At 41.4% G+C, this 144,179-nt stretch overlaps 2 protein-coding genes and 1 non-coding gene across 4 annotated transcripts; 1 reads left to right on the top strand and 2 right to left on the bottom strand.

Moving 5' to 3' along the window:
* Positions 1-64,519: 64,519 nt before the first annotated feature.
* Positions 64,520-70,080, top strand: FABP1 (fatty acid binding protein 1). The gene is made up of 4 exons (XM_066267658.1): positions 64,520-64,676; positions 66,137-66,309; positions 67,767-67,859; positions 69,958-70,080. The coding sequence occupies exons 1-4, from the start codon at positions 64,610-64,612 to the stop codon at positions 70,006-70,008; spliced, it is 384 nt and encodes a 127-aa protein (XP_066123755.1). The 5' UTR covers positions 64,520-64,609; the 3' UTR covers positions 70,009-70,080.
* A 6,721-nt stretch (positions 70,081-76,801) lies between these two features.
* Positions 76,802-132,166, bottom strand: SMYD1 (SET and MYND domain containing 1). 2 transcript variants are annotated; one of them, XM_066267656.1, is made up of 10 exons: positions 131,992-132,166; positions 113,596-113,772; positions 109,845-110,058; positions 106,812-106,942; positions 103,436-103,474; positions 99,920-100,109; positions 91,615-91,707; positions 81,424-81,587; positions 80,274-80,442; positions 76,802-79,889 (listed from the first exon to the last, which is right to left on the bottom strand). In XM_066267656.1, the coding sequence occupies exons 1-10, from the start codon at positions 132,126-132,128 to the stop codon at positions 79,731-79,733; spliced, it is 1,473 nt and encodes a 490-aa protein (XP_066123753.1). In that variant the 5' UTR covers positions 132,129-132,166; the 3' UTR covers positions 76,802-79,730. The 2 variants fall into 2 exon arrangements, with proteins under 2 accessions (XP_066123753.1, XP_066123754.1); XM_066267657.1 differs by lacking the exon at positions 103,436-103,474.
* Positions 94,529-94,652, bottom strand: LOC136332862 (small nucleolar RNA SNORA28). Its single transcript, XR_010730988.1, has one exon. It is a non-coding gene; the product is annotated as a small nucleolar RNA SNORA28 (small nucleolar RNA).
* Positions 132,167-144,179: the final 12,013 nt, after the last annotated feature.

Here is a 144,179-nt window from a genome sequence, read left to right as displayed (position 1 = left end):
TCATGCCTGAAATAACCAAAAACTAACAAAATATATGAAACAACAGTTTTCAAGACACTGAGCAGCGTGCAGTGAAGGAAACTGATCTCCAAGAGACTGGAAATAACTGATATGAGCCTTACAACTGTCCCAACTTATGACCTTGAGAAAGTTTCTACACTGTGACACAGTTAGGGACACTCAGGCAGGTAGATCATGGTGAATTCCTTGAGCTGAGTTGGAGAAACAGAGCTGAAACTTTAGGAAGACTAAGTAAGCTGGAGTTTGCAAAACAGGGTACTGGAAAAGAGAAAGTGGCACAGGGAGAGAACCCGAGAGACCCACAGAGTGTACTTTTCAAGTATTCACCAAAGAACTGATCAGCAAGGAAACTACCCAAAGCCAAGGAGAGAACCAAGCAAACCGATGAAAAGTAACAGTGTCTGGTGCTCACATGGGCCTGGGAATAGTGCCTGTTTCAACCACATGATTTATGGGGTGCCGTATATATTACACTAAAAGATCTTGTCTCAGTACTGCAGAATATTTATCATGAGTCAGAACACTGCTCCAGTTCCGCCTGTCAAATCTTAAAAGTGAGACCCAAAAGAATCAAATTATTTTGAAGTAGTAAAACTGTATCCCAGAACAAAGGTAAAAAATATTAATGGGAATACAAAATTATTGACAACTCAACAAGGTAATATTTACAATAGATGGCATCCAATAAAAAATTACCAAGCTTGCAAAGAGACAGGAGGAAACAGCCCACAGTGAGAAGAAGACTCAATCGATTATAACTTCTCAGACTGACATAGATGCTAGAGCTAGAAGGTAAGAACATTAAAATAGTTATTGTACTTGTATTTCATATATTTACTATGTTAAGTACGAATATGAAAGATTTTGAAAAATCCACATGGAACTTCTAGAAATGAAAACTACAATGTCTGAGATGAAAAATACACTGAATAAGATTAGCAACAGATTAGATATTCCAAAGAAAAAGAGTAGGGAACTTGAGGACACAGCAGTTAAAACTGTAAAAAATGTAAACACAAGGGAAAAAACAGAATTAAAAAGTAAAAAGGGCATCAGTGAGCTGTGAGACAACTTCAAGCAGCTTAATGAAAGTGTGATAGGAGAGAAAGAGGAGAAGAGAGGAGACACAGAAAACAAATTGGAGAAATAATAACCAAACATTTCCAAACTTGATTAAAGTTGTAAACATGCAGGCCCAAGAAGCTCAACAAAGTCCAAACAAAAGAAAGATGAAGAAAACTATCTCACAGTTTATCTCATGTAAAATATGCAAAAGTGAAACATCTGGTAACAGTAGCAAAAGGTCAGGAGGGGAAAAATAAAAGTTTACTATATTAAGGTTCTTATATTTTATGAATTGATACAATATTATTTAAACGTTAATGTGTGATAAGTTTAATATGTATACTTTGAACCCCAAAGCAATCATGAAAATAATAAAGATTTTATAGCTAACAATTAGATAAAATGGAAGGAGATAACAAAAGGAATAAAATGAAAGCATAAAATATGCAATCAATCCAAAGGAAGAAAGAAAAAGAAGAAAAAAGGAGTAGAGAACAAATGAGATAAATAGTAAACAAATGGTAAGATGTTAAATCTAACCATAACAAAGAGCACTTGAAATGTTATGGTCTACGGGTTAGGCAATAGTTTCTAGATACAGTAACAAAAGCAAAAGCAATAAAGGAAATATTGATGACCTAGATTTAATAAAAAGTAAAAGTTTTCACACTTTAAATGAAACTATCAAGAAAGTGAAAAGACAGCTCACTAAATAAGGGAAAATATTTATAAATCATATATATGATAAAGAACTTGCAGTCAGAATATATAAATACCTCTTACAACGCAACAATAAGAAGACAAATAACCCAATTTAAAAAATAGAAATATATTAGAATAGATTTCTCTATTTTTTTATAAATAAATTTTTATTAATGTTAATGGGGTGACATCAATAAATCAGGTTACATATATTCAAAGAAAATATGTCCAGGTTATCTTGTCATTCAATTATGTTGCACTCCCATCACACAAAGTCAGATTGTCCTCCGTCACCCTCTATCTAGTTTTCTTTGTGCCTTTCCCCCTTCCCCTTCCCCTCTCCCTCCTTCCCTCCTTCGACCCCCCTCCCACCACCCCCGGTAACCACCACACTCTTGTCCATGTCTCTTAGTCTCGTTTTTATGTTCCACCAATGTATGGAATCATGTAGTTCTTGGTTAATGTTATCAACATCCCACCATTTTGTTGTAAATGATCCGATGTCATCATTTCTTATGGCTGAGTAGTATTCCATAGTGTATATGTGCCACATCTTCTTTATCCAGTCTTCTATTGAAGGGCTTTTTGGTTGTTTCCATGTCTTGGCCACTGTGAACAATGCTGCAATGAACATGGGGCTGCATGAGTCTTTACGTATCAATGTTTCTGAGTTTTGGGGGTATATACCCAGTAGAGGGATTGCTGGGTCATAAGGTAGTTCTATTTTCAGTTTTTTGAGGAACCACCATACTTTCTTCCATAATGGTTGTACTACTTTACATTCCCACCAACAGTGAATGAGGGTTCCTTTTTCTCCACAGCCTCTCCAACATTTGCTATTACCTGTCTTGTTGATAATAGCTAATCTAACAGGTGTGAGGTGGTATCACATTGTAGTTTTGATTTGCATTTCTCTAATAACTAATGAAGCTGAGCATCTTTTCATATATCTGTTGGCCATTTGTTTTTCTTCCTGGGAGAAGTGTCTGTTCATGTCCTCTTCCCATTTTTTTATTGGATTGTTTGTTTGTTTGTTGTTGAGTTTTATGAGTTCTTTCTTTTTTGGATATTAGGCCCTTATCTGAGCTGTTGTTTGAAAATATCATTTCGCATTTAGTTGGCTGTCTGTTTATTTTGTTGTCAGTTTCTCGTGCTGAGCAAAACCTTTTTAGTCTGATGTAGTCCCATTCATTTATCTTTGCCTTCACTTCTCTTGCCTTTGGAGTCAAATTCATAAAATGCTCTTTAAAACCCAGGTCCAGGCCCTGGCCGGTTGGCTCAGTGGTAGAGCATCGGCCTGGCGTGCAGAAGTCCTGGGTTCGATTCCCGGCCAGGGCACATAGGAGAAGCGCCCATCTGCTTCTCCACCCCTCCCCCTCTCCTTCCTCTCTGTCTCTCTATTCCCCTCCCGCAGCCGAGGCTCCATTGGAGCAAAAATGGCCCGGGCGCTGGGGATGGCTCCTTGGCCTCTGACCCAGGCGCTAGAGTGGCTCTGGTTGCGGCACAGCGACTCCCAGGAGGGGCAGAGCATTGCCCCCTGGTGGGCAGAGCGTTGCCCCCTGGTGGGCATGCCAGGTGGATCCCTGTCGGGCACATGCGGGAGTCTGTCTGACTGTCTCTCCCCATTTCTAGCTTCAGAAAAATACAAAAAAAAAAAAAAACCAGGTCCATGAGTTTAGTACCTATGTCTTCTTCTATGTACTTTATTGTTTCAGGTCTTATATTTAGGTCTTTGATCCATTTTGAATTAATTTTAGTACAAGCGGACAAGCTGTAGTCGAGTTTCATTCTTTTGCATGTGGCTTTCCAGTTTTCCCAGCACCATTTCTTGAAGAGGCTTTCTTATCTCCATTGTGTGTTGTTGGCCCCTTTATCAAAAATTATTTGACCATATATATGTGGTTTTATTTCTGGACTTTCTTTTCTATTCCATTGGTCTGAATGTCTATTTTTCTGCCAATACCATGCTGTTTTGATTGTCGTGGCTCTATAATATAGTTTGAAGTCAGGTATTGTAATGCCCCCAGCTTCATTCTTTTTCCTTAGGATTGCTTTGGTTATTCAGGGTTTTTTATAGTTTCATATAAATCTGATGATTTTTTGTTCCATTTCTTTAAAAAATGTCATAGGAATTTTGATGGGAATTGCATTAAATTTATAAATTGCTTTGGGTAATATGGTCATTTTGATTATATTTATTCTCCCTATCCAAGAACAAGGAATATTTTTCCATCTCATTGTATCTTTTTCAATTTCCTTTAACAATGCTTTGTAGTTTTTGTTATATAGGTCCTTTACATTCTTTGTTATGTTTATTCCTAGGTATTTTTGTTGTTGTTGTTGCAATCGTGAAGGGGATTACATTTTTGAATTTGTTTTCTAATAATTCATTGTTGGAATATAGAAAGGCTATGGACTTTTGTATCCTGCGACCTTACTGTACTGGTTTATTGTTTCTAGTAATCTTTTTGTGGAGTCTTTGGGGTTTTTGATGTATAGGATCATATCATCTGCAAAAAGTGATACCTTTACTTCTTCTTTTCCGATATGGATGCCTTTTATTTCTTTCTCTTGTCTGATTGCTCTGGCCAGAACTTCTAGCACCACGTTAAATAAGAATGGAGAGAGTGGACAACCTTGTCTTGTTCTGATTTAAAGTGGAAAGTCCTCAGTTTTATGCCATTTAATATGATGTTGGCTGATGGTTTATCATATATGGCCTTTATCATGTTGAGATATTCTCCTTCTATACCCAGTTTGTTGAGTGTCTTAAACATAAAGTTGTGTTGTATTTTATTGAATGCCTTTTCTGCATCTATTGATAAGATCATGTGGGTTTTGTTCTTTGTTTTGTTGATATGGTGTATTATGTTAACCGTTTTACGTATGTTGAACCATCCTTGAGATTCTGGGATGAATCCCACTTGATCATGATGTATTATTTTTTTAATATGTTGTTGTATTCGATTTGCCAGTATTTTGTTTAGTATTTTAGCATCTGTATTCATTAGAGATATTGGTCTGTAGTTTACTTTTTTTTTTGCCATCCTTGCCAGGTCTTGGTATGAGGGTTATGTTGGCCTCATAAAATGTGTTTGGGAGTATTGCTTCTTCAATTTTTTGGAAGACTTTGAGTAGAATAGGAACCAAGTCATCTTTGAATGTTTGATAGAATTCACTAGTATAACCATCTGGGCCTGGACTTTTATTTTTGGGGAGGTTTTTAATAGTTTTTTCTATTTCCTCCCTGCTAATTGGTCTCTTTAGGCTTTCTGCTTCTTCATGACTCAGTCTAGGAAGGTTGTATTGTTCTCGGAATTTATCCATTTCTTCTAGATTGTTGAATTTGGTGGCATATAGTTTTTCGTAGTATTCTACAATAATTCTTTGTATATCTATGATGTCTGTGGTGATTTCTCCTCTTTCATTTTGGATTTTGTTTATATGAATCCTTTCTCTTTCTTCCTTGGTGAGTCTTGCCAAGAGTTTTTCAATTTTGTTGAACTTTTCAAAGAACCGGCTCCTTGTTTTATTAATTTTTTCTATAGTTTTTCTGTTCTCTATTTCATTTATTTCTGCTCTGATTTTTATTATTTCCTTTCTTCAGCTGGTTTTTGTTGTCTTTGTTCTTTTTCGAGTTGCTTAAGGTGTGAAGTTAAGTGGTTCTCTTGGGCTCTCTCTTTGTTCATATAGGCCTGAAGTGATATGAACTTCCCTCTTATTACTGCTTTTGCTGCATCCCAGAGATTCTGCTATATCGTATTTTCATTTTCATTTGTCTGTATATTTCTCTTGATCTCTGTGCTTATTTCTTCTTTGACCCATTCATTTTTTAAAAGTATGTTGTTTAGTTTCCACATTTTTGTGGGTTTTTTCCTCTTTTTTGCAGCTGAATTCTAGTTTCAAGGCTTTATGATCAGAAAATATGCTTGGTACAATTTCAATTTTTCTGAATTTGCTGATGTTATTTTTGTGGCCTATAATATGGTCAATTCTTGAGAATGTTCCATGTACACTAGAGAAAAATGTATACTCTGTCGCTTTGGGATGAAGTGTCCTGTAGATGTCTATCATATCCAGGTGCTCTAGTGTTTTGTTTAAGGCCAATATATCTTTATTGATTCTCTGTTTGGATGACGAATCTAGAGCCGTCAGCAGTGTATTGAGGTCTCCAAGTATGATTGTATTTTTGTCAGTTTTTATTTTTAGGTCAATAAGTAGCTGTCTTATATATTTTGGTGCTCCTTGGTTTGGTGCATATATATTAAGGATTGTTATGTCTTCTTGATTCAGTGTCCCCTTAATCATTATGAAATGACCATTTTTGTCTCTGAGTACTTTTTCTGTCTTGTAGTCAGCATTATTAGATATGAGTATTGCTACACCTGCTTTTTGTTTGATGTTATTTTCTTGGAGTATTGTTTTCCAGCCTTTCACTTTGAATTTGTTTTTATCCTTGTTGCCTAGATGTGTTTCTTGTAGGCAGCATACAGTTGGATTTTTTTTTTAATCCATTCTGCTACTCTGTGTCTTTTTATTGGTGAGTTTAATCCATTTACATTTAGTGTAATTATTGACACTTTTGGGTTCCCTATTGCCATTTTATAAATTGCTTTCTGTTAGTTTTGTATCTTGTTTGATTCTTCTCTTTTGTTTTTCTATCATTTGTTTTTGTTTGTTTGTATTCCATACTTCTTTCCTCTATTGCTACCTTTTTTTTTTTTTTTTTTTTTTTTTGTATTTCTCTGAAGCTGGAAACAGGGAGAGACAGTCAGACAGACTCCCACATGCGCCCGACCGGGATCCACCTGGCACATCCACCAGGGGCGACGCTCTGCCCACCAGGGGGCGATGCTCTGCCCCTCCGGGGCGTCGCTCTGCCATGAACAGAGCCACTCTAGCGCCTGGGGCAGAGGCCAAGGAGCCATCCCCAGCGCCCGGGCCATCTTTGCTCCAATGGAGCCTTGGCTGCAGGAGGGGAAGAGAGAGACAGAGAGGAAGGAGGGGGGTGGGGGTGGAGAAGCAAATGGGCGCTTCTCCTATGTGCCCTGGCCGGGAATTGAACCCAGGTCTCCCACACGCCAGGCCGATGCTCTACCGCTGAGCCAACCGGCCAGGGCCTATTGCTACCTTTTTTAAGTCATGTGCTTCTGTGGTGGTTTTTTCAAGGGTGGTTATCATTAAGTAATGAAAAGTGTACGTACCATATTCATTGTAGTACCCTATCTTATGAATGTTTCTGCACTTCACTGTCCTTTGCTACTGTTAATCTCCATCCTCTCCCGTTTTTTGTTTTTTGTTTTGCTTTTGTTGTCACAGTTTAAATTTGGTTTTATTGTGTTTTTGGTGGAGCTTTTACTTGTGATTTTGTTTTGTTTTGTTCTTTGAATCTGGTTGGAAAACCCCCTTTAGTATTTCCTGGAGTGGGGGTTTTCTGATGATAAATTTCCTCATCTTTTCTGTATTTGTGAATATTTTTATTTTTCCTTCATATTTGAAGGATAGCTTTGATGGGTATAGTATTCTTGGCTGAAAGTTCCTCTCTTTCAGGGCTTTAAATATTGGGGTCCACTCTTTTCTAGCTTGTAGAGTTTCTGCTGAGAAATCTGATGATAATCTAATAGGCCTTACTTTATTTGTTTTGTGGGTTATTTTGTATTTTTCTGAAGCTAGAAACGGGAAGAGACAGTCAGACAGACTTCCGCATGTGCCCTACCGGGATCTGCCCGGCACGCCCACCAGGGGGCGATGCTCTGCCCACCAGGGGGTGAAGCTCTGCCCCTCTGGGGGGTCACTCTGCCACGACCAGAGCCACTCTAGTGCCTGGGGCAGAGGCCAAGGAGCCATCCCCAGTGCCCGGGCCATCTTTGCTCCAATGGATCCTTGGCTGCAGGAGGGGAAGAGAGAAACAGAGAGGAAGGAGAGGGGGAGGGGTGGAGAAGCAGATGGGCGCTTCTTCTGTGTGCCCTGGCTGGGAATCCAACCCGGGACTTCTGCACGCCAGACCAACGCTCTACCACTGAGCCAACCGGCCATGGCCTAATATGCCTTACTTTATATGTTGTATTCTTCTTTTCCCTGGCTGCCTTGAGAATTTTTTCTTAGTCATTGGTTTGTGCCATTTTCATTATGATGTGCCTTGGAGTAGGTTTGTTGTGGTTAGGAAAACTCGGGGTAGGTGGATGTAACAACTCCCACCTCCCAGAACCAAAGTGGATTACAAATTAATTTTAAGAACTATCATCTGGAAAAACCAACTTTGGACTAAACTAAGAGTACTCTTCAACCAAGGAACACTGAGGAAGCCACACTGAGACTGGTAGGAAAAGTGGAAATGCGAAGAGGGCTGCCCAGCTCTCTGGAGCAAAACGCAGCCGGGAGAGACTCGCGTGGTGGGAAGTGAGTTTAGCAGAGAGGGGAGGGTCCTGAATCCCAGGAACAAAGCCCCAGAGCCTAGAAGAGGTGTATGGACAGTATTTAGCTGGAAACAAGACAGAATACTGTTTGTGAGAAAGAGACTGATTTCTCAGGCCCAGGATTATTTTTAAAGGGACTGCGCAGAACACCTCTCTCACAACCACTCAACCGGGACTCCGGGGGTCAGGGAGAGAGGAGAGTACCAGAGTAGCAGGAAGAGAGTGTAACCAAGGAGGCACAGGGAGAACTATTTTGGGAGACAGCCACCCTAACCCCTGGGACAAGTCACCCCCCAAATCTAAAGTGAATATTTCCCCTGGAAACAGCAATATCAGCAAAGGGAAGTAGGACACCAGCCAAACAAGCTTTCCTGCAGCATTCAGAGCAGAGTCGCTTAGAAGGAGGGAGCTTTTGGGGCCACAGTAGTGAGTTAGGGTCTGAGCTACAGTGCCCCCACCCACAGGGCTGAGGGTTTGCCCAAGTGCGAGCGGCAGTGGGATGCAGAAGCGCGGTTCTGTCAGCAAGGGAGGGCGCCGGCTGGCCACCACTGGGCTCAGGTGTGAGCTCAGTCTTGCCCGACTGGGGAGGACGGGGTGTGTAAAAGCGGTCAAGCCCAGTTACAGACCACCTGTAATCCAGCCTGCAGGGGAAGGGCAGGAACCCCGGAAGGGGTGGAGACCAGACCATGAGCAAGGGCGCAGGAGCACAGCCCTGCCCCGCCCATGAAACTGAGGCTTGTGGTCTGACCTGGGAGCCAGCTCCTCCAGTGGGAGTGGAGCCAAAAACCCAGAACAGGCAGAGTCCCGCTACTGAGCATGGGCATGCAGTCCCACCTGGCCTGTGGATACAAGGCTTACAGCCGTCCCACAAGTGGGCTCCTCCTGCAAAGGCGAGGTGGAAGTCCGGAAACAGGAGGAGACCTGCAGCTGAGCAAAGGTGCTTGCCACTGCCCTCAGGGCTGAGCATAACGCCACCCACAGGGGCGGGGCGAAGGCCAAGGCCACCAAGGCTTGTACATCCGAGCATGTGATCACAGCCACTCCCATGAAGAAGAAGCAGAAACCACAGCAACAGCCCCAGTGGGCAGGCACCGACAACACCCATACCCAAACGCCCAAGGCAGCAACAGCAGAGGGGGTGGCAGGCCTGCAGACAGACCATACCTAGGGAACAGAGGCCACACCCAGTGGACTCCAGTGACCAAGACCTTGTTTTACACAGAGAAGATGTGAAGGCAGAGAAATGCAACACAAATGAATCAAGAGAAATCCGCAGAAAAGGACCTGAATGAATCAGATATAACCAAATTACCAGATGCAGAGTTTAAAATAACGATTGGTAATATGCTCAAAGATCTTAGAACAACAATAGATGGTCATTACGAACACCTAAATAAAGAGATAGCAAATATAAAAAAGGACATTGAAGTAATAAAAAAGAATCAGTCAGAAATGACAAATACAATAACAGAAATAAAGAACACAATTGAAGGAATTAAAAGCAGGATGGATGAAGCTGAGAATCGAATCAGTGAGTTAGAGGACACAATAAACAAGGCATGGAAACAGAGCAGAAAAAAGAAAAGAGAATCAAAAAGTCTGAGGAAACTCTAAGAGAGCTCTGTGACAACGTAAAGAGAAATAACATCCACATCATAGGGGTTCCTGAAGAAGAAGAGAAAAAACAAGGGATAGAGACTTTGTTCAAGCATATCATAGCTAAAAACTTCCCTCAATTAAGGCAGGAAAAGATCTCACATGTTTAGGAAGCACAGAGAACTTCATTAAAGAGAAACCCAAAGAAATCTACACCAAGACACATGATAATTAAAATACTAAAGCTAAGTGATAAAGAGAAAATATTAAAAGCTACTACAGAAAAAGAAACTATCACCTACAAAGGAACCCCAATAAGGATGACTTCCGACTTCTCAACAGAAACACCTGAGGTCAGAAGGGAATGGCAAGAAATATTCAAAGTAATGCAAAACAAGAGCCTACAACCAAGACTACTTTATCCAGCAAGGCTATCATTTAAAATTGAAGGAGAAATATAAAGCTTTCAAGACAAAATAAAAAACTCAAGGAATTCACTATAACCAAACCAACACTGCAAGAAATGCTAAGGGGCCTGCTGTAAACACTTCGAAGGAGAAAAAGAATAGAGCAAAAGAGGAATACAATTTTAAAGAATAAAATGGCAATAAGCAATTACGTATCAGTAATAACCTTAAATGTTAATGGATTAAATGATCCGATCAAGAGACATAGGGTAGCTGCATGGATAAGAAAACAGGTCTCATACATATGCTGTCTACAAGAGACACGCCTAAAAACAAGAGATGCACATAGACTGAAGGTAAAAGGATGGAAAAAAATATTTCACACAAATGGAAATGAAAAAAAAGCTGGAGTAGCATACTCATATCAGACAAAATGGACTTTAAAACAAAGACTATAGTAAGAGATAAAGAAGATCACTACATAATGATAAAGGGAGTAATCCAACAGGAAGATATAACCATTATAAATATCTACGCACCTAATATAGGAGCACCTAAATATATAAAGCAGACTTTGATAGATTTAAAGGGCAAGATCAACAGCAATATTATAATAGTAGGGGATTTCAATACCCCACTAACATCACTAGATAGATCCTCAAGAAAGAAAATTAACAAAGAAACAGCAGACTTAAAGGACATACTAGATCAACTCGATTTAATAGATATCTTCAGAACATTTCACCCTAAAGCAGCAGAATATACATTCTTTTCAAGTGCTCATGGTACATTCTCTAGAATAGACCACATATTAGGGCACAAAAGTAGTCTAAACAAATTTAAGAAAATTGAAATCATATCCAGCACTTTCTCTGATCACAATGGCATGACACTAGAAATCAACCACAACAGAAAAACTAAAACATATTCAAACACTTGGAAAATAAATAGCACATTATTAAATAATGAATGGGTAAACAATGAGATCAAAGAAGAAATTTAAAAATTCTTAGAAACGAATGATAATGAGCATATATCAACTCAAAATTTATGGGACACAGCAAAAGCAGTCTTGAGAGGGAAGTTCACAGCATTACAGGCATACCTCAAGAAGCTAGAAAAAGCTCAAATAAACAACTTGACCCTACATCTAAAAGAACTAGAAAAAGAACAGCAAGTAAAGCCCAGAGCTAGTAGAAGGAAAGAAATAATAAAGATGAGAGCAGAAATAAATGACATAGAGGCTAAAGAAACAATACAGAGGATCAATGAAACCAGGAGCTAGTTCTTTGAAAAGGTAAACAAGATCAATGAACCTTTAACCAGACTCGCCAAGAAAAAAAGAGAAAGGACTCAAATAAATAAAATTAGAAGCAAGAGTGGAGAAATAACAACTGACAAACAGAAATACAAAATATTGTAAGAAAATACTATGAAGAACTGTACGCCAAAAAACTAGACAACCTAGATGAAATGGACAAATTTCTTGAAACATATAATCTTCCAAAAATTAATCTGGAAGAATCAGAAAACCTAAACAGACCAATTACAACAAATGAGACTGAAACAGTTATCAAAAAACTCCCAAAAAAGAAAAGTCCTGGGCCTGATGGTTTCACAAGTGAATTCTATCAAATATTCAAAGAAGAACTAACTTCTATTCTTCTCAAGCTATTTCAAAAATTTCAAGAGGAAGGAAGACTTCTAAGCTCCTTTTATGAGGCGAGCATAATTCTGATTCCAAACCAGGCAAAGACAACACAAAGAAAGAAAATTATAGGCCAATATCCCTGATGAATTTAGATGCTAAAATACTCAACAAAATATTAGCAAACTGGATCCAGCAATATATGAAAAAAATCATACACCATGATCAACTGGGATTTATTCTTGGGAGGCAAGGCTGGTATAATATTAGCAAATCAATCAATGTGATTCATCACATAAACAAAAGGAAGGAGAAAAATCACATGATAATTTCAATAGATGCAGAAAAAGCATTTGATAAAATCCAGCACCCAATTATGATCAAAACTCTCAGCAAAGTGGGAATACAAAGAACATACCTCAACATGATAAAGGCCATCTACGACAAACTCACAGCCAACATCATACTCAATGGGCAAAAATTAAAAGCAATCCCCTTAAGATAAGGAACAAGGCAGGGGTGCTCCCTTTCACCACACTTTTTCAACATAGTTCTGGAAGTCCTAGCCACAGAAATCAGATAAGAAAAAGAAATAAAAGGCATCCAAATTGGAAAAGAAGAAATAAAACTATCATTATTTGCAGATGATATGATATTGTATATGGAAAAACCTAAAGTTGCAGTAAAAAAACTACTAGACCTGATAAATGAATTCAGCAAGGTGGCAGGATATAAAATCAATACTCAGAAATCAGAGGCATTTTTATACACTAACAATGAACTGTCAGAAAGAGAAATTAAGAAATCAATCCCCTTCACCATTGCAATAAAAAAAATAAAGTACCTAGGAATAAATTTAACCAGGGAGATTAAAGACTTGTACTCGGAAAATTATAAAACATTGATAAAAGAAATCAAGGAGGACACAAACAAGTGGAAGCATATACCATGCTCATGGTTAGGAAGAATAAACATCATTAAAATGTCTATATTTCCCAAAGCAATTTATAAATTCAATGCAATAACAATTAAAATAACAATGACTTACTTCAAAGATATAGAACAAATATTCCAAAAATTTATATAGAACCAAAAGAGAACACGAATAGCCTCAGCAATCTTGAAAAGGAAGAATAAAGTGGGAGTTATCACACTTCCAGATATCAAGTTATACTATAAGGCCCTTGTACTCAAAACAGCCTGGTGAAGAAATACAAATGGCCAACAGATATATGAAAAGATGCTCATCTTCTTTAGCTATTAGAGAAATGCAAATCAAAACTGCAATGAGATACCACCTCACACCTGTTAGATTAGCTATTATTAACAAGACAGGTAATAGCAAATGTTGGAGAGGCTGTGGAGAAAAAGGAACCCTCATACACTGTTGGTGGGAATGTAAAGTAGTACAACCATTATGGAAGAAAGTATGGTGGTTCCTCAAAAAACTGAAAATAGAACTACTTTATGACCCAGCAATCCCTCTACTGGGTATATACCCCCAAAACTCAGAAACACTGATACATAAAGACACATGCAGCCCCATGTTCATTGCAGCATTGTTCACAGTGGCCAGGACATGGAAACAACCAAAAAGCCCATCAATAGATGACTGGATAAAGAAGATGTGGCACATATACACTATGGAATACTACTCAGCCATAAGAAATGATGACATTGGATCATCGACAGCAAAATGGTGGGATCTTGATAACATTATACGGAGTGAAATAAGTAAATCAGAAAAAACCAGGAACTGCATTATTCCATACGTAGGTGGGACATAAAAGTGAGACTAAGAGACATTGATAAGAGTGTGGTGGTTACGGGGGGAGGGTGGAGAGGGAGAGGGAAAGGGAGAAAGAGAGGGAGAGGGGCACAAAGAAAACTAGATAGAAGGTGACAGAGGACAATCTGACTTTGGGTGATGGGTATGCAACATAATTGAACGACAAGATAACCTGGACATGTTATCTTTGAATATATGTATCCTGATTTATCGATGTCACCCCATTAAAAAAATAAAATTATTAAAAAAAAAACCAACCAAACAAACAAACAAACAAAAAGCCTTGTACTGGCATAAGAACAGGCATATAGATCAATGGAACAGAATTGAGAACCCAGAAATAAACCCACACCTTTATAGACAACTGATATTTGACAAAGGAGGTAAGAGCATACAGTGGAGTAAAGACAGCCTCTTTTACAAATGGTGTTTGAAAAATTGAACAGCTACCTGCAAAAAAATGAAACTAGACCACCAACTTACACCATTCACAAAAATAAAAACTCAAAATGGATAAAAGACTTAAATGTAAGCCGTGAAACCATAAGCATCTTAGAAGAAAACATAGGCAGTAAGCTCTCTGACATTCCTCGCAGCAATATATTTGCCAATTTGTCTCCACAGGCAAGTGAAATAAAAGACAGGATAAACAAATGGGACTACATCAAACTAAAAAGCTTATGCACAGCTAAAGACAATAAGAACAGAATAAAAAGACAAACTACACAATGGGAGAACATATTTGACAATACGTCTAATAAGGGGTTAATAACCAAAATTTATAAAGAACTGGTAAAACTTAATACCAGGAAGACAAAAAATCCAATCCAAAAATGGGCAAAAGAAATGAATAGACACTTCTCCAACAAGGACATACAGATGGCCAATAAGCATGTAAAAAAATGCTCAACATCACTAATCATTAGAGAAATGCTAATTAAAACCACAATGAGATATCACCTCACACCAGTCAGAATGGCGCTCATCAACAAAACAACACAGAATAAGTGTTGGCAAGGATGAGGAGAAAAGGGAACCCTCCTGCACTGCTGGTGGGAATGCAGACTGGTACACTCACTGTGGAAAACAATATGGAGATTCCTCAAAATATTAATAATCGAACTACCTTTTGACCCAGCTATCCCACTGTTAGGAATATACCCCAAGAACACCATAGCACTGTTTGAAAAGAAGAAATGCACCCACATGTTTATGGCAGCATTGTTCACAATAGCGAAGATCTGGAAACAGCCCAAGTGTCCGTCAGTGGACGAGTGGATTAAAAAGCTTTGGTACAAGGCTCCATTGGAGCAAAAGATGGCTTGGGCACTGGGGATGGCTCCTTGGCCTCTGCCCCAGGTGCTAGAGTGGCTCTGGTCGCGGCAGAGTGACGCCCCTGAGGGGCAGAGCATCGCCCCCTGGTGGGTAGAGCGTTGCCCCCTGGTGGGCGTGCTGGATGGATCCCGGTCGGGCGCGTGCGGGAGTCTGTCTGTCTCTCCCTGTTTCCAGCATCAGAAAAATACAAACAACCAAAAAAAAGCTTTGGTACATATATACTGTGGAATACTACTCAGCCATAAGAAATGATGACATCGGATCATTTACAACAACATGGATGGACCTTGATAACATTATACTGAGTGAAATAAGTAAATCAGAAAAAACTAAAAACTATATGATTCCATACATAGGTGACACATAAAAATGAGACTCAGAGACATGGAGAAGAGTGTTGTGGTCACAGCAGGGCGGGGCTCAGGGAGGAGAGGGAGAGGGAGAGGGAGGGGGTTGGGGGAGGGAAGGGTCACAAAGAAAACCAGTTAGAAGATGACGGAAGACAATTGGACTTTGGGTGATGGGAATGCAGCTTAAATGTCAAAATAACCTAGAGCTGTTTTCTCTGAACATATGTACCCTGATTAATCAATGTCACCCCATTAAAATTAATCTTAAAAAAAATTTGTCTCAGGGCTAATTCAGGCAGTTAGAGGAATAGTATAAGGATGCTAATTCTGCTTCTCAGGCCATATCATGCAAAAGGGACCCCAAGAAAATTGACAATTTGGCTCCTCTGATTTTGCCAATTGGATTTAAAAAATTGGTTAGGAACGCCCTGAAATGGAACTAACAATACAAGGGCATAAATTTAAAGGACTTTTAGGTACTGGAGCTGATGTATCTGTTATTGCTAAGCTACATTGGCCTCCTTCCTGGCCCACTCATGCAGCAGCCACAGAATTACAAGCTATAGGGCAGAGTAAATCCCCTCAACAAAGTTCTAGTTTTTTACATCGAGAAGATTAAGAAGGTCATTCTGGATTTTTTTTAAGCCTTATGTGCTCCCTGGATGGCCAGTTAATTTGTGGGGTAGAGATGTTTTGAAAAATACGGGAGCATTGCTTGTCAGTCCTAATGGTTTAGTCAGTACTCAGATGCTTGATCAGAGATTTTTGCCCACTAAGGGACTAGGGAAAGAACAGCGAGGAATTCTCAACCTCATAGAAGTGGCTCCCAATATCAGAAGGTGTGGATTAGGATATCAAAATTTAGTATAGGGGCCTTGGTAGCTCCTGCTACCCCAATAATGCATTGTGCAGACCCAATTTCTTGGAAATCAGATAATCCTGTATGGGTAGACCAATGGCCCCTTTCTCAGGAGAAACTTAGGGCAGCTGCTCGATTGGTACAAGAGCAGCTACAGCTTGGGCATATTGAACCATCTAATAGCCCATGGAATACACTTTCATATTTTGATCTTGTCGCCTCCTTGATTATCAAGGGGCATAGATGACTCTTACAGTTTATAGGTTTTGAGCCTCAAAATTATTGTTGTTACTTTTTTCAAAGGATCAACAACAATGGCTCTGGGAAATTTCCACTAAATGGCAAATTGCTTTTGCAAATCAATGGACAACTTTATACTGAAACAGTCAACTTAAAATCAGCTCAAAGACTAAAATTATATGCCATTATCATGGCTTTTCAGCATTTGCCATATTCCTCCTTTAATCTATATACAGACAGCAAATATTTACTTATGGTGTTTCCACTATAAAGACTGCTGTCTTAGGGACAAATGCTGATGAACTATTCAGCACTTCCTCCTTCTTCAAAGACTTGTATGTCAACATAATGCTCCATGTTTTTTTTTTTATTTATTAAATTTAATGCAGTGACATTGATAAATCAGTGTACATATGTTGAGAGAAAACATCTCTAGATTATTTTGACATTTGATTGTGCTGTATACCCCTCCCCCAAAGTTAAATTGTCTTCTGTCACCTTCTATCTGGTTTTCTTTGTGCCCTTCCCCTCCCCCAACCCCTCTCTCCTTCTTCACCCCATCCCCTCTCCCCCCACCCCTGTTGCCATCACATTCTTGTTCATGTCTCTGAGTCTCATTTTTATGTCCCTTCTATGTATGGATTCATGTAGTTCTTAGTTTTTATTCTGATTTACTTATTTCACTCCGTATAATGTTATCAAGGTCCATCCATGTTATTGTAAAGGATCCGATGCCATCATTTCTTATGGCTGAGTAGTACTCCATAGTATATATGTACCAAAGCTTTTTAATCCACTCTTCCTCTGACGGACACTTGGGCTGTTTCCAGATCTTCGCTATTGTGAACAATGCTGCCACAAACATGGGGGTGCATTTCTCCTTTTCGAGCTGTTCTATGGTGTCGTTGAGGTATATTCCTAAAAGTGGGATAGCTGGGTCAAAAGGCAGTTCGATTTTCAGTTTTTTCAGGAATCTCCATACTGTTTTCCACAGAGGCTGCACCAGTCTGCATTCCCACCAGCAATGCAGGAGGGTTCCCTTTTCTCCACATCCTCGCCAGCACTTATTCTGTGTTGTTTTGTTGATGAGCACCATTCTGACTGGTGTGAGGTGATATCTCATTGTGGTTTTAATTAGCATTTCTCTAATGATTAGTGATGTGAGCATTTTTTCATATGCCTGTTGGCCATCTGTATGTCCTCTTTGGAGAAGTGTCTATTCATCTATTTTGTCCATTTTTGGATTGGATTGTTTGTCTTCCTGGTGTTGAGATTTACGAGTTCTTTATAAATTTTGGTTATTAACCCCTTATCAGATGTATTGTCAAATATGTTCTCCCATTGTGTAGTTTGTCTTTTTATTCTGTTCTTGTTGTCTTTATCTGTGCAAAAGCTTTTTAGTTTGATGTAGTCCCATTTGTTTATCCTGTCTTATTTCACTTCCCCGTGGAGATAAATCATCAAATATATTGCTCCGAGAGATGTCAGAGAGCTTACTGCCTATGTTTTCTTCTAAGATGCTTATGGTTTCACGGCCTACATTTAAGTCTTTTATCCATTTTGAGTTTATTTTTGTGAGTGGTGTAAACTGGTGATCTAGTTTCATTTTTTTGCAGGTAGCTGTCCAATTTTCCCAACACCATTTGTTAAAGAGGCTGCCTTTACTCCATTGTATTTCCTTGCCTCCTTTGTCAAATATCAGTTGTCCATAGAACTGTGGGTTTATTTCTCGGTTCTCTATTCTGTTCCATTGATCTATATGCCTGTTCTTATGCCAGTACCATAAGTACTGTTTTGAGTACAATGGCCTTGTAGTATAACTTGATATCAGGAAGTGTGATACCTCCCACTTTATTCTTCTTTTTTAAGATTGCTGAGGCTATTCGTGTTCTCTTTTGGTTCCATATAAATTTTTGGAATATGTGGTCTATATCTTTGAAGTATGTCATTGGTATTTTAATTGGTATTGCATTGAATTTATAGATTCCTTTGGGTAATATAGACATTTTAATGATGTTTATTCTTCCTAACCATGAGCACGGTATATGCTTCCACTTGTTTGTATCTTCCTTGATTTCTTTTGTCAATGCTTTGTAATTTTCCGAGTACAAGTCTTTAGTCTCCTTGGTTAAGTTTATTCCTAGGTACTTAATTTTTTTGGTTGTAATTGTGAAGGGGATTATTTCCTTAATTTCTCTTTCTGACTGTTCATTGTTGGTGTATAAAAATGCCTCTGATTTCTGAGTATTGATTTTATATCCTGCCACTTTGCTGAATTCATTTATCAGGTCCAGTAGCTTTTTGACTGAGACTTTAGGGTTTTCTATATACAATATCATATCATCTGCAAATAATGATAGTGTTACTTCTTCTTTTCCAACTTGAATGCCTTTTATTTCTTTTTCTTGTCTGATAGCTGTGGCTAGGACTTCCAGGACCATGTTAAATAAGAGTGGTGAAAGGGGGCACCCCTGCCTTTTTCCTGATCTTAAAGGTATTGCTTTTAATTTTTGCCCATTGAGTATGATGTTGGCTGTAGGTTTCTCATAGATGGCTTTTATCATGTTGAGGTATGTTCCCTGTATTCCCACTTTGCTGAGAGTTTTGATCATGAATGGGTGCTGGATTTTATCAAATGCTTTTTTGCATCTATTGAAATTATCATATGGTTTTTCTCCTTCTTTTTGTTTATGTAATGAATCACATTGATTGATTTACGAATATTGTACCAGCCTTGTCCCCAGAATAAATCCCACTTGATCATGGTGTATGATTTTTTCCATATATTGTTGGATCCGGTTTGCTAATATTTTGTTGAAGATTTTAGCATCTATATTCATCAGAGATATTGGCCTATAATTTTCTTTCTTTGTGTTGTCTTTGCCTGGTTTTGGAATCAGAATTATGCTCGCCTCATAAAAGGAGCTTGGAAGTCTTCCTTCCTCTTGAATTTTTTGAAATAGTTTGAGAAGGATAGGAGTTAGTTCTTCTTTGAATATTTGGTAGAATTCTGTTGTGAAGCCATCGGGCCCCAGACTTTTCTTTTTTGGGAGTTTTTTTGATAACTGTTTCGATCTCCTTTGTTGTAATCAGTCTGTTTAGGTTTTCTGATTCTTCCAGATTGATTTTTGGAGGATTGTATGTTTCAAAAAATTTGTCCATTTCATCTAGGTTGTCTAGTTTTTTGGCATACAGTTCTTCATAGTATTTTCTTACAATATTTTGTATTTCTGTTGTGTCAGTTGTTATTTCTCCACTCTCGTTTCTAATTTTATTTATTTGAGTCCTCTCTCTCTTTTTCTTGGTGAGTCTAGTTAAAGGTTCATCAATCTTGTTTACCTTTTCAAAGAACCAGCTCCTAGTTTCATTGATCCTCTGTATTGTTTCTTTAGCCTCTATGTCATTTATTTCTGCTCTGATCTTTATTATTTCCTTTCTTCTACTACATTTGGGCTTTACTTGCTGTTCTTTTTCTAATTCTTTTAGATGCAGGGTTAAGTTGTTTATTTGAGCTTTTTCTAGCTTCTGAAAGTGTGCCTGTAGTGCTATGAACTTCCCTCTCAGCACTGCTTTCGCTGTGTCCCATAAATTTTGAGTTGTTTTATGGTCATTGTCATTCGTTTCTAGGAATTTTTTTATTTCTTCTTTGATCTCATTCTTAATCCATTCATTATTTAACAATCTGCTATTTAGTTTCCATGTGTTTGAGAATTTTTGAGCTTTTCTGTTGTGATTCATTTCTAGTTTCATGCCGTTGTGATCGGAGAAAGTGCTTGATACGATTTCAGTCTTCTTAAATTTGTTGAGAGCACTTTTGTGCCCTAACATGTGGTCTATCCTAGAGAATGTACCATGAGCACTTGAAAAGAATGTATATTCTGCTGCTTTAGGGTGAAAGGTTCTGAAGATATCTATTAAATCGAGTTGATCTAGTGTTTCCAATAAGTCTGCTGTTTCTTTGTTAATTTTCTTTCTTGAGGATCTATCTAGTGATGTTAGTGGGGTATTGAAATCCCCTACTATTATAGTATTGCTGTTGATCTCGTTCTTTAAATCCATCAAAGTCTGCTTTATATATTTAGGTGCTCCTATATTAGGTGCATAGATATTTATAATAGTTATATCTTCCTGTTGGATTACTCCCTTTATCATTATGTAGTGGCCTTCTTTATCTCTTACTATATCCTTTGTTTTAAAGTCCAATTTGTCTGATATAAGTATTGCTACCCCAGCTTTTTTTTCATTTCCATTTGCATGAAACGTTTTTTTTCCATCCTTTTACCTTCAATCTATGTGTGTCTTTTGTTCTAAGTTGTGTCTCTTGTAGACAACATATGTATGGGTCCTGTTTTCTTATCCACGCAGCTACCCTATGTCTTTTGATTGGATCATTTAATCCATTTACGTTTAAGGTTATTATTGATATGTAGTTGTTTATTGCCATTTTCTTCTTTAAAGGTGTATTCCTTTTTTCTTTTTTTTTTTTTCTGTATTCTTTTCCCTCTTTGATCTGTTTACACCAGGCCCCTTAATATTTCCTGCAGCATTGGTTTGGTTGTAATGAATTCCTTGAGTTGTTTTTTGTCTGGGAAGCTTTTTATTTCTCCTTCAATTTTAAACGATAGCCTTGCTGGATAAAGTAGTCTTGGTTGTAGGTTCTTGTTCTGCATTACTTTGAATATTTCTTGCCATTCCCTTCTGGCCTCAAGTGTTTCTGTTGAGAAGTCAGATGTCATCCTTATGGGGGCTCCTTTGTAGGTGATAACTTTTTTTTCTCTTGCAGCTTTTAATATTTTCTCTTTATTGCTTAGCTTTGGTATTTTAATTATAATGTGTCTTGGTGTAGGTTTCTTTGGGTTTCTCTTAAATGGAGTCCTCTGTGCTTCTTGGATTTGTGAGAGTTTCTCTTGCATTAATTTAGGGAAGTTTTCAGCCATGATATGATTAAACAAAGTCTCTATTCCTTGTTCTTTTTCTTCTTCAGGAACCCCTATGATGCAGATGTTATTTCTCTTCATGTTGTCACAGAGCTCTCTAAGAGTATCCTCTGACTTTTTGAGTCTTTTTTCTCTTTTCTTCTCTGCTTTCATGTCTTCATTCCAGTTGTCCTCTAACTCGCTGATTCGATCCTCTGCTCTATCTATCCTGTTTTTAATTCCTTCCATTGTGGCCTTTATTTCTGATATTGTATTTGTCGTCTCCAACTGATTCTTTTTTATACTTGCTATTTCTTTATTTAGGTTTTCAAACTGCCCCTCCATTGTTGTTCTAAGATCCCTAAGCATCCTTACAATCATTATTTTGAACTCCGCATCTGGAAGTTTGATTATTTCCATATCACTCAGTTCATCTCTCGAAGGTGTCTCTTGTGGTTTCATTTGGATTGCACTCCTTTGTCTTCTCATCCTCTTTTTTCTGTTTGTTTTATTTGTAGAGTTGGTTGAGTCTAGGCTTGGTGTTGTCTGCCTCCAGTTTTCAGTTGTGTTATTTCTAGGTCTTCTTGGGTTGGTATCAGCTGTTATCTGTAATCCACTTTCGGATTTGGGCAGCTTTGAAGTCTTGATTTGTTTGTTTTCTTAACAGGTAATAGTCTCGTTTACTGATCTCAGCAGGGGGCTTCCTTGAAACTGTATCCAGGAATGCGGTGGGTGTAACCTGAGACTCTGAAGGCCTCTTTAGCCAGCTAGACTCACTGGGGGCAGGGTGTTTTCTCAGCTTCAGTAGGGGGAGGTGTATCTCAGATCTCCATGGAGACCTGAGTTACTGCCCCTTCTCCCCACTTCTTGTTTTCAGCTGTGTCTTGTTGCGCTGATTGGAGCTGGAGAGATATCCGGAGGTCTCTGATCCGGAAGCACTTCAGCTCTGTTTTGTGAAAGGTTCAGTCCCTCCCCCAGCTATGGCCGCCTCCAGCACGGATGAGTCAGCCCTTTTAGCTCCTCTCCTGCATTCCTTATCCCCTCACAGTCTGTCCCTTTCCCTGTCCTCTCCACCTGGGAGATAAGCTGGTCCTTTCAACGCACCTCGCTCCCTGGTCGCCAGGCAAGTGGCTGTGAGCTGTAGTTTCTGCTCCCCTCCCTCCGAGATCCTCTCTGGGCTCTCAGCCCCATCCCAACCCCTCTGTTCCGGCAAGCAGAGGAGGTTCAGGGGCTCCCTACCAGGACTTCTGTGATTTCCTCTTTGCTCCTTGGTTTTTGAGAGCCATTCTTGCAGTTCAGAGTTGGTTTTTCATGCTGATTTTTCCTAAATTGATTTGTATTCCAGTTTGGTGGTGAGAGCAGGGCGTCTGTGCATCCATCTATTCCACTGCCATCTTTTTTCTCAAGGTGACCGATCTTAATTGAATGAATGAACAAACAAATGATTCGAAAACTGTAGAATCCCTTGTTAGATCTGTGGCCCTGGGGCTGCTATTTAGAGGGAAGAAGGGTCTTCCTAGCTCCCACAAATCCTGTATGGACTGCTCTGCCTTGGCCCTGACACCTCCGTCAATGCTCCATGTTTTATAGGACATACTCGAGCTCACTTCATGCTCCCTGGAGCTTCAGCACAAGGGAATGCCCTTGTTGATCAAGCTACCCAAAAGAAAATTATTTGGAGCAACCATGACAGATCGAACAATTCAGTCCCATACTATTCATCACCAGAACACTGCAGCCCTGTGTGAACAGCTTCAACCTTCTCAGGAAGCAGCATGGCAGATTGGAAAATCCTGTCCAAGAGGTCCTATACTACAATCTGTCCCCTCATTTGGAGTTAACCCTCAAGGACTCCTACCAGGACAACTTTGGCAAATGGAGGTTACTCATATACCTTCATTTGGCAAACAGCCCTATGTCCATGTTACAGTGGATACTTATTCTGGATTTATATACATAGTAACCTCTGCCAGAACAGGAGAGGCTGCTAAGCAGGTTATAGTTCATTGTCTGTATGCATTTTTCTATTATTGGATTTCCTAAACTGATTAAAACTGACAGTGCTCCTGCATATGTACCAAAAGCATTTACTGTATTTTGTCAAACCTTTCAAATTATGGATATTTCCTACAATCTTTAAAGTCAAGGTATTATTAAAGCATACCCAGCAAATATTTTAAGGTCAATTTAAAAAAAATTTAAAAGGGGGGAGTCATATCTTGGAACTCCTATGAGTCTACCATATCATGCTTTTTACTTAAAATTTTTTTTAAATTTCTTTTGAATGCTGATGAACAGAAGACGCCAAATCTTCTTCTCCTGCAAACTTCTACCTTCTTTTATTTGATCCAGCTAATAACACTGTTTTGTCTTTTTCCAAATAGCTCCAGATATATGGAAAAGACTTATATAGGTGGATGGGGATTCTCAAACCCCTCAGCGAGATCTTCTGAGCATGGCTTTTAAGGTACCAAGAGGCAGAAAAAGCCCAATAGAGATCAGGGGAACTACCAGCTTTTAGGATATGTCCTTAAAGGCTTCAATGCCCCAAAGGGGTCTCATAGGAATCCATCTGGGTCCTGCTTCAATAGTAAACAGAAAGGTCATTGAGCTAAAGCCTGCCAGGCTTACATGCCTTTGCTATGAGGAAAAAGGGACACTGGAAGGTCGGCTTCCCCTCGCTCCTCTAAGGGAGGATTCAGTCTCTTCCAGCCCTGCTCCAGCCACCTATGACCTAACCTTGCCCATAATGCTGGGGTTTGCCACTGAAGGCTGAAGGTGCCCAGGGCCGTTGGCCCCACCTACGACACTGTGGATGAGCCTAGGGTATTTATTCCAAGAAACAAGTAAACTGATTTCACTTGCACAAGGGCCACTTAACTATGTCTTGCCTGAATGGTCAGGATTTTTATTCTTCCCTCAAAGATCTCTGTTGTGGGTGTTGATAGTCCTATTTTCTGATGCTTTGTTTAATATATAGTGTTTCCTTTATTCCTCCTACCTCAATGCACCACTCATATTTCAGGCTGGGACCTACTCCTAATTTAGAGCTCTCTCTCCCCCTTTTGCCAACTTCTATTGTGAATTTACCTTTGCCTCCCAGCTTAGTGTATCCCAAGGTTCTCTATACCATGCCACAGTTGCAGAGCTCCAGGAAAAAGCACCCTGGTATCATCTCTCCAGGCAGAGGAGAACAGAGGCTCCATCTCCACACATGCTGCAGATGGCTTTTCCAGTCTACCTGAATCATTACCAGCTAGAAGCAGCGGTCATTGGGACTTGGAAGTGAGCTTCAAAGTATAGAATTGTGACAACAATTCCAGTGCCATGCGAAATTTTCCTGGATGTGGACTTTTTCTGGACTCCTGCTCCTTGTTATAGCTGAACTGGAGCTATAGCTCCTTGTTAACGGACTGAACTGGGGTTGGGTTGCATTCGCAGGGATTTGGAATGATGTTGGTGCCAACTTGGACTTGGTGAACATGTTAAGGACACTACTCTTTTATGGATTCTTATTGTATTGGCCAAGAGTTTGCTTAAAGGCTTTAATCACTGTAAAAAAAAAAAAAAATATATATATATATGGCTGGATAAAGAAGATGTGGCACATATACACTATGGTATACTACTCAGCCATAAGAAATTATGATATCGTATCATTTACAACAAAATGGTGGGATCTCGATAACATTATACGGAGTGAAATAAGAAAATCAGAAAAATCCAAGAACTGCATGATTCCATACATTGGTGGGACATAAAAACGAGACTAAGAGACATGGACAAGAGTGTGGTGGTTATGGAAGGGGGGAGAGAAGGAGGGAGAGGGGAAGGGGAAAGGGGAGGGGCACAAAGAAAACTAGATAGAAGGTGACGGAGGACAATCTGACTTTGGGTGATGGGTATGCAACATAATTGAATGACAAGATAACCTGGACATGTTTTCTTTGAATACATGTACCCTGATTTATTGATGTCACCCCATTAAAATTAATAAAAATTGAAAAGAAAAAAAAACTCCGTGTTCTGTTTGCTTCTTGAATTTGAGGCTTTAGTTCTTTCCACAGGCTTGGGAAGTTCTCATCTATTATTTGTTTGAATATATTCTCCATTCCATTTTCTCTCTCTTCTCCCTTTGATATACCTATTATTCTTACGTTATTCTTTTTTATGAAGTCAGACAATTCCTGTAGGGCTTTCTCATTTTTTTTTTTAATTTTTGAGTCTCTCTCTTCTTCTCTCTGCTGTGCCTGAAGTTGCTTGTCTTCTATATCACTAATCCCACCTTCTATCAGGCCTGTTCTATTAGCTAAGCTTGTTACCTCATTTTTCAGTTCATGAATTGAGTTTTCATCTCTGTTTGATTTGTTTTTATACTTTCAATTTCCTTGGTAATATATTCTTTGTGTTCGTTGAGTTGTTTTCTGAGCTCCCTAAATTGCCTTTCTGTGTTTTCTTGTATATCTCTCAGTATTTTTAGTATTTCTATTTTAAATTCTCTGTCAGTTAGCTCCAAGGTTTTCAATATATTAAATTTTTTCTCCATAGATTTTTCCACATCTATCTGTGCTACTTCTCTATCTTTTGTATGCATGATATTCAATTTCCTTTTCCTTAATGGCATCTGAGGGTGGTCTTGTTGATAGCACTAATGAGAATTAATAAATAATAAAAAGTTTTAAAAAAGTTTTTAAAAAGTTAAAAATTTTGGAAAAAAACACGCAAAAACACCAATAATAATTTATTATTTCTTCCCCTTTCTTTCTTCTCTTCCCTTCCTCTCCCCTCCTCCTTAGGAAAATATCATGATGAACTGTGAATTATATTATGCTAAATGGAACAAAAACTGCCTATAATGGAGGGCCTGAGTTGGGGGGAAGTGTTCAAGGGGCAAAAAAGGAAGTAGGGACCCAAAAAATGCAAAAAAGATAAAAATTTAGGTCAAGTGTAAATATAAAATGATTTGCTTATAAGTGATGGTTGACTAAGAGATATAATGAGAGGGATAAGAGGGAAACAGGAAAAAGGAAAAAAAATAACTACTGTATTAAGTGGAGCAAAAACTAAATAGAATGGAGATCCTGGGTTGGGAGGAATGCTAATGAGTTAAAAAGAAAAGTAAAAAGCACTCAAAATGCCACAAAAACAAACAAAAAAAACCCACTTGAGTCCCAAATTAAATAATTTGTTCATAATTGAGGATTGAATGAAAGAAAAAGTAAAAGGAGAAAAGAAGAAACTAATAGAGAGGGAGAAATAAGAAAAAGGGGGAAAGGAAAAGAAGAAAAAAGAAAAAAAACAAAAAGAGAAAGAAAGAGAGAGTTAAGGGTTTTGGAGTGTAACCCTCATGGAGAATAAGGAAGAAGAAAAGAAATAAAATGTAACACTTATGGGAAGTGTAGTTTAAGAAAAGAAAAGAATAAGACAGGCACAGAATAAAAGGACCAAGGTGGAAGATATAGAAATAATAATAATAAAGGCAAGAAGATGAAAGAAACAAAAAAAAAATAGTGGAACAAGTTATACAGTCTGTGGATTTTTCTTGATTTTGAGAGGTTAACTTCTTCCTTTTCCTTTCTTCTCCCTCTTCCTGGTCGGTGACTCTGTACCCCAGGCTCTGCCCCTGTGGCATGCTTAAGTAGGGATTTGCAGTTGATGAGACTCTACGGTGATGTCATATATTAGGCTTCAGTCTCGTTGGTAGTCAAGGCTTGTTAGCATTTGCAGGCTCTGACAATGAGAGAGCCCGTTTTCCCGGAGCCTCTCTCCTAGTCTCTCCTTCTTGAATTAGCAGCCTGATGATCCAGCTATGAGGCTGCCGCTGCCTCTGCCTGGGGAGTAAAAGGCTCAAAGAGCTGGAAAATCCCCACTCTATCCCCACTCAATGCAGGACTCTGGGTAAGGCTCTGGCAGTCAGAGCCGCCAGCGTAATCAGGTGGGGCTGGGAGCCAATTGCTCTCAAGGTGACTTTCTATGAGCCTCCAGGCCTGTTCAGCATGCCTAGCACTCTGTGGGACCACTCTCCCCAGGCTTTCCGCACTTTGTAACCTGTTTTGGTTGGGAGGAAGATGCCCTAGTCGCTGCCTGCAGTACAGGAGGTCTTAACATCTGCCAAGTCCCTCTTTTTAGCGTATATCCCTGAGTATGAAAGCTCTGCCAATCAGAAATTGCCCCCACCCCTTTAGCAAGAGGCACTAAAAAATATCAGGCCTCTTGTCTTAGATCACTGAACTGTGAGACATCTTGTCAATTAGAGCTGCGTAGGTCAGTTGGGAGGTGAGCAGACTGTGGGTTAAGCTAATTTCAGCGATTGGATCCACCGATCTGCTCCAGAAAGGACTGCAAGCTGCCCGCATGCCCCTCCCGTGATGCTTGATTGTTAGCTTGAATGGCTGGGTGAGGCACCCCGCCCATCCAGAGGAGCTCGGGCGTAGGGAAGTTTGCTTTAGTGCACTCCCCATGCACTACTGGCAGCTGCTGCTGGTGTCGCGCAGGTGTTTGCTCATGTGGGCTGATTCACTACAGGCACACTCTTTCCTCAGCTTGAATGAATGTCCATGCTGCAGCCTAGCTTCCTCCACACCCTTAGCCCCCCCCAACTCTCCATTCCAAGTGAAAGCAGCCTTTGCTCAGGTTAGTGAGGGAGGAAGACTGTTCCTTTGTCCAACTTATTTCCTTCAGGGTTGATTATATATTTAGTCAATTTTTCACTCGATCCTACCTTCGCCTTCAGTGTGTGGAACTCCTGAACGCTCCAAGGATAGATTTTTCTGTCTCTGGTTGATGAACTTGTTGAAATTTTGGGGAGATTTGTCAGTCGTGCTCCTCACAGCACCATTTCTCTGACGTCACTCTTAGATTTCTCTTTAAAGAAGATAATCAAATATCCAATGAGCACCTATAAAGATGCTCAACATCATTAATCATCAGATAAATGCCAAGCAAAACCCCAATCACATACCATGTCATACCCACTAGGATAGCTATAATGAAAAAGATGGACAATTAGTGTTGGGGAGGATGTGGAAAAATTGGAACCCTCATACATGGATGGCAATATATAAAATCATACAACTAGTTTGGAAAACACTTTGGCAGTTCCTCAAAAGTTTAAACATAGTGTTGCCAATGGCCTAGCAATTCCACTCTTAGGTATATATTCAAGAGAAGTGAAAACCTTATGTATTTGCAGAATCTTGTACACAAATGATCATAGTAGCATTATTTATAATAGCCAATAAGTGGGAATAATCTAATTGTTCATCAACTAATGACTGGATAAACACTGTAATATGGTGTATTTATACAAAGGATTATTTTTGGCAATAAAAATAAATGAAGTACTGATACATGGTGTGGCATGATCACCTTATAAACATTATGTTAAGTAAAAGAAGTCAATTACAAAAGACCACCTGTGTGATATACCATTTATGTGAAATGTCCAGACTAAGCAAATCTATAGAGACAGAAATAGACTCTCTGCTGGCAGGAGACCATGGAGAAATTGGGAGCTACTGCTGATGGAGCATGGAGAATAGGGAGCTACTGCTGACGGAGCATGGAGAATAGGGAGCTACTGCGGACAGAGCACAGAGAATAGGGCGCTACTGCTGACGGAGCATGGAGAATAGGGAGCTACTGCTGACGGAGCATGGAGAATAGGGCGCTACTGCTGACAGAGCATGGAGAATAGGGAGCTACTGCTGATGGAGCATGGAGAATAGGGAGCTACTGCTGATGGAGCATGGAGAATAGGGAGCTACTGCTGATGGGTACAAAGCTTCTTTCTTGGGGGGCACAAAGTTTTTCTAATATTAGATAGTCATGATCCTGTGACTGTACTAAGAAATTAATAGGTAAACTGCATCGGTATTTAATTATATCTCAATAAAGTTTTTAAAAATGTTAATGGTCTAAGGATTGCAATTAAAAGGTAAATATTTTCAGATTGGTCTAAATAATAAGACAACTACTTGGCACTTACACTGTGCACTGTAATTATAAAGCCACAAATCATCTGAAAATAAAAGGTTGAAAAATTATATATCATGTTAACACTAATAAATTTTAAAAAACTAAAATGACTATATTAGACAAAGTAGATTTTAGAGCAAAGATTATTATCAGGAATAAAAAAGGTAGTTTTATAAAGATAAAAGAGTCAATTCATCACGAGGACATTACAGATCTAATGTTTATGCTGCCAGTAACAGTTTCAGAATACATGATGTAGCAAACACTCCCTTTTTCTCTCACTCACTCACTCCCACTCTCACAGGACTGTGACTTTCCTTTCCCTTGTCTTCACTCAATTGTGTTGTTACCTTTGTTTTCTTTCTCCTAAGATCCAATGGCCCTTCTTCTGCCTCTATAGCTTGTTCCCTGAGTCCTCGCAGCCCAGTTGGCTCACTTCTTCCATGGCTCATTTCTTCTACCTCTGCAACTTTCTAAATAAACTTATGCTAGTGTTTGAGTTCCTAGGCTCTGAATTCTTTCCTTAGCTGAACTCAAAGACTGAGGTCAAACATCTGGTGTCATTCACCATTAACAAAACCTCCCATTATCCTCTCTTGGCCTGAGTTCCCAAGAAGGAGCTCCCACCCCAGGAAAAGACTTTGCCCATCTCTGTTCCACCAAGCTGACAGGTGAGACAGGAGTCAGGAGTTTAGGAGCCACTGGGGCTGTGGCCCTCAGTCAAGTAACAAGAGGCAGCTTGCTCTGGTTTCCTTGCCCAAAGATGATATATTTTTAGCCTCTAATAAAGAAAGAGAAGTGATATAGAACAGACCCCAGGACAAAACTGGGAGAAGGATGACTCTTCCAACTTAACAATTACAGTTCAAATTCCTTTTTACTTCCCAGCAAAGTCAAAATTAGACAATCCAACCCCTTCCTTGTATGACAGAGGGCGGAGTGAAGTCCACCAAGGGGAAGGATTGATGAGGAAGTAGTTAAGTCCAGAATGGAATCTTATCGTTCAGTTGCTGCACCCTGATGCTATAGATATAAAAACACTCCTTCCAGGGCATACACAATGGGTGATGTCCTCAGGGTCCCAGAGAGCATGCCCCAAACAGCTACCAGGTAAACTGTCCTGGTGAACTCCATCCTATACTTAAGAGGAGAGAAAAGCTTTTTAGCCTTAGGGTAACAGAGTTTTTAAGACTCTACAATTGAGCCCTGTGGGATTTCCTTAGAGAAACCAAAGGTGAATGTTTGGAGAGGAGGTCAACACTCCTGTGTGTGGGGAATTAGACTATAGAGGTGGGAATTATATATCCAGGTGGTATGCACAGGTGGAATTGTACAGGTTGTTACAATACTGAAAAATATCTATACTTACTGCTATCATTCTTCACTCTCACCACTCCCACCCTGATCCCTTCCTTGGGACCCCCCCCACACACACACACACATGTACACTCAGAACTTCCTGTACAATCTAGCAACCAAAAGATAAAGGCATAGCTGAGGGCCTCTAGGACTCTGCTGTAGCACTAGGGCCTCCAAAGTTTCAGGCTAGTTAATATCCATGCCAAGTGTTAAATTTGTAAATAACATCTCTGATTATCTCCATTTACTTTGGGTGAAAAATAAGGTTCAGAGAGGTGAAATAACTTGGCCGATAGGTTAGAATGTGCCCCCCCCAAAAAAATTGAAGAAAAATATTCATGATGTAAAAATGATAGCACTGCAAGGAGATCTAGACAAATTTCAAATTATAGTAAGAGTTTCCAACACTCTTCTCTCAACAACTCATAGAACAAGTATACAGAAATTTATTAAAGAAATAGAAGATTTGAAAAAACACGTTCAAGCAATTTGCCACAATTGGGATACTGTGCCCAACAAGAGCTGAAAATAAATTATAATCAAATGTACAAGGATCATTTACCAAGATAGACCATACTGTGGGCCTTAAAATAAGTCTCATAAATTTAAAATCATTCAAGTCATTCAAAGTATATTTTCTACTTACAATAGAATTAAATTAGAAATTAATAATAAAATAAACCTGGAAAATCCTCCAGATAAATAATCCATGGGTCAAAGAAAAAAATTAAGGGGAAATTAGAAAGTATCTTGAACTGAATGAAAATAAAAACGCAAGCCCTGGCCAGGTTGCTCAGTAGACAGAGCATTGGCCTGGCTTGTGAACATCCCAGGTTCCATTCCGAGTCAGGGCACAAATAAGAACTGACCATCTGGTTCGCTCCCCCTCCCTCTCACTCTTCTCTCCGTTTTCTCCTTTCCCAGCCAGTGGCTCGATTGGTTCAATCATTGGCCCTGGGCACTGAGGATAGCTTGGTTGATTCAAGCATCAGTTCCAGGCAGGGGTTGCCAGGTGGATCCTGGTCAGGGCACATGCAAGAGTCTGTCTATCTCCCCTCCTCTCACTTAAAAATAAAAAATGGAAATGTCAAAATTTGTGAATTAAGAAAAGAAATTGTGAGCTGTCTTTAAAGCAGTTCCTAGGGAGAAATTGATAGCACTACCAAACAGTGAAAAAAAGGAAAGAGCAAATCAATGACCTCAGCACTCACCTGTAGAAATTAGAACAAGTAAGGCAAATTAAGTTAAAAGCAACTAGAAGTTAGAACATTATAAAGATCAGAGTAAAATCAATAGAAAATAAAAGCAGTAAAAAAAACCTCCATAAATCTAAAGTTGATTATTTGAAAAGATCAAGAAAATTGATAAACTTCCAGTCAGACTGATAAAGGAGAAAAGACAAAGTGCAAGTTCCCAATATCAGGAGTGAGACACATGACATCACGGCAAATTTTACAGATATTAAAATTATAATGAAGGAATATCATAAACAAACTTATGCCAATAAGTTTGACAGGTTAGATGAAATGGACAAACCCCTTGAAAAACACAAACCACCAAAGCTCATGTAAGAAGAAAAGATAGCCTGACCTGTGGTGGCACAGTGGGTTAAAGCGTTGACCTGGAACGCTGAGGTCGCCTGTTCAAAACCCCAGGCTTGCCTGGTCAAGGCACATATGGGAGTTGATGCTTCATGCTCCTCCCCTGTTCTTTCTATCTCTTTCCTCCCTCTGTCTCTTTCTCTCTGTGTGTCTCCTCTCTCTAAAAAAATAAATAAATAAAATAAATGTAAAAATAAATTTAAAAATTTTAAAAAAAGAAAAGATAATCTGAATAGCCTTCTATTAAAAAAATTGAATCTGTAGTTAAAAATCTTTTTCTCTAGAAAAGACTCCATGCCCAGATAGCTTCTCTAATGAATTCTACCAAATAATTTAAGTAGGAAACAATACCAATTCTATACAATTTCTCTCAGAAAATTGAAAAGAGAAAAAACCCTAACTCATTCTGAGACCATCACAACCGTGATACCAAAACCAGAAAAGACATAACTAGAAAATAAAACTATACACCATGAACATAGATACAAAAATTCTAAACAAAATTTTAGAAACCTGAAACTAACAATATATCAAAAGATAACGTATCATGGCCAAGTAAGGTTTATCCTAATAAGAAAATCAACAATGTACTTTATAAAATGAGCAAAAGATTAGAACAGACACTTTACTAAAGAAGATATACAGATGATGTATTAGTTTCCTGTTGCTGCCATAAAAAATTATCACAAACTTAGTTGCTGGAAAAAAAATACAAATTTATTATCTTACAACTGTGAAGATCAGAAATCTGAAATGGGCCTATGTGAGCTAAAATTAAGTTGTTGGCAGTGGAATGTTTCTTTCAGATGGCTCTAGGGGAGAATTTATTTTCTTCCCTTTTCCAGCTTCTAGAGGCTGCCCACAACCTTGGCTCCTGGCTTCCTTCCATCATTGAAGCCAATGATGGCTGATTGAGCCTTTCTCACATGCATCTCTCTGACACTAACTCTTCCCCCTCCCTCTTTCACTTATGAGAATATTGTGCCCATCCAGATAATTCAGGATATTCTCCCCATCTCAAGATAAACTAATTAGTAACCTCAGTTCTCCCCTGCCATGCAACAACATATTAACAGGTTCTGGAGGTTAAGATGGGGATGTTTTGGGGATGGGATTTATGATTCTGCCTACCACAAGTGGCAAATAAGCACTTGAAAAGTTCTTCAACATCATTAGTCATTCAGGAACTATAAATTAAAACTACAATGAGATACCACTACACACCTACAAAAATGGCTCAAATTTTAAATGATCGACTATTCCAAGTGTTGGTAATGACGTGGTACAATTAGAATTTCACACACCACTGATAGGAGTGCAGAATGGCACAGAGTTCTTTCTAGAAACAGAACCCATTTTTGATATTCTGAGGTGATGTAACGGAAATGGCACCGTGAGCAGCGTGTCTGACAGATCTCCCCAAAATCTCAACAAATTTATCAACTAGAAACAGAAAAATTTATCCTCGGAGCATTCCGGAGTTCCACACAAACTGAAAGCGAAAGGACTGTTATCAATTGAATCTGAGAGACGAGGGTGTGGAGGAAGCTAACTACCGCAGGGACGTTCATTCAAGCCGCGGAGGGAGTGCGCCTGTGGTGAGTCGGCCCACACTCAGGGAGCAGCAGCCTAAGCGCTGCGAGCAGCCGCTGGCGCGCGCCTGGTGCCACACTCTGGTCGCAGAGCGAGCACCGCTAGCGTCCCCAGCAGCCTGCGCACTGCGAGTGAGAGTCCTCAGCCACCGGTGCCCGGAGCACCCCATTCGCGCGCATGCCCTGGGCGTCCCATGCACCCAGAGCGCCCTACTGGCCCGCACACCCAGGATGCCCCATTATCCTGCGCCCGGTGCACCCCAGCCGCCAGCGGCGGGGCGAGCGGGAGAGGCGCCAGGGCGGTCTTTCCTACTTGGGAGATTCTCTCCGTGGGCGGGGCACCTCACCCAGCCATTCAAGCTAACAATCAAGTGTTGGGGGAGGGGTGCGCGGGCAGCCTGAAATACCTTCGGGAGCACAGCTACGGACCCAATCACTGACATTAGCTCAACCCATGAAATCTGCGCACCCACGGGGCTCTAATTGATAAGATCTCTCTCAGTTCAGCGATCCAAGACAAGAGGCGTGATATTTTTTAGTGCCTCTTGCTAAAGGGGCGGGGGCAACTTCTGATTGACAAAGCCTCCATATTCAGGGATAAACGCTAACAAGAGGGACTTGGCAGATAATAAGATCTATACTACACTAGTCGCAAGCAGAGACTAGTGCCTCTTCTTCCCAGCCAAAACAGGCTACAAAGTGTGGAAAGCCTGGGTTGAGTGGTCCAACTGAATGCTAGGCGCTGAACAGTCACCTTGACAACAATTGACTCCCACCCCCGCCTGATTACACTGGAGGCTCTGACTGCCAGAGCCTTTCCCAAAGCCTTGCGCTGAGTGGGGATAGAGTGGGGATTTCCTAGCTCTTTGAGCCTCTTACTCCCCAGGCAGAAGCAGTAGCAGCCTTATAGCTGGATCACCAGGCTGCTAATTCAGGAAGGGGGGACTAGGAGAGAGACTCTAGGAAAGCAAACTCTCTCATTGTTGGACCCTGCAAACTCCAACAAGCCTTGACTACCAGCAAGACTAAAGACAATTATGTGACATTGCCACAGAATCCCATCAACTGCAAATCCCTACCTAAGTGTGACACAGGGGCAGAGCCTGGGGTACAGAGTCACCGACCAGGAAGAGGGAAAGAAAAGAAAAAGGAAGAAGTTAACCTCTCAAAATCAAGAAAAATCCACAGACTTTACAACTTGTTCCACTAATTTTTTTGTTGTTGTTGTTTATTTCTTCTATCTTATTGCCTTTATTATTATTATTTCTATTTCCTCCACCTTGGTCCTTTTATTCTCTGCCCATCTTATGCTTCCCTTTTCTTGAACTACACTATCCATGAGTGTTACATTTTATTTCTTTTCTTCATCCTCACTCTCCTTTAAGGTTACACTCCAAAACACTTAACTCTCACTCTCTCCTCTTTTGTTTTTTTTTGTTTTGCTTTATTTTGTTTTTTTCTCTTCCTTTTTTTTCTTCCTTCGTTTTTCTCTTTTTCTTATTTTTTCCTTTCTATTCGTTTCTTCTTTTCTCGTTTTACTTTTCCTCCCATTTAATCCTCAATCACGAACAAATTATTTAATTTGGGACTCAAGTTTTTTTTGTTTTTTTTTTCTTTTTCGCTTTTGTTTTTTGTTGTTTGTTTGTTTATTTTTGTGGCATTTTGGGTACTTTTTACGTTGCTTTTTAACTCACTAGCATTCCTCCCAACCCAAGGTCTCCATTGTATTTAGTCTTCACTCCACTTAATACAACAGATTTTTACTTATTATTTTTATTTTTTTTCTTCTTTATTATTCTTTTTTTTTCTCCTTTTTTCTGGTTTCCTCTTATCCCTCTCATTATATCTCTTAGTCGACCATCACTTACAAGCAAATCATCTTATGCTTGTCTAAGATTTTTTTCTTTTCTTTTTTTTTTTTTTTGCATTTAGTAGGTCCCTACTCCCTTTTTTTGCCCCTTGAACTCTTCACCCCAAATCAGGCCCTCCATTATAGGCAGTTTTTGTTCCATTTAGCATAATATAATTCACAGGTCATCACGATATTTCCCTGAGGAGGGGAGAGGAGGGAAAGAGAAGAAAGAAAAAAGGGGGAAATAATAAATTATTACTGTTCTTTTTTGTGGGGTGTTTTACCTTTTTTTTTTTTACTTTTTACTCTTTATTAATTCTAATTAGTGCTATCAACAAGACCACCCTCAGATGCCAATAAGAAAGAGGAAATTGAATATTAGGGATACAAAAGATAGAGAGGTAACACAAATAGATGTGGAAAAATCTATGGAGAAAAGACAACATATTGGAAGCCTTGGAGCTAAATGACAGAGAATTTAAAATAGAAATCTTAAAAATACTCAGAGATATACAAGAAAACACAGAAAGGCAATTTAGGGAGATCAGAAAACAACTCAACGAACACAAAGAATATATTACCAAGGAAATTGAAACTATAAAAACAAATAAAACAGAAATGAAAAACTCAATTCACGAGCTGAAAAACGAGGTAAGAAGCTTAGCTAACAGAACAGCCCAGATAGAAGATAGGATTAGTGAAATAGAAGATAAGCAACTTGAGGCACAACAGAGAGAAGAAGAAAGAGACTCAAAAATAATAAAAAACGAGAAAGCCCTACAGGAATTGTCTGACTCCATCAGAAAGAATAACATAAGAATAATAGGTATATCAGAGGGAGAAGAGAGAGAAAATGGAACACAGAACATACTCAAACAAATAATAGATGAGAACTTCCCAAGCCTGTGGAAAGAACTAAAGCCTCAAATTCAAGAAGCAAACAGAACACTGAGTTTTCTTAACCCCAACAAACCCACTCCAAGGCACATCATAATAAAGATGACACAAACCAATGACAAAGAAAAAATTCTCAAGGCAGCCAGGGAAAAGAAGAGTACAACATATAAAGGAAGGCCTATTAGATTATCATCAGATTTCTCAGCAGAAACTCTACAAGCTAGAAGAGAGTGGACCCCAATATTTAAAGCCTGAAAGAGAGGAACTTTCAGCCAAGAATACTATATACATCAAAGCTATCCTTCAAGTATGAAGGAGATATAAAAACATTCACAAATACAGAAAAGATGAGAGAATTTATCAGCAGAAAGCCCCCACTCCAGGAAATACTAAAGGGGGTTTTCCAACCAGATTCAAAGAACAAAAGAAAACAAAACCACAAGTAACAGCTTCACCAAGAATAAAACAAAACTTAAACTGTGACAACAATAAAACCAAACTTAAACTGGGGGGGGGAGAGGATGGAGATTAACAGTAGCAAAGGACGATGAAGTGCAGAAATACTCATAAGATAGGGTATTACAATGAATATGGTAGGTACCCTTTTCATTACTTAATGGTAACCACCCTTGAAAAAACCACCACAAAAGCACTTGACTTAAAAAAGGTAGCAACAGAGGAAAGAAGTATGGAACACAAACAAACAAAAACAAATGATAGAAAAACAAAAGAGAAGAATCAAACAAGATACAAAACTAACAGAAAGCAATTTATAAAATGGCAGTAGGGAACCCACAAGTGTCAATAATTACACTAAATGTAAATGGATTAAACTTACCAATAAAAAGACACAGAGTAGCAGAATGGATTAAAAAAGAAAATCCAACTATATGCTGCCTACAAGAAACACATCTAAGCAACAAGGATAAAAACAAATTCAAAGTGAAAGGCTGGAAAACAATACTCCAAGCAAACAACACCCAAAAAAAAGCAGGTGTAGCAATACTCATATCGGATAATGCTGACTACAAGACAGAAAAAGTACTCAGAGACAAAAATGGTCATTTCATAATGATTAAGGGGACACTGAATCAAGAAGACATAACAATCCTTAATATATATGCACCAAACCAAGGAGCACCAAAATATATAAGACAGTTACTTATTGACCTTAAAACAAAAACTAACAAAAATACAATCATACTTGGAGACCTCAATACACTGCTGACGGCTCTAGATTGGTCATCCAAACAGAGAATCAATAAAGATATAGTGGCCTTAAACGAAATACTAGAACACCTGGATATGATAGACATCTACAGGACACTTCATCCCAAAGCAACAGAATATACATTTTTCTCTAGTGTACATGGAACATTCTCAAGAATTGACCATATGTTGGGCCACAAAGACAATATCAGCAAATTTAGAAAAATTGAAATTGTACCAAGCATATTCTCTGATCATAAAGCCTTGAAACTAGAATTCAACTGCAAAAAAGAGGGGGGAAAACACACAAAAATGTGGAAACTAAACAACATACTTCTAAAAAATGAATGGGTCAAAGAAGAAATAAGCGCAGAGATCAAAAGATATATACAGACAAATGAAAATGAAAATACGACATATCAGAATCTCTGGGATGCAGCAAAAGCAGTAATAAGAGGAAAGTTCATATCACTTCAGGCCTATATGAACAAACAAGAGAGAACCCAAGTAAACCACTTAACTTCACACCTTAAGGAACTAGAAAAAGAAGAACAAAGACAACCCAAAACCAGCCGAAGAAAGGAGATAATAAAAATCAGAGCAGAAATAAATGAAATAGAGAACAGAAAAACTATAGAAAAAATCAATAAAACAAGGAGCTGGTTCTTTGAAAAGATCAACAAAATTGACAAACCCTTGGCAAGACTCACCAAGGAAAAAAGGCACAGGACTCAAATAAATAAAATCCAAAATGAAAGAGGAGAGATCACCACAGACATCATAGATATACAAAGAATTATTGTAGAATACTATGAAAAATTATATGCCACCAAATACAACAATCTAGAAGAAATGGATAAATTCCTAGAACAATACAACCTTCCTAGACTGAGTCATGAAGAAGCAGAAAGCCTAAACAGACCAATCAGCAGGGAGGAAATAGAAAAAACTATTAAAAATCTCCCCAAAAATAAAAGTCCAGGCCCAGACGGTTATACTAGTGAATTCTATCAAACATTCAAAAAAGACTTGGTTCCTATTCTACTCAAAGTCTTCCAAAAAATTGAAGAAGAAGCAATACTTCCAAACACATTTTATGAGGCCAACATAACCCTCATACCAAAACCTGGCAAGGATGGTACAAAGAAAGAAAACTACAGACCAATATCTCTAATGAATACAGATGCTAAAATACTAAACAAAATACTGGCAAACCAAATACAACAACATATTAAAAAAATAATACATCATGATCAAGTGGGATTCATCCCAGAATCTCAAGGATGGTTCAACATATGTAAAACGGTTAACATAATACACCATATCAACAAAACAAAGAACAAAACCCACATGATCTTATCAATAGATGCAGAAAAGGCTTTTGATAAAATACAACACAATTTTATGTTTAAGACTCTCAACAAAATGGGTATAGAAGGAAAATATCTCAACATGATAAAGGCCATATATGATAAACCATCAGCCAACATCATATTAAATGGCATAAAACTGAGGACTTTCTACCTTAAATCAGGAACAAGACAGGGTTGTCCACTCTCTCCACTCTTATTTAACGTGGTGCTAGAAGTTCTGGCCAGAGCAATCAGACAAGACAAAGAAATAAAAGGCATCCATATCGGAAAAGAAGAAGTAAAGATATCACTTTTTGCTGATGATATGATCCTATACATTGAAAACCCGAAGGACTCCACAAAAAGATTATTAGAAACAATAAACCAATACAGTAAGGTCGCAGGATACAAAATTAACATACAAAAGTCCATAGCCTTTCTATATGCCAACAATGAAATATTAGAAAACGAACTCAAAAAAATAATCCCCTTCACGATTGCAACCAAAAAAATAAAATAGCTAGGAATAAACATAACAAAAAATGTAAAGGACCTATATAATGAAAACTACAAGGCATTATTAAGAGAAATAGAAAAAGACACAATGAGATGGAAAAATATTCCTTGTTCTTAGATAGGAAGAATAAATATAATTAAAATGGCCATATTACCCAAAGCAATATATAAATTTAATGCAATTCCCATCAAAATTTCTATGAGATTTTTTTTAAAAATGGAACAAAAAATCATCAGATTTATATGGAACTATAAAAAACTCCGAATAGCCAAAACAATCCTAAGGAAAAAGAATGAAGCTGGGGGCATTACAATACCTGACTTCAAACTATATTATAGGGCCACGATAATCAAAACAGCATGGTATTGGCAGAAAAATAGACACTCAGACCAATGGAACAGAATAGAAAGTCCAGAAATAAAACCACATATATATGGTCAAATAATCTTTGATAAAGGGGCCAACAACACACAATGGAGAAAAGAAAGCCTCTTCAACAAATGGTGTTGGGAAAACTGGAAAGCCACATGCAAAAGAATGAAACTCGACTACAGCCTGTCCCCGTGTACTAAAATTAATTCAAAATGGATCAAAGACCTAAATATAAGACCTGAAACAATAAAGTACATAGAAGAAGACATAGGTACTAAACTCATGGACCTGGGTTTTAAAGAACATTTTATGAACTTGACTCCAATGGCAAGAGAAATGAAGGCAAAGAGAAATGAATGGGACTACATCAGAATAAAAAGTTTTTGCTCAGCAAGAGAAACTGATATCAAAATAAACAGACAGCCAACTAAATGGGAAATGATATTTTCAAACAACAGCTCAGATAAGGGCCTAATATCCAAAGTTTACAAAGAACTCATAAAACTCAACAACAAACAAACAATCAATCCAATAAAAAAATGGGAAGAGGACATGAACAGACACTTCTCCCAGGAAGAGATACAAATGGCCAACAGATATATGAAAAGATGCTCAGCTTCATTAGTTATTAGAGAAATGCAAATCAAAACTACAATGAGATACCACCTCACCCCTGTTAGATTAGCTATTATCAACAAGACGGGTAATAGCAAATGTTGGAGAGGCTGTGGAGAAAAGGGAACTCTCATCCACTGTTGATGGGACTGTAAAGTAGTACAACCATTATGGAAGAAAGTATGGTGGTTCCTCAAAAAACTGAAAATAGAACTACCTTATGACCCAGCAATCCCTCTACTGGGTATATACCCCAAAACCTCAGAAACATTGATACGTAAAGACACATGTAGCCCCATGTTCATTGCAGCACTGTTCACAGTGGCCAAGACATGGAAACAACCAAAAAGCCCTTCAATAGAAGACTGGATAAAGAAGATGTGGCACATATACACTATGGAATACTACTCAGCCATAAGAAATGATGACATCAGATCATTTACAGCAAAATGGTGGGATCTTGATAACATTATACGGAGTGAAATAAGTAAATCAGAAAAAAACAAGAACTACATGATTCCATACATTGGTGGAACATAAAAACGAGACTAAGAGACATGGACAAGAGTGTGGTGGTTACCAGGGGTGGGGGGAGGGAGGACATAGGAGGGAGGGAGGGAGGGAGAGAGTTAGGGAGAGGGGGAGGGGCACAGAGAACTAGATAGAGGGTGACGGAGGACAATCTGACTATGGGCGAGGGGTATGCAACATAATTTAATGACAAAATAACCTAGACATGTTTTCTTTGAATATATGTACCCTGATTTATTAATGTCATCCCATTAACATTAATAAAAATTTATTTAAAAAAAGAAAAAAGAAACAGAACCTGCAGGATGTGTATGTGCAGATGAATGGATAGATAGATAGAAAGATAGATAATTATTTTAAGAAATGGGCTTATGCAATTATTGGGCTGGCAAATCCAAAATCTACAGGGTGTTCTGGTATGCTGGTGATCCAGGTAAGATGTAGAGCTCAAGTCAGAATGCATTCAGTCTTTTTTGTTTTGAAGCCTCCAATTGATTTTCTGTGACCTATCCACATAATGAAGAGTAAGCGGCTTTGCTTTTCAAAGTCTACTGATTTCAATATTCTCGTCTAAAAAATACATTCACAGAGACATTTAGACTGGAGTTTGACCAAATATCAACTAGCCATGTTTCTTTTTTTAATATTATTAATTTAAATTTATTGTGTTCAACTAGCCATGTTTCTTGCAAAGCTAAAAATATACCTACTGTATAAGATTCAGCCATTCCACTCCCAGGTATTTATCTGAAATAAATGAAAACATATATCCATACAAAGACTTGTATGGGAATGCTCATAGTAGTTTTATTGTCATAGTTAAAACCTGAAAATGACCCAAATGTCCATCAACTAATGACTAAATCAACAGGGTATATGCATACAATAAAAATTCTTCTCAGTAATAAAAAAACCCATTAAAAACATGAATGAATAAGGAAATAATTATGTCAAATACTAAGTGAAATGTCAAGCAAAAAAAGTGTATATAAAGGTATGGTTTCAACTGAGAAGGAACTCAAAAGAATAATCCCCTTCACGATTGCAACAAAAAAAATAAAATACTTAGGAATAAACATAACAAAGAATGTAAAGGACTTATATAATGAAAACTATAAACCATTGTTAAGGGAAATTGAAAAAGATATAATGAGATGGAAGAATATACCTTGTTCTTGGCTAGGAAGAATAAATATAATCAAGATGGTTATATTACCCAAAGCAATATACAAATTTAATGCAATTCCCATCAAAATTCCAATGACATTTTTTAAAGAAATAGAGCAAAAAATCATCAGATTTATATGGAACTATAAAAAACCCCGAATAGCCAAAGCAATCCTAAAGAAAAAGAATGAAGCTGGGGGCATAACAATACCTGACTTCAAACTCTATTATAGGGCCACGACAATCAAAACAGCATGGTATTGGCAGAAAAATAGACACTCAGACCAATGGAACAGAATAGAAAGTCCAGAAATAAAACCACATATATATAGTCAAATAATTTTTGATAAAGGGGCCAACAACACACAATGGAGAAAAGAAAGCCTCTTCAATAAATGGTGCTGGGAAAACTGGAAAGCCACATGCAAAAGAATGAAACTGGACTACAGTCTCTCCCCCTGTACAAAAATTAACTCAAAATGGATCAAAGATCTAAACATAAGACCTGAAACAATTAAGTACATAGAAGAAGACATAGGTACTCAACTCATGGACCTGGGTTTTAAAGAGCATTTTATGAATTTGACTCCAATGGCAAGAGAAGTGAAGGCAAAAATTAATGAATGGGACTACATCAGACTAAGAAGTTTTTGCTCAGCAAGGGAAACTGATAACAAAATAAACAGAAAGCCAACTAAATGGGAAATGATATTTTCAAACAACAGCTCAGATAAGGGCCTAATATCCAAAATATACAAAGAACTCATAAAACTCAACAACAAACAAACAAACAATCCAATAAAAAAATGGGAAGAGGATATGAATAGACACTTCTCCCAGGAAGAAATACAAATGGCCAACAGATATATGAAAAGATGCTCATCTTCTTTAGCTATTAGAGAAATGCAAATCAAAACGGCAATGAGATACCACCTCACACCTGTTCGATTAGCTGTTATTAGCAAGTCAGGTAATAGCAAATGTTGGAGAGGCTGTGGAGAAAAAGGAACCCTCATACACTGTTGGTGGGAATGTAAAGTAGTACAACCATTATGGAAGAAAGTATGGTGGTTCCTCAAAAAACTGAAAATAGAACTACTTTATGACCCAGCAATCCCTCTACTGGGTATATATCCCCAAAACTCAGAAACATTGATACGTAAAGACACATGTAGCCCCATGTTTATTGCAGCATTGTTCACAGTGGCCAGGACATGGAAACAACCAAAAAGCCCATCAATAGATGACTGGATAAAGAAGATGTGGCGCATATACACTATGGAATACTACTCAGCCATAAGAAATGATGACATCGGAACATTTACAGCAAAATGGTGGGATCTTGATAACATGATACGAAGCGAAATAAGTAAATCAGAAAAAAACAGGAACTGTATTATTCCATACGTAGGTGGGACATAATAGTGAAACTAAGAGACATTGATAAGAGTGTGGTGGTTACGGGGGGGAGGGGGGAACGGGAGAGGGATAGGGGGTGGGAGGGGCACAAAGAAAACAAGATAGAAGGTGACAGAGGACAATCTGACTTTGGGTGGTGGGTATGCAACATAATTGAACGACAAGATAACCTGGACTTGTTATCTTTGAATATATGTATCCTGATTTATTGATGTCACCCCATTAAAAAAATAAAATTATAAAAAAAATAAATAAATAAAAAAAATAAAGGTATGGTTTCATTTATATATAAAATTCTAAAGAAGTCATACTAATCCACAGTGACAGAAAGCAGGTCAGTGGTTTCTTGGGTATGGAAGCAGTTAGGTGGCAAGGAGTAGAAGGGAGAAATTACAATGAGATACAAGGAAACTTTAAACTATGATAAATATGTTCATTATCTTGATTATGGTGATGGTTTTAGGAGTTCATATATACATCAATATATAATAATACATTTAAATATGTGCACTTTACTATATTTCAACTAGACCTAAAAAAAGCTGTTAGAAATTAATCTCCTAGTATAAAATATTTCAGCAAGGTTACCAGATTTCTATTAACAAATAAAACCAAAAACAAACATTTTCTATATCACAAATAGCCAATTAGGAATTATGGGCCCTGGCCAGTTTGCTCAGTGGTAGAGCAAACCTGCCATGTGGAAATCCCAGGTTTGATTCCCAATCAGGGCACACAGGAGAAGTAACCATCTGTTTCTCTTCTCTTCCCCCTTCTCTCTCTCTTCCCATTCTACAGCCATGGATTGATTGATTCAAGCATGTTGGCTCCCAGCACTGAGGATGGCTCCGTGGATCCTCCACCTCAGGTGCTAAAACTAGCTTGAGTGCTAGCATCAGCCCCAGATGGAGAGAGCATTGGCTCCAGGTGAGAGTCTCTGGGTGAATCCTGGTAGGACCACATGCAGGAGTCTGTCTCTCTATCACCTTAAATTTAAAAAATAAAAAACTTTAAAAAGGAAATAGAACATTTACAGAATCAGCAAAAACCATAGCACATGTAGGAAGTAAATTTATAAAACACATGATACCTCTGTGGGGAAAAATTTAAACCCTATTTAAGACTGACTGGAAGAGGATGTACACTTGATGAGATGACAATATTATAAAAATGACACCTCTCTAAATTGATAGAGTCAGAGACATAGCTATAGAAAGTATTTGACTTATCAGAAATGTGCACAACTGCAGTTAGAGAAAATGTAACAAGATGGGTTTTGTTAACAAGGAAGATGTTAGGAAACAACCAAATATGTATGCATCAATAGCCATGTAAGAAGACATTTTTGTTAGCGAGTCAAGAGTCTAGGGTTCTTGATGAGCTCCAACACAAAAGCCCTGGAACTTTGGGCCAACCTCTTAACATCTTTGCCCTCTTACTATCATCTATCTATAAAGGCAAAGTCTGGACCATTTGATCTCTCTAGTACATTTAGCTCCACATTTTACCACTGAAGCACCAGGCTTAGGGAACGATGAGTTGCCCACTCCCCCACCTCCCTATTCCTTCTACTTCTGCACAGCAACCCAGGGAGTAAAGAGGTGATGCTTAGCCTTTGTCCTTGAGGAAGATATCCAACCAGTTGATCTTCATTAATCTTCTCCACAACTTCAAAGGACAGCCAGAATCGCCTTCTGGCAGAATTGAAGTTTTGCAAGCTCCTCCAGGACAACAGCCTCACTTGTTAATATCATATGTTGAGATGAGCAAAGTATTGGAACAAGGTAACTGTTTAATAAATAATTGTTGAATGAGTGAATAAATTGCTTCCTATTCTACAGATGAGAAAATTGTGGTCAGGGAGGCTGATGGGATTATGTAGCCAGGAATCCATGGTATCTGACTATAAATCCTATACTCTTTTCAATTGATAGCAATGTGTATTTCTCATGCCATTGAAAAGAGGTGGCAGTGAAAAGCAGGTACCCTCCGAAGAGTCACTGAAAATGATTAGCAGCAATAAAGTATAAATGTGGCCATTTGAATCTGTGAGAGCTTCAAGTTACAGTGTGAAGCAACCTTGTTATGCTCACTTGAGAGCCAGAGAGGTCTCTTTAAACCAGGTACAGTACAGTGATCTGTGATGGAGATTTAAATGGAGAAGATGGTAGTCAATTTGCAGGGCAACTGGGGACTTTCCAAAAGGGTTGGAGAAGGAAGGAAGGGGAACACTCTGGAGGCCCTCCAGCAACTACACTCAACCTCATCAGCAGAGTGTCACAAGTCAGGCTTTACTATGAAGTACAGAAGTTCATTGATAATTTCCTTGTTCTTTTTTTTCTTTTCTTTTCTCTTTTGAACTAGACTCAAGCTTCTTTCTATGATTATATGATACCCATCACTTGGTCCTGATATGCATTCCTGATGGTGAAAAATAAGGGAGGTGTACAACTAAAAAGGTTGCTGCTGGTGTGTGGGAATAGAACAGGTTGAAAACCACTTGCCACCTCGGAGGCTCAGTGATAGAGAGTGAGTAGGGGCCTGGCCCTCAGCACATCACCAAGAGCACCAGCCAACTGAGCTTGCTGGCTGAGAGCACTAGTGACTGGGGCTGACTTGGGCCTTGAGAGCAGAAGAGCCTGCTCACACCCAGGCAGTCCTTACCTCTTCTTAGCCTCGATCTGAAGTAAGCCAATAATAAAAGCCAGGGGACACTGCTGGTGCAGCATGGAGTCCTCTAAGACAGTATTAAAACCTCATTTATTCACTCAATAAATAGGTAGTTATTTCGCATCTACAATGCGCACTGATTTCTCTGGTTCTCTGGTTTAGTAGACAAATAAGACCTACTAGTGATAAGCTAAGAAAAATTTCCAAATTCTGAGTGAGTATACTTCATTAAAATACTGTATAAAGCTTACTTTGCAATTAGAATGAAAATGTAAAGAGAGATGTCTCTGGCATAGTGGAGATATAGATTGCTCTCAGAAGGCCTGCGTTCTCTGCTGTTTCCTTATTGTGTGTCCTCCAACAAGATGCTTGCTCTCTGAGTCTGCGTTGTCTCTGGTGACAGAGGAGTTGTAGTGTGCACTGTCTACCCAGCAGGTGGTTGGGGACAGTAAGTGTTGGTAAACTGTGCTGTGCAAGATAAGGTGTGACATTTAATCTAGTCTTTGTGAATTTGGAGTCTCTCTAAATCAGTTTTTCCAATGGAAAATATCAACCAAAATCAGTGTTAAAATTTGTCTTTTGGGCCTATTAGGAAAAGAGGTCAAATAAATGGTTTAAGAAACCTAATTGAGGCCCTGGCCGGTTGGCTCAGTAGTAGAGAGTCGGCCTGGCGTGCAGGAGTCCCGGGTTCGATTCCTGGCCAGGGCACACAGGAGAAGCACCCATCTGCTTCTCCATCCCTCCCCCTCTCCTTCTTCTCTGTCTCTCTCTTCCCCTCCCACAGCCAAGGCTCCATTGGAGCAAGGTTGGCCTGGGCGCTGAAGATGGCTCTATGGCCTCTGCCTCAGGCGCTAGAATGGCTCTGGTTGCAACAGAGCAATGCCCCAGATGGGCAAGGCATTGCCCCCTGGTGGGGGCATGCTGGGTGAATCTTGGTCGGGCGCATGCGGGAGTCTGTCTGACTGCCTCCCCATTTCCAACTTTGGAAAACTACAAAAAAAAAAAAAAAAAAAAAAAAGAAACCTAATTGGTCTCATTTGGGCCCATTCATTTTTGAAAATAAAGGTTTGAATTTCACTTATGGCTAGTTCTGCTCTTATTCAGGGTACCAGGGTTTCCTTAGAAAACTGTGCCCTGACCTAGGAAAACAACTCTCATCAGAACTCTTTTGGGCAAAGACAACCAAAGAAGACTGACCAATTCCAGTGTCCTGAGTTATAAGGCAGTAGTTTAGTCAAACAATATTTAGTTGAAATTTAACCAAATTATCAAAAGCTTTGGCAAAAAGAAGAATTTTGACCAGAGTTGTTTTCCATACTTGACTCCTGAACTATTTTTCTCCATTTCTCCTTAAAAAAACAAGAACAAACAAGTTGACTTTATCCTAAGCAATAATATCCATGAGGTCATAAATTGGTGTATATTTTTCTAATAAACATTAGGCTAAATGTATAACCTTTAATACTATCTAAGATCATCTCTTGTACTGATATATATATACTCCATTCTGGGAAATGGTAGTCTGGAGAAACCAAATCAGCCTCCCATTCGCCATCTGCCTGTGACTCCCCTCTCCAGTTCTTCCCACCAGTTCCCCAGCACAAAGCCTTCCGATCTCATCTCTACCCTCCTTCCCTGAAACACATGTCTTTCTTCAGCAGCAGCATGGTCTCATCCCTTATCATGCTTTGTTCTCTAGTCATGAAAATATCTTGACTCTTTCCCTGACCAGCAAATATCTTCTTACTCCTAATTCAGTCATTACTTACATTTTGAAATTTTATTCAAACTTCATTCTACCCAAAAGGCAGCTTTCTTTAACTTCTTTCATGCTTCCTACTAGACAGTAAGTTCCTTTATAAAGTCAAAAAGTAACCTCCACCTGAATTTCACACATTAGATCAGAGTACACTTGTTCAGTAAATAATGGAGAAGTGGGCAGGTCTGATGTCAGTGGCTTCAGTGAAATCTGAAGGAAAGCAATCCTGGAAGAGGGAACAAGATGATATGATGGTCACTGTGGAGCACAAAGAATGTGCTTGTAGAGTATCCTGAATGGGGTAGTTCAGTAAATCTAGTACAGGAAGAACTTCGGATGCAAGCTTTAATGATTGAGCATTCAGTAAAAATACTTTGCACTGTACCTCTGTTGAACACAAGGGCCCAGCAGCCGCCTTGAGATCTTTCGTTTCTTCGAGATCTCTCTTCATGCACATGGACTGTCAGGTTATTTGATCTAGAGTAACTAGACATTTCTGAATCAACAATAACCCAACAACCATTAATGACTCAAGAGTTCAATAGCACCTAGGCTATTGTCTTATCATTTTCCAGACATGTACTTCATGGAAAGTGTAATGCTAAGTTCTAATTTAGAAGAATTTTCAAATAAGTAACCAAAGTACACCTTTAAATATTATAACTTGGAAATAATAGAAGTCAAAAGCATAAGATGTGGGATTTTATGAATTTGACCTCAAAGGCAAGAGAAGTAAGGCAAAAATAAACAAATGGGACTACAATAATCTAAAAAGCTTCTGCACAACAAAACAAGCCATCAGCCCTGGCCGGTTGGCTCAGCGGTAGAGCGTCGGCCTAGCGTGCGGAGGACCCGGGTTCGATTCCCGGCCAGGGCACACAGGAGAAGTGCCCATTTGCTTCTCCACCCCTCCGCCGTGCCTTCCTCTCTGTCTCTCTCTTCCCCTCCTGCAGCCAAGGCTCCATTGGAGCAAAGATGGCCCGGGCGCTGGGGATGGCTCCTTGGCCTCTGCCCCAGGCGCTAGAGTGGCTCTGGTCGCAACATGGCGACACCCAGGATGGGCAGAGCATCGCCCCCTGGTGGGCAGAGCGTCGCCCCATGGTGGGCGTGCTGGGTGGATCCCGGTCGGGCGCATGCGGAAGTCTGTCTGACTGTCTCTCCCTGTTTCCAGCTTCAGAAAAATGCAAAAAAACAACAACAAAAAAAAAAAAAAAAAACAAGCCATCAACGCAACAAAAAAGCAACCAACTAAATAGGAGAAGATATTTATAAACAACACCTCTGATAAGAGGTTAATATCTAAAATATATGCAGAACTCATACAACTGAACAACAACAAAAGAAACAATCCAGTTAAAAAATAGAAAAACAACCTTAATAGATACTTCTCCAAAGAGAACATACAGATGTTCAATAGACATATGAAAAGATGGTCAATTTCACTAGCCATTAGGGAAATGCACATCAAAACCATAATAGCATACCACCTCATTCCTGTTAGAATGGCTATTATCAACAAGACAAGTAATAACAGGTCTTGAAGAGGTTGTAGAGAAAAAGGAACCCTCATTTGCTGCTAGTGGGAATGTAAACTGGTACAGCCACTATTGAAAACAGTATAGAGGTCCTGACTGGTGGCTCAGTGGTTCAGTGGATAAAGTATCCGCCTAGCGTATGGAGATCCCAGGTTCGATTCCTGGTCAGAGCACACAAGAGAAGTGGTGATCTGCTTCTTTCCCCCTCTCTTTCCCCTTTCTCTCCTTCTTTTTCTCCCACAGACAGTGGCTCAATTGGTTTGAGCATCAGCCCTGGGATAGCTGATGGATCAACTAAAGCTGAGCATCAGCTGAGGATAGCTCAGCTGATTTGAGGATCCGCCCCAAATGGGGTTGATAGGCAGATTCCAAATGGGACACTTGCGGGAGTCTGTCTCACTATCTCCCCTCTTCTCACTTGGAAAGAAAGGAAGAAAAGAAACAAGAAAACAGTATGGAGTTTCCTCTAAAAATTAAGAATAGAGTTACCATGTAACCCAGCAATAATCCCTATTCTGGGTAACTATCTGAAAATTTGGAAAACACTAATTCACAAAGATATCTGCATCCCTGTGTTCATTGCAGCGTCATTCACAGTGACCAAGACACAGAAACAACCAAAGTGTCCTATTACCAAATGTGGTCCAGCACTTCGGATCTGCCTAGGGCCAGCTGGTAGTATATGGGTTCTTGATCTTGTGCAGGAAAAATTTCACAACATGAGTCTAGGTGATCTTAAGAATAAGTTTATTACAGCTGGGGTCAGTGAAACAAGGGTGGGGCTAGAATAGAAGAAGCAACAAGAGAGCCTAGGTGGGGCTGCCTTGGCTCTCTAAAAACCTTATGGAAAAGAAATGAGCAGAGAAAGGGAGCCTTGGAGACAGGATCAGAAGCTTAGCCTGGGACAAGCTGCCATTGTTCATTGCTCTCCTAGTTCAAGTCTCATGAGGACCCTTAGAATTTAGGAAATGCACACTTGTGGCCGGGGGGGGGGGGGGCGAAAGGAAGTGGAGAATGAGGTGAAGGGAAAGGAGTGGGAGTGCTCCCAAGGCAGAAGAGTGTGTGCTTGGTCCTTTGTTTTGAGGGTTTTTAAAGACTGGAAGTTTAAGGGTGGTCTTCAGGGAGGATTCCAATAGAACATTCATCATCTTTTTCAAGGTGTGATCCCCCACCCCCCAAACCCCAGTGACTGGCCAGCCCCTGGGAAAGGTGCCATAAGCAACTAAAGAATTATGCTCACAAGAAGACATACAAATGGCCAACAAATATATGAAAAGATGCTCATCTTCACTAGCTATTAGAGAAATGCAAATCAAAACTACAATGAGATACCACCTCTTGTTAGATTAGCTATCATCAACAAGACAGGTAATAAGTGATGGAGAGGGTGTGGAGAAAAAGGAACCCTCATTCACTGTTGTTCAGAATGTAAACTGGTACAGCCATTATGGAAGAAAGTATGGTGGTGCCTCAAAAAATTAAGAATAAAATTACCATAATCCCTCTACTGGGTATCACCTACCCCCAAATTTCGAAAACATTTGTATACAAAGACACATTCACTCTCATGTTCATCACAGCATTATTCACAGTGACAAAGACATGGAAACAACCAAAGTGTCCCTCGATAGAGGATTAGATAAAAAAGTTGTGGTACATATATACAATGGAATACTACTCAACCATGAGAACGATGACATACTGCCATTTATGACAACATGGATGGACCTTGAGAACATTACATTGTGTGAAATAAATCAGAAAAAGCTAAGAACTATATGATTTCACACGTAGGTGGAATATAAAAATGAAACTCATAGACACAGATAAAAGTGAAATGGTTTCCAAAGGGGAGGGAGTAAAGAGGGACAAATATATAGTGACAGAAAATGATTTGACTTTGGGTAATGGGTAGACAACCTAATCAACAATAATGATATAGAAATGTTTGCCTAAAACCTATGTACTCTTATTGATCAATGTCACCCTCTTAAGTTTAATTTTCTAAATAATTTTTAATGAAAATAAAATTGGAGAAATAGGAGCTTCCCAGACTCTCATACCTCCCAAAAAGGTTCAAGGAGTTTATTACCACCAAACCAGTATTGCAAGAAATGTTAAAATACCTGCTATAAAAAAGAGGAAAGGGAAAACAAAATCAAGAGAAAAAGAATTATAGATTTCAAAAATAAATGGCAATAAATAAATACGTATCAATAAAGACATTAGCCTGACCAGGCGGTGGCACAGTGGATAGAGCGTCAGACTGGGATGCGGAAGACCCAGGTTCAAGACCCCGAGGTCGCCAGCTTGAGCGTGGGCTCATCTGGTTTGAGCAAAAATTCACCAGCTTGGACCCAGGGTCGCTGGCTCAGGCAAGGGGTTACTCAGTCCGCTGAAGGCCCATGGTCAAGGCACATATGAGAAAAGCAATCAATGAACAACTAAGGTGTCGCAACAAAAAACTAATGATTGATGATTCTCATCTCTCTGTTCCTGTCTGTCTGTCCCTGTCTATCCCTCACTCTGACTCTCTCTCTGTCTCCGTAAAAAAAAAAAAAAAAAAAAAAAAAAAAAAGACATTAAATGTAAATGGGGCCCTGGCTAGTTGGCTCAGGAAGTCCCAGGTTTGATTTCCAGCCAGGGCACACAGGAGAGGTGCCCATCTGATTCTCTCCCTCCCTCTTCTCTTTTTCTCTCTCTCTTTTCCCTTCCTGCAGCCATGTCTCAATTGATTTGAGCACACTGCCTCTGAACACTGAGGATGGCTCCATGGAAACTCTGCCTCATGTACTAAAAATAGCTTGGTTGCTAGCATAACCCCAGATGGACAAAACATCGGCCCCAGATTGGGTTTTCTGGGTGGATCCCTGTCAGGGTGCATGCAGGAGTTTGTCTCTATATTTTCTCTACTCTCACTTTTAAAAAAAATGTAAATGGATTAAATACTCCAGTCAAAAAAACATAGAATAGCTGGATAGATAAGAAAACAAGACACCTATATATACTCTCTACAAGAGACCTACCACAGAACAAAAGATACACATAGACTGAAAGTGAAGGAATGGAAAAAACTTTTTTCATGCAAATAGAAAAGAAAAAAGCAGCTGGCAAGCAATACTTATATCTGACAAATGGGCTTTTAAAGCAAAAGCTATAGTAAGGGACAAAGAAGTTCACTACATAATGATCAAGGGAACAATCCACCAACAGGATATAACCATTATAAATATTTATGCACCAAATAGAGGAGCACCTAAATATATAATGCAGATTTTGGTGGACATAAAGGAAGAGATCGACAGCAATACAATAAAGTAGGGTATTTTAACATCCCATTAACATTAATGGATAGATCCTCCAGACAGAAAATCAACAAAGAAACAGTGGCTTTAAATGACACATTAGATCAACTGGATTTAATTGATATCTTCAGAGCATTTCACCCAAAGCAGCAGAATATACATTATTTTCAAGTGTACACAGACCATTTTCTAAGATAGACCACATGTTAGAACACAAAACAAGTCTCAATAAATTTAAGAAGATTGAAATTATATCAAGCATCTTCTCTGATCACAATGGCATAAAACTAGAAATCAGCTATAATTTAAAAAAACTGAAAAAACATTCAAACACTTGGAGGCTAAGTAGCATGCTATTAAATAACGAGTGGGTTAACAATGAGATCAAGGAAGAAATAAAATATTTCCTTGAAACAAATGAAAATGAACCCACAACAACCAAAAATCTATGGGACACAATGAAAGCAGTCCTGAGAAGGAAGTTCATAGCATTAAAGGTATAACTTAAGAAGCAAGAAATAACTCAAATAAACAATCTAACCCATGTTTATGCAGCATTGTTCACAGTGGCCAGGACATGGAAACAACCAAAAAGCCCGTCAATAGATGACTGGATAAAGAAGATGTGGCACATATACACTATGGAATACTACTCAGCCATAAGAAATGATGACATCGGATCATTTACAGCAAAATGGTGGGATCTTGATAACATGATACGAAGCGAAGTAAGTAAATCAGAAAAAACCAGGAACTGCATTATTCCATACGTAGGTGGGACATAAAAGTGAAACTAAGAGACATTGATAAGAGTGTGGTGGTTACGGGGGGGGGGGGGGGGAGAGGGAAAGGGGGAGGGGGAGGGGCACAAAGAAAACTAGATAGAAGGTGACAGAGGACAATCTGACTCTGGGTGATGGGTATGCAACATAATTGAACGACAAAATAACCTGGACTTGTTATCTTTGAATATATGTATCCTGATTTATTGATGTCGCCCCATTAAAAAAATAAAATTATTTTTTAAAAAAATAGAAAATAAAAACAACAAATAAAGCCCAGAGGAAGTAGAAGGAAGGACATAAAAAATCAGAGTGAAAATAAATGACATAGAGGCTAAAAAATAAACAATACAAAAGATTAATAAAATCAAGAGCTGGTTCTTTGAAAAGGTAAACAAGATTGACAAACCTTTAACCAGACTCAACAAGAAAAAAAGGGAGAGGACCCAAATAAGTAACATTAGAAATGAAAGAGAAGTAACAACTGACACCGCAACAATACAAAGTATTGTAAGAAAATGCTATGAAGGACTATATGCCCCCAAAATTGGACAACCTAGGCAAAATGGATAAATCCTAGAAACATACAATTTTTAAAAACAGAATCTGGAAGAATCAGAAAATCTGAGCAAACTGATTACAACAAGAAATTGAAACAGTTACCAAAAATCTCCCAGCAAACTAAAGTCCTAGACTGGGTAACTTTACAGGTGAATATTAACAAACATTCAAAGAAGAACTAACACCTATTCTTCTCAAGCTATTCCAAAAATGTCAAGAGAAGGGAAGACTTCCAAACTAATTTTATGAGGCAAGTATTATCCTAGTTCCAAAATCAGGTAAAGATACTGCAAAGAAAGAAAATTATAGGCCAATATCACTGATGAACATAGATTCTAAAATTCTCAACAAAATATTAGCAAACCAGATTCAGCAATATATTAAAAATATCATACACCATGGTCAGGTGGGATTTATTTCAGGGAGGTAAGGCTGGTACAATATTCACAAATCAATAAACATGATTCATCACATAAACAAAATGAAGGATAAAAATCACATGATTATATCAATAGATGGAGGAAAAGCATATGATAAAATACAACACTCATTTATGATCAAAACTCTCAGCAAAGTGGGAATACAGGGAACATACCTCAACATAATAAAGGCCATAGATGAGAAACTGACAGCCAATTGCATACTCAGTGAGCAGAAATAAATGCAATCCCCTTAAGATCAGACACAAGACAGGATGTACCCTTCCACCACTCACAATCAACATAGTACTGGATATGCTAGCTACTGCAATCAAATAATAAGAAGAAATAAAAGACATCCAAATTGGAAAAGAAGAAGTAAAACTGTCATTATTTGTTGATGACACGAACATAGAAAACCCTAACTTCTCAGCTGAAAAACTAGTAGGCCTGAAAAATAAATTAGCAAAGTGACAAAATGTAAACTTTTCATAAATCAGTGACATTTTTATACACTGATAATGAACTATCAGCAAGAAAAGATAAGGGAACAATCCCATTTACTATTGCAACAACAAACAATAAAGTACCTAGGAATAAACTTAACCAAGGAATTAAAAGACTTATACTTGGAAAATTATAAAACATTGAAAGAAAAAAATGAGGAAGATACAACAAGAGGAAGCACATACTGTAGTCAAGGATAGGAAGAATTAACATCATTAAAATGTCCATACAACCTAAAGCAATCTATCAATTCAATGCAATTCTTATTAAAATGCTATTGGCATACTTCACAGATCTAAAATATTCCAAAAATTTATATGGTACCAAAAAAGAACCCAAATAGACAGCCTCAGCAATCCTGAAAATGAAGAACAAAGTGAAAGATAGCACACTTCCTGATATCAAGCTATACTACAAAACCATTGTAATCAAAACAATCTGGTACTGGCATAGGAACAGACATATAGATCAATGGAACAGAACAGAGAACCCAGAGATAAATCCACGCCTTTACAGTCAATTAATATTTGACAAAGTAGGCAAAGTGGAGTAAAGACAGTTTCTTTAATAAATGGTATTGGGAAAATTGGACAGGTACATGCAAAAAAGAAACACACAAAAAACTAGACTGCCAACTTACACCATTCACAAAAACAAACCTCAAAATGGATAAAACACTGCCTGACCAGGCAGTGGCGCAGTGGATAGATCATCAGACTGGGATGCGGAGGACCCAGGTTCGAGACCCCGAGGTCGCCAGCTTGAGCACGGGCTCATCTGGCTTGAGCAAAGCTCACCAGCTTGGACCTGAGGTCACTGGTTTGAGCAAGGGGTTACTCAGTCTGCTGAAGGCCCATGGTCAAGGCACATATGAGAAAGCAATCAATGAACAACTAAGGTGTCGCAATGAAAAACTGATGATTGATGCTTCTCATCTCTCTCTGTTCCTGTCTGTCTGTCCCTATCTCTCTCTCTCTCTCTCTCTCTCTCTCTGTCTCTGTAGAAAAAAAATGGATGAAACACTTAAATATAAGTCATGAAACCATAAAAATCTTAGAAGAAAACATAGACAGTAGACTCTCAGACATCTCTCATAGCAACATTTTTGCCAATATATCTCCATGGGCAAGTGAAATAAAGAATAAAATAAACAAATAAGACTATATCAAATTAAAATCTTTTGCATAGCAAAAGAGACTATTAACAAAATAAAAAGGCAACCCTGTCAATGAAAGAACATATTCACTGGTACATCTGATGAGAGTTTAATAACCAAAATTTATAAAGATCTTATAAAACTCAACACCAGGGAAGTAAACAATCCAATTAAAAAATGGGCAAAGGACCTGAATAGACACTTCTCCAAAGAAGACATACAGATGGCCAATAGGCATATGAAAAAATGTTCAACGTCACTAATCATCAGAGAAATGCAAATTAAAACCACAATGAGATACCACTTCACACCTGTCAGAATGGCACTCATTAACAAACCAAAAAACAAAGGCTGGTAAGGGTGTAGCAAAAAAGGAACTCTCCAGTCTTGTGGGAATACAGACTTGTGCAGCCACTGTGGAAAACAATATGGCATTTCCTCAAAAAATTAAAAATGAAACTGCCTTATGACCCAGCTATCTTCTAGGAATGTATCTTAAGAATCACAAAACAAGGCCCTGGCCGGTTGGCTCAGCGGTAGAGCGTCGGCCTAGCGTGCGGAGGACCTGGGTTCGATTCCCGGCCAGGGCACATAGGAGAAGCGCCCATTTGCTTCTCCACCCCTCCGCTGCGCTTTCCTCTCTGTCTCTCTCTTCTTCTCCCGCAGCCAAGGCTCCATTGGAGCCAAGATGGCCCGGGCGCTGGGCATGGCTCTGTGGCCTCTGCCTCAGGCGCTAGAGTGGCTCTGGTCGCAATATGGCGATGCCCAGGATGGGCAGAACATCGCCCCCTGGGGGGCAGAGCACTGCCCCTGGTGGGCGTGCCGGGTGGATCCCGGTCGGGCACATGCGGGAGTCTGTCTGACTGTCTCTCCCTGTTTCCAGCTTCAGAAAAATAAAAAAAAAAAAAAAAAAAAAAAAAAAAGAATCACAAAACAATATTTCAAAAGAAGATATGCACATCCATGTTCATTGCAGAATTGTTTGAAATAACCAAGATCTGGAAACAGCCCAAGTGTCCATCAGAGTGGACAAGTGGATAAAAAAGTTGGGGTACATTCGCACAATGGAATACTACACAGCTGTGAAAAAGAAGGAAATCTTACCTTTTGCAACAGCATGGATGGACCTGGAGATTATTACGCTAAGTGAAACAAGCCAGGCAGAGAAAGACAAATACCATATGATCTCACTGATATGTGGAATCTAATGAACACAATAAACAAAGGAACAACATAGAAACCGAGGCAGGATCACAGGGAACAGATGTCAGAGGAAAGAGGGAAGAAGGAACAGGATCAAAGAAGGTGAAGGGATTAGCCAAAATCATATATATTTAACCCATATATACAGATAACATGGTAGCAATAGCCAGAGGGGCCTGGAGGTAGAGAGAGGGTGGCAAAGGGTGTGACATGGGGATAGGAAGAGACTTTGCATGATGCGGTGTGTAGAGGGTGTTATATTGAGTAGGACACTTGAAACCACGTCAACACAATAAGTAATAAATAAATTTAATTTTAAAAATTATAAAAAGATAAAAATAAAAGAAGAAAATATGCTAAGCAAAATAAGGGAAACAAATATTCAAGAACCAGATGATTTCACTCACTTGTAGGATATAAAACCAAGAGCAACAAACAAGACAAACAAAAACTCATAAGCACAGACAATAATATAATATGGTGGTTACCAGAGGGAAAGGGCAGTCAGAGTCAAATAGATGGTGATGAAAAAAGACTTGACTTTGGGTAGTGAACACACAATGCAATCTACAAATGGTATGTTATAGAAGTGTGTACTTGATTTCTATATAATATTTTTTGAGAAAGAGAGAGAAGAGAAACAGGAAGAGCGAGAGAAGCATCAATTTGTTGCTCCACTTAGTTGTACATTGATTATTTCTCATATGTGCCTTGACCAGGGATTGGACTGATGACCTCGGTCTCAAGTTGAGCCAGCAGCACTTTGTTCAAGCCTGCAACCTCAGGCTCAAGCTGGCAACCTAAGAGTAGTGTTAATAATTTCTCTCTCAAGCTGGCAACACTGCTGCACTCAAGCCAGTGACCTTGGGTTTTGAAATGGTGATCTCAGGATTCCTTCTAGGTAGACACTCTATCCACTGTGCCACCACTGATCAGGCAATAACTATATAATTTTATTAACTAATACCAATCCAATAAATTTAATAGAATTCAAAAATAACACATAAGCTTTGGAGTCCAACAGACTGGGTTCATCGCTCCTATTTGGCAGCTTTCTATCTAATAGCTGGAAGCAGTTGCTGAGCTCTTCATACCTTATTATTCTCATCTGAAAAATGGGGATTATAATGCTGACCTTACAGTATTGTTTTGAGAATTCATTGAGACAGCACAGACAAAATACCTACTTAGTGTTCAATTACTGGAAACTGTTATTTTATTACTATTAATAGACTTAGTGGAATAGAATAGAAATTGCTATTGAGGATATTAAGCTAGAGGAGCTGAGAAACCAGAGACCTCAGGTGGGCGACATGAAAAGGGACTGTGGAGCTGAGCCTTGGGGGTGCCTGTGGAGCCGCTGTCCCAGCATGAAGGCTGATGACTCACTGCTCTAACACAAGGACAATGCAGGACTGCAGGGTATGGATGGCAAGTTTGCTAAGGATTGCTTGGAAGAGATTTCTCTTTGAAGTGTCAGGCTAATCTGAAGCCAGCTGGACTAGCTTTCAGCCCTCAGAGGGCAAAGGGACACAAGAACTCCAGGACAAAGGATAGATAAACAATATTAACTTTTACAGCCAAACAAAACAGGGGCCCTGTGAACTAGCTTTGCAGATAAGTTTTAAGCTCTTTCTTGATTGCATCAGCCCTCAAACCTCAGGGTGTCTCCACTGCCCGCCACGTAAACCATAGGTTTCTTTCCACTGTTCACAGTGAAGGAGATCTCACTAGGGACCTAAATGAAGCCAAGGAAGGTCTTGCTTTAAATGATGAGGATTTTCTAAAAGTTATTGTGTAAGAGGAAATTTTGCCGAGTAAACTTTCAGTGTAGTCTATGTAGTATGATCCCTTTTATAGTGCAAACCACCACCCACAATTTTTGTTTGGCATATTTGTACCTTTGCCCTCACCCCCAGTAGGTTATTCAAGCATGCAAAGCTCTAAAATGCCATGGACATTAAATGGCTTTAAGGGGTAGGTCCCATTCTAGGTACTGGACCGTTGTTACAGGGGCACTCTTTAAGGAATTTACAATGAGAAGAGACAGAATAGTCATATGGAAGAAAAAGCTCAAGAATGTCTTAAAAGTTATTCTTGAAGGATGTATATCCTGAAATCCCACCAAAAGAATTTAAAACAGCATAAAAACACAACTCTTCCAGGACCCATGACGTGGCCAACTGAGCTGATGCAAACTCTTTACTCAGCATAGCTATAAGGTACAGGCTGAACCCTCTGAGCTTTCAGAAATATAGCTGAGGTCACAAGAAAGGATTTAAATCCCTAGGTGTCAGAGCACAGAGGGAACTGAATGAAGGTCAGAGCAATAAGCAGTGAGGTGAGTCTGGGGCACCTGGTGCTGTTGCCAGACTTGGGAACAGGCCTGATGGCCAGGAGCAGGGATTTTCATATCCCTCAAGAAATGAGACCACCAGCCTGCAAAAGGCACAGAATGGGATCTTAGACACTTGCTAGGACAGCTGCCCCATAGCAAACCAGGGACTGGAAACACTACTCAATGGCCCAGATAGATGAGAAGTTTGTCCCTAAGCCAGAAGATAAAAATTGATCCTGGGCCGGTGACACTGGATGCCTCTGGACACATGGCAGAAACAAATGCAAGATGCTCCCAGTCCCTCTAATATGGCTTCACATTCCTGAGGACCTGATGGTTTACACAGTGCTTTCCCAGGCGGAGAATACCATTCCATTCAATGACTAAGGAAACGGAGGCTTAGTAAGGCCGAATCATTAACCAGGATCACACGACAGATAGAGGAAAGAGCTGGGTATAAACCCAAGCACTTCCCATCTGCAGCCTTGCCTCTAGCATAGGGCTCACGGGGCACCTCCTGGGACACCAGGAATTGGACAACCAGGATCAGATACAAGTGCCGAGGTGCCTCACTTAAATGCCAGTCATAGCCTGGCCACCAAGAGGCATGTCACCTCCTCCCCACACTTCCATGCTGCTCATCTGGGTAGGGCACATGAGGAGAGGGATGTCTAGTTGGGACCAGAAGGGTACTGGAGTTTCTATTTGACAAAAATCAGAAGCTATTCCCTTGAAATGAGAGTCATTTTTTTTTCCTTGAAAGCCCCTTGAACTTTGTCATTCCAATTAAGCTTATCTCTTCTTGTGTTTGCTTAGTTGTGGGTGGGAAATGTCATTACCCTCTTTTAATTCTATGGGAAACTACTTACAAGTGATAAATTTTTAAATGGCCACTAACCTCCTTGGCCTCAAAACTCACACACAAGAAATCTGACCAGGGAGTGTGGGAAGGTAGAGGAAGGTAGGTAATGGGGGGATAAATGGTGATGGGAGGAGACAGACTTGATTGGGGTGGTGAACACGTGGTGCAGTGTACAGATGACATGTTACAGAATGGTACACCTGAAACCTATGTACTGTTATTAACCAATGCCCCCCCCAAAGAAATCTGACCAAAAGGAGATTATTGGGGATTGCCTGAGAATTGCCCTGTCTAGGATCTGAGGGAGAGAGGATCCTTGCCTGTGACTTTCAGGTTGGTCTACCTGCCTCTCTATCTGTCCAGCTGTCCATTTTCTGTGGGAGTTGCTAGGTCTTCACTGGCTGTGCTGGCTCCCTGATCAGCCTGGGTGAATGCCCAGGCATCGCCTGGACAGGAAGTAAAGGCAGCAGGATGGGCAGGGAGTCAGCTCACAGGCTCTGCTTTTCCCCAGACACCAGGAAAGGAGTACCCAAACCAGATTTCCTAGAGTCCTCTGGGATGGGTGCTGACTTGCCCTCAAGAGAAACTTTCATGACTTTCCCTCCCACTCTCCACCTTACAGCACAGGAGTGGCACTGTGGACGTGTCATCTGATGTCTGTGGTCACAGGGAGAAGGTCTGGATGTGTAATTTATATGCCAGGTATAAACCAAAATTAATTTTGAACTATAATAAAGAATATAAAGCATTTATTTCAGCAAAAAAGAGCTGCAGCCCGGAAACATAGATTGAAATAGCAACCTAAACTGTGTTCCAACCAAGACAAAGGGGTGGCTGCCTTTCCCAGTGAAAGTTCCACGCACGTTCTCAATTAGGTTTGTTTCATGTAAAGGAAATATCCAAATCTGAGCACTTCTGATAGGTCAAAATCTCACAGTTGCTTGCTTGGCATTATGCTGCCTGCTTGGTCACAGTGGAGCAGTTCTGACTGACAGGGTGAAGGAGCAGGGAGTTCAGTCTGGGGTGGGTATACAGAGTATGTGAGAAGCTCTCCGTTGACTGTGGGGAGCTCACCTCAACAGCTACATTTTTTCTTGGGGTTTATATTAAATGAATCTTTTCTCTCAGGGTCTACATTTTACTGAAGTATTTGAAGAAGTTGGGGAGGGGATTAAAGAAAGATGAATGGGGATTCACTGTGCAGCAAATGAGCAGCTTCAGATTCAACACTAGCCTTTCTAGAAACCCTTCTTGAAACCCTTCCTGCCTCACTGCCCCTGGGGGTCTTAGTAGCCCACCACTCCACACCTGCTCACCTGCCCCTCCCTTTTTCTGCCTCCGCACTTCTCCCCACTCCCTTGACTAACAAGAGGGAGAAAGAAGACACGACCAGGCCCCCATGCAGCAACCTTTCTCATTCAACAGCTTAGCTCTCCCTCAACATACACATTGGGTCTCACCCACCCTCTCTCCCAAGCAGCTTATCCAGTCATTTCCACACACACACACTTTCCTCCCTGAGAGGAATTTTGATACCAGTTCTTAAAATAATAGATTTTTCACTTCCTTACATACATGAATATAACAAATCACCATCCCAGTGGGGAAAGAGTAGGGCCTAATATGGCCACCCTCAATATAATGCAACATGTTAAAAGGTACATAATCAAGGGTCATCAAAATGAGAGGAGACTGCAGATGTGCCTGTCATCCTCTGAGACACTTTCTGACTCCTGTCTGGGTGCTAGGACATTTGTGGAGACTGTAAATAGCTATAAGTTGTTAGCATCAACCTACTCAGTGTTCTCCAAGGACAGTTCCTACCTACAGCTCAGTAGGCCCTTTGTGTCCTGGGCACTGTCAGAGGACAACTTAGCAGGGAGGAAGAAAAGGTTAACTGGGGCCAGACTCCATGTGGCCCCACATTCAACCAGTACCCTCTGCCCTCACTGTTCAGAAGGTATAATCTCTCCAAGACTGGTGCATGCTGATGCCACTTGTCAGGGATGCTGGAGAAGGGCTCTAGCATTGAGCATGTAAGTGGATGAGAGGGCTTCGAAGTTGCTGGATTAACATGGGAGAGTATGTGTGAGCGACGTGGAGATAATGGACCACACCTTAACTGTGGGCTGACGTGCTGGTGCTAGTCCCGTGTTCCTCAGGCTCGTCTTCCTGCAACATCAATGTCCACTGGCATTAGCCCTCATCCACTTCTGTGTTCCTGCCTCAGGCATAACCAGAACCCGAGGGCAGCCGGGCTTCCAGGGCAGATGCCCTAGCAGCCATACAGTTTCAGGATGCAGAGCAGACACTGCCAGTATGGCAGATGAGTATATGAGCACATAGCCATCACAGTGATTGTATTACAGGTAGGAACAGACAGGATACCCCAGCCAGGGAGAGAACTGTTCAGGAAACAGAGAGAGCTCTGTCTGAAATCTGCCATCTACTCAGGCACAGGCTGGAATGGCAGAACAAGATTTCGGGAGGAAGGAGAAAGAATGGATAGGGATGGGAAGACTAGTAGCTGGTTCTCGGCCTGGGGTCATGTATTGCCAGCCCTACTAACATTCTCTCACACGACTCTCAACCAAGACACAGCCCCATTAGATACGTACAAGCAGACTTACCCCAATCTCCTTGCTGCCCAGCCCTAGAGATTCTGTGATTTGAGGGATTGTGCCAACCTGACTTCTCTGTATCTCTTTACATCTTTTATTTTCCTTTAACAAGAAAAGCCATGACCTCATTATCTTTTGAAGGCTTTATTTGCTGACCCATCATTAATTGGACACCTACCACGTGCCAGGTATTGGGAATGCCAAGGAAGAAGTACAGTGAGGAAGAACACAGAGAGAAATAATCCCAGTAGGATTTAGAATATAGATATATGCCAAGTGCTCTACAAGCCCAGAGGATTCACAGAACAGGTGAACAGGAGAAGGGAGAGATGGGCACGGGGAACAGAGTGAAAGCGAGCATGGAGCCATGGGCATCCCTGATGTGTTCAGTTGGCCCGGGGGATACAACCTTCATTTTTTCCATTACCTTGTTCCTGCCTAATAAAATGCATTTTCATTTCCACACAACAGGTTTAAGTGGTTTACATTTTCCCTTTAGAATGTACCATTAGAACACTTCAAAAAGGAGACTGATTTGGACTGTAGAGGAGCCCATAGTCATGGAGGAATTCTCAGAATACAAAACAGCCTTGGGGGCTGAGGACAACTTGGTAAAAATTAAGTCTGTATAATGATAAAGATGAGAAAAGATCATAAGGTTATATAAATAAGGTGAGGCTTTTGAGTTTAAAGGCATTTTTTGGCATTTTTCTGTTTGTTTAAATCTAGATACACATGTCTATATGCATACACAATCATATGTGCTACTCTCCCATCCCATGCTTCAAGGGAGAGGAACACCTTAAAGGCTGCAGATCATAGGGCTTTGCACTTGATTGACACCTGTTAATGTTTGCTGAATTAGAGCAAATCTGTGCTGTGCCCATCCGGTTTTTTGTGTTTTTTTTTTTTTTTTATTGTTGACCATTGCTCTCGAGTTAATATTTGAACCTGACCATAAAGGAGATGAAAGATGCTGACCTATGGCCAGCATTCAAAGGGGAAAGAGCCTCCTATAAATCAGCCCACGCTGGACAGCCCTACCAGCAGAGCTAGTGATCAACTGTGGGGGAGCCTCATTGCCACCATGAATTTCTCTGGCAAGTACCAACTGCAGAGCCAAGAAAACTTTGAGCCCTTCATGAAGGCGATTGGTGAGTGCTGAGCTGGTCACAGCAATAAGGGTATGGCTTAGCAGGTGGTGGCCAGTCACAAATGTAGGCTTGATGTTGGGATGGGGGTAGAGGTTCAGGCTTTACTCAGGGGCCACATTATGCTCGTTTCTTTTGCAGTCACTTGCAGCTTGTGCTAGTACTCACTGGGCAAGACCACTTCACAGGCAGGAGGAGAGAGCACTAGACTAGGGTCTGATTTGGATTGAGGCCATCTCTCTTAGTAACTCATTGTGTGAGTTCATTGATTCATTCATCCATTCATTCACTCTTTCTTTTAACAAACATTGATTCAAAGCCAACCATATTCTGAGCATTGTGCTGGACAGATACAAGGGAAACAGATAACAATGAGCCACATTTTTCAGTCACAGTTTTCAGAGGCAAAAGACAAAAATACAGTAAGGAATCTCCTAATGAGTACTGAGTGCTGTCTTAGTCGCTAGCACTGTGCTAAGTCTTGATATTCAATATACTATTGAATCCTCAATTAAAAAAACAACAACTCTGAGTTAGGTACTATTATTTTTCCCATTTTACAGTCAAAGCAACTGAGGCTTTGAAAGGTTAAGTAATCCCAAACAAGGTCACTCAAGAAGTGTTTGCATCAGGATTTGAAGTCCAAAGACCCCACTTTAATCCCTGTGTCTTCCAGAAGATTGTGCAAGAGGATGTGGTGCTCATAGGAGGGCACGAAGGGGAGGCTTGATGGAGGTGAAGGGGAGCCTTTGGTAAACCTTGGACGATGAGCAGATATCTACTAAGGGACTGAGAAAGGAGACTGTGTTTCAGGTAGAGGAAGCCATGTGCACAAAGGGACATTGTGACAAGGACAGGTACCAAGAGAGAGAAGATTGGGAAAAACAGCAAAGACAGAGAAAGGACGACCTTCAGGGCCAACAGAGAGCTGGATCTTCTCCAGTAGGGCAAGGCATGCCACCTCTCTGTGTCTCACACCCCCCACCTGTGCAACAGGACCCTCGACCCCACCCCCACTATCAACACATGTGGTTTTGTGAACCTCAATACATATAACACCATAGACATTCTCTGAAATTTGTAAAACTCTGTCCCAGGGCAAGGAACTCCTGATACCTGTCCCTCAAGAGCCTTGACAGCAGAGGTCAAGGTGGGGCTAGGCTGATAGACGCTCACCAAAACAGTCCCAGTTTGTGCATGGTGCTCACTGCGGGAAAGGTTCTTCAGGCCAGAGGAGGGTCTTCCTTAAGATCCAATTGGCAAGATAGTGAGCTGGCTAGGCCACTGACCCCTCCTTTCAAATGTCAAAGCCTATGTTGTTCACAGGACTCTGGTAAATGCTTGTGACCTCCAGGGAGACACAGCACCTCCTCTGTCCCTCCATAACGCAGAGTTTCTCTTGTGACCACTGCCTTGCAACTCCCACCTCTGCCCATCTCTCAACCTCAGATGGTTTCCACCAGGTCTGCCTGACGACCTCATCCAGAAGGGGAAGGACATCAAGGGAGTGTCGGAAATAGTGCAGAATGGGAATCACTTCAAGTTCATCATCACCACTGGGTCCAAAGTAATCCAGAACGAGTTCACCTTGGGGGAGGAAAGTGAGCTGGAGCTGATGACTGGAGAGAAGGTCAAGGTAGGAGATGCTCATCAAGCCACACTCCGCTTCTGGAACTTTTCTTGGAGCCTGGTCCCAGGGCTTCCTCATTCAAGTGTCTTCCCTCACAATTCCCACCATGAATACCCTATCTTTGAACTTACTTCTAGGATGAGAAGCAGAGAGACAAGACAGCTCTTAGGGGAAATGCTCTTAGGGAAAACTCCATTAAGGATGGTCTAGGGGTGCTCTGGCCCAAGAATCCAAGCTCTCCCAATATGGAGGATATAGGGATCAGGCATACAGCAAGAGTCTAAGTCTCAGGTTCTCCTAGATCCAACAGTGGGCAAATGAGGGTTTGTGAAAAAACCCTCAACAGAGCCTTGGGTCGTCCGTGAGTCCCAAGTAAATGGGGCTTTGCTGGGCCTCAAGCTGGTGGTCATAGAGAGAGCTTCCTAGAGGAGATGCTGGCAGACCCAGAGTAGCAATACCTCAGGCAGACCCTCAGAGCAAACCTTCAGGGGTGATCACTGAGCCCTGGCCTCAAGCTACCTTCTCTCTCAAATCAGCCTAGTCACCCCTCCCAGACTGAAAGCAGGGCAACAGCGTTTCCATTGGGTTGTGGTTTAGGGGTGCAATGGGTGTTGGGTGTGGGCTGTGTGAGTGGTCAGCAGGTGAGGGCAGGGAGATCCAGGCACTGGATTGCCCATCACCAGAAGCCTCACTTCCCCCTTAGGAACCCCGCACGCCCTGTCATGACCACCACTGAGCCGCTGTCTTTACTCCTCCCCTCCACACAGTGCTGTGCACTGGGCTCAGCACGCTGGTATTCTTACCTCTTCTAATCAGTACTTTTTTCTGCTTCTCCACACATAATATTACAGGTCAGGAAGTCTGTGATACAACTTGGGAGAAAAATTCTTTTGATATGCCCATAGAAAGGGGCAGGTGGTCATGGGTTTCACCATAGGCTTTTATAATTGTCCATTTTAGAAGCAAAATTTTTAACCTTGGCCAGTGTCTTCTGCTCCCTTTTACCTCTTCCTGAGTTCCTGTTACCTCTCTCCAGATGCATAAAGCTTGAAAAAGGAACCTCGATAAGAAAGATCAATGTGCTGGAAGAAAGAATGTATACAAAGCAAAACGTGTTCTCCCAGCCGGCCAGCTGTTCAGTTTCACAGCCACCCTCTCCATTAGCTTGAAGAACAGAGATTTTACTCGATTTTACTTTCGTGTTCGCATTTGAGCCACTTAGGTGTCTTATGCTGATTTCTAGATAATATACCATAAATTAAAGTCTGACAAAAGAAAACCTCACATTTTCTTTAGTTCTCAAATGCCCTTCTCTTCTGTGTAGCTGGGAGGTTGGCTTTATATGAAGATGAGTGGTGTGGTTATTGTAAGCTGAGACCCAGGTAGAGTAGCTGACCTCATTATCAGGGCTCTTGCTTCCTGCCCAGACCCTTCTCACAGGCCCTCTCTTCTGTCCCCCGCAGGCAGTGGTTCAGAAGGAAGGTGAGAATAAACTGGTGACAAGTTTCAAAGGCATCAAGTGCGTGAGCGAATTCAATGGAGACACACTCATCAGTGTAAGTCTGTGCTCTGAGCTTATGATTCCCAGTGATGGAGGGGAGAAGAAAAGCAAAGAGTAAGGGACAGCCTTCCCCACCACCCTTCCTGGTGTTAGTCTCTGTGACCACTTCCTGAGGACCCATTATGTCCCAGGCAGTTGAAACACATTATCTCCCATCTTCCCAGCAACACTGAATTTTCTAAATGGGGAAACTGAGGCAAGTAATAGCCAGGGAATGGCTGAGCTAGGGTTCCTCTGAATGGGGTCCATCCCACAGGACTGCCATCCACAGTTGCATAACTGCACAACTTTAGAGGGAGCCAATCCCATTACAGACAGTTTAGATCTGTATACTCGTTACAATTTTGCAGTGTCTGCCAGTAAGGAGTATTCTTTTAACAAAACCAGTACAGTGCATTAAGGTACCTTTCTAACAGATAAAGCACAGAATCTTGAGGAAAGGCTACCCTTTTCTAATTCACCAAAACCTCCACCTGTGCTAACAGCAGCCCGGCTGGAACTTGCCACTTCTCCCAGGTTCCTTCAGGCTGTCTTTCCACCACCATGTTCCTGGTCAGGATTAACCTCCCCAGCCTCTCCCACTTCCTTCTCTGCTCATTGCCATACCCTTCCTCCACCAACGTACATAAGATGGGGCAAGAGAGGTGCTTGGCAAGAGGAGACACAGGGCCATGCAGAGCTACCCGCCCTGCCCAGCTTCCTTGGTCTGCACTGGGATGGAGCCACAAGAAATGCTTGCAAGCTGGTAGACAGAAATCCTTTCATGCCCTCGTGGAGCCTCTCATCCATGGAACAACCCTTCTCATTGACACAGAACTCACATTCAGGGAAGACTTTGGCCAAAAGTTGGGCCCTTACATTGCTTTTTCTATTTTATATTACAATATATATTAGCCATAATCCTTCTCTTCTGCCTCAGCACTGAGAAGTGACAGAGAGCTTTATGTGACCTACAAACCCAGGTACTCAATAAATGCCTCTTCCCTTTTGGCATATTTAAGGGGAATCATGTTCATGACAATTTTATTGCAGCTGATGAATCTGGCTCACTCCCGTTGTGTGTGCCACATCACCATTAGTGCAAGGCTGCTGGCCATGTTTGTCTTGGATTCAGCTCAGTGTTTCTCCACCAATTATGCCCCTGGCTCTTCCTTGCCCCCAGCCTGAATTTTAGGGGAGAATGTTGTCCAAGGGTTCTGTCATCATTCGGTTCGAGTGGAAATATCCCTCAACTAGGGAGAGGGTGAGAGTCAACCATAAAACATGTGATCCCCAGCCCCCACCCCCACACATTCACAGCAAAGCAGGGAGGCACCAGCAGGGGATTAGGAGATGATCTGCCCTGGGCTCAGCCCGGGCCACTGTCCTTTACTATTCTCCATCTCCTCTAATTCTCACATCTGCGAAGGAAGCAGGATGAGGGATTTAATAGACAAGTTGACCTGTCCAAGATCATCTATGATGAGTTGTAGAATTAAGGTTCAAACCCAGATCTTTTCATTCCATTCCATTGCTACTGAAGCTATTCTTTTTAATTCTGATGACATTACCCCACATCATTGCCACAGTCTTATTCAAGGGAATCAATGGGAGGGAGGGGTAAGAGGAAAAAGGAACATGCCTAAAAAACTCAAAACCTAATAAACCCATGAAATCTAATGTTTTTATATTCTTCCAAGTTTAGGGAGAAAAATTATACCCTACTTATTATGTCCCAGGCTGGGTGCTTAGTGTTTCTATGTACATGTGTCCTCGTTATTCCACATGTGTTCGATACATAGTAGACACTTGATGAAACTTTAAGAAATTGAATTGGATGAGGCTGGTTTTGATACTCTTCTTCTTACAGCCATTAATGGAGAAAGGAAGTCAGTAAGAATCAGAATTACTTTCTAAGTGAGGAAATAAAGGGACAAAGACTTGGTATGAAATTTTAGAAATGATGACTAATACTTTCTCTGGCCTTATAAAACATACGGGTAGTCTTTGGGTTGTTTCATATGTTAGCATACTTAGAGCTATTCTGATGGCTTAGTTATCTTTCACAATTGAATATCAGATGGACATTGCATAATTTCTTTTCTGACTTTCAGATCATGACATTGGGTGACATTGTCTTCAAAAGAATCAGCAAGAAAATTTAGACAAGTCTGCATTTCATATTCTTTTACTGTGTAAAATTAATGTAATAAAGTAAACTTTGTAAAAAAAAAAAAGTATTTTCTTCTTGATGGCCTTTCTTTGACCATTATTGATATCAGTACACACCCATCACCTATTTTCCATAAACTTTGATAACCTGCACATTCCCTCCTAATAGGGTGAGGTCTGAAACAGACCCCAAGCTGCCCAATTGGGCAACCCTGCAAGGAACATGAAATGTGGCTGGATCTGTAAAACAGTTCTGGAATGACCTTCCCTAGGAGCTGGAGCAAGAGGGTATGTGGTGTGCTGGCCCAAAGGGTGGTTCTTCCCGGGTATAGAGAGCTGGAATGCTGGGTGGACAAAGGAGAGCCATGCCCATGAGTGTGGCCAGAGAGGCCTTACCCACCTGTGACATGAACAAAAAAGCCAGCACTGACCAACCAAAGGAATAATTCTCCCTCTTAGGGAAGGGCTGAGTGAGGAGCTTAGCAAGAGGTGCCAGAAGTAGGCAGAGAAAGTTCAGGAGGAAATCCCCTTCATGCTATAAGCAGAGGCAGAATGTGGAAGAAGAATGACTTCTTTGAGCAGTACCTTGTACCAGGCTCTGATAGTTGTTATGGGTTAAGTTTTATCTCACCAAAAGTTATATGTTGAAGTCCTAACCCTTATTATTAATATTTTAAAATGTGACCTTATTTCAAAATAGGGTAATTGCAGATGCAACTAGTTAAGTTAAAATGCCTGGGAGAATGGAGTGAAGCAGAGAGCTTTAAAAGCATTTAGGAATTGGAATTAATGGGTTCTAGTAATTTGAATATGAGAACTGTGTTTAAAAAAATATACATCAGGAATATGTCTGCAGGAAATAAGACACACTGAAAGGGCTCTCCCGATGAAAACAATGCAAACACTATTTATAAGGGTGTATTTAGAGTAAAGGAAGTGGACAAGGTAAGTGCGGTGCTCAGAGGTTAGTGACCACAGAATGCCATTACCACCCATAGGCCTGAAAGTATAATGTGGGGATGAGCATTACTGGAACTTAGTAAGAGCTGGCACCATCAGAGAGCCACCCAACAGGACCTGAGCCCTGGTTGGGCAGGGAGGGGGCAGAGAAGAGAGAGCACAGTGGACAATAACACCCCACTTCTCTCTCTTCCCATCTTCTGTCCCCTGATGTTGCATCCTATTGGCTGAGAAAGCAGAGGTCAGCCTTTCTGGGCACAAAGCAGGGCAGAGAAGGATGGAAAATGGATGGTAGCGTGGGCAAATGGAGACGAACCAGCATGACTGGAACTCATTTAGTTGCAAATGAAAGAAAGCTCCTTAAACTAGCTGAGGCCCAAATTAAGGTAGTGGGGAGAGGCAGTTCACTAATACATGTAACTGGAAAGACTAGGGGAGTCCAAAGCCTTACAATAGTGTCATCAATACTTTTCTCTCTATCAACAACTTCTTCCTCAATGCCAACTATGTTCTCCCTGAACTTTCCAAAAACAGCAGTGAGTCTGACTATCAGCACCTCCTGGGTCACAACTGAAAGCTTGAATTCTCAAAGAGCAGGGACTCCTGCTTCTCCAATTCAGAAGGGCCCTGGCAAATGTGTCCTGGGGGAGATAGTACCCACTCCCAATTCAACATACAGCTTGGTAGCTAGACATTGGTCATGGCAGGAGTATTTACAACATGGAAATCAGAAAGTGGTACAACCATTTACCAGCACACTACTGTACGTCAGGAAATGCTGTGTCATGATAGGTTCAGGCAGAGTCCTGAGCCAACCTGTCCTGAGCAGACCCCTTTAAGAACCTCATAATATGAAGCAATGTCTCTAGAAGAAGACCTAGTACTGTTATCAGAAGCAGGAGAAGTTGGGCTGAAAAGACAAGCTACAGAAGCTCATTACAGGGGTGAAGAAGAGGAAAGCATCTAAGATAATATCTCAGATCATGGGGAACTAAGTGGATAATGAGCTGGTGATTGAAGGTCTGGAGGGAAATGATGGGTGAGTTCAGTACAAACAAGTTGAGTAGGAATTGCCTGAACAACTACTACTACCATGAAGAAGACAAAATTCTTCTGCTCAAGAAACACACACTTTAACAAGGCAAGTGGTAAATAAAATGCAAAGAACTGTCTTGCAAGGCCAAATACAAGTGCCAGCAAAGGACACATACCACATATCTGAAATTCTAGCTGCTGCTTCAAATTGCAGTTCACTGCACTGCCCCATGGTCTCTTTGCCATGCCCAGGAAGGCTCAGGGTCTACAGAGGGATTCCACGCATGCCACACCTGCCCAGAACTGTGGGCAGAAGGGAAGCAGTGAGACAGGGCTGTGGTGTGCTAAGAGAAAATTTAGAAATCCTGTTTTGGTAAACGAGGAAGAGAAAGAGGGTAGATTGGACATGACTGTCAATGTGATGTATAGGAACAAAGAGTCATTCTCCTGGAGCCTGGAAGTCAGGATTCAAGTCCCAAATCTTCTGCTCAGAGGCTTGCAGCTGTGCCCACATGTCTGGTCCAAGGTCTCGCTAGCAAGACAGCTGGCTAGGCAGAATGATGGCCTTCTAAGATGGCTATGTGCAAACTCCCAGACCTTTGAATGGGTTGACTTACATGGCAATAGAGACTTTGTAGATGTGATTAAGGTAACTTGGAGAGGAAGAGATTATCCTGGATGATCCCAGCAGGCTCAGTGTAATCACAAGGGTTCTGATAAGTGAAAGAGGAAGGCAGGAGGGTCAGAGAAGGATGGACATAATTGCTGGCTGGTGGGCCACAGAATGTGGGCATTGAAGAAGCTTTGAGAAGCTGAAAAGAGCAAGAAACATATTCTTCTGCTGACACCTAGATTTTAACCCAGTGAGACCCATTTTGGACTTCTGACCTCCAGAACTGTCAATAGTAAATCTGCATTATTTTAAGTCACTAAGTTTGTGGTAATTTGTTATAGCAAGAGGCAACAAGTACAACCCATAAAGACAGCTGAGAAACTATGCCTGAACCAGAACATCTTCAGAGTAAGCCCTGTGAGGTGGGGAGGTCAAGGCTGACTACAGAGACTGAGTTCATGTCAGAGTCAGTGAGCCCAGGTGATGGCCTGTGGCCCTGCTGCATGTTGTGGTTTTCTGAGGAGGAGGTGGGCTGGACAGTGTGCAACTGGATGATTTATGTGTCATACTGGGCCAGAAGGGAACAAGGGAGCTTTCAGAAGTGATGTTCCCTTTACACACTGTGAATGAGGTTATCATCCACAACTATGCATATTGTGGTCCAGAAGCTTGTACCTCTGACTGCCCACAGAAATGTTACTGTTCTTTTTGCTGGACCCTAACTATATGGAGTCCCTTCTGCACCCTTTAGAGAAGTAAACCCTGAGTAATTCTCCCAAGCAGTGGCTGTATCTGGACTTTAATATATGTGTCTGTCAATACATTGGTGGTGCCGTGGGCAGGTGGCTTACTCTGAAGGGTAGTGATCAGAGATTTTAGACTGGTTTGTTATGACCCTAGGGGCAGAGGTTTCAGAATTCAGATTTCACCCCAGGTTAAGTAAAGATTTTTTTAATGATCTTTAACTATCCATTCTGCTACTTCCATGTAGCAAACCCAATTTTTATAGATTGACAACACTACCAGTTAATGTGTTCTTTAAAATTAAGCTGATTACCATGGTGTAAATATTCCCACTATGGCCAATGCCAAGGTATCAATTTGATGGTGATGATGAAGAGTTGGGAAGAGATGTGCACAGTCAGCTCTCACAAGCTGGTAAGAGCTGATTCCAGCATGCCATAGCTTATCTCTATCCTTTACCTTCACTTTCTGATTAGGAGAAAGGACACCCCAACAATCAAGTAGCATGGTTGGAGTGTTTATGGAGTACTTATGACAGATCAGGCACTCTTCTAGGGCTTAAGTTAAAAAATTTAATTCTCAACTCTCTCCCTCCTGGGAGTATGCCCATGCCTTTCCTTTCCCTTCCCCATCTTTTCCCCGCAGATGTGCATCATCTAAACTCTAAGGGTCTTCACAGATTTGCAACCAGGGGAGAAATGGGCAGCAGCAGCTCGGTCAGGGCTAATCCCCTGAACTAGTCTCCAAGGCGCCCTTTCCCCTGACTTCCCAGTGGAGGCTCATTTCTTTCCCTTAAGTTTTCTACGGAGCCAAAGCAGCCCCACCTAGTCTCTCTCTTGCTGCTGCTTCTATTCTAGGCCCTTCCTTATTTCACTGTCCCCAGCTTTAAAAAAAATCTTCAAAAAGTAAAAATTTTAATTCTCACAGCAACATTAAATGGTAGGTAGAAATGAGGAAACTGAAGCATGGGTGAAATGACCAGTCCAAGCTAATAGCTTGTGATATAAACTTAATTTGTCTCAGTGTTCATAGTCTTAAAAACTATACCAAAGTAGGCCCTAGCCAGTTGGCTCAGCAGTAGAGCATTGGCCCGGCATGTGGAAGACCGCACTTCGATTTCTGGCCAGGGCACACAGGAGAGGTGCCCATCTGCTTCTCCACTCTTCCCCCTCTCCTTCCTCTCTATCTCTCTCTTCCCCTCCCTCAGCAAGGGCTCCATTGGAACAAAGTTGGCCCAAGTGCTGAGGATGGCTCCATGGCCTCCACCTTAGGCGTTAGAATGGCTCTGGCCGCAACAGAGCAATGCCCCAAATGGGCAGAGCATCGCCCCCTGGTGGATCCCAGTCGCATGAGGGAGTCTGTCTGCCTCCCTGCTTCTAACTTTGGAAAAAATACAAACACACACACACGCACACACTGTACTAAAGTATTCTCTAAAGTTTCACTGTCTATAATAGAGTAACCACTACCCACTACCCACATTGGCTATTTGAATTGAAATTAAATAAAATAAAAAATTCACTGCAACCCTGGCCAGTTGGCTCAGTGAAAAAAGCGGCAACCTGGCATATGGATGTCCTGGATTCAATTCCCGGTCAGGGTACACAACAGAAGTTACTGTCTGCTTCTCTTCCTCTCCTTCTCCCTCTTCTCTTTCTCTTCCCCTTCTGCAATCAGTAGCTCAGTTGGTTCAAGCATTGGCCCAGGGCACTGAGGATAGCTCAGTTGATTCGAGCACTGGCCACAGACGGGGGTTGTTAAGTGGATCCTGGTTGCGGCACATGCAGACTCTGTCTCTCCATCTCCCCTTCTCTCACTTAAAAAAAAATCACTTCTTCTCTCATATTAGACACATTTCAAATGCTCGATAGTCATATGCCACTAGTAGCGACTGTACTGGACAACACAGATGTGATCCATTTCCATCAACACAGAAGTTCTATTAGACAGTGCTTCTCTAAATAGACTGTCATGCCTGACCAGTGGTGGTGCAGTAAACAGAGCGTAAATCTGGGATGCTGAGGTCCCTGGTCCAAAATCCCAAAGTCACCAGCTTGAGCATGGGCTTGCCAGCTTGAGCCCAAAGGTCCCTGGCTTGAAGCTCAAGGTCACTGGCTTGAACAAAGGGTCACTGGCTTGGTTTAAGCCCCTGGTCAAGGCACATATGAGAAGCAGTTGGTGAACACTTAAAATGAAGCAACTACCAGTTGATGCTTCTCATCTCTCTTTTACCTTTCTTTCTACCTTCCTGTCTCTTTCTCTCACCCCTTCTCTGTCCCTCTCTCATCAATAATAAAATAAAATGAAATGAAATAAAATAAAATAAAACAAAATAAATGACTGTCATAAAGAAAGAAGCCACACATAGTTGCTTGGAAACTGGATTTAATGGCTTTGTTAAAACATAAAAACCTCAAAATACACAGTTAATGTCTCTTCTGCTCTGAGACAAGCAAATTCATTCATTCATTCATTAACACACATTAACTGAGCACCTACTATAGTTCAGGACCTGTGCTAGGTTCTGGGGATAGAAAGATGAATAAAGGGACACAATCCCTGCCTTTTAGGAGCTCACAATCTGATAGAGTAGGCAGAGAAGTAAAAAGGCAATTATAATGCCTTTATGATTAAGATAGTTACAATGGGGGATTCAGGGGTTACATGGGAGACTCAGACAGGCAGCCAGCTGAATCAAAGGCTTCAAGGAAGGCTTCACAGATGAGGTGATTTCTAAACTGTATGCTGAAAGATGAATAGGAGTTGGAAGGTTTTAGGTATTTTAGATAGAAAACTCAAAGAGAGGTGCAGAGAACATGGGTCATTCAGGGATCCGTGAGTGTATGGGATTGACCAAAGTCTAGGATGCAGCTGAAGTCAGAGAAGTCAGGTATTCTCAGGTGGTGTGCTGAGGAGAAAGAGAAACAACTTGTTTTGGATGTGCTGAGTTTGTGTTGAGGATGTGCCTGCAGAATGTTCAAGAGAGTGTGGGGGCCTAGAGCAAGGTTGGGAAATATGAATTTAAAGGTATCAGACTGACCTGACCAGGTGGTGGCACAGCATCAGACTGGGATGAAAAGGACCCAGGCTCGAAACCCCAAGGTCACAGGGGTCACAGGATTGAGCGTAGGCTCATCTGGCTTGGACGAGGGATCATAGACATGACCCCAAGTCCCTGGCTTGAGCCCAAAGGTTGCTGGCTTAAAGCACAAGGTCGCTGGCTTGAGCAAGGGGTTACTCGGTCTGCTATAGCCCCCACTCCCCCTATCAAGGCACATATGAGAAAGCAGTCAATGAACAACTAAGGTGTCACAACAAAGAATTGATGCTTCTCATCTCTCTCCCTTCCTGTCTGTCTGTTCCTATCTGTCCCTCTCTGTCTCTATCTCTCTCTGTCTCTGTCACACACACACACACACACACACACACACACACACACACACACACACACAAAGTATCGAACTCAGGTGGTGAAGAAACCAAGGGCCTGCTGAGCTCATACAGAAAGTGTGCACAGACTTAGACGCAATTAAACTAAGAGTGACCAGGATGAACGAAACCAACTACAGGAAATACCAATGCACCAGGGCATGTGGAGAAATGAGGACAGAGAGGAAGACTGAGAGCCATCAGAGGAGGCAGTGTTCCAGAAATCAAGCGCTGGGAGTGTCAACTGAGGCAGAGATGCCACATAACGCAAGGACTAAAAATATCCATAGAGTTGGCCTTAGTGAAATCTATTTCAGTGCAGTTCAGGAAGCCAGGCTGCAGAGGTGTCAGGAAGAAATCAAAAGTAAAGAAAAGAAGATAATAACTGTGAGAGACAAATCTTTTTTTAAAAAAATACTCAGCTGTAAAAATTATTACTGAAGATTATCCCCAACATGTTCATTGACTGCACTGAAGAAGCCAGGGGACAGAACAATGTCAAGGATCCAGGGTGGAGAAGGAGTAGCAGGTGAAGCAAAGCCCCAAGGACCTAGGGGAGGGAGGAGCTCAGGTGAAGAGGAGGGGAGAGGAGGCCAGGTGCAGACAGGACGTGTGTGAATGTAGGAAGAGGAACTGAGGGAAGCCCTTGTTTCGGTCTCTGTATTCTCTTGGAGCAAGAAGTGAGAAGCTGAAAGCAGAGGATTTGAAGGCAGAAGTGAAGGCCAAGGGCCAAGGCACAAGGGAGGAAAGCCAATGAACTGCTTCTGGGCTGCAGCCAGGGACCAGCTGAGTTGGAGAGGAGGAGTCCATTGAGGTACCTGTGGCTGTGCTTGTTGCCTAGCCGTGCTCAGCATCTCCAGGTGCAGTAGAGGAAAACAAGACAGCTGAATCAATCCAGGTTTGGGACTCTGTCAGGCAGGAAAGGAGAATGGGCGAAGGGGAAGGAGGGCTGAAGAACTGGCTGATCTGGAAGTGAAGACAGGAGGAGTGTGAAACACAGAGTACATGTGACATCTATAGTAATTTGGGGTGGAAAAAAGAGACAGAAAGAGGTGAAAAGGTTGGAAGCAATGACCATAAATGTAAACATTAAAAATGGAAAATGTATGGGTAAGGACAGGGTGTGGTCAGAAAAGAGTATTAATGGAAAAAATAGACAGATAATTGTAACCAGGTAAACAAAAAAATCTATGAAGGAAGAGGATTAGATGACCGGGGGACATGGACATGGGAGACACTAAGTTTGAGGAAGAGGGAATGGAAAGTAAGACCATGAATATAGGGACTTACCAGACAACAGTCACAAAGAAGGAGAGAAGGCATGGGGGCAGGTTTTATGTGAGAGTGGAAGGGTGAACATTTGAATGTGCCAGTTGGGTCCTGGGAGAATGCCGGTGCCATCTCCAGGCCTGTGGCATTGAGGCTGTGGAAGCTTCTAGGGAAGGAGTATCCTCAAAGAAAAAACAAATGCCATAATTATTTTTTAGAAAGATGGCATATTTTTAGAGAAAGTCTTTGGTATACTCTCAGAGCCATTTGGACAGGTTCAGAGGGAGGCAGTGAGTCATTCTGAGGATGAAGGGTGGAGATGGAGAAACTAACACTTTTGGCAGAGATGACATAATGGGCCTGGAGCAATCATTTGTTAGCTAGAGTTCTGGGGTCAAAGGTGGCCCCAAGTGGTAAAGGAGACTTGATGATAGCCCCAAATGGAGGGTGCTGCCTCAGGATCCCCCAAAATATTGGTGAGAAGTGAAGGATCCTAGAAGATAACAGGACACTGGATTGGTTGATTCCCATAACCCTTAATCATGAGTGGCAACCAAGCAGCCTTGCCCAAAATGAAGGCAAGTTGGTCACATCTACAAAGAGCTCCTACCCCAGTATGCAGAATCCAGATTAGACATTTCCTCTTGTGAGAAGAGCAGCGACGGCTCCAGAGCGTGGTCAGTAAAATAAATTAAGCAAGTCAAGCCCTTACTGAGAATAGAGATTTACTACGGGGCCAGTGATGAAGTCTAAGCTGGTAAAGATGTAACAAAATAAAACCTTCAAAGGCCAATCCTTCTGGACCTGTGATCTTCAGGTATGTATATTTCCAAGTTTCTCCCTCAGCTTCACCCTGTAAAGACTTCTTCAATCTTAGCAGGCCAATGGCCAGAAAAATCTCAGCTATTGTCCAGGTAGCCCCTCATCACAGGGAATCACAGGTTTGGCATTAAGGTTGAAGAAAGGAGATACTCCCTCTCTGTGTTCTAGAAATAGTTTCAGAATAATACATGGAAACCAAACCTCAAACAGAGGCTCAAGTGATTTGGGCAAAGCCCCCACCTCTTCCCAAGTATGCACCATCCTGAAGAGGTTTCAGTTTTCTAAAAAGAACCTAAATGGCCAACACAGCCACTTCTTAACTCCACGCTTACCTAATGAAACTGGACATCACCCATCCTAGTCAGCCAAATCCTGAATATTCCAGACCTTGGGTGAGACCAGCAGCCCGATAGACACCTGCACATGTGGGTGAGCAGCTGCCTGAGACTCCAAGCACCTGCCTCTCAGCTCCAATGCCATCTGCTCCATGACATTCCACACTGCACACACACACACCAGACATGCCCTAGACTGCACCACTTCCTCCATAGTTACCACTGCATTATTATTACACAGCACTTTAATCGTCTGTTAACATTTCACCTCCCAGCTACTTTTGGAGCTTCTTCATCTCTAAGGCCTACTACCCAATAAATATTTGTAGGATGAAGTTGGCTGTTGGATGAGTTAAGTTGAATTAAATTTAAAAAACCCAAATGACACTGGGGAACACAGAGCAGTACTATGACTTCCTCATCAGGGGTCTCCCCAGAAGCTCACGACCTCCAGAATGTTTCCCCAGTTCCCCACCATGGTGCCCTCCCCCCATCCGTCAGCAGGTCCTCATTGCTTTTTATGGAACAGAGCTGGTGCTGGCTCACTGCTGGGCTCAGCCATGACCTGCATGGGCTGGTTGTTCAGAGCAGCCTCGCGCATCTTGTGGTACATAAACTCGTTCTGGCGGAACAGGCGCAGCTCCATCTCCGTCTGCATCCTCATGGCCTGTGGGACGCAGATACACCATAAACAGTGATGACAGACCTCCAGGACATATTGGTCTCTGACCTACCTTGGAACCCTTTGGAAAGGGCAGACAATGGGGTAAATGACTCTCAGTCACCAAGATTCAATTGTACCCCCTCACAGGAGACATCCACTGGGGGTCTAATGACCTGGCATGGTTCAGTTTGTTAGGGAAAGGGAGTCAAATCCCTAACAGAGCAACTGAGGGTTGCTCTCAGCGGAGGGAGTTTTCTTCCAGTAACTGTCAAGGTGGCACCTGGATTTGAACACCAGCACCTGTATTTAGGTCCCACCTAAGGTTGTAGGAACTTATGCAGAGAGCTCAGAGTAGGCAGGGAGGCCCAGCATCCAGATACTACTTGCCTCTAAGTCCTTGGTAATTGGATGAGTGGGTCCATGTGTCACCAGGAGAATGGCATAAGCTTTGCAGATCATACCGTGCCCCACTTCAATGTTACCAGCATGCCAGTTGGTCAGTCCCGCCCGCATCACAGCCATGCCCAATTGGGCATTGTTGGGGTGATAGAGTTTCCTGTAGGGGTATATGAAATAATCAGAATCCCAACCTTTCTTATATCTGCAGAGTATTAGACAACTTATAAAATACTGTCACTGAAGTCCATCTGCTTTCCCGCCAGTGCTGTGAAGCATATGCAGCCTGCTGGGAGGGCACTGAGGCACAGAGAGGTGGGTGAATTGACAGAATCCTACACAGTGAAGCTGTAAGAGCTGAGGCTCTGGCCTGAGCCACTTGAGCCACATCCTCATGGGGAAAAAGAATCAGGATTATACTCTGAACTTTATGACAGAAAGCCACGAGTCTGCGGTGCAGCCCAGCCCTTCTTCCTGGAAAGCAGTAGAAAGTTCAAAGGGAAAAAAAACCGTGAATGTCCTACTTGGGACAGAATTGTATTTTCCCTCATGGCATCTTAACAGAACTTCCTTTTAACATGTTATATATTTTTCTCACATTTTATTTATGTCCTCCTCCCCCCAAAAAAAATGAACATTCTTGTACCAATGTACTTGCTTGGCCAGAAAAACAAATTTATAAGCCGATGTGGACAGAGAGGACATTGCAGAGGGAAGGGAAGGGCATTATATTTTATTATTTATAAGAATGGCTGATACCTCTATTTTTTTTAAATAAAAGAAAGCTTGCAGGATTTTCTGTGTTGACTATTAGTGAGAAAGCCTTTCTAAGCACTTAAATTCAAGCTGGACCTAGCTTTACAGAAATCAAAAGCAGAAGACACCATCAAGTGACAGATGAGCTGGAGGGTCTGGGAAAAACCAGGGATGACAAAGAAGGTTCATCTCGAGTACCAGCTCCAATTATTTGGTCATTACTATTAGGGGCACTATGATAAAAAGGCTCTGATGTCAAAAGCTCCCATTACTGATGCCAGCTGTGGTACAGTAGGGAGAGGTAGCAACATGTGTGCCATCTATTTGGCCTGCCTGGAATAGACACATTTATAGGAACTATTTGAGACTGAGGATTGTCACCTACATATAGCCATCCACCATCTTCCTGGCATAGTATGAGGCCTCCTCAAACGCCTGGAGGTAGGACAGGACCTCCGAGACAATGCTCTGCATCCTCAGCATGTAGATATTGCTGTCAGAAAACACCGACTCCTGCTTCTCCAGGCACTCCCGGCATAACTTCACAACCTAGAAGAGACTTAGGTGGGTGAATTGGCAGAAACCCACACAGTGAATGGCAGAACCCCATTACCAATGCACCATAGCACATACCGTATTTCCCCATGTATAAGATGCACCTTAATTTGGGGGCCCAAAATTTGAAAAAACAAGTCTTTTTTTTTTCAACAATACTTTTTTATCATTATTAATTTTTATGGGGTGACATTGATGAATCAGGGTACATATGTTCAGAGAAAACATCTCCAAGTTATTTTGACATTTGATTATGCTGCATTTCCATCACCCAAAGTCCAATTGTCTTCTGTCACCTTCTAACTGGTTTTCTTTATGCCCCTCCCCTCCTCCCTGACCCACACTCTTGTCCATGTCTCTGAGTCTCATTTTTATGTACCACCTATGTATGGAATCATATAGTTCTTAGTTTTTTCTGATTTACTTATTTCACTCAGTATAATGTTATCAAGGTCCATCCATGTTGTTGTAAATTATCTGATGTCATCATTTTTTATGGCTGAATAGTATTCCATATTATATATGTACTAAAGCTTTTTAATCCACTCGTCCACTGACGGACACTTGGGCTATTTCCAGTTCTTTGCTATTGTGAACAATGCTGCCATAAACATGGGGGTGCATTTCTCCTTTTGAAACAGTGCTATGGTGTTCTTGAGGTATATTCCTAAAAGTGGGATAGCTGGGTCAAAAGGCAGTTTGATTTTTAATTTTCTGAAGAATCTCCATACTGTTTTCCACAGTGGATGCACCAGTCTGCATTCCCACCAGCAGTGCAGGAGGGTTCCCTTTTCTCCACATCCTCACCAGCACTTATTTTGTGTTGTTTTGTTGATGAGCGCCATTCTGACTGGTGTGAGGTGATATCTCATTGTGGCTTTAATTTGCATTTCTCTAATGATTAGTGATGTTGAGCATTTTTTACATGTATATTGGCTATTTGTATGTCCTCTTTGGAGAAGTGTCTATTAATTTCTTTTGCCCACTTTTTGATTGGATTGTCTTCCTGGTGTTGAGTTTTACAAGTTCTTTATAAATTTTGCTTATTAACCCCTTATCAGACATATTATCAAATATGTTCTCCCATTGTGTAGTTTGTCTTTTTATTCTGTTCTTATTGTCTTTAACTGCACAAATGCTTTTTCGTTTGATATAGTCCCATTTGTTTATCCTTTTATATCGCTTGCCCGTGGAGATAAATTGGCAAATATATTGCTACGAGAGATGTCAGAGGGCTTACTGCCTAGGTTTTCTTCTAAGATGCTTATAGTTTTACAGCTTACATTTAAGTCTTTTATCCATTTTGAGTTTATTTTTGTGAATGGTGTAAGTTGGTGGTCTAGTTTCATTTTTTTACAGGTAGCTGTCCAATTTTCCCAACACCATTTGTTGAAGAGGCTGTCTTTACTCCATTGTATTTCCTTACCTCCTTTGTCAAATATCAGTTGTCCATAAAGGTGTGGGTTTACTTCTGGGTTCTCTGTTCTGTTCCATTAATCTATATGCCTGTTCTTATGCCAGGACCAGGCTGTTTTGAGTACTATGGCCTTGTAGTATAACTTGATATCTGGAAGTGTGATAACTCCCACTTTATTCTTCCTTTTCAAGATTGCTGAGGCTATTCGTGTTCTTTTTTGGTTCCATATAAATTTTGGAATATGTGTTCTATATCTTTGAAGTATGTCATTGGTATTTTAATTGTTATTGCATTAAATTTATAAATTGCTTTGGGTAATATAGACATTTTAATTATGTTTATTTTCCTAACCATGAGCACAGTGTATGTTTCCATTTGTTTGTATCTTCCCTGATTCTTTTTATCAATGTTTTATAATTTTCCAAGTACAAGTCTTTAATCTCCCTGGTTAAACTTATTCCTAGGTACTTTATTTTTTTGGTTGCAATGGTGAAGGGGATTGTTTTCTTAATTTCTCTTTCTGACAGTTCATTGTTAGTGTATAAAAGTGCCTCTGATTTCTGAGTATTAATTTTATATCCTGCCGCCTTGCTGAATTCATTTATCAGGTCTAGTAGTTTTTTGACTGAGACTTTAGGGTTTTCTATGTACAGTATCATATCATCTGCAAATAATGACAATTTTACTTCTTTTTTTAATTTGGATGCCTTTATTTCTTTTTCTTATCTGATTGCTGTGGCTAGGACCTCCAGATTATGTTGAATAAGAGTAGTGAAAAAGGGACCCCTGCCTTGTTCCTGATCTTAAGGGGACTGCTTTTAATTTTTGCCCCTTGAGTATGATGTTGGCTGTGGGTTTGTCATAGACGACCTTTATCATGTTAAGGTATGTACCCTGTATTCCCACTTTCCTGAGAGTTTTGATTATGAATGGGTGCTGGATTTTATCAAATGCTTTTTCTGCATCTATTAAAATTATCATGTGGTTTTTCTCCTTCCTTTTGTTTATGTGATAAATCACATTGATTGATTTACAAATATTGTACCAGCCTTCCCTCCCAAAAATAAATCCCACTTGATCATGGTGTATGATTTTTTTCATATATTGCTGGATCCGGTTTGCTAATATTTTGTTGAGGATTTTAGCATCTAAATTCATCAGGGATATTGGCCTATAATTTTCTTTCTTTGTGTTGTCTTTGCCTGGTTTTGGAATCAGAATTATGCTCGCCTCATAAAAGGAGCTTGGAAGTCTTCTTTCCTCTTGAATTTTTTGAAATAGCTTGAGAAGGATAGGAGTTAGTTCTTCTTTGAATATTTGATAGAATTCACTTGTGAAACCATCAGGCCCAGGACTTTTCTTTTTTGGGAGTTTTTTGATAACGGTTTTGATCTCATTGGTTGTATTCAGACTGTTTAGGTTTTCTGATTCTTCCAGATTAATTTTTGGAAGATTATATGTTTCAAGGAATTTGTCCATTTCATCTAAGTTGTCTAGATTTTTGGCACACAATTCTTCATAGAATTTCTTACAATAATTTGTATTTCTGTTATGTCAGCTGTTATTTCTCCACTCTCATTTCTAATTTTATTTATTTGATTCCTCTCTCTTTTTTTCTTGGTGAGTCTGGTTAAAGGTTCATCAATCTTGTTTACCTTTTCAAAGAACCATCTCCTGGTTTCATTGATCCTCTATATTGTTTCTTTAGCCTCTATGTCATTTATTTCAGCTCTGTTCTTTATTATTTCTTTCCTTCTACTACCTCTGGGCTTTACTTGCTGTTCTTTTTCTAGTTCTTTTAGATGTAGGGTCAAGTTGTTTATTTGAGCTTTTTCCAGCTTCTTAAGGTATGCCTGTAATGCTATGAACTTCTTTCTCAGGACTGCTTTTGCTGTGTCCCATAAATTTTGAGGTGTTGTATGTTCATTTTTATTCGTTGCAAGGAAGTTTTTTATTTCTTCTTTGATCTCATTGTTAACCCAGTCATTATTTAATAACATGCTATTTAGTTTCCAAGTGTTTGAGTATTTTTCAGTTTTTCTGTTGTGGTTGATTTCTAGTTTCATGTCATTGTGATCAGAGAAAGTGCTCAATATGATTTCAATCTTCTTAAATTTGTTGAGACTGCTTTTGTGCCCTAACATGTGGTCTGTACTAGAGAATCTACCATGAGCACTTGAAAAGAATGTATATGCTGCTACTTTTGGGTGAAAGGTTCTGAAAATATCTATTAAATTGAGTTGATCTAGTGTGTCCTTTATGTCTGCTGTTTCTTTGTAAATTTTCTTTCTTGAGAATCTATCTAGTGATGTTAGTGGGGTATTAAAATCCCTTACTATTATAGTATTGCTGTTGATCTCACCCTTTAAATCTATCAAAGTCTGCTTTATATATTTAGGTACTCCTATATTAGGTGCATAGATATTTATAATGGTTATATCTTTCTGTTGGATTGCTCCCTTTATCATTATGTAGTGACCTTCTTTATCTCTTACTATAGTCTTTGTTTTAAAGTCCATTTTGTCTGATATAAGTATTGCTACTCCAGCTTTTTTTTTATTTCTATTTGCATGAAATATTTTTTTTCCATCCTTTTATCTTCAGTCTATGTGCCTCTTTTGTTTTAAGATGTGTCTCTTGTAAACAGCATATGTATGGGTCCTGTTTTATTATCCACGCAGCTACCCTATATCTTTTGATCAGATCATTTAATCAATTTACGTTTAAGGTTATTATTGATATGTAGTTGTTAATTGCCATTTTATTCTTTAAACCTGTATTCCTCTTTTGCTATATTCTTTTATTCTTTTCCCCTTTGATCTGTTTACAACAGGCCCTTTAGCATTTCTTGCAGCATTGGTTTGGTTATAGTGAATTTCTAGAGTGTTTTTTTTTGTTTGTTTGTTTTTGTTTTTTGCCTGGAAAGCTTTTTATTTCTTCTTCAATTTTAAATGATAGCCTTGCTGGATAAAGTAGTCTTGGTTGTAGTCTCTTGTTCTGCATTACTTTGAATATTACTTGCCATTCCCTTCTGGCCTCAAGTGTTTCTGTTGAGAAGTCAGAAGTCATCCTTATGGGGGCTCCTTTGTAGGTGATAGCCTTATTTTCTCTAGCAACTTTTAATTCAGTGTGTCCGTAAAGTCATGGTGCACTTTTGACCAGTCACCGGAAGCAACAAAAGATGATAGAAATGTGAAATCTGCACCAAATAAAAGGAAAACTCTCTCTGTTTCAGTGCAGTTTGATGTGAGCTCATGCACAGATATTTTAGGGATCCTTAGGTAGCTATCCCATATAGCCTCTACAGACTCGTCACTGACTGATGGCCTACCAGAATGGAATTTCTCCACCAAACTGCTGGTTTCCTTCCAGTGCTTATCCCACTGACTAATGTTATTCCTATGTGGTGGCACTTCATTATAAACATGCCGATATTCACGTTGCACTTTGGTCACGGATTCAAATTTAGCGAGCCACAGAACACACTGAACTTTCCTCTGTACTGTCCACATCTCTACTGGCATGGCCATGGGTTTCTCCGCTGTATACACGGTGTTACGTAATCATCTGCACATGCGCACATGCTGTCACATCATCCTACAGAAACTGGGAGGGTTTTCCTTTTATTTGGTGCAGATTTTACATTTCTATCATCTTTTGTTGCTTTCCTGTGACCTGTCAAAAGTGCACCATGACTTTACAGATACACTGTATTTTCTCTTTATCACTTAGTTTTGGTATTTTAATTATGATGTGTCTTGGTGTAGATTTCTTTGGGTTTCTCTTTAATGGAGTTCTCTGTGCTTCTTGAACTTGTGAGATGTTTTCCTGCCTTAATTTAGGGAAGTTTTCAGCTATGATATGTTTGAATAAAGTCTCTATTCCTTGTTCTTTCTCTTCTTCTTCAGGAACCCCTATGATGCAGATGTTATTTCTCTTCATGTTGTCACAGAGCTCTCTTAGAGTTTCCTCAGAATTTTTGAGTCTCTTTTCTTTTTTCTGCTCTGCTTCTGTGCCTTCATTTATCTTGTCCTCTGACTCACTGATTCGATTCTCAGCTTCATCTATCCTGCTTTTAATTCCTTCCATTGTGTTCTTCATTTCTGATATTGTATTTGTAATTTCTGCCTGATATTTTTTATTATTTCAATGTCCTTTTTTATATTTGCTATCTCTTTATTTAGGTGTTCGTAATGACCATCTATTGTTGTTCTAAGATCTTTGAGCATCCTAACAATTGTTATTTTAAACTCTGGATCCGGTAATTTAGTTATATCTGACTTATTCAGGTCCTTTCCTGGGGATTTCTCTTGATTCATTTGTGTTGCATTTCTCTGCCTTCCCATTTTGTCTGTGTAAAAGAAGGTTTTGGCCACTGGAGTCCACTGGATGTGGCCTCTGTGTTCCCTAGGTGTGGTCTGTCTGCAGGCCCACCACCGCCTCTGCTGCTGCTTCCTAGGGTGTTCAGGTATGGGAGTTTCTGGTATCAGCCCACTGGGGCTTTGCTGTGGTTTCCACCTCTCCTTCATGGGAGGGGCTGTGATCACCTGCTCGGGTGTATAAGCCTCAGTGGCCTTGGCTTTCACCCCGCCCATGTGGGTGGGGTTATGCTCTGCACCCAGCCACAAGCCTTGGCCCTGAGGGCAAGGTTGAGCACCTTTGCTCAGCTGTGGGTCTCTGCCTGATTCTGTACTTTTGCCCTGCCCCTGCGGGAGGAGCCTGCTTGCGGGATGACTGCAAACCTTGGCTCCAAAGGCAGGGCAGGGCTGCATGCACTTGCTCAGTAGCTGGACTCTGCCTGTTCTGGGCTTTTGCTCCACCTTCATGGAAGGAGCTGGATCCTGCATCAGGCTGCAAGCCTCAGTTACCACTGGGCGAGGCTGCACTCCTGTGCCCTTGCTCAAGGGTGGGTCTCCACCCCTTCCAAGGCTCCTGCCCTTCCCCTGCAGGCTGGATTGTAGGTGGTCCACAGCTGGGCTTGACCACTTTCATATGTCCCCTCCTCCCCAGCCAGGCAAGACTGAGCTCACACCTGGGTCTCAGTGGTGGCTAGCCGGCTTCTGCCCTTACCAACAAAACCACGCTTCCGTGTCCCACCCCCCGCCCTCAGGAGAGCCCTCAGCCGTGTGGGTGGGAGCGCTGCAGTTCAGATCCTAACACTCACTACTGTAGTCCCAAAGGCTCCCTCCTTCTTAGCAACTCTGCTCTGAGTGCCTTGGGAGAGCTTGCTTGGCTGGTGTCCTGCTTCCCTTTGCTGATATTACTGTTTCCAGGGGAAATATTCACTTCAGATTTGGGAGTGACTCAGCCCAGGGGTTAGGATGGCTATCCCTCAAAGTGTTTCTCCCTGTGCCTCCTAGATTACACTCTCTTCCCGCTTCTCTGGTCCTCTCCTCTCTCCCCATCCCCCGGAGCCCCAGGTGAGTGGTTGTGAGAGAGGTTTTCTGCGCGGTCCCTTTAAGAAGAATCCTGGGTCTGAGAAATCAGTCTCTTTCTCACAAACAGTATCCTGACTTTTTTTCCAGCTAAATACTGTCCATACACCTCTTCTAGGCTCTGGGTCTGCAGGCTGGGGCTTTGTTCCTGGGGCTCAGGACCCTCCCCTCTCTGCTAAACTCACTTTCCACCACACAAGTCTCTCTGGGCTGCTGTTCACTCCAGGGAGCTGGACAGCCCTCTCCACATTTCTGCTTTTTCTGCCAGTCTCAGTGTGGTTTCTTCAGTGTTCCTTGGTTGAAGAGTCCTCTTAGTTTAGTCCAAAGTTGGTTTTTTCTGATGATGGTTCTTAAAATTAAGTTGTAATCCACTTTGGTTCTGGGAGGTGGAAGTTGGTATATCTGCCTACTCCATCACCATCTTGTCCTCTCCAAAACAAGTCTTACATAAAGTTATTGAACTCGTTTTATTCATCATAAAATTCATACAATTCTTTATCACAGTCAAAATTCCCATTCATTAGCTTGTCCTCATCTGTGTCTGATGATGAATCACTGTCTTCAACAATGAGTGCAAAAACAAGTGCAAAAAGACGGGAAATGCAAGTAAAAAAAATCTACAGCCACTTTATAATGATGCACCCAGTTTTTAGACCTAAAATTTTTCGAAAAAAAATATGTATCTCATACATGGGGAAATGCGGTACTTAATTCACATATGGGAACATCACAGTTACATTGACACTCATTCTTTGAAAATTAAGGAAATTGCTGGCAAAAGTGGGAAAGCAACAGTTTGTGATTTGAATAGCAAAGTGGTTCTATTTGGGTAGAAATAGAAGGGTATCAGTGAAGCATGGAAAGGGTATCAGTGAAGTTACACTGAATGACAAAACAAGGAGTTTTCATATATAAGTCAGTTGGTAGCGGAGAATTATAAAAGATATATGCCTATGTTTATATCATTTTAGATATATATATATTTTACTATCATAACAATGCTATGAGGTATTACTAATATTCTCATTTTACCAGATAAGAAACTGAAGCCCAGAGAGGATAAGTGCTTTACCAAAGTCAAACAGGTAGTGAGCGATGGAGCAAACCAAACAATCAAGCTCTATGTTAACAACCTTTCCTAAGATTCTCTACCCTGGCTGTGCTCTGGAATCACCTGAAGACCTTTTTAAAAACAGGTATATCTGGCCCTGGCCGGTTGGCTCAGTGGTAGAGCATCAGCCTGGCGTGCAAGGGGTCCCGGGTTTGATTCCTGGCCAGGGCACACAGGAGAAGCGCCCATCTGCTTCTCCACCCCTCCCCCTCTCCTTCCTCTCTGTCTCTCTCTCCCCCTCCCGCAGCGAGGCTCCATTGGAGCAAAGATGGCCTGGGTGCTGGGGATGGCTCCTTGGCCTCTGCCCCAGGCATTAGAGTGGCTCTGGTCGCGACAGAGCGATGCCCCAGAGGGGCAGAGCATTGCCCCCTGGTGGGCAGAGCGTCACCCCTGGTGGGCGTGCCAGGTGGATCCCGGTCGGGCGCATGCGGGAATCTGTCTGACTATCTCTCCCCGTTTCCAGCTTCAGAAAAATACAAAAAAAAAAAAAAAGGTATATCTGGGCTTTACCCTCAAACCAATTGAAACCAAATATCTGAGGAAGGAGGCCTGGCATCTGTAGTTTGTATAAGCCCCTGCATGTTCCTTATGCACAGTGAGGTTGAACAATCAGGGTCACCCTGCTTGAAGTATACAAGGTAGATAGACAGAGAGGGAGCCTCCCAGGAAGCTAGAAGACCCATCAGGAGAATATCACATTGGTCCTGGTGAGAAATGACGTGGGCCTGACCCAGATCTGCTTAAAGTCAGATGATGATTCATGTGTAGATTTAGGCTTAGGCTGCACTGTACAAAGTCAGATGGTCCTTATATTTTAGTTGTCCATTGTTCTTGTCTTTTCCCCTTGCCACTCTCATAGGAGAAATGCCACACCATTCTTTCCATTTTAAATGAGTGGAAACTAATTTTCTCTGAGACTCTCCCCAAGGTCTATGAGGCAATTGGATGGGGATGTAGCAAAATATGAGCTGACAATCACTCCATCCTAAAGGCAATCTCTCAAACCTGTGGGGCAGTGTCCAGCACTACACCTGGCCCTGGCAATTTGGAATGGAGAAAAGGAGAAATGAAGAGGAGGAGAGAAGCCAGAGGAATGAAACAAGGAGCAGGTCTCTTACTGATCAAAAATGTAAGAGCTCAAAAGTGTGCAATGCATGAGTGAGTTAAGGAAAAAAGTAAAGACCTGGCTACATACCTGAGTTGTTTAAAGAGGTTGCAGGGGGTGGGGTGGGTGGGGAAATGTGGATTTATGGTTTCTGTATTCTGTCACAGAGTGGATAAAGCACATTTTAGGGGACAAGACAGAGGAATCTATAGTTTCAAAAACACAAGTGAATTTAATGCAAATGCTCTGCAGGTGTTGGGCAGTGGATCTCAAATTTGGATGCACATTCAAGTCACTTGAGAGCTTTAAAAATCCTGATGTCTGGACTTGACTTGAGGTGGTGAACACACAGTGCAACATACAGATGATGTATTATAGAATTGTGCACTTATATAATTTTATTAACCAATGTCACCCCAATAAATTCAATAAAAATTTTAAAAACCTGATGTCTAGGTCCCATACCAAAAGATGCTGGTAAAATTATCCTGGATCAGGATCTGAGCAGTAGGATTTTTCAATGATTCTAGTATATGGCCAGTTGGGAACTCCTGGTGCTTCAAGAGCTAGGGTTGAATGTTCAGTCAGTCAATGCTAGAAACTGTAGGCAGGACATGCACTTAATTATGAGAAAGCAAGCAACTCCCTGCCATCTCCATTTCTCCATTTCTGATGCCGACTGAAATATCAAAAATCCCTCAGGGACGTTTGTTAGGCTGCCTGTGTTCTTCTCAGACTCAGTTTCAGTGAGTTGAGCAGTCACTGAGAACACAACCCTAAGAAGTGCTAAAAGCATAATAGCAAGAAGAGTCTTGGTTGCAACAAAGGGACAGCTTCCAGAAGAACTACCTACTTGGTATCCTCTCCTTCTTGACCCTACCACATTTCCCTCCCTTACCAGAGAAACTTTCTGCCCCCTCCCTACTCTATCCCCCGTACAAATAAATTCTTACCTCATGGTACAAGCCCTCCGAGCGAGCCTTGTCAATTTTCTCTAGTGTATCCTTGGACAATTGTACCGTCTCCTTTACCAAGTCTTGAGAGGGCTAGAAAAGTGAGTGACACTGAATTACATCTTTGCATAGTTGCCACCTTTGATGTTCAATTTAATACAAAATCAATGCCTTCCTCAGTCTGAATGTTTTATTTCTAAATATAAATGCTGTGCAGATACCTATAGCTTTTCCTGCTCCTTCATCATGCTTCTCACTCATGTTGTGTTTTCCATTGACCAAATCCCAGAGCCTGCTATTAGTCAAGTATTCTTACCGTGTGCTTGTGCCTAGGCTTTTGGACCCAGCACAGACTCTGCCATTGACCTCTGTTGTAGTTTCTCTGGCATTTTGGATTCTCATGCTATCACCCAAAATATTTTCCATTTTTCTTCTGTACTTCAACTCTATATCTTACAGATATGCCCTTGCTTTTCATCTTCATCCAAGTCATTTATTTAAATACTGCCCAGCACAGGGCTGAGGACAGAGGCTGAGGCCTGGACTAAAAATGTGTACTCTAGTTTGCCATTGGAGTTGATTAAAGACAGTCCTTTCTGGCTATGGGTATCCAAACCCTTCCGAGTGTCTTAGCATCCAGTTCATATTTCCTGGTCCTTGTCTTCACCAAAAGCATATTATGAAAAACTTTGTCAGCTGTCTCTGTGAAATCTAGACCCATCAGGCATATTGCATTTGCCTGAGAAACCTAGTAAGATTGTAAAAAAAAAAAAAAAAAAAAAAAAAAAAAAAGGAGGTTTTGATATTTGAGGCAAGGAGGTACCATAATTAAGAAGTCCATGAGGGTACCACAATTTTGAAGAAAAAGTGCTGGATTTTTTCAAAGTTGAAAGGAAACGTTTACTTGCTATGCTTTTCCATATTAGAAGCTCTTATCTGATTTTTTTTTCTTTTGCTTAGGCAAACTGCTAAAGCTTTTATCCAGAATTAAATTAACTTTATTGTTTATTCTGTCTGTAAAATAAGCGTGTGGAAGCTGTAAAAAATTAAAGGATATAAAGAAATTATAGAGAAAAAAGTAGACATCCCCAGAACCCATCCAAAGATTTTGAGGAACTTTTATGATTTCATATATATATATATATATATATGAATAATATTTAAGATATGTAATAACTGGTACAGTAAAAGCACTGACCAACCAGACCAGACACTAACCATGAACAGTGAGTACCCTACAAGGCCTTTTTAGGGCACATTGGCTGAGTTGAAGTCTTGTATGTGCACACATGTATGTGTGTGTATTTGCCAATAACATCAAAATTTTCTTCTAACTGAAATTGTACCAAATTTCTGTTTATATTATTGTTTCTTTATTTTAATTTTCAATAACAGTTTATATTTTATATTAGTTTTTATGTACAATATACTGGCTAGACAATCATATAATTTACAAAGTATTCCTCCAATATTTCCAGTACCCATCTGGTACCCTACATAGTTATTACAATATTATTTACTATATTCCTCATGTTGTACTTTACATCCCCATGACTATTTTGTAACTACCGACTGTTATTCCTTAATCCTGTCAATTTTTTCACCCAGTCCCCCAAACACCTTGCAACCATCAGCTGCTTCTCTATAGTTATAAGTCTGTTTCTATTTTGTTTGTTAATTTATTTTGTTCTTGAGATTCTACATATAAGTGAAATTATATGATATTAGTCTTTCTCTGACTTATTTCACATAGCATAATACCTTCTAGGTTTGTCCATGCTGATTCAAATGATAATATTTCATAATTTCTATGGCTGAGTAATATTCCATTGTATTATATATATATATATATATATATATATATATATATATATATATATATATACCATTTTTTAATCCACTTGTCCATTGATGGGCACTTGGGTTTACTTCAATATCTTGGCTATTGAAAATAATGCTGCAATGAAGATAGGGGTGCATATATTCTTTTGAAGTAGTATTTTGGGTTTCTTTGATTATCTACCCAGAGGTGAAATCTCTGGGGCATAAGTCAGTTCCATTTTTAATTTTTTGAGGACCCTCCATACTGCTTTCCATACTGGTTGCACCAATCTGCATTCCCACCAATAGTGTGTGAGTGTTCTCTTTTATCCATATCTTTGACAACACTCGCTTATTGTTTACTGATTTATTAAAGCTAGCTATTTGACAAGCTTGAGGTGAAATCACATTGTGGTTTTAATTTGCATTTCTCTGATGATTAGTGACATTAAGCATCTTTTCATATATCTATTGGCCATCTGTATGTCCTCTTTGGAGAACTGTCTATTTAGATCCTCTGCCCATTTTTAAATTGAATTACTTATTTTTTGGTGTTAATTTTAAATGATAGCCTAGCTGGATAGAGAAGTCTTTGTTGAAGGCTCTTGTTTTGTTTTACTTTGAATATTTCTTGCCATTCTCTTCTGGCCTCTAATGTTTCTATTGAGAAGTCATATGTCATCTTTATGGGGGCTCATCTGTAGGTAATTGCCTGCTTTTCTCTTACAGCTTTTAGTATTCTTTCTTTATCTCTTAATTTTTGTATTTTAATTATGATGTGTCTTGGTGTGGGCCTCTTTGGATTCATCTTTAATGGGATTCTCTGTGCTTCTTGACTTATGTGAATTTTTCCTTCATCAATTTAGGGAAGTTTTCAACTGATTTCTTTAATCAGATTCTCTATCCCTTTATCTTTCTCTTCTCCTTCAGGAACTCCTATGATGTGGATGTTGTTTCTCTTCATGTTGTCACAGAGCTCTCTTAGAGTTTCCTCAGACTTTTTGAGCCTCTTTTCTTTTTGCTGCTCTGCTTCTGTGCTTTCATTATTTTGTTGTTGTTGTTGTTTGTTTTGTTTTGTTTTTATTTTTTTAACATTGTCTAAGTCTATATAAGGGCTTGTCTCATAGAGGAGAGAGCACCTGCATAGGTTAGATTTTGTTACTATAGCAAGCTCAAATTGTGTGCTTTTGTTTATCTTGTCCTCTAAATTGCTGATTGATCCTCAGCTTCATCCATCCTGCTTTTAATTCCTTCATTTATGATATTGTATTTGTCATATCTGACTGGTATGTTTTATTATTTCAATGTCTTTTATGATACTTGCTATTGCTTTATTTAGGTGCTTCTTATGTTCACCCATTGTTGCTCTAAGATCTCTGAGCATCCTAACAATCATTATTTTAAACTCTGCATCTGGTAATTTGGTTATTTCTATCTCATTCAGATCTTTTTCTGGAGATTTCTCTTGTTGATTAATTTGGGTTGCATTTCTCTGCCTTCCCATTTTATCTGTCTATAAGAAGGGTGTGGCCACAGAAGTCTAATGGGTGTGGCCTCTGTGTTCCCTAGGTGTGGTCTGTTTGCAGGCCCTCCACCTTCTCTGCCACCATCTTGAGCATTTGGGCACGGGTGTTGCCAGCACCAGCCAGCCGCTGTAGTCATTGCAGTCGCTGCGGCTTCTGCCTTGCCTCTACATGCGGGACTGCGTTCACGTGCCCAGGCTGCAAGCCTTGGCTGGCCCCTGGCCTCCAACCGGCCCCTGCTGGCAGGGCTGTGCTTGCTCACCCAGCTGCAAGCCTCAGCTGGTTCCCCGGCTTCCACCTTGCCCCCGGGGGTGGGACTGTTGCCAGGACTGCTCTCGCAAACTCAACCTGCAGCCATGGGTCAGACCACTTTCGTGTGTCCCATCCACAGCTGCAGCTGACCCTCAGCTTCTGCTCCCATGAGTGGGACTGCGCTCATGATCTCAGTCTGCAGCCATAGCCAGCCCCCAGCTTCTGCCCCTGCCGATGGGATTGCGCTCTTGTGTCTGGCCACTGCCCACCCTCCAGTGAGCACTCAGCAGTGTAGGGGTGGTGATGTAGCTCAGACCTCAGCACTCAATACTATATCCTTGATGGCTCCCTGATTCTAAGCTATTCTTTGCTCTGACTGCAGCAGGAGAGCTTCTGTTTGGGTGGTGACCTGCTTCCCTTTGCTGGTATTACTGGTTCTAGGAAAAATATTTACTTTAGAGTTGGAGAGTGACTCAGCCCAGGGGCTGTTCCTCAAAGTGTTTCTCCCTGTGCCTCCTAGATTACAATCTCTTCCTGCTACTCCAGTTCTCTCATCTCATCCTGTCCCCCAGAGCCCCAGATGAGTGGCTGTGAAAGAGGTTTTCTGTGTGGTCCCTTTAAGACAAATCCTGGGTCTGAGAAATCTGTCTCTTTCTCACAAACAGTATCGTGGCTTGTTTTGCAGCTAAATACTGTTCGTACGCCTCTTCTAGGCTCTGGAGCTACAAGCTAGGGCTTCGGTCCTGGGGCCCAGGACCCTCCTGTCTCCGGGAAACTTCCCTTCCACCATGCAAGTCCCTCTGGGTTGCCGCTCGCTCCCAGGAGCTAGGCAGCCCCTTACACATTTCCGCTTTTCCTACCAGTCTCAGTGTGGCTTCTTTGATGATCTTTGATTATAAATTCCTTTTGGTTTAGTCCAAAGTTGTTTTTTCCAGATGATTGTTCTTAAAATTAAGTTGTAATCCACTTTGGTTCTGAGAGGTGGAAGTTGGAATGTCCACCTACTCCATCATCATCTTGCTGCTTCTAGGAATGCTTCCTGAGGGTACTATTTTCTCTCCTGGTGTGAGTATTGAATGCAGCTGGTCCTTTTTTTTTGGTATGGTTATTTATTCAGACTGGCTGGCTCTAAGGGTCAACCTTGATCATGTTTTTTACACACTACGCAATGTCTGTCCTGTTGGGCATATTTATTCTCCAGTTTCTGGTGCTTGCTAGACTCCTCCTTTGGGTGTGCTGCTTGTATAGGTAGCTGAATCTAGGGTTGGTGCTGTCTGCAACCCACTACCAGTTGTGTTGGTTCTAGATCTTTTTGGGTTGGCGTCAGCTGTTGTTTGTAACCCACTGTGGGCTACCTGTCTGCAGCTATTTCTTTTTTCACTGTTTGTGTCTGCATTTTCTGTGCCTGGGTAATGTGGGAAGGGTCAATACATGTATGAAAATCAGCTTCCTCTTGCTTAGAGATGACAGCAGCTTTGTAAAAGCCACAATCTCCATAAGATTTGTCTCCATGCCCTGGCTGGTTGGCTCAGTGGTAGAGCATTGGCCTGGCATGCAGGAGTCCCGGGTTCAATTCCCAGCCAGGGCACACAGGAGAAGCGCCCATCTGCTTCTCCACCTCTCCCCTTATCCTTCCTCTCTGTCTCTCTCTTCCTCTTCCGCAGCCGAGGCTCCATTGGAGCAAAGTTGGCCTGGGTGCTGGGGATGGCTCTATGGCCTCTGCCTCAGGTACTAGAATGGCTCTGGTTGCAACAGAGCAACGCCCCAGATGGGCAGAGCATCTCCTCTTGGTGGGCATGCCGGGTGGATCCCAGTCGGGCACATGCGGGAGTCTGTCTGACTGCCTCTCCATTCCCAACTTCAGAAAAATACAAAATAAAACAAAAGATTTGTCTCCACTTTTCAGTTGCTCCACCCCCTCTTGCAACTGCCTGGCTTCCAACAGAGTCTTCTGTAGAAAGACTGTAGTGTGGGCTCAGACTGGCCTCACTGAACCAACCCCTCTACAGGTTTCAAGCTTGTTGGATTAGGGCAGCTAACATTGGGAATACAATGTTAGTGAGACCCTCTGCTTCAGGGGTCTTTTAGTCAAGAGATTAGTATGGGGAATGTGGCCCCTACTCCAGAGCCTAATCCCTCAGCGCCTGCTGGATACTCAAATTTTATTTCTCTCCAACAAGGTGAGCATCAGGTTCAGATCAAGTGGGGTTGACAGTCCCCTCTGCAGAAGTTCTTACAGCTGGTGAGACGCTGGTCTCAGGGAGGAAGACTGAGAGGGTCCTCTTCTGGGGCTGACTGTGCTCTCCTCCCCCCCCCAAGAAAGTGGCTAAGCCCAGCCCCTCAACCAGATCCAACAATAGGCTCACAGGGACCCACACTTTAAATGTCCATACACCAAGCTCTCTCCCTTCCTCATATGGAATCTAGCCCATCAGGGCAGGATATCCAGCGCCCAGGCTGGCTGATTGTGAAGCTCCATCCTATCCAGTGCACATGAGCCTCTGTGCCCATGCCGATCACAGAGAGTGGAACTTGCCTCAGCTGGGCCAGGTGTGAGGAGCTCTTCCCTAGGATACCACTCTAGCAAGGGTTTTTAGGTCTTGAACCAGTGCTCTCTGCAGTTGGCCACTGGATGTACCAGCCCTGGGCCTCCCTGGCAGGAACCCAGTGCAGACCAATGGGAGACCTTGCCCATGTCTGGCCCCTAGCAACCTTCTTGGAGCTATGAGCAATCCAGAGTTTCTGGCTGCCTCTGCTGGCCTAGATGCTAGTGGAAATACCAAGCTGCACACCTAGGCTGGCTTTTACCCCCACTGGGCATAGGGGAAGGTCCTCTTAAAAGGCCAAGGTTCCTGAGTCCTGCCTCCTGCAGATTAGTTCCTCCCTCTGTCTCCTGGCTGCTTGTTGGGCTTGGCCACTAAAAAAAAAAACCTCTAATAGAGTTTAGAGCCTGCAGAAATTCAGGCATTAAGAAGGATGGTGGATGTGGCTCTGCCCCTTGGCCCCAAGTGTCAGTCTGTCCAGACTTTTTTTACAGACCTCAGTGGGTGTGACCTATGAGACCCAGAGGTGTGGTCTTCCCACACTCTGAACAGTTTCTGCTGAGCCTCCCATGAGGCAGAACCATCAGTCTTAGACTCAGGAGTGTGTGGGGGGAAACTCTGGCCTCAACACCAGAAAACTGAGTCGCTGATGTGACCTCTGCTTCCTGGCTTCTCAGAATGACCCAATCACCAGGACTGGGGTAGGAGGGACTCTTGAGGGCTGAGTCATTGCTTTTCCCAGGCTGATGCCACTCAGAGGAGACTGCTCCACCCAAGACAGATGATGACTGTAGTATTGGAGAATAATTCAGCACAGGGGTTCCAGTGGCTGTCCCCCACAGTGTCTCTCCCTGAGCCTCCAACTTTATACTCTCTTCATGCACTCTAGTCTTCTCAGCTCTCCCTCTACTGGAGCCCCGGGTAAGTGGCTGTGAGCAAGATTTTCTGCACTGTCCCTTTAAGACAGAGCCTGCATCTCCGAGAGCTCCATCTCTTTCTCACAGACAGAAACCTGGCTCTTTTCACTTCCAAATGCTATATTGACGTCTCTTTTAGGCTGTAGATCACTAGGCTGGAGCTCCTGGCCTGGGGCTTAGGACCCACACCTCTCAGACAACCCTCCCCACAATAAGAGTCTCTTCAGACCCCATTGCTCCTAGGAGCAAGGCAGACCTTTCCACATCTCTGCCCTTCCTACCAGTATTGGTGTGGCTTCTTCTGTGATCCTTATTTATAGACACCTTTTCATTTAGTCCAAAGTTGGTTTTTCAAGATAGTTGTTCTTAAATTAAGTTGTAATCCAATTTGGTCCTGGGAAGTGGCAGTTGGAACATCCACCTACTCCATTGCCATCTTGGAAAATCCTCTCTATTCTGTTTTATTTTCACTCAGTAGATTATGGATATTTTCATATATATATATATATATATATGAAAATATATATATGTGGTGATATATATATCACCACATATAGTAGCTGTGGAGTTTTTTACTGTTTGAAGCTACAATATTTTATTTAATAGACACAGTTCTCTAGTCAGTCTAGACAGTTCTCTAGTCCAGTTTTTTTTTATTATTGAAAATTGAGCTCAGCAGCTTTATTTACATTTGGTGCTTACATTGTTGTATGGGAGAGCCTTCACTAAAATACCAAAAAGAAATGGGATGATGAGCATTTGCTCCCCAAAAACAATCCTCCTTTTAGATGAAGATCAGGCTCTTCCCTCGGTCTCCCATCTGTCTTGACTCAATTTTGCATGTCCCTCTTACAGCTATGAAAGGCCCCAGGCCAGGACAGCTTGCAAAGGAGCAAGATGAGGACTAAAATGTACTGAGTGTCTACCCTATATGCCACACCCTTTACATATATTATTTTCTGTAGTACTCATAACAACCCCTTGTAGTGGTTGCCATCATTCCTATTTTACAAATGAGAAAACTGAGTAATGCTCCCAAACTCAAAAACCTAGCAAATAGTGGTACCTAAACACTAGTTGGGGCCTACCAGCAGTGCTCTGTCCACCACCCCACACAGCCTTCCTAAGTGCGACAGGCTAGTCCTCTAGGAACTAATGAGCAGGGATACATTGATTAGCTGCAGAATCCACATATGCCTGGCTCCTACAGAGGTGGCTTCAGCCACCCCTACCACAGGGCTGTGTGTACCTTTGGGTCGTCCTTCACCCCCAGGAAGAGGTCGTCCTTCAGCCCTTTCTGGCAGTGCTCACAGGTGCAGTCAAAGTAGTACTGCTTCTTCAGCTGCCTCTTGCGCTCTTCACTGACATTGAGGAAGTCAATGTAGGACACTGTCAGCTCTTCTCCTTCGGAGATCTTGCCCAGGGCCCGGAGCTCGATTCTGGGCAAAGGGAAAGAGTAAATCAAACTCGTGGCATCAGAGTGGCATTTGTGCTCTTCAAGTTTCAAGGAGTTGAGTCTCAAAGGCAATGACTTCCACTAACTCTTGGGAAAACTCCCACTCCCTCCAAAAAGGGGAGATGGAACCTAACAGACAGTGTTCTGGATAATTCTGCTGTACTATTATAATAATCAAATCTTCTCCATTCTGTAAATTGCTCTGAAATCCACTCAAGTAGATTACAGGTAGAGGACCAGTCTTGATATTAAAACCATACAAAGCTCCCATGCCCGCAATTACCCCTGTATATTCAGCTATAGATTGCCAATGAAGGAAGGGAGAAATGATAATGAGATGAAAATTCAAACAAGAGAAGACTCAATAGTCATTTCTGCTTAGTTTGAAGACTGCTTCCTCAGAAGCACACGCATTCAGTTACCCACTATCTTGGCCTAGTCTGTGTCTAACTATATGCCCTTCTCACCTCACCCCAGTGGTTCAGGCCTACATTGTGCAAGGAGACTTATTCAAGAGATCCTTGGCAGCAAACAACAGCTGGCTCTGTTAATCTGCTGCACTGTTCATTTTGTGTTTATCGAGGGACAGGGCTTTTTGGTCGAAGGTGGTTAGCAAGAGCAGGTGGCATTTCAATCCCCTTCTAGCCTAGACCTGACCCTTCCAATTACCTACAGTATGACCCACTTTACCATGTAACCAATACAGAATGTGCTGAAGACAGAAACACACTACAGAACTGACACCCAGATTGGCCAAACAAGCTGAGATCAGCCTGTGGGCTTCTCTACCATGCACAAGGCCAGAAACTACATAAAACAAGTGGTGAACCCTGCAAGCTGGATCCAAAGCAATGCTCCTAAATCTCCCCAGGATTCTGGGGCCTCCCTACCCCATGGGAAACCATCACCCAGAGAGTGATGGCAGGATGCAGAATCTGGGCAGAACATCTGCAAAGAAGTCCTTGGTCATTTCTTTAACCTTCCAGGGAGGTTTTCAGACACTTGAGTGAAAGGCAGGACAAGATTTCAGCACCCCAGGAGGGTCCCACTCAAAGGCATCCCCCTTCCATGTGCTCTGAAGTAACATTTGAGCAAGTAACTACTAAACAGCAGAGACATGTGTGTCCAGGTATCAGAGTGGACCACTTAAGGTTAAAAAGTTTTCTCCCAGCCCTGGCCAGTTGGCTCAGTGGTGGAGCGTCGGCCTGGCGTGCAGAAGTCCCAGGTTCGATTCCAGGCCGGGGCACACAGGAGAAGCACCCATCTGCTTCTCCACCCCTCCCCCTCTCCTTCCTCTCTGTCTCTCTTCCCCTCCCGCAGCCAAGGTTCCATTGGAGCGAAGATGGCCCGGGCGCTAGGGATGGCTCTTTGGCCTCTGCCCCGGGCTGCTGGAGTGGCTCTGGTCGCAACAGAGCGACGCCCCGGAGGGGCAGAGCGTCGCCCCCTGGTGGGCAGAGCGTGGCCTCTGGTGGGCGTGCCGGGTGGATCCCAGTCGGGCGCATGCGGGAGTCTGTCTGACTGTCTCTCCCCATTTCCAGCTTCAGAAAAATACCAAAAAAAAAGCCTTCTCCCAAAGTGGAGTCCACAGACATACCAAATAAATATGATAATATATATAAAAACAACTCATATGGCACCTGGAAAAAGCTAAGTTCTCATTCACCTTTTGTTCCTTCTTTTCTTTCTCCCTTCTCCCAATTTTTTGCACCAGCTGGTACTGAAGTGATGAGAGAAAAGAGGGAGGAGGGAAGGGCCCAGGGATTCTACTCACAGCTCTGCTTGGAACCCTAATATGTCTGAGCTACAGAGAATCAACCTCCTCATTTCACAAATGAGGACACTGCTGTCCAGGGAGGTGACGTAACCTCCCCAAAGGTCCCACAGCACTTTGGCAAGAGAGTCCGGGATAGACTCACATTGCCATTCATGCCTTTCTACATCATATGGGTCTCAGCCGATGATTTCAGTCTGCCTCCTGAGTCTGCAATGCATGGGAAGTGTGGTGTACCAAAGCCCTTTATTTTAGGACTCTACTAATGTCCTAAATAATCCCATGTAAGCAATATCTGAGCCAGTGTTGAGTGGGGATCTCTGGCGTCTAGTCCTGGTTGGGTAAGTAAGCATGCTAGCCCCACCTACCCCTTTTACAGAGGCAGTTCACAATAGTAACATATCCCCATTCAACAGTGATTCAATGACCACTGAGTTAGGATTTCCAGTAGCTTTACTTCTTATCATGGTTAAGCTGGTTCATATAAGGTCTCAGAGTATCTCAAATTATTTCAATAATATTAGAGAATTTTCAAAACCAAATTAAATTAATGTCATTTAAATATGAAAAAATGCATATATGCATACCCCATTTACATAACTTGGAATTGGGGATCAGGGAACGAATAGTGACTACCACTGCATTCTGGACCCCAGACTTCTTCCATCCTTAGTGTTCTGCAATTTTATAGTTCAGCCAATTGAGCCACAAGTAGGCAATTAATTTAAGTATTTCTTGTAGAAACTGGGAAGGTCCCTAGAGATACTCTCATCTTGACCTTTGCTCTACAGATGTGGAACAAAATGCCCAGAAGATGATGTGAAGCATTCAAAGTCACATGCAATGCATGCCAACAGAGACTCAGTTGCATACATCTCTCCCCTCTGCATTCCCAAAGCCCAAACTCCCACACAGCATTTTGTTCTAAGTCAAAAGAGCATTTCAAGTATTTACAGCTTGAGAAAAAGACCCATCTGGGGCCATTTGGTTGTAATTAAGAAAAGTCAAAAGTAAAATCTAACCTAACCCACTCATTCATAGTTGGCCAAAAGCAGTAAATAGAATACTATGAATAATAATTATCAAAATATCACAGTTATGGGTGCGATTTTCAGAACCCAGTCTGGGTGAGCAGTTGAAGATTATAACACATAGTTCTTTAGTAGATCAGTGATATCAGCAGTCCTCATGTCATGGTAAACAGGGTTTAGAGGGACAACATGGGGTTTTGCAAGATGACGTGAACCAGAAGGGACTGTCACACTTTAATATTGAAGGAACGTGAGAAGTAAGGAGTGAAAGAGGTGAAGAAAGAAAGCAATGTACCAAAAAGGCATGTTAGGTGATGGGCAGGTGAAAAACTAAATGATTAATTTAAATGCATTAAGAATACAGCATTCAAAAAAGACGAGACTCTGGGGTGCAGGCAGACGTTGCAGACAGCAGCCACGGGATCTTGGGAAGAGGTGGCCCCAGCAAACCAGGCAAGTAAGGGAGGTGGGTCAGAGGAGCAGGGAAGTTTGCAAGAACTGACCCACCTCATCTGGGTGTGAAACATGGACTTCACTGCCTCATGACTGAAAGACAAAACAGACACCCAAACGGAAATCATTGCCAGTGACTGATCCCGCACAGCTAGCAAGACTGCCCAGAATTTCAAGTTATGCAATCAAAGCTTTGGCCAAAACAACAACTTCTACCCCAGCCCCTAGAGCTGGACTCACTGGAAAAGATGTAACCTAGTATAGTGAAAAGTTTACTGGATTTGAAATGAGTGGTTCTGAGTTCAAAAGTACATAGCCCTGGACAAGTGACTTCTCTTCCTCAGGCCTCAGTGTTCTCATCTATAACCTATCAATAAGATTTATAAGACAATGCATTTAAAAGTAGAATGCTAAAAAAAAAAAGTATGGAAAGCTATTAATATCACTCTAACAAGCATCTTGGACAAAGACGTGTTGCGTCTTTTGATGTCTATCTCATGGAGAGTTTGAACTGTAAGTGGATACTGGTTAAGTCACACAGGTTATAGGTAAAAATTGTTGGGGTTAGAATTGGGGCCCTAACATCATGACCAGTATTCTTTCCACTATGGCAGGCAGTTAGACAGTGAGTGAAAAGTCACCTTCTCTTGCTCAGCAACCAAGAAGCCCCGGTAAAACGTGGCTGCTCAAAATCAGTGGATGCATAGAAGCCAGAGTGGACAGTGGAAATGATCTGAAAAAAGGTTTCGCAGGTACCTGCTGATGTTATATGTAGCGAGTCACCATTGTATCCAGAAAAAAACAGCCCAGCCTCATATGTGGCTGAACTTGATCCTCTCTACCAACCTGGCTAGCCCTGGACAATATTCCCCCCCTCCAAGAGGATTCCATGAAGTCAAAGTCAAGGCCAGTGACCCCAAGAGGCTTAGAAAGAGAAACACAAACACTGTGGAAATGATAAGGGGATGTAAAAGTTAGAACTCTAGTCTCTAGTTCACTGATGTTTGTTTGAATGATGATTAACGCATTTTAGTTATAATTAATTAAGGAATAGAAAATCTTACTGAAGTGTCTTAGAATAGCCAATGTGTACATATACTTGTAATTGTAGGTAATAAGCTTTAAACAAAGAAAGCCCTTGCTCTGTGCCCTGTCCCTAGCTGTTAGAAAAAGAGGGAGCTTGATTTGTGTGTTAGGGGCGCAGGAGCTTTAAACTCCTGACTCATTAACTCTATAGTGTTTGCTTTGAATCCCTCTGGAAAAATAGAAATAGCTCCACAGGCGAGTTCCCAGGAACACAGGATGACCGGAATGCTGAAGATGAGAACAAAGATGCCCAGTTTATCTAAAGCTCCTCTGACACACAGAACCTGCTGGAGGACAGTCCTGTGCCCAGAGTTCCCCATTTCCTGCTCCCTTCTGCTGACTAACCAACATTTAGTAGGGAATCACTAATCTTCCCAAGGTATTTATGGGCTGAGCAACTGAGATTTTTTTGTTTTGTTTTGTTTTGTTTTTGTATTTTCCTGAAGCTGGAAACGGGGAGAGACAGTCAGACAGACTCCCGCATGCGCCCGACCGGGATCCACCCGGCACGCCCACCAGGGGGTGATGCTCTGCCCCTCTGGGGTGTCGCTTTGCCGCGACCAGAGCCACTCTAGCGCCTGGGGCAGAGGCCAAGGAGCCATCCCCAGTGCCCGGGCCATCTTTGCTCCAATGGAGCCTTGGCTGCAGGAGGGGAAGAGAGAGACAGAGAGGAAGGGGGGGGGGGGGTGGAGAAGCAAATGGGCACTTCTCCTATGTGCCCTGGCCGGGAATCGAACCCGGGTCCCCCGCATGCCAGGCCGACGCTCTACCGCTGAACCAACCGGCCAGGGCCAGCAACTGAGATTGTTAAGACAGTTTTTTGGTTTTTTTGAATGCTAGTCCTCTGTCTTCTCAGAACTGCTGCAATATGAAATAAAGGACATTCTTATACCCATTCAGTCCCTGTCTCTAGTGAAATTGGCTGAAGGGCATATGGGCAACACAAATCCCAGCTTGTTCTGGCAACAAAAAGGTAATCATCTGAATCTAGATCCAAAATAAACTTCCCTGTCTTGAGTGACTTTCTCAAGTGCTTAAGGGCCTTGTGTCATGTGGACCCTTGCTTCCAAAAACAGGAAGGAAAAGGGAAATCAGAATCCCTGCTATATTGGGACTTAGGTTTGATTGTTGGCCAAGAACCAGAAACCATTGTCTTGGTTTCTAAGAAGTTTTGGCGGGGAAATCTGCTCGTTATTGATGGCTCAGAGTCAAATTGTACGTGTATAATAGCTTGGCTCTAAGAGCAAAAGCAATATTGCTCGGGCCTCACTTCCCTAAATCCCCCCAGCCTGATCCATGGACAACTGGGGCTCATCCTGTGTGCTGACTCTTCTCCGTTTGTGTCCCACCCCTAAATACCATTCTTTACCCTTCTGTCCCATCTGTGCTTTCTTGGAGTGGGGGAGGGTAGCTAACTGACCTCTGAGGACTTCATCACCTAATTTCCTTTGCCCTATCACTTCTGGTTGGGGTTTGGTTAATGGGAGGAGATCAGAAGATGTATAAAGAGAGGTTACAGTGTTTAGTCTCCTGGATCTCTCTGCCTCACCATGGTTCCAAGAGCAGCTGGTTTCTCTACAGGCAGAGTCAGGCTGTTGGGGGAGGGGGAGGAAAGGGTCTCCTATGGCCGTGGTTCTCACCAACTACAAAAACAATACTTCTTCAATTGGCCCTTCTAGGTCTAGAGGTCATAATAGTTTTATGCTGTTGCTAGACCCTAGACACCTCACCATTCTTTGTTAGTTGCTTAAATGCTACCCACACTTCTATAAATTGTCCTTTTATTAAATTATTTTCAGGTAAATGATGAGTGTGCCTTCTGATTTTTGCTGAGACCTTGACTAATATATGCTTCTGCCAAGTATCTTTTCAGTTGATGATGTTTTGTAATGAGCTCTAGATAGGTAAACCAAGGCATTAAGTTTTAAAATAGTAATTAGAGGTTTATCTAACATATCTAAGCAATCTTAAGAAACAAAGCCTCTCTGGTCGAGACACATATGGGAGTTGATGCTTCTTGCTCCTCATTACTTCTCTCTCTCTCTCTCTTTCTCTAAAAGTGAATAAATAAAATCTAAAAAAAATTATATATATATATATATATATATATATATATGAAGAAAGAAACAAAGCCTCTGAAGTTAACCATGAGGAATTCTTTGCTATCCTCCTCATTACCTCTCTCCCAGCCACAATTATTCTAGAATGAAATTTCTCTTTCTTTCTATTTGAAATCCATGCTAGCTCAGGTTCAACAGTTTACCTTTGGCTTAAGTCAAATGGAAAACACACCATAGGGTCTCCCCATCCCCATCACACCACCCACAGTGAAAGACATACTCACTTGCCATTGTTAAATATGACGGTACAGTTGGGCCAACAGTCATGGTTCACCAGACCCAGGTTGGGGAAGATGCCCACGCCCACTGCCTGCAGGCCTCTCTGGTCACTGAGTGTGAAACCATTGCAGTTAATCTACCCAGAGGAAAAGATGAAAGAGTCAGCTAAAAACACAGACTAGGGACAGAACACCATCCTAACTATTGTAAGTTTTTATAAAAATATATAAAAAACCCAGTCTCATCCTGGAAATGCTTAGAGATTCTGGAAGCAAAACAGTCCCCTAGTGTCTGTGTGATTCCAAATGACCCTCAGGATTAGTTCCATGGGGCCCTGGCTCAGTGGATAGAGCATCAGCCTGACCTATGGACATCCTGGGATCAATTCCCGGTCAGAGCACACAGGAGAAGGAACCATTTGCTTTCCCCCTGATCCCTCTCTCCCTTCTCTTCCTCTTCCCCTCCTGCAGCCAGCGGCTCAATTGGTTTGAGTGAGGCTCTGAGAACTGAGGATAGCTAAAAATAGCTCAGTACTTGAGCACTGGCCTCAGATGGAGTTGCCAGGTGAATCCTGGTCAGGGCGCATGTGGGTATCTATCTCTCACTATCTCCTCTTCTCTCACCTTAAAAAAAAAAAGATTAGTTCCATATGAGAGTCCCACATTTGCTAAAATGCAACATCATCTTGAAAGTTTTTGGTAGCTATATTCTAAAAAGGCCAAAGATGGAAATGTTGGTTCTGAAAGTCTCTCTCTTTCCTGTATCTGGGTCTCACACAAGTCTTCCCCAGTATCTATTTGGTTTGTCTCTCCAGGCACTACTCTGCCTTAATGGGTGCGTGTGTGTGTGTGTGTGTGTGTGTGTGTGTGTGTCCCCTGCTTTTTACTTTCTTTGCCTACCCACCCTCAGCTCCTATAGCTGCTCATAAGATAAAATTGACATCTCTTTTTTATTATTTGTGTCTGCTGGATATTTTATACTTGTTCACAATTTTAAACTCGGATGAGTGGACCATTTATCTCTGACCCCAAGGCAAATCAAGTTGGTTCTTACTTATATGGAACTTGGTTTATTTCCTTGTCCTTAAAAATAAGTAGTTCTTTATAGAAATAGATTCTAAATATCTGTTATCAGGACATGAAAATGCATAAGAATAAATATAACCTAGAATACATTAACAAGTGCACAGAAATTTCTGCTTTTTATATATAAATAATATACATAAATATATAATTCAATACACATGTATATATGTATATTGATGTGTATAGCACATAGCTATTTGTTATAGGTTTTGGAGGACTGTCACTTTCTCCATTCAATCTCATTGGTCATTCAGCAAGTACATGAGGCCTGTCAGTGCCACTTACAAGCTGTGTTACCTTAGTCAAATTTCTTCTCTGAGTCCCAGTTTTCCCATCTGTAGGTTGAGTAAGTTGGACTAAGTGGTCTCTATGGGCTGGAACATTCTACACTTTGGTTATTATGCCATCCTGTGGCTGTTGTCCCCAGGTCACCTTGGATATACCCACAGTGGGTCTATGATACCCATTTACCCCAAGCTTGTTGAGCCTAACTGCTAAGAGTAGCAACTGGCACAAAGCAGACTGCTTCTAGCCCTTCCATGGTCTTTGGAAGTCACATAACCTCTCTGGGCCTAGCCTTTCTATTTATAATATAGGAATGTTAGCCCTGGCCAAGTAGCTCAGTTGGTTAGAGAGTCATTCCGATATACCAAGGTTTCAGGTTCGATCCTTGGTCAGGGTACATATAAGAATCAAACAATGAATGCATAAATAAGTGAAACAACAAATTAATTTCTCTCTCTCTTTCCCTTTCTATCTCTAAAATTAATAAATAAAAATTAAACTAGAAATGTCCAAAGCATGAGCTTCACCTTGTGTTGTAAAGATTGCATAAAATAATACATGGGAAGCTGTGATCTTTAATTTTATGTCAGCTTGGCTGAGCTGCAATGCCCACATATTTTGTCAAACATTATTCTGTATGTTTCTGTGAAGGTGTTTTTTAAATAGATTAGCCTTTAAATCAGTAGATTTTGAGTAAAGCAAATTAGCCTGCACAATGTAGGTGACCTCTTGCAATTATTTAGTAGAACAAAGACTGACTTCCCCAGAGCAAGAAGGAATTCTGCCAGGGATCAGCCTTTGGACTTGAACTACAACTCTTTTTTGAGTGTCTTGCCTGCTGATGTGTCAGAAGATTTTGAATTAACCAGGCCTCCACAATCTCAAGAGCTAATCATTAAAATAAATCTCCTTCTCCCTTGTTGTGAGACAGATGATAGATAGATCGATGATAGATAGATGATAGATAGATAGATAGATAGATAGATAGATAGATAGATAGATGATAGATAGATCGGTTTCTCTGAAGAACTTTATTATAGAAGCATTGGTGCAAGGTAAGGACTCAAGAGATGTTGGTTGTGACCATGCTGTTGTTGTTATTACAATAACCCTCCTCTTCGGCATTTCACCAACACCCCAGATGGTACTGGGCCTGCCAGATGGAAGATATCCACCCCCACAGCCCCAGGCCTGCTGATCCTCAGGCTGCCACCCCCACCTCCTGCACTCTCTAGGTTGCAAGAGGCCTGGCTTTTTTGCTCCAAGGAAAGACCCTCTCCTCTCTGGCTTCCTCCCACTACTCAGGCTCCCAGTTATCCTGCCCATCAGATCTGGGAAAAAGAAGGACCTTATTTTCAAAGTGACTAGTAAGCCAGAAAGGATGGTAATTGGGTCTTTGTTTTCAATATGGGAGGAAGAAAATACAGGATGCACAATAAACAAGATGTAAAATACCATCCAAATCTACCATTCAGAGATAACAGTTTGTGCAGGAATGACCTCAGAGTAAGCAATCCCAGAAAGACAGTGGACAGAATGACAGTTGTCCACTTTAGGGCACTGTCTCCCTCCAGTTCTTCTCTTGACCCCTCCTCCCCACTCTGGCCTGGCAGCATCCGAACACTTTTTTGTTGGACAGTCCTACCCCCATTTTACAAGAAACCATACCACACCAAAGATGTGCGAGATGTACTGCATGCTGAACTGCTGGCTCTGGGGCAGCCAGTACTGCAGGAAAGTGTCCACATCCACCCGCAGCTGCTTCTGCTCCTCCTCCTCGAAGTTCTCCACATGGTTCTGCAGCTCGTCCACAGAGACCAGGCAGCCTTCTGTAAGCCCAGTGCCCTCTCTCTCCACCCGCCACATGATGCGTGCAGCCAGCCTGTGGAGAGAGGCAGTGTTAGAGAGACCCCACTGCATTCATTCATTCAACAAACACTTACAGAATACTGGGGCAGTGTCAGACCCCAGATACAGCTCTTGAACTGGACAGGATTTCTTCTATCATGACGTTTCTTATAGTAGGGGAGACAAAAGTTTAAGATCATTTAAACTAGTGTTAAATACTATGCAAGAAAATCAGTGGTCAGCAAACTCATCAATCTCAGAGCCAAATATCAACAGTACAACGATTGAAATTTCTTTTGAGAGCCAAATTTTTTAAACTTAAACTATATAGGTAGGTACATTCCTTATCAAGGTAGCGCCCACACGTGGTATTTTGTGGAAGAGCCACACTCAAGGGGCCAAAGAGCCGCAGATAGCTCGCAAGCCGCAGTTTGCCGACCAGCGGACTAGGATAACAAGATAAAAAGTGGCAGGAAGTGGAGGAAGAGCCACGGGGATCAGGGGAGGCAGCATGGGGGAGACACCCTCAAGCTGAAAGTAGAATAAACAGCAGCCAGCAGATGGGAAAAGAGCAGCAAGCACAAAGGCTCTGAAGAAGGAATGAGCTCGGCATGAAAGATAAACAGCAAGAAGACCAAGGGGCCAGAGCACAGGGAGTGAGGCGAGGGAGGCAAATAAAGATAGAGAAGTGGGCAGAAGACAGGTCATGTGGGTTATGACTATGAAACAGATCTGGAGACACCATGAATTATGGCAGCCTGGGTCTGTCCTGGTAGTATGGCTAACTGAGATGAGTACTAGAGAAGGCATCTGATGACCTGGGCTCAAGTCAGTTTCCCTTCTTACTATGTGACCCTGGTCAAATCATTTGACCTCCATAAACCTAACTAATGACCAGTAAAATGAGGATAATATATATTCCCTGCCATGCTAACCTCCAGAGGTATTTGGAAGACAAAAGGAGGTAATGGATGTCCACATCATGTGTGAACTTATATTCTCAATGATCAGATAAAGCAAAGGTGAAGAAGACAATGTAGGTGGAAAAACAACATAAGCAAAGTCCTGATGCAGCCACGAGCGTGGTGTGAGCAGGAAGCAGCAGAGGTCTGACCTGGCTGGAGCAGAGGGCTCAGGAGAGCACAAGCTTTGAGTGTAAGACAGAGGGATGTACTTATTCCTGAGGGCAGAGTGGGTTTCCTGTTAACTATGAAGTGGTGCATATCCACAAGATGAAGCCTGTAACCAAGGGGCACTCTGCCATTCACTGGCTACAGCTGGCCAGGCACCAGGGAGGGACTGGTGGCCTAGAGCAGACCCTGTCTCTGAAAAGGAATCCCCTTGGCAAAGCACAGCCCTTTTCTCCTCTCATTTGGGTCACAGAGTTATTTCTGCAGAGATGTCCTGCTAGGGACCCTAGGTGCCTGAGAACCAAGATGTCCCCACATGAAGCCCAGATGAAACTGAGGAAAATAAGACTCAGGCCTGATCAGGTGGTGGTGTGATGGATAGAGTATTGACCTGGGATGCTGAGGACCCAGGTTCAAAACCCCAAGGTTACTGGCTTGAGTGCAGGCTCACCAGCTTGAGCGAGGGGTTGCTGCCTTGAGCATGGGATCATAGAGATGACCCCATGGTTGGTGGCTTGAAGTCCAAGGTCTCTGGCGTAGGTCCAAGGTCACTGGCTTGAGCAAGGGGTCACTGGCTCGGCTGGAGCCCCCTGGCCAAGGCACATATGAGAAAGCAGTCAATGAACAACTAAGGTGCCACAACTATGAATTGATCCTTCTCATCTCTTTCCCTTCCTATCTGTTTCTTTCTCTCTTACTAGAAAATAATAATAATAATAATAATAATAATAAGACTCAGGCTGGGTTATCTGTTACCTCCAAATATTAGGAAGAATGTCACAAAGCTCAAAGAGTACAGACTAATGACTGACAGATTTCAACCCAGTATCAGAAGAAATTACCAACTAGGACTGCAGCTGGAAGGTGAAACGCCCTCATCACAGGAAGTAATATTTGCTTTGGGCCTTAAATACTAAATAAGGCATCAAAGAGATACCTGCACCCTCATGTTCACTGAAGCATTATTCATAGCAGCCAAGACATGGAAACAACCTAAGGGCCGTCAATAGATGAATGGGGAAAGATGTGTTATTTCATATATTCAATCATGAAAAAGAAGAAAATTCTGCTATTTGGCACAGCGTGGATGGACTTAGAGGGCATTATGCTAAATGAAAAAGCCAGACAGAGAAAGGTAAGTGCACAGTATCACTTATATGTGGAATCTTTTAAAAAAAATGTCAAACTTACAGAATCAGAGAATAGAAAAGTGTTTTTCAGGGACTGGTGGTTGAGGGAAATGTAAAGAAGTTGGAAAAAGGTTACAGACTTTCAGTTAGAAGATAAATAAGCTCTGAGAATCTAATGTAAAACATGATGGCTATATTGATAACACTGTTTTATAACAGAAATTTGCCAAGAGAGTATTTAATGTTTTTACACACACACAAAAGATAAATATGTGAGGTGATGGATGTATTAGTTAACTAGAGGGGGAAATCCTTTCACAATGTACATGTGTATCAAATCACCATGAGGCACACTTTAAATATCTTACAATTTTATGTCAATTTTACCTCAGTAAAACACATATCAAAAGTTAGTGACCAATTCTCTGTGAATGAAAGTATTGCAGATTATTAAAAAATAAATACATATGTACATACATGCATACAATTGCATATGAATTACAAAAAAAAAGAAGTAGGATTTCAACAGATGGAACTCAGGGGGATAGGGAGGCTGGCTGAGACATTTCATTTGGCAGTTTCCTAAATTTACAAGCACAGGATGATCCTAGTCTGTATTTTAACTTCACATCCTACACACATGGAGAAAATGACCCCAACTTCACCTTTCCCACCTCCTCTGCTCTCTCTGCCAGCTTCCTGAACCCCTACCTGCAGCCTAGCGTCAGGCCCTGCCCCGGTGGAGTCCAGGACTTGGGAGCTCTTGAACTGGGACTGTTGGGTGTTAACCCTGAGATTTCTGGTGATGGCCATCAGGGGGAGGCCACTAATTGTTGCAAATACAAGTGCCGTTCAGGTGGAAAGGGTGCAGAGGACTCACGGACTGTGGGTACTTGAGAAGCTCAGTGTTTTGTAAATGGGGCAGATGCTATTGAGCTCTCGCTCATTTTGCCAAATTTTCAGGGTGTTTTTTTTTCAAAAGAAGACAAAACCCCTATTTTTTTATGTGAAATTTTCCAAATTTTTAACATTGGCAGATTGATGTTTTTAAATAAAATATTAAGGAATCATACAGAATGAGTCTGTAGCCAGCTCCAGCCGGTATGTACAGTTGGGAACCACTAACCTGTTCTCCCTCTTAGACAGTCTCCCAGATCTAAAGGGAATTCAAAGAAGTGCCTGTACTCACTCTCTTTGAGGCTGTCCTGATTTGCATTTAGCCCAGCTTCCTAGGGCTAGGAATTCTGTCACTGGCATCACCCCCACCTGACATTTGGGACTCCAAAACGTCACCCATGGCCCTGCTCTGACCTGATGTTTTCATTGGGTACCTTCCCATATTTCTTGATGGCCAAACACTCATTCTTGTGGTTCAGCCAAGCATCCTTCTGGCAGGTGCGGTCGCAGTAACGGGCAAACTTGCACTGCCCACAGTGATGGAGCTTCTCCTGCCTCTTGAAGCAGGTGTGGCACACAAAGTTAACGAGGCTGGAAGTAGAGGGAGAAAACGTGATTGAGTTTGAGGGCATGATGGAAAAGTGACCACACTGGCCATTTAAAAACCGATGGTTGGGTACTGGGTCAGTGCGCCATCCTTGTGTTTCTAAGTTTCAAACTCTCACTTTTCAAAATGAGGGGCCTGGGCTCCCAAAGTCCCCTTTTGGGTATAACTGTTCTTTTAGCAGATATGTTAAAGTGAACCAAATGGGAACACAATTAACCTCTGCATGTACACCTTTCAGTCTCGTTCAGCAAATACAGGTCTATGACCTGTGGGCAACAGGGTTACCACAAGTTGCCAGAGGAACAGTTGAACTCACAACTATCATGAAGCATGGGAAGCGTGGTGATAGGGGAGGCACTAGGTGTTCCTGGAACACACTGTGGAAGACACTTAAGGAACCGGGAAGTCTTCCAGGCCAAGAGAGCGAGTGGAAATCCCTCATGGTCCCGTTGCCCAAAGTCACAGCTTAGTGGCACCATGGCATTAGGAGGGCATTCTGTGTGACTTGTCCTTCTTATGTTGAAATGTACTGTCCCTTTCCAAAATAATAAAAAATCATAACTATCGGCCCTGACCAGTTGGCTCAGTGGCAAAGTGCTGGCCCAGTGTGTGTGGAAGTCCTGGGTTTGATTCCTGGCCAGGCCACACAGGAGAAACACCCATCTGTTTCTCCACCCTTCCCCCTCTCCTTCCTCTCTATCTCTCTCTTCTCCTCCTGCAGCCTAGGCTCCATTGGAGCAAAAGTTGGCCCAGGCGCTGAGGATGGCTCCATGGCCTCCGCTTCAGGTGCTGGAATGGCTCCAGTTGCAACAGAGCAACGCCCCAGATGGGCAGAGCATCACCCCTGGTGGGTAGGCTGGATGGATCCCGGTAGGGCGCATGTGTGAGTCTGTCTGTCTGCCTCCCTGCTTCTCACTTCAGAGAAAAAAAACACACATAACTATTCATAAAATAATGTGATATGAAACATAATATATTTTACACAAAATGAGGTCTATACATATGTTATAGTTCTGTGCTTTGCAAAGTTAAGAATTACAAGGTAACTGATGCCACTGATGTTATCTGATGTAGTGCCTGGCTTGGAGAGTGGAAGTAATGCAGAAGAACCATGCGTGCCTGTTTGGTGGGTGAGGGAGAGAAGTGTGGGAAGATGAGGCCCCTGATCCCCGGCTTCCAGGTGCCCAGTGTTCCTGTCTCCCCATGTTAAAGCCGTGATTCAAACAGACAAGATTATGAAGGAAATGTTTCAAGACATAACCTAACACCCAGAATGAGTGAAATCCGGTGTGATGCACAATATCTTAGGCCCCAACTGCATGCTCCTGCAATGTGGGAAAGAGAAGTCCGCTGAGGTAGAGAAGGGATGAGAAGGAGTTTGGTGGTATGTGGGGAAGTGTTGAGCTGCCTGGGAGAAAGTGGGTATGCAGGCTCAGGTGGAACTAACAGTCTAAGAAGGGATCTCAGAAGTATGAGAAAACAAGGGTTTTGCAGCATCCAAGAAAAGCTAGTTGATTGCTGCCGACTTCCTCCTTGTGTTATGCTTGAATCTGTCTTCCAGAAAAACATACTCCTAAAATGTAATCTGGCCCTCTGGATCCTTGTCTAAAGGAACAAGCCAGGTCAGGTCAGCCCCTCAAGAATTTGAAGACCAATGCCATGTTTATTCTTTATTTCCTTTCTTCAAGTTGAATACTCCCAACTCCTTCAACAGTTCCTCATACAAGTTTCTGGAAATCTCAGTGTTCTGTTGTTCTCTAATGTGCCCACAGCACGTCCCTGTCGCCAGAGGAAAGTGAGAATAGCAGGGCAATCAAGCAAGACCCAACATTAAGGTCCCAGGCTCAAGGACCAGCCCACAGGCTAGTCCCAGTAGTTCCAACATCAGCCTCAAGAGATGGAGAGAGCCTGACCTGTGGTAGCACAGTGGATAAAGCATCGACCTGAAAATGCTGAAGTCGCCGGTTCGAAACCCTGGGCCTGCCTGGTCAAGGCACATATGGGAATTGATGCTTCCAGCTCCTCCCCCCTTCTCTCTCTCTGTCTCTCTCCTCTCTAAAAATGAATAAATAAAATTAAAAATTAAAAAAAAAAAAAAGATGGAGAGACCGGAACAGAACCATGCTAAGGGCACGGCATGAGCTACTGCTCAAAGCTAAATCCTGGGCTTTCTGGAGTCTGGGCAGTCTTCAGCCACTGGGTGGTCAGTCAACACACTGCCATGCTCTCATCTGCTATGAGGCCCATTGTTAGTCATTTGTTAATAAGCATACAGTACTCAAGAGCATCAAAGGTTAGTGCTTATTTATAAGTTAGAACACACTGAAGGTTATTCCCATAATAATGTCTTTCTTACTTCTTTGCATTCCTTAAGCTTTCTAAATAAAAAAAGAAGAAGAGAATTACACTGGCACACTTAGTGAGTCATATAGAATCCACAGCCGATCATAACTAAGCCATAACTAGGTACCCTGCTTGAGAAGGTCATTTGTCATGAATACTCAGCAGAACAGAATACAGGGGACTCCCATGGGACCCTGACCATTCAGTGGAATCTCCAAACGCCTGGAGAAAGGAAGGTATGAATTTCTCACCTCTGTCTCAAGTCAGGACTGCATTCTCTGGAAGAAACCTGAAGTTCATTAGCAGGGACTAGGTTGCTAAAAAAAAAACCCAGGTAATTTGGATCCCAAGGAAGCTCCAAATTTTAACCACTCGAGGGTGGGGCCTGAGTCACAACACTAAATTACATTGCCTAGGACAGAGTATAGTATCCAAGTGTGAAGCTATTCACATTTCCTGTCCCTCTGGACATTTTAATTTCATTAGCTTCTTTAGCAAAAAAAATCACATTTATCTAAGGTCAAATTACAGATATAGCCACTAAAGCCTCCTGAGTTTTCTCAAAGGTGCTGCTGCCAAGTTAGAGCTTCCCCCTGCTTGTCCATTTGTTATTGTCTTCTTAAAACAACTTTATTGAAATATAATTGACATCTGTAAACTGCCATATTAAAAATGTGCAATTTGATAGGTTCTGACATATACATATATCCATAAAATCATCTCCACAGTCAAGATAGTAAATATATCCATCACCTCCCAATATTTTCTCATGACGCTGAACTTTTTTAACCTGAAGTGGGGCCTTCACCTTCATCTCTGTCTGTTTGCTTTCAGTGTAGCATTCCACTGGCCAGATCATTTTGAATTTTTATTCTGTCATCATAATATCACTATGCTAAGCTTTGAGTCATCTGCAAATCAGAGAGCATGTCTTAGGTTGGGAAGGGAAGGAGGAGCAGATGTCCACCTCTGGAGTATAAGCACTCAGACCAGGAATACAGACAAAGGTGAAAGGAAGAAAGGACAGCCAGGGAACGGGCTGGAGAGGAAGAGTTGGGGCAAGCACAATCATGCTGGCTGTCACTCGGAACTCTATGCTGTCTGAAACATGGCACCCAGCAGAGAAAAACCCCACACCGGCACTGCTCTAATATTTTATATCCACAGTGATATTTTTAGAAGAGTCTCATATAATATTTTCATATTTTTCATATACATATATATTCATAGTCACAAATGTACTTCATGTATAAACTTAAATTTGTAGCTACCAAATATATAAATTACACTTCACAGTTCTCACTCTGTTGCACTGTTTTAAATTTTAGATGCTAATAAAAACTCCAGGTGGTCACTGAGAACAACAGAATTTCTGCTTCTTTATCTTTACAATCACTGCTAATTTCTAACCTACTTAAACTGCAGGGAGAAGTAGTGTCTCAGGCATCGGAGATGTTGCTGTGGCCAATGTAAGCTTTAAAATGAGCTAATTTGAAGTTAATGCAACAGCAATCATTTAGAACCAAGACCAGTATAGATTTTTTTTCCCCAAAGAAAGAGTAGTTTATCCCTGACATTGTTTAGAATTGCTGGCACAAAGTGATAGTTTAAAAAGATCGACTTTTACTAGTTTTTACATTCTGGGCAGACAATGCCCCTTATTGCCTGCAGTGGGAATGGACCTCTGGAACTGCCTTCTCTTTGGTTGGCACTGCCTGTGAGTCTCCTCAGGGCAATTTCTTAGCCTGGCACAAAGGAGAGAATATATGCACCCAGGCACTTGCCTCCAGGAGCCCATGAACTGACTTAAAACACTTCTAAGTGCACCCAGGGCTTGATTAGAACAATCTATCTGCCATGAACTACAGTTATGTCTATAAGAAATTCCAGTGGAATTGTCCCTCATGTTCTCAAAGTTGTTAAATGACCACTTTGACCATGAGAAAGCTGGAAACACAGTCCTGAAGTGATGCAGTATAAACTTCATCCCAAACTGGGTAATAGACCCTTACAATCATGTATATGACCACTTATCATGTCTTGAATCAATTCAACCATCAGTTCATATTAGCTCATCTTTACAATCAATTTGCTATAATAAACTTTTCAGAAAAAGAAAATGTTATCAATTTGAAACGATTCTTTTTCTCATGGTGAACTCATAGTGTTAACTACCAAACTTTTTCTACAGGCTCACGAACCTGTTTTAGAATCCACTCCACAATTTTTCTAGGGCCTAGAATCAAGTTTTCAAAGTTGGTGAAACCCGCAAGCATTGTGAATAATCTCCTAATTTAGATTTCCTTAGAATGTGGCTGACCTTTCTCTCCATTACCTCATTAAGGCTTATCTGAGAAGACAGAAAAGGAAAGGTTAATGCAGAACAAGGCTTCTCAAACTTTAGTGGGCATCACATCACCGGAGATCTTGTTAAAAATCAGGTTCTACTCATAAAACTCAACAACAAACAAACAATCCAATAAAAAAATGGGAAGAGGACATGAACAGACACTTCTCCCAGGAAGAAATACAAATGGCCAACAGATATATTGAAAAGATGCTCGACTTCTTTAGTTATTGGAGAAATGCAAATCAAAACTGCAATGTGATACCACCTCACATCTGTTAGATTAGCTATTATCAACAAGACAGGTAATAGCAAATGTTGGAGAGGCTGTGGAGAAAAAGGAACCCTCATTTACTGTTGGTCGGAATGTAAAGTAGTACAACCATTATGGAAGAAAGTATGGTGGCTCCTCAAAAAACTGAAAATAGAACTACCTTATGACCCAGCAATCCCTCTACTGGGTAATACCCCAAAAACTCAGAAACATTGATACGCAAGGACATATGCAGCCCCATGTTCATTGCAGCATTGTTCACAGTGGCCAGGACATGGAAACAACCAAAAAGCCCGTCAATAGATAACTGGATAAAGAAGATGTGGCACATATACACTATGGAATACTACTCAGCCATAAGAAATAATGACATAGGATCATTTACAGCAAAATGGTGGGATCTTGATAACATTATACAAAGTGAAATAAGTAAATCAGAAAAAACCAGGAACTGCATTATTCCATACGTAGGTGGGACATAAAAGTGAGACTAAGAGACATTGATAAGAGTGTGGTGGTTACAGGGGGAGGGGGGAGAGGGAAAGGGAAAGGGGGAGGGGGAGGGGCACAAAGAAAACTAGATAGAAGGTGACAGAGGACAAGCTGACTTTGGGTGATGGGTATGCAACATAATTGAACAACAAGATAACCTGGAGTTGTTATCTTTGAATATATGTATCCTGATTTATTGATGTCACCCCATTAAAAAAATAAAATTATAATAAAAAAAAATCAGGTTCTACCTGACCAGGCGGTGGTGCAGTGGATAGAGTGTCTAACTGGGATGCAGAGGACCCAGGTTCAAACCTTGAAGTCTCTGGCTTGAGTGCGAGCTCACCAGCTTGAGCCCAAAGGTCACTGACTTGAAGCCCAAGGTCGCTGACTTGAGCAAGGGGTCACTCACTCTGCTGTAGCCCCACACACACATCAAGGTACATGTGAGAAAGCAATCAATGAACAACTAAGGTGCCGCAATGAAGAATTGATGCTTCTCATCTCTCTCCCTTCCTGTCTGTCTGTCCCTATCTGTCCCTCTCTGTCTCTGTCACAGAAAAAGAAAAAAGTCAGACCCGGAGTCAGCCAGAGCTGGGTTAACTCCTGATTCTGGTATCTACTGGCTGTGTGACCTCAAGCAAGTACTCTAACCTCTCTGAGCCTTGGTTTCTTTACATGAAAATGGGACTAGCAATGCCTAGATCTAGTAATCTCTTAATCTAATGACTATTAGTTTTTAAAGAAACGTACAATTTTTAAAATTCAAACAAAAAGAAAATTACAAAGAAATTCTAAAATCCCACCACTCCTGAAGTGATTTTGAGGGTAAAATGAACTAACGAATAAAATAGCTCAGAGCCTGACACAGGATGAGTGCTTAGAAGATGTCAGCCTGGTCTGCCCATCCATCTGGCACATGGACATTGGGCCACATGGTGACTGGGCTTCTGCTCTCCTCCAGCATTTAGTACTTCTCAAGCTGCTGTCAGAGAGGAAGATCTCCTGGCTAAAGGAGAATCCCTTTAGAGAGAAAGGATACTTACCGGACAGAAATACATCTCCTTCTTTCCGCCTGAGAGAGAAAATCCAAAGGACATGAATTCCTAAAATAGCTCCAGACGGTGTAGCTGGCTGATCTCCAGCAAGCCGCTCAACTCTCAGTCTCATTTTTCCAGTCTCCACAATAGTCCCATTTACACAACATTTTGCAAAGATGTTTTTAGCAATTCTCTTTTGTTAAACCTTCGCAAGAACCCTTTAGAGTCCCCACAGGGATGTTATTCTTACAAGGGTCTCTGAGGCCTGACACTGCTCCCAGAACAGAGGGCTAAGGAACCACCAAGCCCACCTGGTTTGCTTGCAGCCCTGAGCATACTTGCCCCAGCCAGCAGGTCCCCACTCACTCTTTGCTCTGTAGATGCTGGATTATGTCATCTGTCAGAGTCAAGAGGAATAGAGGGGCAGCTGCTGCTCAGCTCCTTGTATGGAAATAACCAATTACTGGACAGATAAACCCAAAGAAAAGGTGCCTGCAAGTTGATAGATCCCTCTGGCCAGAGGGAACTGGACCATCAGTTCTGGCTTTCTGAGCTGCTTTCAAACCCTCAGTTGGCCGGTAGGACTCCCTTCAACAGTCATGTCTTAAAGACATTCCATCCCTCAAGTACCCAGAGGACTTACAACATTTTAAATTCCTTCTCTGCTTTCTTCCTTGTCCCTTCTACTCTTCCTTCCTTTCATGATATGTATTTGGTACTGTGCATCTAGCTAGGTGAGAGAGAGCCTTAAAGATCAACAAAACACAAACCTTGCCTTTGAACAGTCCCCAGGCTGGGCCGGGACATAAACACATGTAAGCAAGATGAGCATGCTGTCCAGGGGTACTGGTAACTTGCTGTAGGGTCAAGGAAGACCTGCCTCCCACTGAGGAATCTGGGAAAGCAGTCCCCCAGGTGGGCGGGGGGGACGGTCTGATCCTTTGAAGCTGGGCTGAGTTTGTTTGTTGGACACTTAGGTTGATTCCATATCTCAGTATTGTACATAATGCTGCAATAAACATAGGGGTGCATATGTTTTTTACAATTAGTGTTTTCTATTTCTTTGGGTAAATACCCAAAAGTGGGATTGCTGGTCATATGATAGTTTTATTTTTAAATTTGTAAGGAACCCCAATATGTGTTTAATGGTGCCTGCACCAATTTACAAACCCACCAACAGTGCACTACAGTTCTCTTTTTCCCACATCCTCACCAGCACTTGTTGTTTGTTGATTTATTGATAATACCCATTCTGAGAAGTGTGAGATAAATATCTCATTGTGGTTTTAATTTGCACTTCTCTGATGATTAGCGATGCTGAATATCTTTTCATATGCCTATTGGCTATTTGTATGTCTTCTTTGGAGAAATGTCTATTCAGGTCCTTTGCCCATTTTTTAATTCAATTGTTTGGGAGTTTTTGGTGTTAAGTTGTATGAATTCTTTCTATATCTTGAATATTAACTCCTTATCGTATGTATCATTAGTGAATATCTTGTTCCACTCAGTAGACTGTCCTTTTTGTTTTGTTGATTGTTACCTTTGCTGTCCAGAAGTTTTTAGTCTGATGTATGTTCATTTGTTCATTTTTTGCTTTTGTTTTCCTTGCAAGGAAAAAAAATGGATAGAGAAATAGCAAAAAAAAATTATTAACAGCAATGTCAAAAATTTACTGCCTATGTTTTTTCTAGGAGTTTTATGATTTGGGGTCTTTAATAAATTCTTAGTTATTCTTTAATCAGTTTTGAGTTTATTCTTGTATATGATATAAGGAAGTGGTCTAGTTTCGGGGGTTATTTTATATTTTTTTAGTGAGAGAGAGACAGAAAGGGAGAGAGGTGAGAAACATAAACTCGTAAGTGTGGCACTTTAGTTGGTTATTGATTGCTTCTCATACATGCCTTGACCTGGGGGCGCAAGCTGAGCCAGGGACCCCTTACTCAGCCAACAACCTTGGGCTCATCAAGCCAGTGACCATAGGATCACATTGATGATCCCACTCAAGCCAGCGACCCAGTGCTAAAGTTGGCGAACCTGTGCTCAAGCCAAATGATCCTGCATTCAAGATGGCAACCTCGAAGTTTTGAACCTGGAGCCTCAGCATCCCAGGTCTATGCTCTATTCACTGAGCCACCACTGATCAGGCTTTTGCTTCTTTTTTCCCCCTTTAATTATTTATTTTTAAGACTGACCAGTTTTTCCTACTTATTGAAGACACTATAACTTCTCCATTGTATATTCTTGGCTCCTTTTATGTAGATTAATTGACCATAAAAGTAGGGGTTAAATTCTCTTTTATGTTTCCTCACCTATGTGTCTAGTTTTATCCTGGTACTATACTGTTTTGATCATTATAGCTTTGTAGTATAATTTGAAATCAGGGAGCGTGATATTTCCAATTTTGTTTTTTTTCTCAAGATTGTTTTGATTGTTCAGGTTCTTTTATGATTCTATATAAATTTAGGGTTATTTGTTCTAGTTCTGAGAAGCTGCTTATTTATTTTTAAAATCTGTTTTATCAAAATATCAATTCATAAGATTTTCTCTGCCACAGCTCACATGCCAAGGTTCATACAACACACTCAAACCTGTGATTCATTTCTCACACTTTCACTGCAACCAGACCCCACTTCTCATGCTCAGAACACATCTTCAGATGCAACTGAGTGAAGATAACAATGTTATGTGGCCATGTTGATATTTGATCTAATCTATGCTTAAAAGAAAATTATTCTCAAACTTCGGCATTTAAGGATTATTTTAAAAATTCAGCAATACAGCTTATAACAGGTCATGTGACATGTCAATATGTCTTACCTTCACAGCTACAAGTGCCAAATTAAGGGCATAGTTCTAAATCTACTATGGTTATCCTCATAAAGTACAAACATTTAATGTTATAACCTGAATACTTTAACAGTTATTCATTCATTTTCTGAACTAACTGTACAGGAATATCTCCAATCCTTTTATTAAATTATTTCCATTTATAGTATCATTTGTCTTCTACCAGCCATCCACCAGCTGCAACCAGATTAAAGGCCACATGAGTGTTTGTGCATATGCCACGGCTAATCCTGGTGTTCCCACAGGCCCACAAAGAGTTAGTTACTCTGGCTAAAAGCCCATCTGTTTTCACTGGTCCTGAAGAAGCTCATAACTGGTTTGATTTTCCAAAAAGGCCTGCTGACAGTATTTTCTTTTAAACTACTTTTTTTCATGTTCTCATCTTTGTTTTTCTCTACACATATACACATTTCTATAATCTCCTGGGCACCTTCAACTCCTTAAACAGAATCATTCGGTAGCTGGTTTAATTTTTTCCTAAGGAACTTAAGAAAAAAATCACTGTCCTTCCTCACTCCTTCTGTATTTTTTTTTTCTTAACATCTTTTGTGATAAATTAGATTAACAGGAAGTTAATATTATTGGTTGTGATAGGCTGAATAGCACTTTCACTTCCAAAAATGTCAGTGTCCTAATCCCTGGAAACTGCAAATATGTTATCTTTTATGGCAAAAGGGACTTTGAAGATGTGAGTAAGATTAAGGTCCTTCATGAACAGACACTTCTCCAAGGAAGAAATACAAATGGCCAACAGATATATGAAAAGATGCTCGTCTTCTTTAGTTATTAGAGAAATGCAAATCAAAACTACAATGTGATACCACCTCACATCTGTTAGATTAGCTATTATCAACCCAGACAGGTAATAGCAAATGTTGGAGAGGCTGTGGAGAAAAAGGAACCCTCATTCACTGTTGGTGGGAATGTAAAGTAGTACAACCATTATGGAAGAAAGTATGGTGGTTCCTCAAAAAACTGAAAATAGAACTACCTTATGACCCAGCAATCCCTCTACTGGGTATATACCCCCACAACTCAGAAACATTGATATGTAAAGACACATGCAGCCCCATGTTCATTGCAACATTGTTCACAGTGGCCAAGACATGGAAACAACCAAAAAGCCCATCAATAGATGACTGAATAAAGAAGATGTGGCACATATACACTATGGAATACTACTCAGCCATAAGAAATGATGACATCGGATCATTTACAACAAAATAATTGGATCTTGATAACATTATATGGAGTGAAATAAGTAAATCAGAAAAAAACAAGAACTGCATGATTCCATATATAGGTGGGACATAAAAACGAGACTAAGAGACATGGACAAGAGTGTGGTGGTTGAGGGGGGGAGAGGGAGGGAGAGGGGAAGGGGGAGGGGGAGGAGCACAAAGAAAACTAGATAGAAGGTGACGGAGGACAATCTGACTTTGGGTGATGGGTATGCAACATAATTGAATGACAAGATAACCTGGACATGTTTTCTTTGAACATATGTACCCTGATTTATTGATGTTACCCCATTAAAATTAATTTAAAAATTTTTTTTAAAGATTAAGGTCCTTGAGACCGGGAAATAATCTTGAATCATTGGGATGGACCTGATATAATCACAAGAGTCCTTATAAGGAGGTAGGAAGTCAGAGGGGGAGAAGCCAGTTTGCTTTGAAGATGGAGCCCAGGAATGAAGGTTCAATTCTGCACCCAATTATGATGTGTGTGTGGTAGTGGTTTCTTACATTATCCAGTCAATTCTCTGACACCAGCTGGACATCTTACAATCCAACTCAGTTCTTACACTATCTACCTGGAGATAATATCAGATCCCACGGGTTAAGGTCTCAGTCCCACAGGTCTATCCCTTCAACTTCATGCGACACATGATTATGCATATATGCTTTTATATAAATCACAATATCATAAAAGACAACCTGTAGAAGCTAGAAAAGTCAAGGAAACTTAGCCTTGTGGACCCATTCTAGTTCTCTGACCTCCAAAAGTCTAAGATGATAAAATTTACTGTTTAAGCTGCTAAAATTTGTAGTAATTTGGTAAAGCAACAGCAAGAAACTAATACATCAGCACAGTTTTTGCTATGTAATCACGTATATATTCCTATTTTCCACCTCTGAGTTTTTGGATCTAACCATTCTCAGGTCTCAGAACCAGATTTTGATTTTTCTGAAATTAATGATGGGTACCTTCGCTTTTATTAACGTTAAATATTGTTAATTGGACTGACAAGAACAAAAAAAAATTAAGTAGGCAATCCTGGACCCATTTGTGGCAGATGAATAGTGAGAGATGATGCCTGGACGAGATCTCAGAAGACTCAGTCCTGTCTTATGACTTACTCCGGTCTTTCACCTCACTACGCCTCAGTTTCCCCATATGAAAGAAAGGATTGAATAAATTCAATGGGTCTCAACCTTCTTCTGGGTTGAAAGTAATTTCAAAAGTGATGAAAGCTATAGACTTTATCCACAAAAATAAAAAACATGCATGCATATCCACATAAAACTTTGATCTTGCCATTACAGGTGTTTCCCTAGTTAAGGATCCATGGACCCAGGTTAGGAACCTATAGATTAGAAACCCTTTAAATTGAGACTTTTAAAGAGAATAATCAAATGGTATTTTTGGCTCTTAGAACGGCTCACAAGCACCATTCTGGTACCATTTCTTGTATTTAATGCTAAAATAAATGATCAAAACTAGCTTTATTTCCATTTTAGCTTAGCACTTCTCTCTTGCTGCACTGGAATCCTTTGCACATAGACTATCATGCAACCTACAGAATCTCAGGCTGGAAGAAATCTCAAAAGTCATATGGTCCAATTACCTTCTATTGTCCAACTCTCTGCATACATGATCTTTGCCAGTTGTCACCAGGAAATGCACTGCTTTGCAAATAGCCCTTTCCATCTCCAGAAAGCACTGACAGCTTGGCTCATTCTACTCATTAGGCAAAAGAGTCTCAGTGTCAAGGTGCTAAAAGCTTGTAATAACCCAGGAAAAGGTTTAAGACTGATACTTTTTAATGGTTCTAAAAAGTTTTTATGGCAGAAAAAAATGCAAAAAGGAAATTATTAACAATTTTAAAAACAAAGTTATAAAAATCCACTCAGAAGTGATAAGCAGCCTGACCAGGCGGTGGCACAGTAGATAGAGCATCGGACTAGGATGCGGAGGACCCAGGTTCAAGATCCTAACGTCTCCAGTTTGAGTGCAGGCTCATCTGGTTTGAGCAAAGTTCACCAGCTTGGACCCAAGGCCACTGGCCCGAGCAAGGGGTTACTTGGTCTGCTGAAGCCCCACGGTCAAGGCACATATGAGGAAGCAATCAATGAACAACTAAGGTGTCACAACGAAAAACTGATGATTGATGCTTCTCATCTCTCTCCATTCCTGTCTGTCTGTCCCTATGTATCCCTCTCTCTGACACTCTCTCTGTCTCTGTAAAAAAAAAAAAGTGATAAGCAAAAACTACATTTTGAGGCCCTGGCCAGTTAGCTCAGTTGGTTAAGAGCATCATCCTAAAATGACAAAATTGTGGGTTCGATCCCCAGTCAGGGCACACACAAGAAGCAACCAAAAAATGCACAACTGAGTGGAACAACAAATACTTCTCTTCCCCCTCCTCACCCCTCTCTCTTCCTCTCACTGTCTCTCTAAAAATCAAGAAAAATCAAACCCTGGCCAAATAGCTCAGTTGCTTGGCACACCCTCCTGGAGCATGGAGGTTGCCAGTTCAATTCCCCGGTCACGGCACATACAGGAGCAGCTTGATATTCCTGTATCTCTCTTTCCCTGCCTCTCTCAAAACAAAACAAAAAAATGCTACATTTTGACATATTGTGAGGTGGTTCCTCTAAAGGTAAGGTTGTCCAAGGTCTACTTAATTATTTTTTTTAATTATTTTTACATTGATTTGAGAGAGAGAGAGAGAGAGAGAGTAAGGTGTGGGAAGAAAGAGAAACAGAGAGAGAAGCATTGACTTGTTGTTCCACTTAATTGCGCACTCATTGATTGCTTCTTTTAAGTGCCCTGACTGGGGATTGAATCCCAGACCTAGGTGTGTGCAGGGAGGGCGGGCAGAGGGCAGTGCGTTATCCATTGAGATACCCATCTGGAGCCAGGTCTACTTAATTTGGGGACAGTGATGATGCAATTTTATTCATTTGTGAGAAATTGTGCCCCCTGGATCTTACCCTGTGGGTCAAGTGGGTTAATCAACTAATTGATTTTATAGTCTGGAAAAGATGGAGGTTCTATTTCAGAAGGCTAGAAAAGTCCTTCTAAGCCCGAGCAGGGTAAAAATAAAGATCTAATCTCCATGCTGAAGTCCTTGCACTCTTAAAACTAAAACCATTTATCTTCTCATTCCGTTTGACATAAAATGAACTAAATAAGCCTGGCTTGTAATAACATGTGTAAAAAAACAATATAAACAAAGCAACTCTAAAATGGAGTCAGAGCTACCATCTCAGAAGAACTACCTTGCATTTTTTTATGCCTCAACTCTTTAGAAATGGTGAAATATCTTTAGACTGGGACTTTAGCAACATATTATCCCAAAGAACTGTTTGCAAAGATAACAAGAAAGTAGATATTATGACTACTGGGTTGAAAATTAAAAACATTCTTTAGAATTAGCATCACTGTGAAAGCTCATCTGCGCCAATAGAAATGCCATCCTGTTATTGGTGTAACTGTTCCTCTTCCCTTTCTCATAAATACGCAATGATTTATTCTGTTAATTGGAACATTATTTAGGTTTCTGCTTGAATCAGTGCCCCGAGTAGCTTTTTTTTTTTTGTCTCAAATAAATACTTATTGCCTTTAAGATTGGCCTTTTATATTTAGGTTAACACATGGGTTAGACTATGCCACTTTTATAGAATGACTTTTGTGGTGACTCAGTCTTACCTCCTCAATTTTCTCAACTATAGTGGCAGAGTCTCATCAGGAGCCTAAAATGAGAGGGAGGACAGGATGGACAAAATTATCCTTGGCCACCTTTTTAGGCTGTGTCAGGTCTACCCAAAGAAAGAGTATACCCTTGTTTTTCAGTGATGAGTTTGGGTAAATCATCTTTTAAAAGTATTATTTTTAGATTTTTAAAAATTATTTTAAAGATCATTTACCCCAATTATTCTAATTTTTATTACTATTATAATAACAGCATTTTATGTAGCAGTTTATCTGTAATGTACATTAAGGTTGTTTTATAGTAATTACTTCAAATGAATGAAAAGTTATTTATAGTAACAAAACCATGTAAACAACCTAAATGTCCAGTCATAAAAGAATGGTAAGATAGCATGCAGCCATTAAATACTATGTTTTGAAGAGTCTATGGTAATACAGAAGATAATTAAACTATTAAGTAAAAACACCATAGTATTTGGTAAAGATTCCAGTTGTGTAGTACAAACAAATGAAACCTCTGTTGTAAAACAAGCTGGAAGGAAATAGACATCCATGTTAAGAGTGGTTATCCTTGTGTGAAGATTTTTTTTTCTTACTTTTATACTGGAAGGAAAACTCACTCAACTCCAAAAATTCTGAAAGGGAAATTGATTGGCTAACAGTATTTCCTTTGGGGAATTGGAGGCACCAATGTAGGTGTTCTAACAAGGCAAATGGCAGCACCAAGATGACTATTCAGATTTTTTGTGTTTCTAGATTTTTATCTTAATTCTGAATCCAGCTGCCCTCACCTCCACCCCTAATAGACACAGACACACAGCCACTGTATGGCCAGTAGTCGCGGTTGTCGTGACCATTCACATGCAGGTTCCCATTAGATTCGGACAGAAGGTAAAGAAACAACAGAGCCAAAAAAAATAGTGGGCCATTCTTTTATTAAAGTCTCGCACCGGCCAACGATGAAACACAAACAGGGAAAACATTTCCTTTTCACTCAGGGCTCCCAAAGCCTCTGACACATTATCTGGTTCCACAACCAGGAGAATCTTCTCTGGTTCCTCCTAGAATCAAAGGCCCCACCAGTCTCAGCAGAGCTCGCAAAAGCCCCTCACCTCGGGTTCCCATCTGCACACCTTCATTCCCTCTGTCCTCACTCTGCCAACACTGCTTCCTTCTCCTTCCTCTCCTTCCTTCCCTCTTTTCAAAACTTTCTGGCGTGAAACCTCTCTTCCAGTAAACATTAGCAAGACAATGACCCTTCCCAAACAGGAAGTTAATTGTCAGTTTCACAGATCACATACCTGTTGCTGCCTGGAGCCATTTTTTAACACTAAAAGTGAGCAAACTCAAAAAATACAAATTTTACAAACTTATTTGCCCAACAGCTACACACACCTAAATTAATGAAGTAGGACAAGCTCCCTCTAAAAAGCTATTCCTGTCACCTAAACCTCCTTCTATTCTTCAAATGGTATTCAGCCATGTGCCCTATTCACTGCCTTTACCCAGAAGGTCTTAGTAGGCAGGAAGAAAGAAGAATTTTTTTCATAATCAAATATAATCAGACCTAGCCAGTTGACTCAGTGGTAGAGCATTGGCCTGGTGTGTGGATGTCCTGGGTTTAACTCCTTGTTTGGGCACACAGGAGAAACGACCATCTGCTTCTCCCTCCACCCCATCTATTTCTCTTTCTCTTCCCTTCCCACAGCCATGACCCCAGACACAGACAATGGTTCCATGGCCTCGGCCTCAGGCACTAAAACAGCTAAGTTGTCAAGCAACAGAGCTATGGCCCAGCCAGGCAGAGCATCGCCTGGTAGGGGCTTGCAGGGTTGATCCCAGTCAGGGCGCATGCGGGAGTCTGTCTCTGCTTCTCACTAAATAGTAAAATAATAATAATAATAATAATAATAATGAAATAATCTCAGAACAGCAAGGTCCATTCTCAGGATGCTCAGTACAGTGAGCCAACCACAAAGCCTGGATTATCAGAGGCCATCATGATTCAGACCACATAAAAGTCAAGCAGGTCACCCAACTTTGGGCTCAGAAAATTTTGTCACATTTAATCACAGTGTAGGTTTTAAATATATATATATAAATTTAGTACAACTTTAAAAGTGTAAAGTGTCACCCTGCTAGTTTAGTCAGTAGAGAAAGAGACTCTTCTTTTTTTTACAGAGACAGAGAGTCAGAGAGAGGGACAGATAGACAGGAACAGAGAGAGATGAGAAGCATCAATCATTACGTTTTCATTGTGACACCTTAGTTGTTCATTGATTGCTTTTTCATATGTGCCTTGACTATGGGGTTACAGCAGATCAAGTAAACCCTTGCTCAAGCCAGCGACCTTGGGTCCAAGCTGGTGAGCTTTGCTCAAACCAGATGAACCTGCGCTCAAGCTGGCAACCTCAGGGTCTCGAACCAGGGTGCTCTGCATTCCAGTCCAAAGCTCTGTCCACTGTGTCACTGCTGGTCAAGCAGAGAAAGAGACTCTTAAAAGTGTGGTAGGCAAGTGTGGCCAAGGTTGTGGGGAAATAGGGATGTAAATTTAATAGAGCCATGTTAGCAATCCTATGAACACTGAAAGCAGCACACCCAAAGGCACAGCAATTCCTCTGCTAGCCACATAGCCTAGAAAATCATCACACGTGTATACAAGTAGAAGACACAGTCAAAAATTTTAATTATAGAAATGTTCGTTTTTGCCTGACCAAGCCGTGGCGCAGTGGGTTGAGCATCGGACTGGGATGTGGAGGATCCAAGTTCGAGACCCCGAGGTCACCAGCTTGAGCGCGGGCTCATCTGGTTTGAGCAAAGCTCACCAGCTTGAGCCCAAGGTCGCTGGCTCAAGCAAGGGCTCACTCGGTCTGCTATAGCTCCCCCACCCCCTCATCAAGGCACATATGAGAAATCAATCAATGAACAACTAAGGAGCTGCAATGAAGAATTGATGTTTCTCATCTCTCTCCCTTTCTGTCTGTCTGTCCCCATCTGTCCCTCTCTCTGACTCTCTCTGTCTCTACCACACACAAAAATAGTTAGTTTTTATAAAATGTTGGAAACTACAAATGTCTTTCAATATGGGAATGGATGAAGATTCACATATTTATAGGGTGAAATATTTATAGCAGTTTAAATTGGTGATCCAGATGGCATATGAACCAACATGGATATATCCACATGTGGGTAAAAGAAGTAGATATTTGAAGATTTAAAAGAAGTATCTATAGATTTATAGTTCCCATAATAACAAATATCAAAAAGATGTTTAGTGAAAAGAGCAAGTTCTAAAACAATTCTGTAAAAAAAAAAAAGACAAACTACAGCTGTATATTTTGATAAAAGCAATTATATGTATGTAATAGTACAAGAACATTCTAGAAGAAAACACATTGAAATCATAACAGGGGTTTCCTCTGGGAAAAGATAAAAGGGCCTGGGTTTAGGGGGGAAATGTAAAAAGAGATTTCAGCTTGTTAGTGTTATTCTAATTTTTCAAAGGTAAATGCATTCCAGCTAACTTGTGTATTTACAATTCCTTTTTTGAAGTTTCATCAATTAGGAGCCTTCCGTTAGAAAGTGTTTCCTATAGCACCACACCCATTTTTCCACTTCTTTTCCTCTACCCTCACCACACCCAGCACACCCACTCAGCCACTTTCACTGGTGTTGAGGGAAACTGCCCCAAAGCCATTGCTCAATTTTACAACCCTTCTAGGGACCAAAGCAAATCACATTGGCAATGAGTCTTTGCAGAAAATGTTATGTCAGAAAACTGCTGGCGGAAATGCCATTTTGTTCAAAATGATCTCATGGATTTTATCCTTTTCCTGATGATTTTGAGAGCCAAGTATTTTAGAGTTTGGCACCAGCCAAACCAACAGGAGAAAAGAAGGCAACTCCTTACATTTCATACCTGTCAAAAACCACTGCAGAATAAGCTCGCTCGGCAAAGATGATGTCCGCAGCCCAGAACTCCTTCGTGGCCTTCAAACCCCTGCCTTTGCCTTCAGAAGTGAAGACCTCCACGTTCTCCATTTTTCCTATTGTCATCTCACAGGCAGCACCGTAGATACTTAACACTGAGCCAAGTCTCCGGTCGTTGTTGCTATTTTAGCACCCTCAGCGTCCCAAAGAACAAGCCTATAAATGGATAGGCCACCTCCCTTTCCCCACCCCCTCTGGTCACTGGGCCCTCACCTCTCCTTCTGCCACTTTTCCTAAAGGCAGGGATGGGGCAGAAAAGAGGGCAATAATGTGGGAAGCGTCTCATTCATCACCCAGCAAAGCTGACAAAGGAGAAAATGTCTATGAGTTGGTGTGGTTCTGGGATTGGATCTGAAACTTGAAAAGTTCTTTTGCTAGAAGCTCAGTCTTGGATAGCAGTCTTGTTCAGCTTTAGTTGAAATAGAAAGCACTTGTTCAGTAAAGTATTTTTAGCATCCAGATGCCTCTGTCAATCCAAAGTAGACAGCTGAAATAGTCCAAGAGAAGAGGTGACGCCTGCTGCTCTGGGACCCTTCATCAGTCAGGCTTACACCTTCTCCCAGGAGGCCCCTTGTCCTGCTGTTCCCACCTTCACAGTGGACTGTTTTCAGAAAGCTAAGAGTGGATGGCAGACACCGAACAGCCCCTCTGGCATGCACATAATGTACTATTTAGGTTCCAAGGGGAATCCCTCTTCCCACAGCACCCCGACCAGGGCAGAGAGGTCTGGGAATGCCCTGATCATGCATGTGTGCTGGGTGCAGGCTGTATGAGAGGAGGCAGACCTTGAAAATAAAAGCCCATATTTCTATCTTACTATCAAATCTCCCTTTAACATGTGTTTACTGCCAGAAAAATACCAATGTACTCTGTGCTTCTTACCTATGAATAAAGACACTGGCGAGACAGTTTTAAAATCTCCAGTGAACTAAATACCAACTTTAACTCAGGTGGAAAAGAAAGAGTAGATCTAGGGCTATGGCTTATCTTGCAAGTCATATTTTTAGTTTCTGGGATGCATCTATTTCTGGGAACCCTGTGCTCTGGATCTCTGTGAATGTGGTAATTCTCAAGCACTTAGCTTCTGAGTCAGATCTACGTTTGAAGTCTGAGTTTACCTCTATGACTTTGAAACAGAACCTGTAACACAAGGAGATAATTCTACCTCTCTGCATTGTGAGCTTGGTCCTTTAAATAAAGAACTCATTAAATGATAGCTATTTTATTTTTTTTTTCTGTCACATTATCTTACCAAAACTATCAAGATGTGCTAAAAAGTCTAATGTGTCTTCAACCAAATTGCATCTCCTGAAATTTCTTTGACTCTTGGAAGCAGATCAAAAGTCCTTTGACAGACCGTATATCCCGATTTATAGGTCAGAACCCGGAGCTCCTGGCGCCAGAAAATATCTCAGTGACTTCTGATGTATCCAGAAGAGCAAACAATTTAAGACATTTAAAGTTGGGGCCCTGGCCGGTTGGCTCAGCGGTAGAGCATCGGCCTAGCGTGCGGAGGACCCGGGTTCGATTCCCGGCCAGGGCACACAGGAGAAGCGCCCATTTGCTTCTCCACCCCTCCGCCGCGCTTTCCTCTCTGTCTCTCTCTTCCCCTCCCGCAGCCAAGGCTCCATTGGAGCAAAGATGGCCCGGGCGCTGGGGATGGCTCTGTGGCCTCTGCCTCAGGCACTAGAGTGGCTCTGGTCGCAACATGGCAACACCCAGGATGGGCAGAGCATCGCCCCCTGGTGGGCAGAGCGTCGCCCCTGGTGGGCATGCCGGGTGGATCCCAGTCGGGCGCATGCGGGAGTCTGTCTGACTGTTTCTCCCTGTTTCCAGCTTCAGAAAATAAAATAAAATAAAAAATAAATAAAGTTGGGTGCCCACCAAAATAAACAACAAATGCTTCTAAGGAAAATAAAGTTAAAGAGTTCTTCAATCCAGGTCAGCTTCAAATGAACGCCTGTACCCACATTACCTGGCAACACAGGGTCTTGCAACAACCAGAGCTTTCCCTCAGCCTGGCAAGGTCAGGTTGTTCTCTAGACACTGTATCCCTGAAAAAGATCCAGTCCAATGCTGGGGTCACTGATCACTTGGCCTGGGCTTGCCTGGTCAAGGCACATATGAGAAGCAACTACCATAAATTGATGCTTCCTGCTCCTCTCCCCCTTTTTTTTCTCTGTATCCTCTCTCTAAAATCAATTAATAAAATCTTTAAAATATATATATATATTCATTGTAAAGTAAATATATCAATGCACTCATTATGCTTGGGTACAACTACACTAGGAAACATGATAAAGTCAGAGTTTGCTACTACTAAATAGAATTCCTGTGATAGTTGAGAGTTAAAAATGTATCAATAAGTTGAGCCTGACCAGGCGGTGGCGCAGTGGATAGAGCGTCGGACTGGGATGCGGAAGGACCCAGATTCAAGACCCCAAGCTTGCCAGCTTGAGCGCGGGCTCATCTGGCTTGAGCAAAAAGCTCACTAGCATGGACCCAAGGTCACTGACTTGAGCAAGGAGTTACTCAGTCTGCTGAAGGCCCACAGTCGAGGCACATATGAGAAAGCAATCAATGAAAACTAAAGTGTCGCAACGAAAAACTGATGATTGATGCTTCTCATCTCTCTCCGTTCCTGTCTGTCTGCTATCCCTCTATCTGACTCTCTCTCTGTCCCTGTAAAAAAAAAAAAAAAAAAAAAATGTAAGTTGAGCCTGACCTGTGGTGGTGCAGTGAATAAAGCATTGACCTGGAATGCTGAGGTCGCTGGTCTGCAACCCTGGGCTTGCCTGGTCAAGGCATATATGAGAAGCAACTACTACGAGTTGCTGCTTCCCACTCCTCCCCCATCCTTTCTCTCTCTCTCTCACCTCTCTCTGAAGTCAGTAAATAAAATCTTAAAAAATAAAAATGTAGGTTGATTTTGGGGACAGAAATATCAGCAGGGTGTTGTTGTGTGTGATACGACTCTCTGAAATGGTGAATAACTCAGTCAAGTTCTGAGTAAAAACAGGAATAATCTTCCTTCACTTAATAAGAAGTTGAATTCCTAGAAAATTTTGTGTTTTAAAACTTTACAAAAGCTTTTTTATGGTTAAATATAAACAGAACCTTAGACTCAGATCGTTATAAAGTGTTTTCACCTACCTGAACTGAGCACCTGGACCTCTAAGGTTGTGCAGGATGGGCAAAGATTCTTCACTGTATCGAAGTGTCCCTTGCTTCCCAAGACATCTATCATCTTTTCCAAGATCAATGGGACAAAGGGTGTTGGCACTAGTTATGAGGCTGTTGGCTGGTAATGGGGAAGGAAAGGGACACAGGACACTGCTACGTTGCATATCGACACAAATCCTATGTAAGTTTTTTGCTCATATGTTCTCATTGTCCCCCACATCCTTCCAGTTTTCCCCCCACTGGAATCCAGACCTTTCTTAGTGGCCCTGGCCCCTCTCCATGATATGCCAATCATACCTCACAATGATTGTGACAACCAAACGTTTCCCTCACATTTCTAAGATGCCCCTAAGTGGTGAAAATGGTCTCCATTGAGAATTGCTGGTCTTAATCATCAGACAAAGCATATCCAGAGTTTTGAAAGGATTTCTTATTACCCTCCTGAAGGTGTCTAGCCAGAGAATAAAAGATGCAAGGAAGGACATGAGAGCTTTCTTCATTGTCTTACATTGAACTATAGAAAGAGTAGATTCATTTTGCGTTTCCTGAGAGATTAAACTGGGTTGCCAGAGTAAACATAACCATGTGACAATGTAGTGTAGTGATTAAGATTATAAACTTGAGCCTGACCTGCGGTGGCGTAGTGGGTAAAAGATTCGACCTGGAACACTAAGGTTGCCGGTTCAAAACCCCGAGCTTTCTTGGTCAAGGCACATATGGGAGTTGATGCTTTCTGCTCCTCCCTCCCTCCTCTCTCTCTCTCTCTCTCTCTCTCTCTCTCTCTCTCTCTCCTCTCTCTAAAATAAATAAATAAAATCTAAAACTAAAAAAAAAAAAAAGGATTATAAACTTGAGTTTCACACACCTTCACAATCATATTTCTGTTGAGCCCTTTTCCTCTCCAGGAAGATGGAAACTTATTCTATTGCTAATGATTTTAATAGCCATCCAATCACCTTTCTTCTGTGTGTCTGGATAAAGAAGGGTGGTAAGAAAGGGAGAAACTGAGACAACTCAAGCCAGTGGATCCATGGTCCAAGAAAGAGGGCTGACCTGAGTGATTCCAGACAAGAGGATGACCAATAACGACCACTATAGTTCTAACTACCTCTATTTCAGCTGAATTTCCTTCCCACCTCAGCTCATACACACATGTCAAGAACACTACTATGGCTACTGAATATTCCCAGACCCTAAAGGTGTGAGGTAACTGTTGAAGGATATTCAAGGGTAATGCCAAGTCCCCAGTCATTCACCCCAAGGGTAGAAGCAGGTAACATGAAGAGGCCAAGAAATGGAGCTGTTTTGGAGAGAATTATTACAAGCTTAGACATGGGCTTTAAGTTATCCTTTCAACAATAAGCTCCCAAGTTGAACCATAACCTTGTATTTATATTAGAGTCTTGAGCCTTCGGAGCAAACACTCTCAGAGGCCTTGAGAGAATGATTGCGTTCCCTTCAGTTGGACATGATGCAATTCAGAGAATATATACAAATAAGTGTGAAGGTAGAGATGTAAATGAAACCCAGAGTGATGGTTTGTGATAAGTCTTGAATCGCTGGAACCATTTGTGTGCCTATATTCATACTGTGGCCGCTAATCTATCATACCCTGGAAAAAACCACAATCGTTCCCTCTATTTTAAGACCTACTAGCTGATCCCTATACCTTCAGGGACTGCCATCTAGTGACAAATCAAAGGAGCTGCAAGATTTTAAATCTCTTCTAAGGCTTGATTTAGTAAAAGAGCAGCCCTTTATCACTCACTGGTTGTGACCTCCTTTGTACCATACCAGGAGCTAATCTTCATTCAGGCCAGCGGTCAACAAGTTTCCTTCAACCTGTGAACTAAATATCATTTGTATCTTCTTTAATGGTTGTCAGGGGGCAAAATCAAAAGAAATGTCTTTTGTGACACATAAAAATTATATAAAATTCAAATTTCAATGACCATAAATAAAATTTTATTAGAAAACAGCCATACTCACTTATTTACATATTTTCTATGGTTTCCTTCACACTACCACAGCAGAGTTGAATATTTGCAACATATGGCCCACTAAGATGAAAATACTTGTTATCTGGCCTTTTACAGAAAATATTTGCCAAACCCTGCTTTAAAATAATAATATCATAGCTTAATGCTAGATGTTAGAAATGCTAAACAGGCCAGGAGGAGCTCACTGCTCCGAGTGCATTCACTGGTTGATTCATCCATTCATTTCAAAATCACAGTGAGTGACAAGATCAAAGAAAAAGTACAAGTGCATATCTGGCACTCACATTTCAGGATGACAGGAGCAGGTTCCGTCTTTGATAGCCCATTATGTCTGTATAATTACATCATTGACAAAACTTTGCACTCTCTCTGGTCTCTGTGTTTTTACTAAAATATCATGCTTGTACCCTGGCCAGATAGCTCAACTGGTAGAGCATCATCCCAAAGTGCAGAGGTTGCTGGTTCAATCCCAGGTCAGGGCACATATAGGAAGTTCTCTCTCTCTCTCTCTCTCTCTCTCTCCTTCTCTCTCTCTCTCTCTTTCTCTCCCCCTCTCTAATACATACACGCAAATATATAAAATGCTTGCTTCCATGTTTCTTCCTTTGACTCCAAGAAATTATTAGCTGTCAATTGCTTTCCTCTCAAGAATTTTTAAACTCGTTTATTCCACACACATTTATCAGCACATGTATTACCGCACATGAATGTCCCGGTACAAAGATGAATAAAATGTAGGCCCTGTCTTAAGACTGATAGATATGTGAATTCCAAACTGCCCTTTTGATGTTCCGCTTATCTGTCAGACCTCATCCTTACTGGACTATCGCCCTTGAGACAGAGGAGTTCCAAGAAGCTGGTAAACCTGCCCCAAGAAGGAGCATTCCAGAAAGCTGAAATCCTCAAATTGTAAAAGGAAACATACCTGGACTTTTGCCTCAGTATCCCCTCAGGCTCTCCCAAACACTATATAATTTGTCCCTAGTCTGTAACCGGTGCTCTTCTCTCTGGAGAAGTGCCCGGCAGGGTTCCTTTCTTCCTTTCAATAAAGCCTGTTACTCTGGTCTTTCGGACTCCCATGGATTCCAACAAAGACATTGACCATTTAGAGAGGACTATGGAAGAGCAGAAAGATAATGACACATACAGAAAGCAAAAGGGAAAGTGTATCCAGGGAAGGCTTCAGAGAAGAAGTGGCCAATGAAGATAAGTATGGAGGGACAGAACCAGAACTGGAGGGGACCATTTCAGGTCCAAGGACACAACAGCTTGAGCAGAGATGTGGAAGCAAAAAACAGCATGACATGGGCAGACAACTATATATAATCTGTTAGGTATGGAGGGAGCTACAAAAGCACACATATTATATTTGTTTATCATTCTGGTACCAGCCTATTGTCCTTTATATCCTAGTACTTCATATAAAAGGTCTACTGGAAAGTTCTATTTGTTTTTGGAATAAAACAAAATACAAATTCTTCTGATTTAATTCATGTGGCACCCATCTTGAATATTTCCACACCAATCTTATCTTCCGAATATGGTCTGAAATGGTTTGCTGAGCTGAATTAAGCCTTTCTGCAATCTTCAATGTTGTCAGAAAAGGATCTTGCTCCAACATGGTCTTACCAACATCGTCATCGATCAAAGATGGTCGCCCAGAACGTGGCTTATCAGAAAGGTCTAAATCACCTGTTTCGAATTTTTCGAACCATCTTCTGCATGTCCTATCGGAAACTGTACCTTCACCAAACACTTTCAATAAATTTCTACATGCTTCTGTAGCATTTTTTCCTTGTTGAAATTCGTAAAAATACAGTGGCATAAATGAACTTTATCAGTAGCCATGGGTACACTATCGCTTCACACATAAGACTAACGTGAATCAACTTGGTTTTAGTTAATTTGCGACATGAGTATTGAGGAGCCACTGAGCCATTTCACCCGCAGGTGTTGTAAAGTACCAAAGGCTACAGAATTAATATTAATATTATAAGAGGCTTGGAGAACATTTTATCAATTTGGGTTAAGGTGTGCAGAGAAATTGTGAGAACAGTCTCTGTACTGTGTGATTGGCATAGTCAGGATGGCCCTTGGCATTGTATTGTAAATGCAAAGGGGAGGAAAACATGGATTCCCAGAAATTCCACCATGCCTGTGGGGAAAAGGGTGAATGGCTAGCCAGGTACAGGGAGAGAAAAGCCAAAATAAACCTTTTCTTATAGCAATGAGCCATTCACGGGCATTTGTCCCCACCGAAACTACCTCTCCTATGTAAATGCAGGTGTGACTCTGGACAGAGAGATGGTAGATAAACACTAGATAATATAGGAATGCCTTTAATATGTAAAGAGACATCTTTCTACCATTGTGTTGACTTGTAAATTTTGTTTTCTCCAAAATGATGTATGGCTTGCAAATTGAACGTGGTCATATCATGTTAAAGGACATATGACTATAACCAATAGTGGTAAGGGGCTCCTAATTGCAATTTTTGCTTCTGTACTTCCCACTTACAAAACTATAAAAACTAAGTAGAACAAAGGGCCGGCGCGCTCTCCGGCAGATTTCTGTCGGAGTTCCCGCTGCTTGGTCAAGCTAGACCATAAAGCTTTGATGTGTAAACGACCTTGTTCCTGTGTTTCATGTTTCGGGTCCCTCCGAATTTGGCTTAACAGTATGTATACATTAAGTGATAAAAATAGAGAGGCACACATGCGCCAAATAAACATATGCTTACGTGTCGAAACTTGTGATAAAAACGGACAGAACTTTCTGGTAGACCTTATACATTTCAAAGCTAGTTTAACAACAACAATAACCATTTGAATGTTTAAAATTGTCCTTAACTTATAATACTTCATATGCTTCCACAACACCCTTTGAGGTAGGTATTATCAAAGACTCCTAATTAAAAAGCCATTTCTCCTAACTATAAACCCCAGAGAAACTTTCCATACATGCACAAGGAGACTCCACAAGAACATTAGAGCAGCACTGTCTGTAAAAGCAAAAATGGGAAACAAGTTCAATGTCTATTTTTTTAAGTGAGAGGAGGGGAGGGGAGATAAACAGACTCCTGTATGTGCCCCTTTGAAACTTCCATCTGGGATTGAGCTATCCTCAGAGCCTGAGGCTGACACTTGGAGTTGTCCTCAGTGCCCAGGGCTGACGCTTGAAGCAATTGAGCCATTGGCTACAAGAGGAGAGGAGAGAGAGGTGGAGAGAAACAGATGGTCACTTCTCATGAGTTCCCTGACTGAGGATTGAACCCAGGACACTCTCACGCCAGGCCAACACTCTAACTGTTGTTAGGTAACAAAAAGCTGAAAATTGATATTGATATTCTGGGAGGAAAGGTCAGGCTTTCCTATCAGGCTTTCCTGTCCCATCCCTCCCTTAAGGAGGGGAGCGAGAAGAATGTAGAAGTTTCTGGCTTGCAAGAAAAATGGGTCATTTAGTTTTAAATCCAAATTAAAAGTTAACCGAGTAGCTTCTTCTCTTTCAATGGGAAGCAGAATTTATATACCACCTAGCATTGATTATAGTTCCTCCCTTCTCCTGGAATCTTGAGTGTAAAATACCTCTAGGCTAGTGAGGGAAGAGGAACCCTTAAAGATTTGTAAATGTCTTTGATTGTGTTATCTTGAGAGTCTTAATGTTTCTGTGTATCCCCTAGACAAATGTTATAATCTTGTTAATAATTGTGCTATAATGTCACGCTCTCCCCTGCCCACACATGAGCAAGAGTATATAAGCAGCCCCTGAACTATTTTGGGCCCTGAACTATTTTGGGCACTGCACGATTTGGGTATGATGCCCGTGTCAGCCATATGTGGCCAGTATATTTAATAAATCTCATCCTCTAATAAAACTTCAAAATTTATCTAGACTGGGTGTCTCTACGTGAACTAGATGAAGTGAGGTACAGTGCCTTTCAGAATCAAGGGTGCAGTACTTTATAACATATGGGGGCTTGTCCAGGATCTGGTGTTTCACGTCACCGGATAGAGACACCCCTAATCGGCTGGTCTCTCCGGGAAGCTGCCCGGCCCTGCTTGAATCTCGAGGAAAGGTGCTCCACATAAGACTTTTCAGGGCTTCTGGTCTTCCCGTGGGGTTTGGACTTTTCTCTGATAGATGCCTTTCAGTTCCCAAATTCGACAATTTGAATAATTTGGCAGAGAACTTGAGGAGGTAAGTAAAGCAACTCTTTCTGCTTTACTGAACTTTCTGGCTTTCCTCTGAACTCTTGCTTTCACTTTTATGTGTCAGACTAAAATGTAAGTAGAGTGGATTTGGGGGCTTTGCTGAGTTGTGACTCTGGGGATGTGGAACCTCGGTGGAGTAAGTAGGGCTTTCAAAACTGTTTTGCTGGTTGTAACTAGTCTGTACTCTTTATGTTTTGAACTGGAACTGCCACGAAACAGACCAGATGTGGTCGTAAATTTGCATGGGCTCTCCAAGTCCAAGGCGTCGGTGGGGAGTTTTAGTGGTTGGTCCTGCCTTGGTTTCTAGGTGTGCTCTCAGTGAATGCCAGAAGTGGGGACATGCGTCTATCTCCAGGAAAGCTAATGGAGGTTAAATCCGTCCAGGATTAGTTAGTCTTGCATCGCACTGAATCAGTGAAGGCTGAGCTAACCTGGATTGATTAATCTCGACCCAAGACTTCCAAGAGACGTCCCTGTTTGTCGAGATCTCAGTCTTTGTTTTTAAAGGTGTCTGTTTAGAAAACCCTGGTTTAGGCCCTGGCCGGTTGGCTCAGCGGTAGAGCGTCGGCCTGGCGTGCGGGGCACCCGGGTTTGATTCCCGGCCAGGGCACATAGGAGAGGCGCCCATTTGCTTCTCCACCCCCCCCTCCTTCCTCTCTGTCTCTCTCTTCCCCTCCCGCAGCCAAGGCTCCATTGGAGCAAAGATGGCCCGGGCGCTGGGGATGGCTTCTTGGCCTCTGCCCCAGGCGCTAGAGTGGCTCTGGTCGCGGCAGAGCGACCCCCCCGGAGGGGCAGAGCATCGCCCCCTGGTGGGCAGAGCGTCGCCCCTGGTGGGCGTGCCGGGTGGATCCCGGTCGGGCGCATGCGGGAGTCTGTCTGACTGTCTCTCCCCATTTCCGGCTTCAGAAAAATAAAAAAGAAAAATAAAAAAGAAAACCCTGGTTTAAAGGAATCTCTGGTGCAGCCTGCGTGTACCTGAGAGGCCACGAGGGGGAGCCCTTTCCTCATCAGTGAGGCACAGCACTTTTTGGCATCTGGAGTGCGGTGCTCTCCACAGAGAAGAACTCCTCCCTTGTCTATTGAACTTTGTCTTTGTTTGCCAGAAAAATTAGGATAAGTAAAGCAGGCTCATTTAAACTTCTTGATTTGTGTGTATAGTATACGTCCTTTGTTTAATGTCTACACGTGTCTGTTTTAAGGCCTGTTTGAGTCTTTTGTGTTAAAATTGGAAGCTTCTGACTAAAAAGCAATCTTAAGTAGCGAACTATTATTCTCTTTGTTCTCAAATACTAGCTCCGGGGTGCCCTAGAATGGGCAAGCTAAGGTTTCTCCCCTGAAGGGCATTCTCTTCGGCTGGCTTCTTCCCCTTGTCTGGTGTAATAATTAATATCTCTATAGTCAAACACCCTCTTATTCAGGTACTAGTTAATTATCTCTTATCTTTCTTGATAGTGTATTAATTCTTAGATTCTCCTGAAACAAATTTCAGTTTTGTAATAAGTAATAACAACCGGGAATTCTAATCCTTGGATAATAAGGACAGTCTGGAATATAGTAATTGGAAACTCAGGTTGTCTCGATCAGTTTCCATACATTGATCGGTGGCTAAATTTAATAATGAATCCACTGCAGTGGCTTAAAAGCTTGCTCAATACAGAAAGGGCTGGCAAGCAAGTGATTTAAATGAAAAAAAAAAAAGCGGAGCCCACAAATTTAAAGTGTTTCTCCAAACTTTGGAGCAAACAGACTACCAAATAAGCAGTTTGAGTAAAAGAAAAACCTAGCCGGCCACATGGTGCGTGGAGCGAGGTGAGGCCGTGGCCAAAGAGAGTCAAACGTAAGCATGCCCTCTCCCCTCCCCGTTGTTCTCAGGTCTCCACCTTTGTGCTGCACCCGAGCAGAAGGCAAACAGTAAACAGCAAACCAAGAGAGCCATCAGGTGCATGGTTACGTTAGGATTCAGCCTGCTGTGTGTAGAGCAGTGGTTCTCAACCTTTCTAATGCCGTGACCCCGCAATACAGTTCCTCATGTTGCGGTGATGCCACAGTTATGATTTTGCTACAGTTATGATTCAGAATGTAAATACCTGATATGCATTATGTATTCTCATTGCTATAAGTCAAACATAATTTAAACATAGTGATTAATCACAAAAACAATATTTAATTATATATTGAGAAATATTTATTACTAATGGACCTCCTTACCTAGTGTATTGGGGCTACCATTCTGTAAATAGCTGCTTAACTAATGGATCTGTTTTTTCCAGATTAGTGGCAAGTTTTCTATATAGAACAGTGTGAACTACGTCATAGGATACACTGCAGTTTCTGCACAGCATGGTATCTTTCAGGGCTCTTTCACACTATAAAGCAGCGGTTTCTGCGGTGGAATCCACATCTCATTTACTTCAATGGGAGACCCGTGGATTCCGCAGAAGAGAGAGACCCTGTACGGCAGAAATGCAGTTCCGACACATTTCTTCCTCTCCTATTCAAGTCAATGGGAGGCCGCAGCAGGTTCCGCTCAAATATAGAGCATGTTGCTTAATTTTTTCCATGCTAGAACTTTTCCTAGAGTAGAAAAATTCCAAAGGTGGAATCCGCCACCCCCAATAGACTTCTATAGGAGGCAGATCTTTTTTTTTTTTTAGGAGGCAGATCTTTTACACTGCAGAATCCGCACAGCAGATTCCTCAGTGTGAGGCCTCTAGCGTGGAAAA

This window comes from Saccopteryx bilineata, chromosome 3 (genome assembly GCF_036850765.1).
Source record: "Saccopteryx bilineata isolate mSacBil1 chromosome 3, mSacBil1_pri_phased_curated, whole genome shotgun sequence".
Lineage (NCBI taxonomy): Eukaryota > Metazoa > Chordata > Mammalia > Chiroptera > Emballonuridae > Saccopteryx > Saccopteryx bilineata.
The sequence above is the reverse complement of the archived record's forward strand: the minus strand, read 5'-3'. Positions and strand labels throughout refer to the sequence as shown.

Excerpts from the sequence above, each read along its gene's own strand:
- FABP1 (XM_066267658.1), top strand. The coding sequence starts at position 64,610 with ATGAATTTCTCTGGCAAGTACCAACTGCAGAGCCAAGAAAACTTTGAG. Across the intron at positions 66,310-67,766 it reads TGACTGGAGAGAAGGTCAAG|GCAGTGGTTCAGAAGGAAGG; the intron begins GTAGGAGATGCT and ends TGTCCCCCGCAG. Across the intron at positions 67,860-69,957 it reads ATGGAGACACACTCATCAGT|ATCATGACATTGGGTGACAT; the intron begins GTAAGTCTGTGC and ends TCTGACTTTCAG.
- SMYD1 (XM_066267656.1), bottom strand. The coding sequence starts at position 132,128 with ATGACAATAGGAAAAATGGAGAACGTGGAGGTCTTCACTTCTGAAGGC. Across the intron at positions 110,059-113,595 it reads GTACCCAATGAAAACATCAG|GCTGGCTGCACGCATCATGT; the intron begins GTCAGAGCAGGG and ends CTCTCTCCACAG. Across the intron at positions 103,475-106,811 it reads GTCATATTTAACAATGGCAA|TCATGAGGCAGTGAAGTCCA; the intron begins GTGAGTATGTCT and ends TTTGTCTTTCAG.